At 38.3% G+C, this 134,782-nt stretch overlaps 1 protein-coding gene across 1 annotated transcript; it reads left to right on the top strand.

Moving 5' to 3' along the window:
* Positions 1 to 5,116: 5,116 nt before the first annotated feature.
* Positions 5,117 to 119,191, top strand: TTC29 (tetratricopeptide repeat domain 29). The gene is made up of 12 exons (XM_059843967.1): positions 5,117 to 5,192; positions 7,935 to 8,031; positions 10,412 to 10,495; positions 23,804 to 24,027; positions 33,535 to 33,720; positions 49,106 to 49,318; positions 51,974 to 52,059; positions 67,280 to 67,371; positions 72,677 to 72,800; positions 75,773 to 76,007; positions 118,477 to 118,549; positions 118,930 to 119,191. The coding sequence occupies exons 1-11, from the start codon at positions 5,183 to 5,185 to the stop codon at positions 118,512 to 118,514; spliced, it is 1,389 nt and encodes a 462-aa protein (XP_059699950.1). The 5' UTR covers positions 5,117 to 5,182; the 3' UTR covers positions 118,515 to 118,549; positions 118,930 to 119,191.
* Positions 119,192 to 134,782: the final 15,591 nt, after the last annotated feature.

Raw genomic sequence — 134,782 nt, forward strand, 5'->3', positions numbered from 1 at the left:
CATGTCTTGCTGGCAGTCTTTCTTATCTCAAATAATTTTTTTCACCAATTTCAGCATAATTTATCATACAAGGAACAGAACTGTACAGGATAATTCTACTGTCATCGCTTAAGTCATTCATTTTGATTGCACCTCGCTTATTTAGTTAGATTCTCATTCAGCCACAAGCCATACCATGAACAGCATCATGAAATTCACTCAGAGGAGTGTGAAAGGTTGTAAATACTGCTGTCTTCCATTAGGATAAAGAAAGGCATAATTAATTGCTGTACAGTAAGAATATTGGCTGCATATTTTGTCTCAGGAAATGAAAACTTATTTAAGAATAATTTATTTCTCTTGGGGTTGTAAAGACATCTTTATCTCTACATCACTGTTCTTTTACCCAGGCTTCCATTTATTACAGGATGAAGACTATACAAATTAACGTATTAGAACTATTTAGCTCCATTTTTCATGGCACAGCTTGTCCCAACATACACCAGAATAAACAGATGATCACAGACTGAATACTGAAAATACAGTGGAGTTTTCTAAATGTGATTACAGTGGCTTTTTCCTCTAAGTTAGTAATATCAGTTCTACACAAAAAACATTTTTTTAAAATGCTCTATAGGATAAACAGCCATAACCTAATTCTGATTACAATTTCCCATTCAATCATGAAGGAGACCTTCAAACTCACTTGCCTGAGGCACTAAGAAGCTCCAGGTCTTTGACGCTCATGAAAGAAAGATAACAATCACTCTTCAGGGGAGAGAGATTTTATTATACATACCCCGTGGGTTTTTTTTATCCTTTATCAAACTGCACCTTTGTGGGCCTTTAATTTCTTAATGGGTTGTTTATCCTTTCCCCCATAATTCATGATGATAAGCTAGATGTCACAAAGATATTGTTATGGTGATGAAAAAGTTGTTCTGATGAGCTGAGTCAGTGATGTAGTTTGATTAACTTTTTATATAAATCTTTCTAGACAGCTTTCAAAAGAACGCCAAACAAGTCAGTTGACATTGTAACAAATGTTTCAGTAGGTGAAAATCCATCTGATGCAGACCTATAAAAATACATTAAATAAGTAAACAGAACCAGGAGGAGATATTGATGGCATAAATTTCATTTTATCATAACATATAAAGTGCATGCTGAGTCACTTTTGTCTGTAATGCATGTAGAATATAGAACTTACAATGGCATGGTATAAAGACTTAAGAGCATGACTTTTGCAAAGCTGTATTATTTGGAATTTCAACATTCATGACTAAGTTTATTAGGTGCTCTCAGGAAAATGCCAAGAAAATCTATGTGCATTGATTGCTACCTGGTAGCACGCTCAGTGTTGCCCCCCTCCGTTGGTTTTGTATTTTTAACAGTTTGGCCTTTCCTCCTTTTGTTTTCTTCATACTTTTCACCGTGATACTTTAGTTTTCACCAAACCTCTCCCTCTTCCCTCCCTTCTAAAGCGAAGGATTGGGGACACTTCAGGTTTGAGGCATTTTTGTGTAGTGGACAGGTGGATAAGTAACAGGAAAATCAGAACTGCCAAGGACCAAAGATGAACAGGTAGGCAGTAATCAAAATACTTTTTTTAAAATCAGCAGTATTCAAGTATTCAGTATTCAACAGTATCTAGATATACCCCGGTAAGTTTTGGGCATTGCCACATTTAAGCACAGTAACTCGCTTTCCATGTAACCATTAAAGGCGCACAAACATATTTCCTAAGGGTAGCAGCTGCTCATGGTGATCAATACATTGCACTTTTGGCCTTGCTAGGTTACATTTTTGAATATGTCAATGTCTGAAATAACTTATTTTTTTTTTCCAAACAAAATAATTCTTCACACAGTTTTTGCAAAGAGCATCTGCTATAAAATATTGTCATTCCTTGGACATTATCACTGCTTAGAGAACTGGGAGAAAACCTACTCTAATGATTGGAACAAAAAAGTGCTAGCAACTGAATTTTTTTCCTATGGACTACATCCTTTCTCTTCAGGACTTGCAGGACAAACATTTCTAGGCAAATAAAATTGGTGCTAGAACACAGCATTGTAATACGAGTTGGTTTCATTCTTAACCACAGAAAGGCTACTGCCTCTTTATATTACTACAGAGATGTAGACTGCCTTTGATTCTCTGCTAAAGAGTGTTCTCTCTTACTTACATATTGTTTGGCATGCAGGATCCTTTGAACACATCTCCATAAAAAAATTCTTACTTTGCTTCCAAGTAAAATAAATTATATATGTTTAACACAGGAGATGTAGCCGTGGCATAAATGTCTGCTTGTGAAGTACTCCAGATATCATTTCAGAATATAAAGAGTAATTTTAAATCTGCGGGTTATCTTTTCAGTTTTTATAAGTTTTCTTTTTATGTTTATGTACAGGATACAAATAATTGTGTCATTGAAGTGTTTAATCCAAAAAGCCAAATAATAATAAGTCAAATGCTTTAATGAAGTCAAATTAAATTACAGTAAGCAAAACCTGCAGCCTCATTAAGACAGCAAAGTCTGATTGCTAGGCTCTATTTTTCTGCCAGGATATAAAGATTTTTTAGCAGGAGCTCACAGTAATTGGAAATTATTTGTTAACTGATTTACCAATATTTTCCATTCCGTATTTTGCCTAATCAATGTCACATTGGTACACTATTATTATCCTGTTCATTCTTTTAAGGTATTAGAACAATACTGGCTTTACCCTCCTTAAAAAAGTATTAGTGTTTCAAGAACTTCTGAATATGAACGTTGATAGACATGTTCATTCCAAAAGCTTTAATGGCAGTTTTCTTTCAGTAACTGAACCATTCTCCCTCATCTCTGACTAGAAAACAACTCTTCATCATATTTAACAATATATTTAAATCAGCTGCCATCTTCCCAAATGACAGAACAAGTATGTGTGTCTATAACATTTGAAGTTTGTTACTCTTTAAGGTTTAAGCTCTCATCTTCGGGTCTTAATAGGGTCTTCTTGCTATTCAGATAATTTTCTGTATTCTATATTTACAAAACCCCTCCAATTTCTTCATTTTAACTCCGTTGACCATATGTATATTTCCCTCAAAATCTTTTACTTGCCACAGGAATATTCTACAATTCCTATCATTCAGTGTACATGAATGACACCACATTCTTTCTCCAGTTTTGCAGATGTTTGCCTTGTAAACCACCCTGGCTTTCCAGCAAACATATTCCTTAGCTGAGGCATTCTGGCTGAGTGGGTATCTGCACTACCACCCTTAAACCACTTCCAATTACTATTCTCCCACTTCAGATTAAATTTCTTCTCCCAACAGACTTACCCAATAATAATATTCACCTTTATAAAATTAGCACTTCCAAAGCATTAAGTATATGTATTATTGGCTTGGACTTAATTCTGTTTGCACATATCAAATGTGTTCAAATCATTATCAGTTATACCTAAGCTATGGCTAATTTTTAATTCTGTGATCAATTCCTTTTCATCTGACAAGATGAGGTCTAATAGAAAATTCTTCTGTGTTGGATGCAACATTTTTTGAGTTAGGAAATTGACATTTTAAATATTTTGAAATTCCAAGTACATTTTAACACTGGCAGCATGAGGCCTTCGGCATATGTCACTCAGCCTGAAATTCACTCAGTACAGCAGTGCTTTCCCTATGTGTTGTAGGTGGGTAAGGCATAGGTCATGCTGTTCTCTAGTGTGATTTGATATCAGCTAAGTACCCGTCAGCTTCTGACTTATCCACTAGAACACTGACCCATAAACATGCAATATCCTTTGTTTCCGATTGCCATCAACTCAGAAACAGGTAATGACATTTTTTAAGTGCTTTCTGTCCACTTGATCCTTCCAAAATAGATTATAGCAATTGATTCTGACATTCCTGTTTTCCAAACAGTTGTAGCAATAAAAACTAGGTCAAATCTGTACTAAAAAAAATTATCTCCTGCCAGTGTGAAGTTTCCAACACAAAAAGAGAAATCACTGAAAAATCTCTGCTCTTTATATTCTGCAACATCCCAATTGGGTTTCTCTTACAGTTTTCATTTGCACTTAGCAAAAGCTCATTGGTTCCTTCTCAATATTTCCATTTCTGACCAGTCCCCAGACAGCCAAGCAGGCCAGCCCCTTAGAACAGCTCCTCTGTGACAGTACGTGTATCTTTAACATTAAATTTAAATTAAGCAGCAAACTCTCATCAACAGAAAGTGAGGACATTTTCCACAAACCAAATGCCTTCATGTTGTCACTTACTCAGAGATTCAGTCTAATGCTTTTTTCTACTTGCTCTTTCCCTTACTCAAAAGTCCTGAAGCACTTTAGGAAGGTTCAGAGATCCTCAAAGGACAGAGGGCAACAAAGATGATTCAGGGACTGGAGCATTGGTCTTACAAGTACAGGCTGAGGGAGCTGAGCTTGTTCAGGCTTGAGATGACTGAGGGGAGGACATCATGAAGGTCTGTCAGTACCCGTAGGAGGGATGCCAAGAGGATGTACCAGGCTCTGCTTCGTGCTCTGCTGAGCAACAGGACAAGAGGCAGCAGCAGAAACTGATGTGCAGGAAGTTCCACCTGAATATGAGGAAGAACTTCTTTACTCTGCAGTGACCACACACTGGAACAAATAGGCCAGAGAGATTGTGGCCTCCCTCACCTCACTGCGATATTCCTGGACCATCTGGGCACAATCCAGTGCCATGTGCCCTGGGACAGGGGAGTTGGACCAGATGAATGACCCACTGTGGTCCCTTCTTCTGTGAAAGAAGAAAACCTGCTCGCTGCAGGTGACGCTTTAGCATCTGACAGACTGCCCACACTTCCTTACGTGTCCGTACGATCCAGGCTCTTTGCTTGCCAGATTGAGAAACTCGCTCAGTTTTAAGGGACGCTCCCGTTTGAGGCAGCTGGTTCGGAGCTCACCTGAGCTCCTGGAAAGCCCATCAACACCTCGAGCCGTGCCGGTTCCTCGCAGCCCCCGCGCTTCCCAAGGTCTAATTCGGCTCCAGCGCCTCCCCGAGCGCGCCGGGAAGGGGTGGGATGGTCCGTGAGAGCTCCGAGGGCCCGGCCCTCAGCGCCGCCCGGCCCCGGCGCCGCCCGCCCCCGTCGCCATGGCGAGGCCGCGGTGTCCCGTGAGGGGCTGGGCCGGGCCGGGCCGGCGGAGAGAGCTCGTCCTGCGGCCGCGCCATGAGCCCAGGTCTGTGCGCCGGGCAGCTCCGGCCGATGGGGGTACATTTCGGTACCGGGCCAAGGGCCAGGCTGTGTAGCGGGACAGGTGAAGGCACACGCTGAGGTGTCCCTGGGCGGTGGTTGGTGGCAGCCAGGCAGATGGCGGCTGAATTCCCAGAGCCGCAGGGACGGAGGGCGTGGAGGATTCAGGTCAGGCTGAGGCCGTGACCTCGTCCAGCTCACTTGGAACAAATAGCATCTATCACGCTGACCATCGATTAAAAAATGTATTGTTCGTTTGTGTTTTTTTAATCAATTTACACTCTTACTTTCAGTGTAGTAAAGCTGCGTGCCAGTAAGTCTGTCCTGTCGCATTCTGATGTCCCTTTATCTTACGAGGTGCCAAGTAGCAGCAGCTGTGCCCACAAAGGCAGCCGTGTGGTGTATCCATCCCTGCTTCCTCTCCTCCTTCCCGGGGAGGGAAATCCTCAGCCTCCAGTTAATACCTCAGAAGATGTGTAGGGAGAGCAAAGGGGTTTCCCAAAAGGTGCCGGGAAAGGCACCATTGCTCTCAGCTGTCAGCTGGTGTTTTACCTTCAGCTTCAGTGCACCTTGGAGCAATTACATCCATGGGGAGATTCCCTCCATTGTAGGATTCAGTGAAGCACTTCTTTAGAAACAAACTGCACCTCCTCGTGTTTTGCTGAATTCTGTGGGTGTTTGATTAAGTAAATGAGACGTGGCTTGGACTTTATCATAAAGGAGCAAGATGTAAAGTGGTCTTTAAATGACCAGCAATGAAACTTACACGACTGAAATAGCATGGGTTTCAGAAGGATGTGGTGACTTCGGTCATGTGTCTGTGGTTGTAATTTACCTGTAATAATTAGTTACCTTGGAAATGAGAGAAATACACCCTCCATTTCGCTCTGAAAGCAATCTCCCACATCTAAAGTAAAAGTTCATTTGGCATTATTATGAAGCAGCTTGGGATTTTTTTTTTTTTCCTTTCCCAAGCTTTGAGTTCAAAATAGGAGCCAGGGCAGTATTTTAGTCCTTGTGAGGCCGAAACATGCTAAGAAAAATGTCTGCATATGTGCCTCATGTGACACCTGTGTGCCTGATAGCCTCTTGTCCCATAGATTTTATTTCTGTGGGTTGGGAACGTGGAGTGTGTGAGCCAGCAAGGACTCGTGCACTCCAGCCAGGTGCTTTGTGCCAGTCTCCAAATTAGAGCTCCCTATCAATAGCTTTCCATGGCTGCACTGGCTCTGTGGGGCTTGCAGCTGCTTCCCCCCCTTTTCTGCCCTCAGCCTCCACTAAGGCATGGCTGTGTTCATTTCCCCACCTAATATCTCACAACAAAGAAGCTTGCAGAAAGCTTTGTGTCTTCTCTGGGCTTCAATATTGTTGCTCCAAAGTCCAATTACTATTTTTCACTGAATAGCATCTTCCTAAAAAGGGGTTTTCCTTTCTGTATAGTTTTTGTATACAAACCTGTCATTCTCTGTGAGAAGTGTAATCTTTTATAGTGATGAATTACCCATATGTTTTTCGTTCTATTGATTTTTTCTTTTCTAGGACACACTTCTGTTAAATTTTGCTGTCTCTAATTGCAGATCTGTTTATCTATAAATAATATCTATTTTCTTTCTGTAAAAAATGTTATCACCAGTACAAGGCCCCAAAAGAATGACTTAGGAGAAATATCCTATCCTGTCATCCTTTCAAACTATAATTCTCCTCATTATTCAGTTCTCAGTAACACAATTTAAAAAATTACTTCAGTATAACCACAGCAAAATACTGCATCAATGAAATGGCTTTTGATCCCAGAAAGGCTAATATATAAAATATCTGCTAATCTGATGCTGATCATTTAGTAACAAATTGATTCATATCTAATACCTATTTCCCAAAAAAAAAAAATTCCTTTCACTAAATGTAGCAAATAGTTAAATTCTTTCCCCCCTCTTATTATATTCTGTTTTTCCATCCCTATTAAAAGTTTATGCCTTCAGGCCTACCAGCAGGGCATGCAATACCTACATTAAACCAAATTTAAAAGTAAGGGTGCTCCTGCTGCTAACGTCCTCAGATCACAGACATGCAAAATGAAGGAACTGGCAGCTGAAACTTTAATGGTAGGAAGTATAGACTGAATACTTGGGGAAAAAACACAGTAGCTCTATATGACAAAAAAGTCCTCTTAGCATTTTTGTACTTCAAGATGACAAGCTAGATGATTCTAAATAACTGTGAGGCTTTTGGCTTTTGTTGTAAGTAAAACCCTGTGTTGTAAGTATAGCATTACTTACATTTTTTTTCCTTCAAAAGCTTCTTTCTAGTATGATTATGTAGGATTTTGAACATTAACACAGTGCCTGTGGTTGCTTTGCACCATGTATATTCCATCATCTGTCCATATTGTGTATTAAAATATTATCACTACTTGGACCTAGATAGCTTCAGGAAGTAAATGAGATAGCTCAGATGAATCCCATGCAGGTATTGGTTCCTGAATCAGCTGTCCCTATGAAAATCAAAAGCACCTCAGTGAAAGAGAGAAATCCATGGAAAGTTAAATAATGACCATTCCTTTGTGCTGTGTCCTACTGAAGTAATGCTGCGATTTGAGTGGAACTGGAGTTGGGTTTTAATGCACTGGAAATAACAGAGAGTGGCCTGGGAAGCAGCACAAGAAGGAAAAGAAACCACATTGCTGTGAAGGGTTGTTTCAAGTAATGTTGGTTTTGTTTGTTTGTTTTAGTGCAAATGAAGGTGTTGCCTCAAGCAGTCCTCCAAAGCCCAGGGGAACATCCCAAGTTCATGGAGCAGCCTCTTTGCCCCCCATTAGAGTTTGCAAGGTAGGTACCACTTCTCTTTCAAAGCATCATTTCTGATGTGAACAGCTTCAATCAGCTGTGCCACGGTGGCAAATCATGTTTGCTATTTTGCAATATTTAAAACTACAAAAATCATAGGCAAGGAAGTTCTCTCTTAGGAAAGTTCCAAAATTAAAAGAGAAAAAAAAAAAGGTGTCCATTGGATTAAAATGGATTTCTTGTTAACAACTGAGTGATTTAAAATTAAATAGGAGCCAACTTACAGGTGAAGCAGACTCTTTTTGTACACTTTATGAAGTACTGTGAGTCATTATGGAAACACCAGAGAAAAAAGGATGAAGTAGCTTGAAAAAGGCAAGTGACAACCTCTGGAAGAAAAGAATTGGTGTGTTTTAGCAAATGCCATCCTCATCTCAATTCTGTAAAAAGAAAAAATGTCCATTCCTAGTCATAGTCTCTTTTCTTCACATTGATTAATTAATTAATTAATTTTAGTGTTTTTAATTCTTGTTGCATATAAGAAGCCATAATGATTTTCTTGAGCTGATGGAATTTCCTAGTGTATTTTTTCCTAAGTATTACCTGCCCATGTTTTTTGTGTTATTGCTACACTAGCATCATCCATAATAACAGCCTGGGTGAGATGAGTATTTGTTATTTTTAGTAAGCTCAACTCTTAATGATGGGTGACCATGTTTGTAGTTACATGAGTCCAATACAGGTTATTACAGAACTTCTGTTATACAGCAATTAGTTTGCAAGCTTTTGCTTATTTTTTTTTCCCTTGACTGTAGTTTTCTTTAAGTTTGAAGGTGTTACCAATCAGAAGTCATAAATTCATACTTTGGCTATAAGGCAGGTGGCATTTAAAATTGTAAATGATTCTAAGGGCTTTCCCTCTGATTTTAAAAAATTTATTTATTAAGATACCTTTGTAAAGATGATGGAAAGGCATCAGGCTTTTCTTTGTTTCATTTTGAGATGCTTTTTAACTGCAGTGCTTTTCAATTGCAGTAGGCTGATAGGAATTTGGCTGCTGTAGTTCACTGTTTCTCTTTGGGGGTTTTGACTTTCTCTCCCTTCTTCCAAAGATCTTCCTAAATTTTTTTTATTCTGGTGTGAAAATTTTGATATTGAGAACATTTTGGTGTTGATTATAAGGGAATTTTCATGGCAATATCGATAAGGTGTACATCAGCAGCAACTGGATTGTGTTAAGTGCAGCCTTGAAGCACAAGTCTCTGCTGGTGCCCCTCAGCAGCAGCAAATTCTGGAACAAATTTAAAGGCACTATTTGTGAGGGAAGTTTTCACTGTTACATTGTTTTAAATACAGATATGTCAAAATATCTCTGTTTTGCTTAGCTATTTTGTTTTCATTTAAATGAACTTTGTGAAGTGTCTTCAGTATTCTCAGAGCAATAAGGAGTGTGATGCTTATAATAGCTAACATTATGAAAAGAGTTTACTCTCATCACTGTAATGAAAGACAGCAGTGTAATACAGACAGAGAAAGAGCAAAGTAATGGATTTATGTGGAACACTAGTGCTGAATTTCTTTTATCTTTGAGTGATTAACCAGACAATCTTTGTGCTCTTTCTTGGAAGGATAAAAATAAATTCACATTACTTTTATAAAGATAACATCCTCTACAGTTGGGATATCAGATTCTATTTATACACACCTTATGGTCAGCAAGTGCATATTACCCTTTCCAGGCATCTCGTGTCTATCAGAGTGGAGATGCATAGATATGGTGGCTGAAGTGAAAGGTGAAATGGTGCACAGTTCAAATTTTAAACCTAGATCCATGCATCCTGAAATTTGCTCTTTATTTTGATGACCTTCAAATTATCCCCTCAGTGGAGCACCTTTAGCACTAAGCTACTCAAACTGTGGAAAGCCGGGAGCAGTATTAAAAGATTGCATTGCACCAAGGAAAACATTTTGAGTTGGATTTGGGAATTCTTTTCTTGATTTGCCTTTGTTTTTAATTTTGGAGAAGCTAAATACGAAATAGATTGTACCACTCTGGCCCATACTGATAATACAAAAATGTAACAGTTCTGATTTAGGAAACAGTTTAAATATGGATAGCTTAATCAATTATTACTGATTTAGCTAATACACAATTTCTTTTAGTTTAGACAGAAATATCAGATAACCAGATCCCCTGAAAGCTTATATCACCTCTGTTTTCTTTCAGAAATGAAGATTTGAACTAACTACAGAGCAAAAAATTAAAAATATACTTGTATGTGCTTATAGAATGTCTGATATATTACTTTGTCAATATTTCAGTGTTTAGCTCTCCTTGGTGATGATAATATATTATACATGCTGCAGAAGTCTGTGTTACCACCTAACAGTGTTTCTTTTAATTTTTTTCATTTAAATTTAGGATACATTTGATCAAAGACAAAGATGCCATAGATGATTATTTGGCGAAGAATATCAAAGGGGTGTCAACACAAGAAGCTGCTGCGTAAGTTGGCTTTTTCGAGGCATTTCAACATCCATAAATTTATTGTTTCCTTTGTTTCTAGTCATCATAGTAATTTAAATTTAAAGTTCCCTAGGCTGTACCCTTTTTAGTGGAACTTGGCATTTAAAAATTGAGGTTGATATTAAATGATGTTTCATTTCTCCTGATGTTAAATATATCAAAGCGTTTATCTCCTTGGTTTTCCTAATTTGTATATTTACCAATGAGATCCGATTTGTAACATTATTGTTAAGATTGTGTCAGTAATTATATTGTGCTGCCTTTTTTTTTCTTTTCCCTTCTCTTTTTTTTCTGAGCCTTTGTGAAATATCTCCTTTGGGGTGGGAGCTGAGTATGCCGACATACACGTTCTTGTAATTTTGAATTACTATTTAGCCAAGCCCAAGTGCTAACTTCTGTGGTGAAGCATTTAATACCCCATTAGTTATTTAAAAACCCAGTGAATGAAAGGAATCTAGATAACTTTTGATTTCTTACAGCTGAGGTATTTACATTCAGAAGCTACAAGAGACTATGACTGTCTTATTCTTCTGGAGTATTTTAACAGATCTGGGGTTCAGCACCATCAAAATTAATGAAAGAATTCTAACAAACTGGATTGCTGCTTGGTTAAGTGAGCTGATTTATTTATTTCAATATTTAAATAATAAAAGGATGCCTATACAAGGGCTCTAGGCACCTTAACAATGAATATTGCAAGATCACCCTTGCAGCATAAAAACATTCTCTCAGTCAGGCAGGAATTCCACCAGCTAGTTTCTTGCAAAATATGTTTCTTTTCTCCTTCCTAGCCTAAGAATGTGCCTGCAAATCTTCCCTAAAAACTTCCACCTTGAAATCTAGAGAGTTACTGCAAGTATCAGACCTCAGGGAGCAAGCACAGAAGTGAGCACCTTCCCTTACTGTCCCCCTGGTTCCACACCAGCTGTGGAACTGGCTGCTCTGCTCATCACACTCCAACAATTGTCACAGGCTGAGTTGCCTTCCCAGGGAGCTGTTTCAGTCCCCAGCCCCAGTGGATTTCCACACCATGCCAGGGACACAAGTGTTCTCTCTGAGGTGATTACACAGGAGGTCACTGCTATTTTAGGAAGACCTTGGGGCTTCAAAGTATGTTTTACAAACAAACAAAAAAACAGTGCAAAAAATCCTCCTAAGTGATGTTTTTATATCCAAACCTGAGTATGAATGTTGTGGAAAAGGAAACCAGCAAGGACATCCCCAATGAAGTAAGAATTTTATCATCTGTTCTGCAATACCTACGCAAAGTGGAGTTCCCTTACAGTTTTGTAAGAGGCTGTTTTTCCAAAGTTACCAACGCCTCTTAGAAGATTAAACTGAAATATCATATATATTCTGGTGTATTTCTGTGGAGATTTTTAAAGTACCTACTTTAAAAGGTTACATTCATGTTCTGTGCATTTAATTCTCTTAGAATTTTAGCTTTTGATAATAAGTCAGCAGTTACAAAATTTCTCTCTATAAATATAATTTACAAATGCTCTTCCATAACCTTGATAAAATAATTTGAGAGCAAACAAAAGATAGCAAACTAACTACACAGTTACATTAGTATTATGCTAATCTAGTTAGAAAAAACTAAATGCATCAAATGTCATATAAAACAAATTTATTAAGTAAGGCAATGCCATATCTATAAATGATCTTACTGAAATCAGTGCAATGCTTGGTATGTCTCAGCAGGCAACGGGTATTATTATTTTAAAAATATAAGAGATGGCTTGTAATATGCTGTGTAGTTTTTCAATATTGTTTCCATTCCAGAAGCAGATTATTATACTTCTTTATAAAAGGACTGAATTTCCTTCCTCTGACATATAAATATCTTTACTTTTGTTTAATATTGAGTTTAACTATATAAGCCAGTGATTATTGCACCAAGACAAATCCTTGTAGCCACACTTCTGCTTAATATTAAACACCGTTTTTTTTAAGTGTACATTAGGCAAACAACAAATTTATTATCTTCTAAATAAAGGAGTGTATAGGTAGTATCACATTTATGGAAAAAAGCTATATTCTTTAAAATTTTCCCCTAAAATCTTATCCTTCACAATATTCCTTAAAATTGAGATGAACTATTGAAGGAAAAAGGTTGCAGTTATTCTTGTATTGTCAAATATTGTCCTGTGTTCCAAACGTCACCAAAATAGAAGAATTCAGTTAGGGGTCTTCATTATACAATCTCTATTTTTCCGGTGGAAAAATGAGATGTTTTTCATTCTTTTTCTTTGTAATATTTTTTGTCTCAGGTTGATATGATAGATGAGGGAGAAAAAATAGTGCTTAAGAAAGATAGTGCTTTAATTATATTAAAGCAGGATATTGCTTTGTTTTTTCATTGATTTTGCTTTGCTTCCTTCTCAAAGACTTTAGCTTTAAATAAGAAGTAAATGTGGTGCAAGGATCTGAAAATGGAAAAAAATGTAAAAGTCCATTAATGCAGAATTTGAGTGCTTTCTTGCCACAGAAGCAGGCTTTTGTAGGTGGAGGTTGGCTGACTCCTGTGGCCTTCAGTGTGCTTTCCTTGATACCTTCTGTTCTTAGTCTTGACTCACCAAGTCATTAACATATCAACATCAAATTGCAGTAAAAATTAAAAATAGTTCATATGACTGAACTAAGAGTCAAGAAGTTCACGATGAACCGTGAAGTAAAGCATTTTTCCTCAAGAGATTGGTTTCAGGATTGAATCTTCAGATTAGTTTAGAGCATAAAATGGGCCAGAATTTGATATTGTCATTCTTGTTTCCTGATCTTTTTGTCAGGGCCAGAAAGATCAAGTAACAGTTCTCTCCTCTTCATACAAATGAAAATTGTTGAAAGGAGGAGCACATCATCAAAAAAGAGTTGAAGACTAGAAAGAGAAACTTTGAAATGTATTTGATTAGAGGAGTAGCTTTGCTTAGCTATGTTACTAAAAAAATAATTACATTAGTGAGGTTACTACGTGTATTTTGAATACATTTGGATGATGGAGTTCTACGGTCCTCAAGGCTCTGGTGGTCAAAAGAAATTCAAATTGTTATACAGAGATGGTGAAGGCTTACCTAGGTATGCAGAAAATTTGTATTTATGTTTTCTGTCTCATGAGTGGTGGATCAGTGTGTTATGGAAAGCTTGCTTGATAAATCTGTGTCAGTAAAGACAGGCTCTGAGATTAATTTTTTTGGGCGGGAGACAACATTCTCTTACACACATTCTGTCAGATGTTTTTGAGATACAGTGGGCTGTACTGCTTAGAATTCTCCAATGGCTGGCCCACTTTAGGATTAGCTGAAACAGACAAAGGCAAAGGCTTTCATTCTCAGGTGTTCTGTGTCCTCCAGAGCAGTTGTTGACCATCTCTGCCAATACTGGGAAGGTGGATCATTAAACTATTTTTCAGATTGTTGGCTGCAAAATGGAACATAACATTTCTGCTCTAGCAGTGAGGAGTGAAGCACAGCTTCTGTAAACTCCCTGCAAAAAAAGCAGAGGGACTTTCACCCAAGCTTGACTGATCCAGGTCAACAACCCCAGCCTTGTGATAAGTTGAGTCCCATCTTTCAGGATCCAGACAAGTGCTTTAGAATAAGGTGAATTATACTTTCGAAGCACCTGTTTCTCTCCATGGCTTATGGAGAGATCGTAGGGTGACAGGCTCAGATGTAGACACATAATTTACTGCTCAATCCCACGCTGCTGAACCATGGAATTTTGAAAGCTGTAAAAAGGATGAGGAAGAGGTTTTAGAGACTGATTCCTGAGGCAATATTTTTACAGGAAGCTGTCAACTGCAGAACAGAAGTGACCTGGCATCCATTTTAAAACTTCTTTTGGTGGCATCTGAAAAAAATTTTTCCCTTCTTTAGTCAGAGACAAATTATTTACTACCCTCCTCAAGTTTCTGCTCTTTTTGGTGTCAGCATCAGCTAAGTAGAGTTAAGAAAAAAAGATGTGGGAAAATTTGTGAGGGATTAAGTGTTAGAGGAGTTTGTAGAAAGAAATAATTATTTCTTTCCTACATCCATATGTCTTCTACCGGTGATCTCTGAATACTCAGCCCTATCTGTCCTCCAGGACTTAGGAGGGAGAAACTTCCTCACCTGACTAGAGGCCAGGATGATCTGGAGTGTTCACGAGGGAGAAAAATGGGATTTGTGGGCTGATGGAGAGGAGAAGACCTACTATGAAGGTTTGTTCTGTATTTTCATCATAGCCATGATGGACTAGTAAGCCTTAGTATTAGACCTTGTCATTTTTATGACCTTGTCCTTTGTTTGTAATTTATTTCAATCGTGAGAGTTTTGATTTACTTTTGAATACAGTTTTTGATTTATTTGCTTCTTTATCTGTCTGTATTCTATGCATTGAAAGACCAGTGCTTTAAGGAAGCTGAACAGAAATAGCTGACTGGGGATTTGATTAACCCATACTTTTAGTAGCTGTCACCTCTACCGCATAAATTAATAAGGTGACTTCTTAGGTTACTCAAAAAATAGATGGGGACCTTTTTTTCATTGATATCATATTGGCATGTTGTCTTTTTCACTACCAGAAATTTTTACTGGGGCTTCCCAATTTGAAGGGGCTTGGTCTAGGCACGGGAGTTTTATGTTGTAGGGGTAGATTGACCATTTCTCTGTTAGCAAGTGAGGGTCTCAAGGAAGAGAAAAGAAGCACTACCAGAAAAAAGGTGAGGAAAATATTTTATTGGTATGGGATTAAGGTAAGGAATCACAAGGTGCATCTGCTATTACTAGCAAGCTTGCAAAAGGCAAATTGAGATGGAGACAGGTAATGTGTAGGAGCAGATTCTGCTTTTCCCTTGTATTTCAGCCTTTGATTGGACAGTATTTGGTCCCAGTGAGGCACTGCTGTGAGCTGCTTCCATTTCTTCTGTGTACAACGCTGTGAAGACAGAGGGAGGGAGGCAAGCTCAAGGACACAGCAGCAAACAGAGAAAGAAGTAAACTTCTTTCCCTTTCGTGTTCAGTCCTAGCAAGACTTTGCTGTTCTTCCTGATGTTAGTCTTTGGACAGGACCTGTAAGAACCTTATGGCCCTCTTTGTTCACATTACTCTGGTTGAAAACTGGTGGAATGTTGTGTAAACTCATTTACATTTTATGTGGGTATTTCTTCACTTTTAGATACTAAAAACTATGGAAGAGAGTAAATCAGAACCAAAGAAATTTTTTCTTTCATGGTAAAAGAAATTTTAAATTAAGGCACTCTGTCCCAAACTCCCTGCTGGTTGTGGAAAGGGAGATGGCACAAGTCACTTAGTGAGCTAGATGATAAATTTTAAATTCCTTTCACAATATTATTTAAATATGTATTTTTGTCAGTCTGAATAATTCCTAACAATCTCACTTGCCATGACCAGGATTCAATGTTTATTAAACAACTTTCAAAAAGAGATTTTAGAACTTAGAGGCGCACATTCTTTTTGGTCAAATGAATGATCTCTGTGAATTTTGGGCCTGATAAGCATATTATTTAGTGTAATTAGGCAGTGATCTGAGGAACAGAACTGTGTAGGAAGTGAATGGTTTGCCTTTCCTAAAGAAACTTCTCTGTGCATTTGTGTAATGTGGAAGATTTTTCTTGAAAAGGTTAAAAAAAGTTCTAATCAACTTCTGTACATTATGTAGAACTTCATTTTCTAAACTCTGCAAAAGAAAGTTTCATATTTAATGGGAAATCATGAATTATTCCATTTATTATCTACTTCCTCCTTTCAAAGACATGATCTGGATAAAAGGCGGGGTGAATAATTTCAAAAAATACAATACATTTTTAATGGGAAGGTGCAAACTACAGATTCTCATGACTATTAGCAAGTATAGAGGAAACAGAATTTTACTTGCAAAAACTCATCAAACTCTTGCAAAGATAAAATACATGACATACTTTAATAAAGAAGAACACAGTGAGCTGAAGTTTTTCTTTTTTTATGTAACTTGTTGTTTTTACTAAGTTTGGTCTTATGGTTTTTTTAGTGCTTTCATTTCTCAGTAGTTCAACAATATTTACTACTGAAGATAATGTACAAGCAGTGCACAACTGACTTCTATTTTTAAAACACTCCATAAAGGTGAAGCATCTCTAACACACAAAAAGAGGCTGAGATGAAGAAAGATTGTCTAATATGCCTTGGTACAGTCATGACTTCCTAATAATTTTTACAGTGAATCCTGCAGTGTGTCAAATCCTCGCCTTTCCTTTCTTATCAATCTCTTTGTGTTCTATTTGTCCTTATCCTACTGAGTAAATTCAGCTGGGGACTTGAATAAGAGATTTCCCAAACAAAAGCAAAAGTGCAGTGTGAATTGTTCATGTCAATACTGCAATAAATACAGTATTTAAGCCTAAGATAGGGTTTTATGAAATTTCATAAAAACAGCTTGAGAGGATACAGAAAGTAAATAATTATGTTTATCTGTCCTGCACCCTGTAAAATAAACGTGCAGAGAAATTTAGTGACTGCTTTGATATCATTCAAGTCAAATGGAAAGGATTCCAAACTCACATGTTTCTAGCTCTCAGATGGTCAGGTCAGCTCTGAAATAAAAGAGGGAAGTTGAGAAATACTTCATTTTGATAAATAGTACTCCATAAAATGTGGTTGGAATTACTTTTGGTTAAGGAACGTTATTAATCTGGAAAGAAAAGTGGAAAGATTAATGAAGATAATGTTTTTTTCTGATTATTCTGGAAATAATCACAGGTGTGTTTATGTATGTAAGATGAACATTTTCATAAGGGTAGAATTTTTATCTTTAGTTTTAATGTTTTTCTTTGCATTTATGTTTAGAGACAGAATGTTTCAAAAGTTCTTTCCTAAATTTATATTTCCATTTTCTGGGTTAATGAGAATTCTTAATTATTACAGTGCTTACATTCATTTTAAAACACTTTTTATGTGTCATCCTTTGATGTTTATAATTGATTAATTTTTCATTTTATGTAGCTTTGAACAAAAGGAAGTGAGTTCAATATATGTGTTCTTTGCGGGATCCTACTGACAGGGTGTGCATCTCCCTTTGATTGCATGATTTAGGTTAAAGTGTGGTTTGACAACAATGCAGTGACTGAGGCAGCAGATGGAAAAGACTGCATTGCTAAAGCTAGAAGTTCTTGTAAATAATAAATTTTAAAAGATATATATATAGCATAAAATACCTACGCCTCTTTTTTTTTTATATTTGCTTTATTTTCGTCTTTCTGTTAATAGCTCTGGATAAATAGCTCCATAAAGTTTTTCTTCTTCTTCTGTATTGTTACAAGTCAATTCCAAGTGCTGTTCTTCCCTTCCATGATGTGTACAAATCGTTGTGCAATATTTTTTATTTGTAATTAGAATAGGGAATCCTTTTTATAACATTTTGGGGGTTTGTGGATTTTATTATTTTTTGTAATACGATATTAGCTATTTCAAGTTTGTAATTTGGAATTAAAAAGCGGGCACCCCACCTCAATGTAATTTAACACTCAGCCTTAGTAGTAAAATATTCTGAAGTGTAAGCTGTCTATTACTGCTTAATGGCATTTACTGTACTGTCATATCTTTTTTTAATGAGATTACTATAGTCTACAATTTAACATATTACCATGCAGTAAATATTTCATTAAAAGAAAAGTATTTAAACGGACAGTCTTTAAAGCAGGATTAAAGAGGCTGTGCCCTGATGCAGTTAAATAGCTTTGTAACTGTAGCTGTACGTGGTACTGAAATGTGCCGAGTGCCTGGACCATACAAGGGCTTGACTTACCAAAATACTTATGTGGATAAATTCTCCCAGAGAATTGGGATAGCACAGGACTTGGATGTATTTTTGAGTTAGCTGTGTGCTCACCTTTGATGCGTTGCAGCCCAGGGACGTGGCAGTGTAGACAGCAGCAGAGTGAGTACAGGGCCTGACGCCGCTGGAACCTGGGTGCTGAAGGCACCTCACCTTCCATATTTGCCAAGTGTTTGCATGAGCACTTTCGGTGTTCAACAATTCCCTGCACAAAACTCAGCTCATTTTGGGCATGGGTCACCAACGGTGTTGCAAAACTGTTCTTGGTTTTTGGCTGTCCAACTATAATTAAATAATAATTCATCTTTCAATTACTAGGCAGAGAAGCCTGAATGTATAAATTCTTACAGCGTATTTGGCTTTTTTGTATTTTATGTACTATATTTGTTTTTTTACTTAATGCATATATTTTGAAAATTTTAGGGAGGAAATTGTGATATTCCTATGTTTATGATATAGTTTTTTTGCATATAGGATAAGCAAAAAATAGCTAAGTATTCACATACTTTATGTAATTTTAATTTTCTTGTAGATTTATAGACAGGAAATGGAGGGGAAGTAAAATAAATTTGTTTAAATAAACATAAGCAAAAATATCTTTATTATTTTTTCATAATTTTGTGATGCTTATCTAAGGCATTTGTATCAGTCATTGGCTTGCCAACTGCAGAAGGAAATCCCAAGTGGATGAAACCTATTTGAATACAGTTTTTAAACATTATAATAATTGGTAGAGTAATTATTTTACACTGGAAATACACTTTAATATTTTATATACTATCGTTGTTTTATCCATGCTGTTTTGTTCTTTACAAAATGGGATTGCTACAGTACAATACAACAACTTGTATTGTAATAAGCAGCTGGAATTAACTGGAAATACTAATTAAGCCCTACAAAATCAAAATATATGAAACCTGATATTTTTATGTTTATATATATATATAGCTATAAAGAAATAAATCTGCCATCTGAAAGTAGTAGTCTTCTGGACTTATTTTGCGTGTCTGTAATTGACCACATCAGTCAGGAGGCATAGAGTATTGAGCTCCTAATAAATGATTCTGTTACGATTATTTCTAACACCAGTTCCTGCCTCTTGGCCTCTTAATTTCCTTTTTCTGTCCTCTCTTTTAGTCAAAGAGTAGAATGCAAATAGCCTTATTGTGGAGGATTTTAAGTTGGAGGAAATGTTGCGAGGTGCTGTGCTGATCTCCCAGCATGGCTTGAGGGTCTTGTAAAAGTGCAATACCATAATAAAGGAAAGTCCTTGAGACTGGAACAACAGTGTAATTTCATTAATCTCACTGAACATTGCTGTTTGTTATTCTTCCTCTGGTAAAGACAGATTGGAATCAGGTTTCCATGATTTCTCAGCATGACTCTAGATTGTTTTGTAATAGCAATGATAATGCAAAAAAGAAATCCATATAAGAAAATTACTGAAGTAGCTGAAGTATAATTACTGAAGTATAGTTTAGGAAAAAATTCAAATGTCTGTAGCAATACCTGCGTACACTTAAATTAAGCACAGTGTTAACAGCAGTGTCTTTTCAAGCTCTCAGATCCACATTCAATAATAGCTCCTTCCACCCATGTAATGTTACATGACACAAAACCATCACCTGTACCAAGATGCCACTAAAACGGCAACTTTAACTTTTGATTATTTATTTGGTGCTGAAAACTCTTGTGACACACAACCCTTATCATGACACAGAGACTCTCAGAACTCACAGAATTTTTCAGCACTTTCTGATGCAGCACAGCATCATAGTAACTGCAGGTGTAGGATCAGATCCACCTGGAGCTCAGTGCCCTGCCTGTGTAAATAAACATTTAGCAACATTACGGGGTAGCAGCAATGACAGAAATGAGTGCACAGGCAGAGGATCGGGGGATTCTTAGAATCAGCTGGCTCTGTGGTAAGTGTTGTGGTTCTCATCTGTTGACTTTCATGGATGAGAAAAGCAAACCAATTCTCCTTTAAATTAAAACCTGATAAAGTGGAATCTTTATTTTAACCATAAATACATAGAGATGCTCCAAATTTCATTTTAAAACAGCTTGCTTAAAAAAAAAAAAAGTCCATCTGAAACCTGTTTCTCTGGCATGATCTCATGATCACCCTAGGGGAGGAAGGACTTTGGATTTGCAGTCACATCACATTCCGTTTCAAAATGAAACCCGGCTGACCTTACAGAGCTGTCTGCTCACTCTGGTCCGACATATTCCGTGGCTTGAAGCCGCCGTGCGAGCCGTGGTGGCCCCTTGCCCTGTGCCCTGTGCCCTGCGCCGGGGCACGGCCGGGCCCTTTGTTCTGCGCCGGGATCCGCGCATCCTGCCTGCAGTTTCCCATATTTCCAGTAGATGCCCCCAGAGACCATTAAACCCCGAGAACTGCTCCGCTCCGGGCACAGCAAAGGGCAGGCAGTCTTCTCTCATTTCGCTCCTGGAAGTAACTTAATTGTTCAAAGGAAACCTCAAGTCAGCGCGGACGAATGCAGAAAAGCAAACTCGCTTGTTTAACAATAAATCATCAGTTATTAGGTAGCAAGGTTCGAAAGTGTTTAGTGTAAGGTTGCTTTCTCAGTGTAGAAACGTACTACACTAATGCTAACGGTGGGGTTTTATAAAATAAAACACAGAATCGTAGAATATCCTGAGTTGGAAGGAACCTTAGGTATGATGTTTTGATATTGATATTGGAAATCAAGTAATCTTTAGTTATCTAAAACATGAGTTGTTCTGCTTAACCTCAGATTTTGCATGCTGCATGACATCATAAAAAGCAGGATGGAAAGTGTTTTGAGGACTGAGGACTGAGGATTTATAGTTTATCTCAAGGTATCATGAAAAGTTTGCTGCTCTCACCTACACCATGCCTCTGTTCAAAAGGAGTGTTTGGTGGGGGAAAAGAGGACCCTGGAATTTTCATCTGGAGACACTGATAACTGTAACTATCTTAGATTTCATTGCAGTGTCAAGCTCTTGTAGGTGATACAAATATCATTTATCCCCATAATACTGTTAATCTCTTGCCCAATTTCACTGTTTGTGTGTGATCAGTCACTTGTAGCTTATATATTACAGAAACTTGGGGAAACCATAGTATCATTATTGTGTGCTTTGTGCATAACTGACATGACTTTCATTTTTATGGCACTAAATTTGAAAGGTTTTACAATAGATAGCTTCATTGCTTGTGTACCAAAATCAGTCATCTTTGCCTCAGAAAAAAATGTGCCCTGCACAGTAGGATTATCTCAGCATTATTTCAATTTCTCTATTAATTGGGATGGGATTTATTAAAACACTCTTGACACTGGTTTTTAAAAATTACGTGGTTTACTACATGCTTTGTTTTCCTGTACTGGTTTGGTAATAATGCTTTCTTGTGGGGAAAATGTGCTTTGACTTCAAGTAAAATACATCAGTCTACAGAAAATAACATGGACACAGTTTTTCTATTTGTATGAATACCAGTTCTGTACCCAGTGAATGTTAAAATTACCTGAATGACATTTTGGGTAGTGACTGCTGAGATCTTTTAGAACTACTTCCTTGTTTATTTCCAATGCAGCTCCTGATCTGATGCATGTGCACAGACAAACATATATAGATCCCATTGTATAAATAAACAGGCATGTGTGTGCCTGCTATGCAGATTGTTATTCCACTTCTCTGAGTTACATTACTATAGGATTCAGTCCCAGGCCTTTGGAAGTTGGTAGGGATTTTTACCTATGCTCTTTTTTTTTTTTTAATTACATAGAATTTTTAAACAGTAAAGAAAACGGTATTCCATATAAAAAATAGAGAATATATTGCATGGTATTAGCATAGTATCTTGACAGTATTTTGAAGCTATATACTGTACATTTGGTATATGTCAAATATAGCATATTCTAGAAAATGAAAACTTAAATGTTTAAACATATTTTTAGTATACTTTTATGAGATAAATGTTGCAGATTTTTATGGTACAGAACAGTTATATCTTTTCCCTTATCTGTGTGAGAAATGTGTGATTTTCAATCTGAAAAAGCATCTATTTATATATTAAACACAAATTCAGTACTGTCTGGTCTAAATTGTATAGGATTATTTTTATGCTCAGTTCTGCAAGTGAAATGTGAAAAGTACATGTGAAGGATTAATGTGCATCTGTGTAGTAAGAGATTTTAATTATATCAAATATGAAATAATGCAGATTATTTGCTTCCTACATCTTACATTGCTGTCTATTTTATTGACATCTAGCTAAGAAGTTTTTCACATCACTTCCATCTTATCAACATTGTTAAAGAATTGCAGTAGCTGTTTTTAAGATCAAAGCATTAGTCTCACTGGGCTATTATTATTACACCTGAATTTATTACGCACACTATAAATCTCATTTTTCAGAATTTCATACTTATTTTAAAGCTGAGATAATTTGAATTAATGGTTTTTAATCCAAAAGGACAGTCTTGAAAACAGTTTGGTAACTTCATGGAATATACAAGATAAAGGTAACATATCTGTGTCCTTGCCATTTTACTGAGGTGAAGGTTGGTTTTCCCAGACTGGACAACCATCCCTGCAAGCCTTTACATCTGTGCCTTGTGTTGCAGTCCCATTGGACTCATATTTTTTCCCAGAAGAGGACGCAATCTGATTGTTTCACGCCATATAAAAGAAAAGTTTCAGTTATTTCCATAAATAATACCTCCAAAGGTGTATTACCAATAGAGAATATTTGATTCTACAACTTTTTGATATTAGTATCTTATCAGAGTCTATGAAGGCACTAAATTCAACTAAAATTCATCATAGCATCACTTATTTGTAAAATTAGGGAGAAATTATCAAACTTTTGCATCACTAAACCAGCTGAAATTATATGCTAAATGGAAGGAAAATAATATCTAATTATTCTGGCATATCATATGTTTCTGGCATAGCATTTGTTTGACATTTTTAAGCCAAGCCATCCTGTCCTACAACAAAACTCTTTAATGTATATATAAAACAACATATAACATATAGCAATATGTATATATAACATATAATAACGTTATATATAACAACATATATGTTGTTTTGACATGAGTCTCAATTTTCCCTGTGCACTGTCTTAAAGCAAACTAAGGGTTCATTGTGTTTTCATGGACTAATGTAAACATGGGGGGGTGTTCCCATCAGTCAGCCTTTTCTACCAAATATCAGCTAAAGAATACCAGTGTATTTTTGACCATGTTTTCAATGTATATATTGGTATTTATTGATTATTGCCATGCTTGCTTCCCTAGGGTATGGCATTTGCAAGCAGATTTTAGCAGATCTCTCTTTGAGTGGGGGAAATAATACCCACTCCCTGCTGCTGAACTGCAGAGGTCTCTTCCTGAAAGCTGTTGTAGTTATCTGCACTTATTTGGTAAGGTGGAGAACAGAATACAATTTTAAAGGCTTAAAATCTCCCTTTCTTATTCCCAGTTACAGGAATTCATACAAGAAGAACATCTGCATAGACATGCTGCGCCGGGGTTATCACAAGTCCTTCTCTGAGCTCCTCACTCTGATCCAGAAGTGGAATGCCTTCAGGGAGGCTGCAGGGCCTGGGTCAGCCATATGGCATGAGAAGTCCCTGGAGGAGCAGCCTGATAAGCTGGATCAGCTTTACCACTTCCTGACCGGGGCTGAGGCAGCCCAGCGAGCAGGTAAATGGGGGGATTGTGGGTAGCGGAGCAGCGGGAGCCGCAGCCGCCAGTGCCTGGGGGAAGCTTCCAAATTGTTTCATGTATGAATTTGAAACGCTACTGCATCTTAGCACATTGCAGCCTTAGTCAACTGAGCTGTATTTATAGAATAAATGATTAGGAGCTGCAGATTTCAGGAGAGATTTTGTGAAGGAAGGAATAAAAAGGAAAAAGCATGTAGAACGAATTTTGATAACATCAGAAATGTTTGATGTATTTATAGCTTTGATAACATCTCAATTATTTTCTCATAGTTTCATTATTTATTGTTTTTCTTCCTCTATTGATTTGAGTAGCTGGTTTTGTATTAGAAGAATTTAATAGGTGAAATGCTGTTTCACAAAGTAATACTTTTATAAATCTTTTTATTAAATACCCTGCTAACTGTGTTTGTATTTGTGACTGACTTAAAAAGGATTGTGAACATGTCAAATAAAATACAGCACACAGATGTAACATGCCACCTGTGAATTACTAGATATTAGTGAAGACATAACTCCAAATTATTGTATTTTCTCTATTGCCTGCTATTTACTAAGCACTCATATTTATCATTTCCTTTTACTATAAATAGTAACAAAACTTACTCCATCTTTCTCCACTGGAATAATTGCAGGGATGGAAGCAGACAAAGCTCTACCTGCAGTTTTGTTTCATAGCTGAGTTGATATCAGTATAGTTGTCTGGTTTCAAATTGCATTTTGATCATTACAAATATGAAAACCTACAGTAAATTTTGTGAATTTGGAATCTAAGCTTTTTGACTGAAATTTAGAAACAGGCAACTTCATTTCAAAAAAAGGAACAGCAAAATAAACCCTTTTGGCGCTTCCAAAAAATGTTAATTTTAAATGTTTATTTGATGGCTGTGAAAGCCAAAAGTTGTATTTCTTTATTTAATTCCCTGTAATTTTTGACAGGAAGCCCAGCCAGCCATAATTCGAAGGAATCTTTAGCTTTGCCTGGAGTATGACTAAAACCTGAATAGGCACCCCTGTGTCTTGCGGAATATGAGAGAGAAGTTTGGGGCTTGGACTGGTCTGGCAGAAGCATTCTGCCAATACCTGATGGTCAAAAAGTACTAGACCTGGCTTATCTCAATGGGCCTGCTCCCTGCAACTACTTGAGGAGAAAGTTTGCCTGCCTTCAGTGCATGATATTTTTCAGTGATGTGTGACAACAGAGGTGGCAAACATGAGAGGCAAGGCTTTCCCAAACGTGCAGTTCCTGCCCTTCTCTCACTGAACCTGGCATTTCTTGTGTGCTGGGTTCTGTAAGTCTTTCACCTCTCCCAGAGACAAGGTTCCACCACCTGCTGCCTGATTGCACCTTGCCTCTAGGAGAGAGTATCTCCCAACTTTGCCTGTTGATTAAAATGAAAGAATAAAAAAATAATGAGGCCTTAAGAGTTGGCAAGCGTTGTTACTGACTTGCTGGATCAGGACATTATTTGTTTTGATTTTTTTCACTGGTTTCAGTGCAAATCTTTGCACAAATGTCTTGTTTGTATAAAATGAGGTTTGAGTTGCCTGGCAGATGAAGGAGTGGATGGTAATTCCTGTTGCAGGTCTGAGAGCCAGCAGTGCTGTGAAGATTCACATGAATTGTGCAGCTCATCAAACACTAATTCAGTAGTTCTGCTAATCCGGTTACTCTCTGATTCTAATCAAATTGCTTGGGGCTCTGGCTTATGATCTCCTGACAACTCCAGTTGACACCATTTAAGAATCATTCAGCAGTTCACCTCAGCTAGAACTTAACATGATGTAGCAGCCACAACAGCAGCTGACCTGCATTTGCTCTTCAGTTGCCAAAGTTCAAGCTTAAAAGGGGGAAGGTAATATTTGGGTCAGCAAATGGTGAGAGTTTCATAGCATGGTTGATGTTGCTAATATTAGGTTTGCTGAAATTTTACCTATCTCAGGTAACAATTGTGCTGAAAAAGTGATAGGAGCTATAAATGACAACCATAAAAAAATAATTTTTTGTAAGTTTTTTTATGAATTGAAACTTCACAAAATATTGGGGTTTGAACCTGGAGTGGTATGTGCAAAACACAACTCTTACTTTGTTAGTAAATTATTTTCTTATTTGTTATTTAATTTTTCTCATCTGTAATTTTTGGATAATAGGGTTACTGTCTTAATTTTGAATATAACTTAGAACTTCTAATTTTAGAGTTTTATGGTACTTACTATAGTGTACAGAGCAAGCTATGTACACATTCAGTTTTCATATTTATTGGTGGAAAGTGTTAATATTGTAATGGTTTCCACAGTTTATAGTTCTAGGACACTACAATTCTTGACATAAATAATTTTCTTTAACTGAATCAGAGTTATCCACCACAATGTGCAGGCTGGTATCAAAGAGCAATTACTTTCTTTGTTGCTGGGTTTGAAAATAGTAACATTTTGTTTGCCAGCATTACACTGATTGCCTTTACATACACCAGTAAAGGTTCTCTCTGTTTTCATTTTTAATAGAATATTTTGGTTGCACTTCAAATTACACAGGAGTTGTCTTTTTTTTAATTGCCTATTACCAGTATTTTACTGTGTGCAAAGAAAACAGCTTTTCTGGCCAACTTAAACTCATTTTTGTTGCATTTGAATATCTCCCAAGTATTTAAAAAATAGAGAGGGGACTTCAATCATTGCAGTTTTTTAGAAAAATGACTGATGGAGTTATTTTGCCCTGAGTTCAGCATTATTCTAAAAGCACTGGCAGAAATATTGCCAGTGCTTGACTATATTTTTGTCTTGCCTTCTTTATACGAGTAAAGTAAATGTTTCTGACTTCAAAATTGAGGGTGTTTTAATTATTATTCTTTGATGTTCCTTTACACTGGACTAACCTCTTTTTTTAGTAGTTCTGGTTTCAGGAGCTTAGGGAAAAAAAAGGAGGTAGTTGAGCTGTTTAAATATGTATATAGTTGTAGGTCTTTTTACAGAAGAATGCAGGATAAATGCCACAGTAATGGATCTGCACAGCTCTGCACAGCATTTGGTGTATACAGTGATTTCTTGGCACATATATGGAAATACTGGGGGTTCCTTCAAAAGGCAAGCTGTATTTTGTATTTATCAGTACTGATAGTACTCTATCAGTATAGAATGAGCTGGTTTGCTTGTAGACATTGAAAGGAATGCAAAGCAAGTTCCAGCTCAAGAACAATTAAAGGAAGGGCTGTCCCAGCTGTTAACTCTACTTTGCCAGAGAAGGAATGCAAAACCAGGGAAAGTGCCACAGTTCAGTGGCTGCAGCTGTGTTGGGCAGTCAGCACTGTAGAGGCAGATCACTGTGCCAAAGCCAGAAGATGGAATCCTCAGGTATGAACACCCTTCAGAAGGGCAAGACACTGCTTATTAGCTGATCACTGGAGCAGCTGCTGGAAACCAGGAGTTAAAATCTGCTGCCCTTCTGAGATTCCACCTACTCCTGGTTCCTGACTCCACTCAACCTTTGTGCCATGCTGTGTGCTAAATGCTGAATCTGTACATGTGCTGCAGGCTGCTGACCCTTGTTCTAGACAGTACCAGACACACAATTAGAAAGAAGTGACAACTTGGCTTACTTTCCCTCACTTCAGTGTAGAGAAAAATTTTGACAGTATGAGTTAACATTAGTTTTTGTTGTAAAAGATATCTTTTCATAAAGTGTATGACAAAAGCATGAGTATTTGATGTGCATGCACTGGAAAATCTTTGTCTAGTTTACTCAAGGTCGAAAACAGAGTTTAGCGTTTTACAGTAGATAGCTTTTCTGTAAGGTTATGCCTTAGGCTTGGGCTAGAAACATTGCAATAACCATATTGCCCATGCGACTTTGAAAAAAAAATGGAAATAAGTTATGCCTTAAAAGAAAAAAGTATAACAAACCCTCTTCTAATATTTGCTTCGTTGGCAGGAAATGATGAGGCATCGTTTTGTTTGCTTTTGAGGGGCTGGGCAAGGGAACGTTGTTTTATTTTCTAAGCAGGTTTGTCACTCCCTACTTAATATTTTATCACAGGGAAAAATGCAGCTGTTGCTAGAGACCAGTGGAGAATTTTATTATTTTTATAGTTATCTTACAAAAAGTTGAAGTGATTCTGTCCTGGAGAGAAACCAAACCATCTCAAAATACAGCCACTTGTAGAACTACCATTCAACAGAAGCACCACTTTTTAGAAAATTTCTGTAGTATGTTTTTGTAGCAATAGCTTGGAGTTCCCTTTTAGCATTCCAGATTACCAGCTAATTGACTCATATTATTATCATTAGTTGGTTTTATCCTTTACCCAGTAAAATTATACCCTGACCATTTCCCTAGCATTTTTTTTTATAGACTGTGCATTTTCCCTATATATACCTGGCAGTGTTGGGAGTGGTGTGCTCTGTGCACAGTCTAGGAAACAGTCTCTGCCTGTAACTTGGTGTCATCATGCTCCCAACTCACATTTTCACTTTCTTCATTTGTGGACTTACAGCTAAACATTCAGGAAAAAAGTTTATCTATTTATGAATAAACTCTCTGGGAAAAGGAGTGATTGAGGAGTCTTCTACCTATAGATGTAGAGGCATCCTTTTTCTGAACAAGCAAAAGGGACTGATTCTTTGCCATGTATAGATCCAGGTGGAAATAACTGATTGCAGCACCATATTCAGCTGCAATTTGTGCTTCTTTTTGGTCCAACATCTTCCATCCTATATCTTTCTCTGTGTGAATTCCTCACAGCATCAGCTGTCTTGCTACTAAGTCACTGATTTTGATCTTTTTGGCAAAAGAAAAATTAGTCTTCCAGCACTGTGTCTCATTCTGACATAAAAAATTACTCCTAGTGATTTAATTGACCTTAGGCCACACCTTTATGTGCCTTCGAGAGTGAAGGGTCAGTTATAATCCAGTCATCCACACTTCAAACAGCTAACTGGAGGATGACTGTTAACACCTGTTGAAGCGTTTCCATGTGGCCTTTGTCTGGCAGGAACAAAGCCCTGACTGGTGGCTTTTTGAGTGGGAAATAAGGACTCAGAGCTGGATGTTGAAAGATTTCTTTCTGATACCTGTAGTTTAGAATTCAGTACAAGTTCTTGTTAATGGAAAATGGAGCACCTGCCTATTTTATTCTTCAAAGGAAACACCAAGCCAAGATCTCTTCCTGATGTTTTCATATGTTCTCTAAAGACTATTCCTGTACTTCTTTCCCTTTCTTCCACTGCATCCTGCCACAAAGGAGATCATAGAGATATGGCAGCAAGTTGTATTTGAGTCACACTAGGATGGCTTGCTGCCTTTCTGTGTGTTTCTTTTCTCTCATGTTAGCCCTGTTGGGGTTCTCAAACTGCACCTCACTATCCCTAGCATTACACTACTTAGTAGTTGTCTAGCTGAGCACAGCAAACATGCAGATATTTGAGTGATCCTCTGTTCTGTGCACAGCCTTGCAGTTCTTGAGAAGAGTCCAGGAACAAAGGTGTTCAGTGGGCTGATCAGGGCCTATGGCTTGAGCACAAGAGGAGATGCTACCTGGCAGCTGAGGTGCACCTAAAGCACCTAAAGCAGTCCTGATACACAGCAGGGAATACCCTGTGTGTTTAATATATGGGGTTTAATGTTTAAGCTCAAATTGAAGGTTTTTGGTTTTTTTTAAATCTCTGTTTAACAGAAAGATCTCAGGAAGGTTTGATAGGACAACTCACCTTTTGTAAACTCACCTTTTGTACATAAACACTTAATTAGGGAGTTTTCTTTTTTTTTGATCAACAGAAACCTAAAGATTATTTGTCTTGTATTTTATAATAAGTTGTAGAGAATGTACTCTACAAAACCAGAGAGTTCAAAGTTTTAATATCCAAACTACTTGGAGATTTTTTAGAAGAGAGTATTTACCTACTCCTGTATTCCTCTCCTGGGGATGTAAAAGTTCACTAAGTCTCACACACTAGCTTTGCCACTGTCAGAATATGATCAGTTAACTTCTTGATGGGTGATTCAGACTTTGGGTCCAAATCTAAATGACTTGTAAAAGTGTGGGGTTTGTTTTGTGGCCTGTGTATCTGGTCAGCCACTGCCCAAGCCAGTGCCAGAGACAAGGTTGTCTTTGTGCACTTCTCATTGTTATGCACCGGCAGGATTGTCATCAGAGGTCACATTAAAGTTCATTCAATCAAAGCTGGAGTCTGCCTCGGGTCACTTCCATCTCTTGGGATTTGTAGGGCACTACCTGAAGTTATTTGCCTAATTTTATGTCACATAAGTGCCTTGATACTTTGTAGCAATGATTTCAGAGGAGCAAATCTGTATCCAGTGTTTCTGTATCCAATAATGATCCAATTATCTCTTCCCTTTCTGGCTTATTGCACCCATTTGTATGTATCCTCTGGTATCTTTGAGTTCATTTTCACTTAGCTGTGATCTAATGTGTATTATTATCTTTATGTTAGTGGTTATAATTAGGTTTCGTATTTCACTGCTCATGTGGTTTTGTGCTTGTAATCGTGGGAAGCTCTGCCTCTACTTCTAAAATAATCTCTAAAAGCATTTCCTTGTGCTGCAAGCATTGTTCAAGTCAGGATGAGATAAACCTCATCCAAGAACTATCTGCTTTTCTTCACCGAGAGGAAAGGAATCCTTGGTAACTCCTATCCATATCTAAATTGGTTCGTTTGGATGAATCCCAACTGGGTATTGACTTTATCTCTGTGTGTTGTCCTGGTTTTGGCTAGGATAGAATTAATTTTCTTCTTAGTAGCTGGTACAGTGCAGTGTCTTGGATTTAGTACAATGTTGATATGTGTGATAGATAATGATGTTGCATAGATGTATAAACATATGTTATATACAAATACAGGCATGTATGTGTGTATGTGCATGTACACAGGTAAATATAGGTATATTAAGCCCAACCCAGTTTTGTTATTTCCATTCGAGAATCATTTGAGGATATTTTTATGAGGCTATTGTACCAAAATAGTCCTAATTTCTAATGTATAAATATGTTTTATATGATATAGACTCCAGGATATTCTGAAAAAGAGGCACCCAAGAGGTGCTTTTTCAGTACTGAGGAGAAACAAAAGGCATGAAAACTCCTAACCATGAAGAATATTCAGATTAGGAATACATGTAGTCTGTATATTGATAATTATTCCTCTCAAAGCTGAATTTCAAAACTTAAGCTGGTGTTTTGATTTAAAACCTTAGATGAAAATGATGAGATGATAATCTAAATGTAATTTCTGAGCTATTTCCTTTTTGGTGATTTTAAAGAGATTGTGAATCACTCATTTATGGGAAGAGATGTTATCTCTTTTAAAATACTATAGGTAGAAATGCATATAACAATAATACCCATTGCTTCAAAATCATAATTTTATATATTTTAATATGAATTATTAGAAAGGTAGAAATCTGAGGTTACAACTTCATGGAATGCAAAATTCTGAGAAAATAAGTAAGAAAGCAAAATAATAAATAAAATGAATAAAATAACACAAGCAGTAAAAAAAAAATATTGTTTACCATTAGAGGATGAATTTTTAAATCAAAAGATAAAAAGAGTGTTCAAGAATGGGGAAAAGGTTTCAGCTTGATTTCAAAAAACTTTAAGCAGAAAGAATTCTGGCAATGTTCTCTGAAATGACCAAGATGGAGAAAAAAGGAAGAAAAACAAGTAGTAGATTAATATCTTGAAGACTACAGACATGATTAGCTCTTTTTCTCAAAAGAATAAAGTCCTTACTGTGTTGTGCAACACACTGAAGAACTTTATCAAGATAGTCAGGCTGTTGACAGTCATGACAACAGAGAGAATGAGAGATTTACATTTCTTCAATTAGTTCATATGTAATTTGTAATTTTAGGACAGAACATACCAGAGATGAGGCTGACAAATCCCTCTTGTGTGGTTTAGTGATGAATTTAAAGTACTTGTTTGGGTAATTGCTGCAGTGTGTTCCACATAGTGCAAGTGACTTGCATAGGTGGTGGAATTTAAAGTCATTAAACTCATCCTTTTGGGAACTGGATTTCCCCCAATTCTTCTTGTAAATAACAGAAGAGAATTTAACTGCATCTTTTGATTGGAGTGTTTTTGTGTGGTTGTCCTTGTTTTAAAACACTTGGGAAAGATCTGGACTTCAAGATCTTGCCTACACTGAAAAGATTTATTTTTTCCCAGTTGATTTCTGTGTGGTGCTCCATATCCAGAATTAAGAGCTTCTTTTCTCCATTTTCTCTCTTTTTGAGGAAAGCTTACAAATTGCAGAGCTCCCGAAAACAAAGCAGTTCTGTTGACACACCCAGCTTAACCAAAAAGTCTCTTACTGGCTGCCAGACCTGTGCTTAACTCCTTCTTTACCCAAATATGTGGAAATTCCTTTTAGAGCTTTCTGTTTGGCTCATATTCATTTAACAGCCCCAAACACACTAAGTAGCCCACCAAAACTGCAATGGTATTTTAGCTAATTATTCAATTTCACATCAGGTTCATGCTCTATTTTATTATTTCATAGATTTTCAGCATCATATAAGAAATAGGTCTTTCAAATTCAATTTAGGGTGGAACAGTATGATAACATTTGTCAGGAAAGTTTAAGATTTCTACTCCAAATTAGTAAAGTTTTGGAATAATTCAAGGCTGATGTTTTGTGGGGATTTTTTTTAAAGGTACTTTTCCAAGGTAAATAAGTTGTTATTCTGTAACTTTAAATTGTGGATAATTTTGTATTGCTACTTAGATTTTGGACTTGCAGATTTTTTGTTAATTTTAGGGGTAATATGTGTTCATTCAGCTGTCTGAGATGATATAGAGTAGAATCCAAACTTCAGGCCATGGAGAAAATCTGGGACTTAGAATCCAGTGCTTTCCACATTTGTTCTGAGAACAATTCCTTGGTGAACTGGGTGGGGATCTTAGGGAAATGGGTGCGATTTCAGTTTGTCTTTAATTTCTAAGAGTGCTAAGGTATTAAACATGGGAATATACGTGAAAACTCAAAGCCCCTCCTGTAAGTCATACTTTGAACATGTAAAATTATATGAATTAATGGATTGTGTTTGCAGAGTGTTCTTTTTGGTTCTTGATCTCCATATACACAGTTGTTAACCTTAGAGGTCCAAGGTTTGGAAAGCTCTTAGGCCTTTTCAGGGTCCAGAAGCTCAGACAAATGCTTCTCCAGTCTCACTCTGACTTCTCTTTTGACTAGCCAGTGTTTTATCCAGGTTCTGTGTGTTTTATTGAACTGAATTCTGGTTTTGCACACAGAAATGAGAACAAAAATATGTTTCAAATTGTGCCTAATTTGTAAGGTTATACTTTTCCTCTTCAACTTCTCTGAAGGAACACATAGCAGAACTTGATGGCATTTGAATGGTAGAAATAAAAATAGCTCTTAATTTTCATTGTGATTATTGCTATAATATGCAGAATTTCTGAACTCTGATGATATATAACATTTTTTATTTTGATTTTTGTTTTTAAAGGGCACTATGAGAAGGTGTATGATAACCAGCTTAGCTTGGCCTGCTTTTTCAATGACCCTGAGGACAAATGGTTAAGTAACTACTTCTATGAGCAAAGCTATAACACAGCTCAATTAGTAGAAATTGATGGTGGGAAGAGAAAGGCACAAGCGTATGTAAACATGGGTCTCATCAAAGAGGAAGAAGGTAAGGCACTGACATCACAAAGCTGCTTTGGATGGCATCTCTAGTTGCACAATCTGGGCTGAATTAAAAGAGCTGGGGACATGTAGTTCTGTAATGTTTAATCCTGCTTCCAATTTACACTTAGATAAACATCCTGTATTTTTGTTCTTTTTAAAATGACCTTCTGGTTCTCTTGGTCACAAGTGACACCCTCTTTGTTTGTTCCTGACTGCCACATTGGTGTTTGCCTCAGACTTAGACCTCACCACCTGCCCCCTTTCTCCATGTACATCCTTAAAATGTGAGTCTCTGAAATCAGAAGATTTTAATAGAAGTAACTAGAATCACAGAACAGCCCGGGCTCTGAGGGACCTTGACAGGTGATCTGATCCAACCTTTCATGGGATAGGGAGCCTAAATGAGGTTATTTTAGCACCCTGTCAATTGCATCTTAAAAACCTCCAGTGATGGGGACTCTACCACATCCCTGGGGAGCCTGTTGCAGTGAACAGTTGTTCTCACTGTGAACAATATTGCTTTCTTATAGCAAGGTGAACCTTGTTTCTGTATTTAAAAGCAGATATTACCTTTCATGGCAGAGGGATTTGTGTGGATAGCAGTCTGAGTATAAAAAAAGGCATTTTTCTCTGTTTGCCTAAAATCCTTTCATGGTGTGGGAGGGCAAGCAATAGGTAAGATTCAAGAAATTGAATAAAGCCTGTCTTCCAGTTCTAATTTGTAAGTGTACTGCATGCCTAACTATTGCTTAAAATATGTGATTTCTGTAGCCACTATGGTTTTGTTTCTGAATTTGACTGTGGGTTGAAACAATTCCAGCTCTGAGCTGAACTTGTGGCTGGTTTCTTGTATAAAGCGGCTTCTCTTAAAAAAAAAAAAAAGATTGACAGAAATTGAAATATTTTGTGGAAATAGTCTAATTCCATTAAATGTCTGGTGAAATGGCTGTGTTTTGAAAGATGGCCCCATTTCCCAGCAAAAACCTGGACATAAAACAAAAAGTCTGCAGCCTATTTTTTTTTTTTAATTGAAAGGGTGTTGTCCTATTTTTTCCTCTTGCTCTCTTACAGCTGACACATAGCACCTTTTTTATATTTCTTCACATCTTTCTAGACTGATGGTCATTCACACTGTTTTCCTGTGAACTGTTGTCTTATCTTTCTTGCCTGCAAACACTCAGACCTGGATTCAGTTTAAAATTTGAGCACATACCAATAATCAGTAAAATGGAAGGATTACTTTTCCTACACATGGTATCATCCACTTTCCCAGCTGATAAGATAGCAGTTGCTTAAAGCCCAGCCAGTCACAACCAAGTCATTTTCATTTTCAATGAAAAATGCTTAGGTCAGTTATCTATCTCTTACTCAGTAGAATAAAATTACTGGAAAATTGCTGGATTTTTAATTTTTTTTGCAGCCGTTTTACTTGGTCCTTTAGTTACTAAAAAAAAAAAAAAAAAAGAATTAAGAAGGTGCAGACAAGCAAACATTCATATCTACTTGTAACTTCAAAGGCTCTTAGTGAGTGTGACTCACTGCTGTTACCCAAGCACTGCCTAAAAAAAAAAAATTAATGTTTTCTACTTTATGATGTCTTAAGCAAAAGTTGTTGAATACTTAAATATCTTGAGGCCCATTATAAGAGCACATAAGTAAAGTTATGAAATAGCCTGAGATTATAAGAGAAGCAGAAATTTTATTTTCCTGCTGAAGAATATTAGAAACTTTTAGAAGAGAAGCTTCTTATTAACCTTATTAACGAGAAATAAGGCAAAGTGGATTTTCAGTGCCCAGGGTAAAACTCCACTGAATCTGTGGGCTCTGTCTGTTGAAAGTATTTTATTTCCAGAGAGAGAAAGGTTAAAGAATAAAGAAGCTGAGAGAGTAAGCATAGGATTTGCTTTGAGGAACCACTGAGAAAAAAAGATAGCAGATGTATTCCATGCACTTTGTATTTTCAAGGGTGAAAAATTGATTCAAGGCAAAGTTCTGATTGGAGAAAAAGCATAAGAGGACACGTTGGGTTGGCATTATATAATATTCCATCCGTTTTATTTGTGTTATAAATAAAATTTTAATTCTGCTTTTTCTTTTGTTCAGTTATTTATAATTTGATAATTAATTTGCAAAAAAACTTAGATTCTCTCTTCTCTGGGGGTGTATCTACAGGAATAAATGTAAACATCTGGTCCCAGTTATTTTCAGTTCTCTTATCCAATAGTGTATTTTTTATTACATGGGAAAGAAAGCTGTCTGTATATGCTTAGGACTGATTGCTTGGGAGTATAAAGTTAAACATGGACTTGTAAAGATTGCTGTTTGCCTTGGAAGAAAATCAATAAATTTGCTGGTAATTTTTGTGTAATCAAATTTAAAGTTCTTTGCAGCCTGGTCCCTGTCCTAAAGGCTGGATATAACCTGATGTTCATTAATCTTCAAAGCTAAATATTTGAGGTGGTGGTGGTGTAGACTTCAGTCATGATATTTGGATGCAGGCCATTAGTAGCTGCCAGTAAGGGAAAGAAAACAACAAGTGAGTAGCCTGCTACAGAAACAAATGGAATGTTCTGCTTGGAGCAAACATTATTTTCATGGCATTTCTTCACAGAATAAGATTTTTTAACCTCTTCCCTAAAATACTCTGCCTGTAAAATAAGGTGTGAAGCATTCACTGATTATTGTAGAAGTGTTCAGATTTTGATGCTGTTCAATTAGCTGTGCTACCCCCCTGCCTCAGAGAGCTGATAATATTACTTTTGTTACTCATTATCTTACTTTATTTAAACATTTATTACTTATTTTTTCACATTTCTCTTTAATGTGCTTTGGTTACTTTGCAGACACTGAAAATGCAATGACATAACACATTTTTCTCATGTTAAATCCAGAATTACTTGTTGACAAGTAAGCACAGGTTTTGTGATAGAATCTCTTCAGAAATGTGAGTTTAAAAAAAAAAACTTTTCTTCTTGTGTTTTCAATGCATTTTCAGAAGTAATATCAGTCATTATAAACATATCAGAGAGTAAGATTATAATCATAGTTTATGATAGATTATCTTACTGTGCTTTCTGCTGAAGTTAATTGTGAGCTTGAGGTTTACACTGTTGTATATTGCAGAAGAAACAGGTGGAGTCCTCTGAAAAACACAATGTCTAGTATTGTTTTGTACAGGTTCTTACATCATTGCAATATTTGAGTGCTTTCTGTTTTTGCTAAATACTTGCTATCTATCATGCACAAAGTGATATGCACCTTAAATATATGCCTCCCAAAGTTTAAGGTAACTTATATCAATAAAAAGAGCAGTCTGGGGGAAAACAAGGAGTTTGTACTTGTGGGAGCTCTTTGCTTCAAATATGTTACAACAAAACCAGATAAATTTCTATATTATTCAAAAGCATAGCACAACCAGGCATCTGAACTTAGGGTACCTGTCAGTTGCAGTGCTTGGGAACATTTCTGGATACATTTCAATAACTCTTTGAGAAAGCATGTATCACATTAGTGTCCAATGAATAAAACTTTCACAATTAATTACAAATTTGTATCAGTGCCACTCCAGAACCTGGATCTCCCCTGCTATGAGAGCTGTAAGATGTGTGGAAATGATGCCATTATTCTCAAGACAGTGGTGACTTTAAATTAGTGATCAGATTTATATTCTGCTAGCACAAAAGGATCGACAAAAGTGGGGGTAATACTTTATCTGAAGTTTTTACAGGCTGAAAAGATTAAAGCCAGGCAGAACTGGTGAGAGAAAGGGAGCAAGAGCAAAGCAATGTTGGGAATCTCAGAGCTGATTCCCACAACACACAGCTAATCCAGAAACCCAGCTTCGTCCATGTGTGTGTGTTTTAGACTGCAAGCCTTATGAGACCTCAATGAGGAATTCCTTTAGTCCTTTCTAAAATGGCGTAGACATTTAAAAAATCTGCCATATTCTGCAAATTAATGAAGGATTTATAAGTGTTCAGTCCTAATCCAGCTCTGCCTCAATTATAAGCAATGTTAAGGTCTGATTGCTTTTCAGAGCAATGTTATGCCAGAGTTGATTTTTGCTCCTACCCCAAAAATTTTAATTAATTGTGCCTGATTTATTTGAAAAGGTGTAATTGTTTTATCTGTGATCATGGATAAAATGTGGCCTATTTCATATGTTGGAATTTGATAGAAACGTTTCTGGTTGAAAGAACTATGAATGGGAGGGACTTCTAAGTGTAATTAATTTGTTAGAGAAAAAAGCATCACAGGATTCTTGCAGATTTTAACCATCTCGATTGAAACTGAGGTGTAGGATTTTCCCTGTCACTTTGCCATTGTATTGAAATTGAAGTTTTTATTAAGGCATTGCAGAAATTGATGGAAAGGTTCTGATTGTGTTTAAGGGGAATTTCACAGAATGGCTGGATTGGAAGGAACCTCTGAAGGTCACCTAGTCCAATTGCCCTGCTAAAGCAGGTTGCACCTGAAACAAGTTGCACGGGATGGCTTTGAGTTATGAAGCTTAACTATTAATTACTGAATATATTAGCTGAACAACAACTTAAAGATGGATCATGACATCTTTTGGTTTTGGAATATAAAAAGTCTAAACTTTTTATTTTCTTGTTCTTAGTCAACAAATTCTTCCTAAGAATCCATTCTTACTAAGAAATTGTTGATTTTGTATTTTGAATTGTTTATGGCAAGTGCTTTTTAATTGAAAACTGTAATGTATAAATAATTGAGAGAAACTCAGCATAAATTCATGAGTATCTATGCAGAGGAAATATGCACGTTTAAGCAGAATCTCCCCAATTGGTTTGCCTTCAGGCAGAAATAATTTATATTCAGATATAAAAAAGAGAATGTTAATATTGCAAAATGAAGTACTAAAAAGGTTTAAAAAGGCAAAAGTTAAAATTGCTTGTGAAATTTCATATGCTTTTGTGTGTGCACAATTTGCAGCTTTATTTTAATGATATAAAAGTAAAGTTTCTTTTTAGGAGATTGCTAAGTGTAGCCAGAATAAAATTCACCTGTGGGATGGGTGGCCCACATGCACCTTCTACATTAATAGAGCTTTATGTTGCTATCTGTGCTGCAACTCTGCCAAGCCCACTTAAATAGCAAATCCTCCATAGTATAGTGTAGAAACATTCTGCTTTACTATCTGATTGCATAATTGCAAACAGCTGGTAAATAAAACAAACCAGGGGGACAGCATTTGTGAAGAGAGATTAATTTCTTCCTAGCTACCTGTGGAGTGCAGAGCTGTCACTGATAACAGAATTGCTGTGTTTGAACAATCCAGCCTGTCTATTTAACTGTGGTAGGTTTCCCCCATATGGCCTTTGCCCAGTATCTGAGATCTCCAGACCATTGTGTCTACAAGCCCAGGTTAGACACTGGAAGAAGGCAACCTAAAATGAATCCAATCTCTTCATTCAGGAACAAAAGCAACTCAAATTATCAGCTCAAAGATAGGTTTTTCTATCCTTTTGTCTGTGCTGGAGATTCTGTTCTGTAAGCAACTTGTTTTGGTACCCAGTTACCTTTGTGATTTTTGATAAAACATGAAGCTCATTATCTTTCTCCTTTTTATAATGACATTTGTCATTGTGTGGACCAAAAAGAGGAAAAATATTCAAAGATATATATTCCTATGTAATTTTTTTTATAGGAAGCTTGTGTGCTAGTTAAAACATGACAGAGGCCTAAAGGAGAGTCATTGCTCTAGAGATTTAGAGATTATCTATCCTTTCAGACAGGAACCACAGGTTTGTTCTGCACTTTTACAGTACCCTTTCCTGTCTGCTTCTGCAGCACTTGTACTAGGTGAGGTTTGGTGTGTGCTGTGATAAATTAAAGCTGTATGAGAACATGCTGCTCCCTGGCCAAGCAGAGTGCTGTTGTCTCAACATGTACAGCAAGTTCTGCCTGCCTTTCTGTCTGTCTGGAGTTTGGATCAATGTTTCTCCTCAAGATATTAATTTTCTAAAAAAGCAGTGGGAACTTACTGTCCTATTGACTTCTTACCAAATTTCAATGAAACTCACTCCAAAAGAAGTTGAAGATCAGGATGGTCATATAGATTTGTTCCCTGTAAAGACTACCCTGAAAGTGTCTCTTTGTACTGTTCATTGTCTGGAGAGAACATAAATATTTATATGACGGACCAAATCCAGTAGTAACCAAATACCATTGGTTTATCATGATATTCCCCCCCTCTCCTCGCCCCAGGCTGCATATCCCAAATGATAAACTTCTCAGATTTATTCCTAGTTGTGATTTTTTTTTTTTTTCCCAAACAGCTTATTCAGGAAAAGGCATGTAGGCAGAGTTTAGACTTAGGAACATACTCACTTGTTTCCAAATCCTTTGTCTTTAACTACATAAACCTGTTCCTTAATTTTAAGTTATAAAGAGTCTCCACATCAGGCAACTTTAAAGACAGAAAGAAGCTTTCCGTTAATGGGACATGAAATTCTGCATACGCAGTTTGACCATTTAAGGTACTTCCAGTCACTGATTTTCACCATATCAACTAATTCTCCTTTGTTATTCTTCATTTACTCTATCTCACAAAGCTGTTATATTGTTTTCTGATTGCTTAAGAATTGAATATATAAACTGGCTAGGAAAAACTTAATTGTAGAGCATAATTTAAAGAATTTATGCAGCAAATTGCTAGGAGTTATTCTTTGGATGTTCTGCTTTTCTCTGTCAGCCAGAAGCAGCCATAAATCCTTCTAGGTTCTTGGCAGGACAGATTGAACAGGTTTATTAAATAATTGAGCTTATCCTCCTACAAGTGTGCAAAGTAGTTCCTCAGCAAATGACATCTTATTATTACAGGGCTGTTACTGGTATTGAACTAACAACTACTGTCTTGAATTGATGTTATAGAAATTAGGAATATTTTCAGCTCAAATTAGCAGTCTTAAAGTCTGAACAAAAACTTCTGATCATGCAACCTGAAAGAAAAAGGGGCCTGTTAGGTTCATAAAAATATTCTTCATAAAATTATTTTTTATTCTTATTTTTAAAAGGTTTTGGTTGGTAATGAAAGTATTTTGAATAAAAGAACTCGAGAAAAATTCTGTAGTGATCCTACTTCTGAAAAGAAATCCGTGAAAATGTAATACTTTCTACATGATTTTACTTCGCTTGATTTAAATCAAGGTTTATTATTAAGCACTGGGAAGTAACAATATTCTTTACACTAAGAAAAAGTAAGTTTCCTAAATCCTTTCGTGGTCACTCCCTCTTTCCTGGCCTAACTCTTCAGACGAAGAATCTTTTAGTTTTGCTATGCACCTGGGGACCAGTGTGTATTCTTGCTTTCTAATAAGCTCTTCAAAAAATATTCACAGCAGTGCACAGGTGCTGATTCTAAACTCTGTCATTTGCATTGTCATTAAAAGTTTTAACATATGAAAAGAAAGATCCCAAATTAGTTTCCATTCCTATGTGTTCAGTGATTGTAAAGTTCATTTTCAAGTCATAAAACTACTGTATAAAAGCTATGGCTGTTTTCTTGAACTATGAAAGATGTATCAGGAATATTTAAAAAAAACATTTGGTGTGTGCTTGAATATAATATGTTGCACTCAGGTGAACTGTTTATATAGGTACTTCTGTACGAATCATATTCTAAATGTTTTTGGTATCCAATATTGCTCTGTTTGCTTTATGTGCATGTTCATAAGACTATGACATTTAATGAAGAGATCTTTTTAAAGTATTGATAGCCATGAGTAAATTATACTGTGTTTGATCTGTGTTAAAGATTCAAAGTCCAAGATATTTGAATAGAACTTAGAATAAAAATGTAATTAGGTTACATCCCTAAAGTCTGATATATCTTTAAACAAGACTGCAAATGAAACTTTATTAAAACTTCAAATGAATTATTTCTTTGCTTTTTTAAATTCTTTTTCCCTCTCTTCTCTTTCATGTCTATTACTGGCATTGCTGCTTGTATTTTACCTGTCTTTTCCAGGGTATTTTAATTATTTACTGCTTAATGACTAGTACTGAGATGAAGCTGCCCTCTCACTGAGTTTTTTTTCTTTGCTTCAAAGCTTTGAGAGGTCTTGGAATACTGTAGCTGGACCAGTAGTTGTCACCATAAACTTTCCTGGAGGCAGTGTTTCCTTTCAGTAATTGATAAAGGAGGCTGTTTCCAGAGGTGCCTTTTCAGTGTCACTGAGAGCTGCCAGGGTTGCATGTCCTCAGACATTACCAATAATCTGGAGAAGCCATAGGTAAAGCAAACACAAAGCTGTTAATAAAAATATATCTTGCTCTTCAGAGAATCCTTCAGGTTGGCTGGGATCTTAGCAGGTCATTCATCCAGCTGCACTTCTGAAGTAAATCATCTGCACCACAGAACAGCTCCAGTGCTGGAGTGCTGCATCTGATAATAAATTTATTATTGGAAGCTATGGAAAGTAATGGGAACTGGGTAGAATCTGAATAAAATGTAAACACTGCCAAAAAAAAAAAAAGTATTTAAACCAAGGCAAGCGTTTGACGCAACTTAGCAAAAAAAAAAAAATTTAGTGAAACTAATCTGCTTCAGTGTCACTTTCTCTATTTAAAAGATAATGATCATATTAATCTTTGAGATTGAATACTAATATAACTTGTTTTCATTATTTCTGTTGAACTTAAAAAACTCCTAAGCCCTGAAAAACAGAATTGCAAAGTATGTGCCATTCATCCCTGAGTTTTCTGCTCCCTTCCCTTTCTGCATTTAGATATCCACCCATAGACACTGAAATACTTGTGAAACCCGAAATGGGAGCATCCCACTGAGTGTGGGCCTGCTCTTATCCAGAGCCTGGAGTCTTAGAGGGTGAGCTTCCTGAATGCATTTTCATCTTGGGTAGCCTTTGCATATTGAAAGCACTTTGATGCTCTGCAAGCGTGAAAGAAGGCTTGAATAATACTGTGAAGTAGGAATTCCATTCTCTCTAAAATGGGTGTGTGATCATTCAGCTAATGTTCAACATTGCTTGAAATGTTGTCCTCCAGATTAAAATGGATATATACGAAAATGAGTTTATATATAGTCAGAAGGCAGCATGTGACAAATGCTGTTTTAGTAAAATGTGTTAACCTAAAAAGATAAAGGAATTTTAATTGTAAAAAATAATTTTGCATGTTGGTTCATTTGAATATGAATGTAAGACAGACAAGTTAGTGGAATTTTCATTTGGAACCCGTTTGGTTGTCTTTTCCCCTTGCTGGTCCACAGTACACCATTCCCAAAGCAGCTGTCATTTCAGCTGCCTGTGGGAAAACCCTCCTGTTTGCAGCTCAGGAGTGCTGGCAGCAGAAGGGAAGGGATTAGAGAGCAGCCAGGCAGCCAGAAAAGCCAGCATTATCCCTACCTTGTGAGGTGTCTCTGGGAGAACCCTTTAAGTAAGCCCTTTTTAGAACAGGTTTGATATCCCAGTGTGCTGCTGGTGTGATACAGAATCTGTGACCTGTCCTGCTGCGGGTTCTACAGTCTGCACTGCCCTCTAGGTTTCTGTAGGTGTATTTTGAGTGCTTGAGCTTTAAGGCTAGTAATATAGGTCCTCAGAGGACAAGACTACATACATATACTCTAATCACTGGATTACTACAGTTATGATTTTCTTTTCAGACAACACATATTTGTTTAAGTAATGTAAACAGAAATAATGTATCATCCTCTAAGGTGCAGTACCTAAGACCAGCCTGGCAGTCTTTCACCCAGAGAAGGGAAGATAAAATCCTGTCCTTTTGCACTGCAGTCAGTCCACCAATGCTACATTTGGTGTAGCTTTGTGTGAAGCTCAACTTTCCACCTCTCTCTTCCTCTCTCCTTTGTGTCCTCAAGTGCTCTACTTCTCAGGCATGGCTTCAGCTGGCCTTAGGCAACTTGGACTCCAGGTAAGATCTACTGGTGTATTGTCAAACTGGAGGAATGGTCAGAATACCCCATGATGAGCCAGCGTGTTCATTGCAGAATTCTTATGAACAGCCCACGACATTTTGCTAAAGCTCGTGTGGAATCTTTCTGGAGAAAAAAGAAAAAAAAAAATCAGCTTCTCTAAAGTAAATTCATATAAAGTTTTACCTATTATCTTAAAAATACCCACTTGATTATTGGCTGATGATTGGTTTTGTTTCAAAAGGGTGTTGGAGGGCTATGAAACCACAAAATTTCATCTTACAGTTCATTTTACCTCAGGAATCCAAGGTGGTTCAACCGAATGAGAGGTGTTTGCTGAATGAGAGCCTTGTTTGATGTTTCTTGTGAACCCACCTCTGTTAAACACTTTTTTAACAGTCTCTGTGCCAGACTCAAGTATTTCAGAATGAGTAGTGCTGTATAATTGAACAGAGAAACTGAGCTTAATACAAGTAGTTCAAGCAGTTAGACTGAAATGTAAGCATTTATCTTTTGAAGATAATATCATTTTTGGTTTTCATTACCATTAACTGATGCTTCAACCAGATTTTGTGTTCTCATTGTGTAGTGAAATAACCGATGGCAAAAGATGCTCTAGATTAAAATATACTACAATATACTCAAAGTTTATTTTACCTTTAAGTTGTTTTAATCTACAGCAGAATATTTTCTGAAGCCTTCAACAACTGTTTGCAATTTAGAATTAAATGTACTTCCTGCTTCTAGTGGTGCTGCTGGGGCAGGTTACCTAACAGACCTGTCACTTTTCTTGTGCAGTTGTTTCTGTGGCATTATTTTTGTTGGCAAATATACGAGCTGATAGAAAAGGAAATCATTAGGTGCTCTCAGTATTGCTGAGGCATGGAGCTAGAGCAGGTCAGTCACTGCATTTTGCAGATTGTGACATTTTAAATTACCTGTACACTACTGGAAGCAATCTGTGGACCTAATTAACATCTCACCTAATTAAAGTCAGGAATGTATGTAGAGAATTCTAGATAGTTTTGCACTGCCTTTATTTGTTAAATACCACATTATTCAAATTTGAGTCTCTAATTTCAGTATTGAAAACTTCAGGTTTGTGTGCTGTTAAGTGGGAGTAACTTTTTTTTTTTCCTCCTTCAAGTAATCAATGCACTGCTGAATGAGTTCATTTTAATGCACTCAATCATGCCTCTAATGTTTGTAGCTTACGGGCGCAGGCATCAGTAATGCAGGAATGTTATATGGCTTTAGTTTGGGCCATTTCATAAAATATTCATGGAATCAAAAATGTGCATCAAAATAGCGGCTGGGAGAATTACATTTATGTGCCTGCTTTTATGGCAGCTTCACATTTAAACCCATTTGTGTTAATATCTAGTCAATCTTTCTACTTAAAAAAAAAAAGGCAAAATAGTAGTCTCCATATATACCCCTTTTGGTTCGGTATCTATTTTGATATAAGAAATCTGTATTTTTTGATTGGGTTTTAAGAAGGAGAATTATAAACAAACTTTTATATGATCTAAAAACATTTCTATATTGGCAAAATTGCATTGAATTGTTTTGCTGGAATTAATAGATTTTATTTTTTAATTTGAAGCAATTCAGCGAAAACTGTAGCATATATCTGTCAGAATTTCTTATATTCTTATATAATTATTTAAAACTGATTTTCTACTCCCAAAATTATATTGTGACAATGTTAGCCTCCCATATATAAGATTAAGCTGTTGCTGATGGGATTTCCTTTGTTATGCCCTGAGTTATATTAAACTAAAAAATATTATTGAAGTGTAAAATTTTGGTAGTGGTAGTACATATGTTGTAAGAGTTATCATTCTGGTTTTCGATTCCTTTTATAAGAAGAGAAGAGAGACATCAGAGATTCTCCAAGTCCATTTGGTATCCACTGAGATAAATTCTGCACGGCAGTGTGAAAATAAATATGCAATTGCTATTAATGTTGCCAACTGAAAATAGCTTTACTGCTTTGTGTAACATTCTGCAAATAGATTTTTCAAACATGGATTTCCTAGAAACACCTTCTTGATTTTCTCTTTGAATTCCTAGACCTATAAAAATGCGTTTCTGCAAGTTGTTTCAAGTGATTTTCCTATTCCATTGGTTTATCTTCTCATTTTGCTTTTTTTGGTCTTTGTTTTTTTTCAGTTCATAATAAAAGTAATTTAAAACTCTGCCTTTTCACTGCCTAAGTGAGATAAAAATGCTCTTATTCTCAAAAATGATCTGCAATTGGCTAATTGCTTTCTTTTAATGTTTTTTCAAGATTTTCAGATGGCATTCTATGTATGTCTGCAGCCAACACTTGCAGCAGTTCAGTGTTTAAAAATTAGAATGCACTGGCCTGATCAGTTCCAGCTGAACTGACTCATGACAGGGAGTAAGCTCACCAGCCCCCTGAAAATATTATTTACCCACAACATTTGAGTTTCACAAAAACATTATGGATTAAATAAATAAGCTGATGTGTCATTTGCCAGTGGCAGCAAAGGATTTCAGTTTATTTTCATGGAAGAATAAATTCCAAAGTCTTAAATGTTTTACCTTCCATGAATTTGAGAAGTCTCCAAATAGCTCTTTTTATTAGAAAGAGTCTTCAGTAAGCAAATTCCCAACCATGTAAGGGCTTTCATGTCAAGAATTCCATCTCTTCCTTGTTTAGGAAACAAGCAGGTATTTTGGCTTTCTGTGCATCACTTTCTTTTTAGCATTTCTGTGAACAGATTGGTGTACATTTTACTGTGTCATCTTTCTTGGTAATTCAGTGAAGACAAAGATCCATTTGAATATTACCAAAAAAGTCATATTACTTTATCATTTTGAAGCTTGATGTAGATGGATTGTTTCCAAAGAGGTTTCACTAAGATCTGGCATAAGGAGTGTCGGGTCACAGCTCTTAGGGTTAGGTCAGCTCCTGAGAACTATGGGGGGTATGGAATATATGAGTTCCATTTCTAGTCTGATAGAAACTTTCTCAGGGGGATACTGCAAGAAGGGAGCTTGGGTAAGAATCACCACGCCTGATAGTTCTAACAACCTGAACAATAGTCCTTAAGATTGAAAGTTTAATTTACTGAAACAATGTGTCCTGTTAAGTGATCATGTTACAGTGTCAGGAGAAACTCAGATACTGTTCAGCTTCATGGTGATACCACTCATTTGTTTGCTACTTCCCATTCCTACAGAAAGTTTTTGAGTGACACATGAATCAAATTCTAGTGAAGAATCCATTACACATGTAGTTTATCCCAATGACTCAAATGTATTATAATAACCTTTCAAAAGAACAATTGATTGATTAATGAACTACGGGGAGAATTCCAAGGAAGAGTGTATGTCCTTATGAGAAACCAAGTGAACAAAATGCTGGGTCTACCTATTCACATTACATTTTAACTCAACTTTCAATCATTTGTCACAAACCCAACACAAGCTTCTTCAATATCTCAAATCTGCCTTTAGCAACTTGGATAGCTGGAATTCTCTTGACTTCAGTGTTGACTGTACCCTAAGAAGTTAGCTGAACTGGGTAGACAGAAACTCAAATTGGAAGCCTCTTGGAACCCCAAACAAAGGTTTTCATCTGGCTTTAGCAAATTTACATGTCTATTTTCTGTTGCATCTACTGTCATGGAGTCCATTAACAGCTTGTACTGGTTGTGATAATTTCCCTTTGCCTTTCTATTTGTGCGTCTGATGTCAGGCATGCAATACTTTGGAAAGAATGCGTAGAATTTTTCCTGTTTTCCCAGTGTTTTGGGCCATCTCTCCAATACCTGTCCCTAGGTAGAAGGGAACTGAATAAAGCCTGCTGACTCCCCTTTCACCTGGCACTATGCTCTTCAGCACCTGTTGTCTCCTCTGGGATTCTTATATGAATTTTAGGCTGTAGAGCCATAAAATTATTTATCTATGACACTCATTTAATTCATTGCATCTTTGAAAGAGAAGTTTCTTGTGCTTGTCAGTTTTAGTTGAACTTGTTTTAATCATCAGAGAAACTTAATATGAAAATAAATTTAATTCTAATAAAGATGAGTTATGTTTTCTATTGCAAAGTTGAAAGCATGGTTATAAAGGGGTAACATATGCAAAAGACAAATCTAAATTCAGTTAATAAGGGAAATCTGTCATAGCTGTTCTTCTGCCTCTAGGTTGGCTGGAGGCCTGGGGAGATAACCTCATTTTCTCAAGGAATGTTTGAAGAAGATACATCTCCAAGCTTTTCTCCTTTCTTTTCCTATGACTGGGAAACAACTTTTCTCCTTTCTGGTTCTTTTTGCAGTCTGAATTCAGCACTGTAATAAAAGACTGCCAAACAGCAATAGTTCCTTGCGAATCACATCACAGAAGAGGTGCACACTACAAACATATAAATTAACCTATTTTATGGTTTTTCAGCTGTTAATAGAAATACAGTTGATATATTGATGATCTATGGGACAAGATTGCTCCATCACACACACACTTATGAAGGCAGAGTCACATTCCCAGTTCTCCTGCTACAGAAGAGTCTTTGCTAAACAAGATATTGTGACTAGAATGCTTTCTTTAAAATTATTTTTACTGTAAATAGTCTTATCTTACCTGCTTCCCAGCAATACCCATTATGTATGAGAAAAAGCTTTTCTGTTCTTTCCAAGAGCTTTGAATTTTCATTGTCCAGCAGGTATGGAAATCTCCTGGACTGATTTTTATGCACCGATGTAAATCAAACTGAAGGCAGAGGAAAAACTATTTGAATGTAAGAATGAATTTAATTCTATCTTCAAACTTTCCTTTGCCTTAAAAGTGTTTGAGTAACTTACATTTGAAGACCTTGGAGAACATTACTTCATGCTCAATAATTAACCTATCTATGGTTAATGCTCTTGCAGTAAATCTACTAGATAAACTCACCAGAGTTGGCCTTGCAATAACTGCTGAATAAATTACTTTGAATGATAATTCCTTTTTTCATTGATTAATTTGTTTGAATGAAGGTTTTTAGTTTTTCTCCACGGTTCTGATACCTTTACCCCTCACACTTCAAATCTTTCACCATAGGTTTTCATTATGGAAAAAGAAACTTGAGGAATGGTTTCAGTTGTGATTATTTATCCATAGATGCAAATTTAATGTATGAGAACCACAAAGGCTTTATGAATCTAGAATAAATTTATTTTCTAGAAGATCCTGACTTTGCATCCATGGAATCACACCCCTTCAACATTGGGAATTTACAAAGGAAAGAGAATTAAAAATATGATAAATTTAAATTAGAGCATTACTTGGTACTGTGAAATTTGATTGTATTTTCCAGTGATCTGTGGTTATGTATTGAAGAGTCTTGAAAAATCTGTGGAACGTTTGGCTGCAAATTACTTATAATGATAAAATTATTATAGACTACAAACTTTAACAATTTCTGATGATTGCACTGATTTTAATTGTGTATGACGTTTTTCAGGTCATGTCATGAAAGCTGCTGAGCATTTTGAAACATTTTATGAGCTAACAGAGGGCACATCATGGAAGGATGAGACCGGTCGCACTTACACTTCACTGGCATGTCAGCATCTCTGGAGAATTTATACATTGCTAGCAGACAAAATGCTGGAAAATAAACAACACCAAGAGGCCATCAAAATGCTAATAAAAGCTTTAAAGATGGCCAAAGAAGGTAGGTGGAAAACAATGCTTTCCCATTCCTTCATTCAATGTGCAGGCCATGGTTTTCCCAAGAGTAAAATAGAAATTGCCAAGGGTTTTAATGGGTGATTATTTCCTATGAAACTCAAAGATAAATGCTGTCAATACTCTTGCAGATCTCACTGAAGCAGAAATGCCTTTTTTTTGGTGACCAAGAAACTTTTAGGTTCTTCAAAGCTTTATCTCCAAAAAAGCCTGAAAACCTTATGGGAACAATAATGTAAAACTGTAAACCCATAATCAGAAAGTGAAGTCACTGATGGAAACTGAGGTCACTGATTTTGATTGACTAGTCAATTGACTGTTGTTTTGGCAGTTTTTGACTGATACTATCTGCTGGAAAAGTTACCTTTTCACTCTACATAGTTACTTCATACTTGAAAAAAACAAGTTTTTATCATAAGCAAACAAAATTTTCTACCTTAATATACATAAATGCTTTTAATACTAAAGTAAAAAATTACAGAATCACAGAACAGAGGTAAGAAGAGAAACCTCTGGAAATCATATGGTTGTCCTAAGTGGTCTGCTCAGGGCTACACCCAGCCTGGTTTTAGTATTTCCACAAGTAGAACCTCCATAACCACTCTGGAAAGATTTACCACTGTTCAAACACCCTCACAATGAAGAAGGTTTTTGTTTAAATACATATTAATTCAATATGTATCAGCAGATCCATTAGGTTTTTTTAATTTAATAATGTATGCCAAATATTTAATCTGTAGCCCAGTCTTTGACTAGTAGTTGTAATAGATAAACTGTCAAAAATGGCAAAAAATTAAAATACTTTCCAAATCTAAAAATAAGTTCTGCAACAAATAACATTGTGACTGTACAGGTCATAATACAAGCTTGTAGTGTTTTCTACAGCTATTGTCTATAATATATGCTTAAATTACAACTACAGTTATACTCTTCTTAATATTAGGTATAGTAACTACAAGGACTGCTGTGAAATTACATATGAATGTCTTCTTAATGCTAGTGAAAACTGATGGATATTAAGTGATTGTCAAAATAGATCTTATGTCTTTCCAAAATTTATTTTGACCAGGCAGGTGTTCTGGTTCCTTTTTTTCAAATTTCAAATCAATCACCTTCACAGCTTCCTGAGGCATGTAGCACTATGCACAATATATTTAAGTTTAAATATTTTGTGCATAGTGCTAGTACTCTTTAAATTACTAGTGCATAGTACTCTTTGCATTTAAGTTTTAAGAACTTCTTTCTGAGAAGTTCTCCAGTCCTCATTCCAGAGCCATACTGGCTACTGGATATTGTCTGTAATCCACTCTGTCCTTCTGGACCATCATCTGTGTTTATGCACTTTAGGAATGAGGACTAGATATTACCTGCTTCGGGCTGGCAAATCCTCTTAAGCAAGGAAGAAAGTTCTTTATGTCCCTAGCAACTTTTAACTTACTATTCTCTGTGAAACTTTATTTCTGTATACTTTGTCTTATTATGCCTTTTAAAGGATATTGAATTTTGGAAAAGACCATCAAGTTTTTGAGTTACCGGCTTTTAATAATTGTAAGTAACATATTAAGTGCTATAGATAGAGCACTACTATGGCTCAGCAATTATTATCATTCAGAGAGTTTCAGAACTAGATGTAGGCTTCTGTGTGTTTGGACAGAAAAAATCTACAACTGTAAGCAGACAATCTCCCTTTTCATTGTAACTGTATTTATTTATGCATTTTACAAAGTACCTTGATATGCACTTATTCTTCAGGTTGATTTTTCACTATTTATTGTGTTGGAGCAGATGGATATTGAGCAACAGAAAAATTGGATTTTTGGCTATTTTTTAATATAATTTCATCTACAAGGGTTTTTTTATGACTATTCATGTTCTGGAGTTAAGAACTACATAGTTAGTTTCTATTTATTTTGGTATCAAATAGATGATTTTCTCTTGAAGGAACCATGCAAAAGAACCAGCAAGCAGTGTTTGTTAGACTGGTATCAGTGAAATAAAACCTGGCATGGAAAGGTGGCATGCACCTTAGCAATAGCCTCTCCAGAACTTTCTATAAGTACTGCTTGCAAGTATAAGTTATCCTTTTTTTTTTTTTTAGCTATTTTACCCTACAGTAGCTAGTAAAACAGACAGGAAAATAAGAAAGATGAAAATGATCAACCGGTGGTTCTCTCTTGGTGTTTCACCAAGATTCACATTAACAAAATGCATGGATTAAAAGGCATGGATTGAGATACATTTTGTGTTTATATATATGAAGTCTTATTACCTATTTGTACCCACTTCTATTTTATATTGAGTATATATAGAGAGACTAGTATAATTTTCCAATGTGAAGACACTAGGACCATGATTAAGCAATTAATGAGAGAGAACTTACACATGTTAATTTGATTGTACTTTATTACTGGAAGATATTTTCTCTGACTTTGCTAAACTTCCTTGGTGAACTCCGTAGCCTTTATTTTTAATTACTACTGTATGTTTTCAGAAAAAGATACGTGGTGAGGGTAAGGAAATGGAAAAATTTACTACAGTATTTTAACATCTGTATCTTGTTTAAGAACCTGCAAGAGCTGCCTGTACCAATGTCATTTTGTTCAGATCATGCTGGTAACTCTACCTTCTACCCTTCCTTTAGGAGGTGATATAAAGATGCACGGAGAAGCAGCCTATTGCTTAAGTCTAGCATATCATTTTTCTGGAGAACATGAGACAGCATTAGCAGTAAGTTTATTCTTTGCTTTAGCTTTTTCAATATCTTCCTCTGCCTCCTCAGTTTGTTTGGCATTTGCAGAGTGGAAAAAAACTTGGAGAGACTTGGCTCATCCACTTTTCATAACTTTATCTAGTTCTGTAGGGAGGGATCCATGTAGCTCAAGCATTTGTGGTTCCAGTAAATTCCAGAACTGATTGAGTCCAGGTTTTCATGCTTGGATCTGTAGAAATAATATAAATTGACAGTTCAGGTTATATGTGACTGGCCTTCCTTTTATTGGATATATGTGAATATCAAACAGTCTCTATTTGGTTAGGTTTTTAAAACACCAGTTTTGAAAATTAGTTTGGTACAGTGTATTTGTGAGAAACAATGAAAAATATATCAGTTCACTCACTTACATTGCTAGAACATCAGTAATTTAGAAGAAATATGAATTGCTTTTGAAAAGCTGCAATGCTGATGCAATTCCTGCTGTGGATACTGGAGTTCAAACTCCTCTTCTGATGTTTCCCTTGAGCGTTAATAATTCTAACACAGTGAGAGCTCTGCATGTGGAGTTCTAGTCTAGAAGGAGAGTTTCTGTGCTTCCTCATAGGTCAGTGTGAGAGGAAAGATAAGCAGCAACTTGATTCTTTTGTGCCAGTCATCAGTCACAGTCCTCCATGATCCTCTTAGAAATGTTCTGTGGAAAATAAATTTGAATATTTTGTTCATGATTATTGCAATTAATCAGGTGGATAATTTCTCTTTCTGTTTGTTCTTGTAACTGCAGAATGACTCAGTATTCTATTAATGAACTTGTTTTAAGAGGTCCTTCATTGTGGGTATTTGTTGAGATGGTTTTTGTTTTGTTTTTCTCAGAAGCAGACCAATAGAAGTCCCAGAATGAATTCAGCATGTGTATCAATATTACTTGCTTGGCTCTTGCAGTATAGGACATGTTCTAGATTTCTGTCTGATTTCATTTTTGTTACGATTTTTGAGAAGTTATTGACCACCTTTATACATTATTCTTCAATGCTGAAAGTCCTATCTTCTGCATAAATCAATTGAATGCTGGAAAGGGGGAGCCTGTTCTCAGTGAATTGCTGAATGTAAAAATATTTCAAAACTAAAAATCTCCAAATAATTTTATAAAATTGTATCTACTAGTTGCAACAGCAACAAGAATATGATATTTGATCTTTTACAAGAAGGCAGTGGGATAGATTAGACAAGAATTTTTTTTACTTCAGTTTAATTCCAGTTGTTCTTTGCCTGACAAGTATGCTGGCATTCTTACCTGAGCAACTTTTCTCAGACCCTCAGAAACTTAATTTAACTTTTCACATAATATACTATGTGAATTCTGAAGAGCAGCAAGATAAACAAATGTGCTAAATAAAGAAGCCTGCATCTTAATCTCTCCAGAATATACAAAGGATCAAACTACCCTTGAAAATGTCAAAAATGTTTCTGAGGAAACAATGTCCTGGCATTGTTTCCTCAGAATCAATTTTGACTACATTTTGTAGCTATTCCCTTCCCTTCATTGCTCCCCCATGTCTCTTGTCAAAAAGTTACAGCAATCATTTGGAAGTTTCATTTCTTTTTGTTGCATGGAGATTTTATTTTTATGGAAGTTTCTGAAACCCTGAGTTTTTTTAATGTACTCATTTTAACCATGTAACCAATAGGTAGTACCTAATGTTTCCAGTCCTACAAAAACACCTGACAGTTAAGGAAAGCAATGTGCAAGGGCAAGAAGGTCTCTGTAGTACAAAAACAAGTTATACATTATGTTAAAAGTATAAAATGTTATTTTAACAGTAATGGAAATACCAATACTTTTCAGTGGTAATAATACAGTGGCATTTTCTAATATAATGGCATTGTCAATAATATTACATGAAAAACTTTTAAAGTACTTTTGTTCAAAAAAATACACTGTGTTCTCTGGGATGAAGAAAAAGGGGTACAGTTTTAGCTCCTTTTGTCCTTTGTAGTGATCAATATAGACAGCAGTAAAATATCTGTGGTTGATAGTACTGTGGAGCAGAAGTTGTCTTCACTCTCCAGTTGGAAATCATTGCCTAAAATTTCCCCTTCTGTTCTCAGTTTAATGGTCTCTGTATCCAAAGGGAGCTCAGATGCTTACAGAGATGAAATCATTGCCTCCTGTTCCCTGGGGCCCACTGGTTATCATTACACATAACATGCAGACAATACTGCTAGGAGCTAGTTTGCCTCATGGTAATATGTAGTTCATCACCAGCTTCTGTAGCATGCTAAAGAGGTCTTGCCACACAGCTTGGGACTATTCGGATGTAGACTCAAGGGTCTCAGCAGTTATTTCCCTGCTTTGCATCAGTTTTCATCTTCTTTATCCCTTTGTGCCGTGGTCCACCTCAGGCAGTCTCCTTCTAGGGGAATCTGAAAGGAGCAGCTGTTACAGGCACCATTTCCTCCAATTGTTGCCACTTGGTTCCTTTTGCTCTTTAGCCTCCCTCCCCCAACATGCACACACAGGATCATGCATATGAACTTGTTTCTCTCTCATTCATGTCTTCTAGCAGGGCAGAGAAGCATATGTTCAAAATGGTCATTATCTGATGCAGTAATTAAAGACTGAAATGATTAAGCTGCAGCCTATTCTATAAAAAAATGCAGTCACTTTGTATCAAATGGGCTGGTTTTGTTAGAGAAGGCTTTTTATTTGCTAGGGACTTGGTGTTTAACATAATTTGATTTGGTGTATAATTTTTCTAAATAAGTTTAATTTTATTTGATATATATGATTGATTTCAGTGGAGCTACTCATATGTAAAAATATAAGTGTGTGCACATTTAAAAGCCTGAGAACTAATTACATTCAATAACAGTGGGGTATGTTCATATTTTTCATATCATCTGTTTTCTGATTTTATAATCAAGCCTAATGATTTTATAACAAAATATTAATAGTTCACATTATATAGATTTCATTTTAAACATTATAGATTTTGTCATGGAGAGTTCTCCATCTGGACTAATTTTAAAGTAAAAGTTACTGTTTATTTGTTTTTTCCTCAGACTCATTATACAGGCAGAATATTAAGTGAAATATTTCTGTGTCATTAGAAATCTTGCAAGTATTAAAATCTAAAGCTTGATGTGAGGATTTTTTTTTCCTTAGACTGGGCTTTCAAGAATTGTTCAAAGTGTAGGGTATTATGGATTTTTTCTCTTTTAATTAGAGTTGCATCCCAAATCATTAGGAAAAATCCAGTCCTTGCTCCTCATCTAAGTGTTAGGGTTTTTTCTAAGTGTTCCTTTATTTTGGAAATTGAATCCTGTGCCTCAAATATGTTACACATTTAAATAATAGAGGCAGTGTTCATGAGTACTGAGACTCGTGCCAAGCTAAATGTGGTAATTTATGACATAATGCTGTCTGCATGAATTGTCAGAATTACGATACACAAGCTACAGGCATAAAATTATCAAGAAAATTTATGAACTTGCAAAGACATCTTCACATTCAAAATGACCCTGTTACAAGAATCAGAGGTGATTAATGGCCATAAACTTAATTTTTGAAAAAGTCTGTGTCAAAACAACTGGGAATTTTGTCTCCTCTCATGCAGCTGGGGAGAATATGAGTGGGTGCAGATATTCTGAATTTGGTGTGTACCAAATTCTGTCTTATCTGATTATATCTCATTATATGGATTTTATCTGTCTGTTTTATCTGATTATATCTCATTATATGGATTATGCCCATATGGATGGATAGATGGATAGATTTGATAAATCAAGGAGGATCTTAGCAAGTAAAAGAACTCCAAAAGTTGGAGTGAATGTTATTCTCTTTTCTCTCAAATATTGAGTAAGGTTGTTAAAAAGAATGAGCATGTAAAGTTAGAGGGCTGAACTTCAAGCCAGTGGTGTCTAATTAGACCACAGAGGTTGGGTTTAAGCTTTCATTATTGTTACCCCCCAAAAAAAACCCCTCTCAAATGGGGACTCACAATACACATCCAAAGATACTCTTCAATAGAAATTATTTCAAAGTTCCTTCTTTTAACTCAGACATACTGTCCTTAATTCATGCCTAAGTGATCTTTAGCCGTTAGTAAAGAAGTGTAACAGTTTCAGCTTAGCAAATGGCATCACATGCTTGGAAAAACATATTAGCATACCAGTTTAAGAAGTCGCATCATTCCTAAAGGCTCCACTTTAATTGAGGTGACTTTTAAACTGTTTTAAAAACTCTATTAATATAGGAATTTTGTGGTTTTCATATCTGAGGAATAAAACCCCAAAACTTTGAGCCTTAGAAGGAAGACACTTCTGATTGATCTTGACACTGGCAATAGATTATATACAGAGAAATGAGTGGCCCAGTTTTGAAACTGGTTAAATTTCATGTTCCTGAAGGGTCCCACTGCTGCTAGACACTGGTGAAGATAATACAAACAAAATGATGTAAGAGGATTAATATCGGGAGTGAACTTTGTCCTGACATAATATACTGACTCTAATGCTGAGGGAATTAAGAAATTAAAAACTATTTGTGTTGACAATACTAAAGAAGACCTAGAACTTCAGGAAAGAGATGAATGTCTGATCATTCAGCTAATTTTTGTTGTTAATTTAGCACTTAATTCTTAAAGTGAAGGAGAGTTCTAAAATTTTATTTGGACATGAAAGTTAACAGTCTCTTAGTGAAGGAAGGAGTTCTTTTGTGCGTTTAAGGTAAACAAGATTTTTCCTCTTTTTACCAGTTTCTTGAAAACCTTCGGGGAAAAGGTTTCTGATAATGATAAGCAGCAATGCTTCTTTCCTTCAGTACTTTTCCGTACACCACACAGTTTTGCACCTTGGTGTTAGGGTGTCCACTGTGCTTGCCTTGAAACGTGGTGTCATTCTCTTTTTCAGTCTGTGATTCAGATTGAATTCTCTTTGGTTAATGGCAGCATAAGAACTCCCTTCAGTTATGTGGATTTTTGTCAAGATAAATTTGTCACAAGTACATCCTCTGTAAGAAAACACTCTTAAATGCAGTCCTGCTGCAGAATTACAGTAGTCTAGTTATACAAAAATTTTAGAGCAGAAGAAACAAAATATATTAAATACATAAAAAATCTATTACCTGATGATAAGAAAAATCACAATTCCATGTTTTCCCACAGCAACAATGAATGCTTTAGCAGCTTGTTGATATTGACTCTACTCTTCAGGAGTCTCATGTTCCATAAGAACAGCTACCAAAACACCATGAATGGCTGGATTTCCATCTCATCCATTACAGTTTTCAATTTATTCATTCATACACCCCAAAAGAGTAGGACTACTGCAGCGAGTTGAAAGTTTGAGTGCTCAATCCGTTAGATAAATCTATAGCACCTTTTCAGAATGTTGGAATTATCTGACCACTGGTGTTCTCAAGAATCTGAATACAAGTTGGTAACAAGAAGTTTAAAACCTCAATTTTAAATAGGGCTATGCCTGGATGACATTGTTTTGTATGTTTCTACTTCTGAAATGTATGAAAGTTTCTTCATATATATATATATATATATATATATATATATATATATATATATATATATATGTATATGTATGTATGTATATATATATACTTATAATATTATGTAGCCTTACTTAAAATATATATATTAAACATCCTGCATTTAGAAGTTCTGCTATTTAACATATCAAATGTGGTTTCCCAAACTTCAAAATCTATTTTTGGCAATATTTTGACTCTACTTAAAAATGGTAAATTATACTATTTTATCATTATTTATTATTTTATTATTGCCTTACACACACATGCGGCACTTAGGCACAATTTCTGTATGAGTATGGAAAAGAACCGGAGGGGAGTGCAGTGCAGCACTAGTTAAAGTATATTTACATCATAATAGAGATTCTAAGATCAAGAGAATTATTTGCATAACTCTGAATTATTTCTGAGAAATTGTTCCTAACTGGTATGTTTGAACTCACAAGAAGCAAACTGCCCTTACTGGAAGTTTGCTCAACTCTAATATCTTGAAAAATTGAGGACAAAGCCATAAAAATTCCTTGAGCTGCTCTGCTAGGGAATGAGAATATCTTTACATCTGGTTTTCACAAGGCGTGGTGGGCAGGGCACTTGTCAGTCATGGAGACTCAGCGCAGGTCTCACCTTTTTGGTGTTGCTGCTGGGATAGAGCAGCCTCTGCATGCTCTCCACTGGTGTGCCCAGTGCAGGGGGCTCTTCCTTGTGCTTTCCCAGGCAGGTTGGCATCCAGACTGGGGACACTGCTAGACAGGGTCTGCTTCTGGGAAAGAAGGTTACAGTTAGCTTGTCCTGACTGAGATTTCTGAAACTCCAATAACTGTCTTCTGTCAGTTACAGAGTGTGATTTAGGCATTTGCTCTGGAACCTATTTAAACGTTTTTTAGAGTAACTAATAAAATATGCTTCTTTTTTTCTTGTTACCCTATTTTTCCTTTTTTTTTTTTAGGCACCTGCCAATGTCAAGTTTCCCCTAATTTCATTCCCGCACTGGATTTCTAGCTTAGGTGTGCTATACCTCAGAACCTAAATTCTGTACATAATTGAGGGAAAGGTGTAGCTACAGCATGTCTAAGTCCACAGTTTGTTATCTGATAACAATAACATACAAGATCTTAGGAACTGCCAGCCCATTAGTGCACTTCCATTAGTGAAACTGCACATTCTACACTCAAGGCTGAAGCAAATGGCTGAGGAACTGCAAGAGAAATTTTCTAATTTTGCTAGATAATTTACTTACAGAAGTCAGACTCTTAATGTGTTGTGAAAAGGGAAACATTTGTACCCACACTGTAGAAATTCAGGAATTTCAGTACTTTAATGTAAATGTGTTCATAATCTGGGAGGTTTTGTTTTCCATTGTATCATTAATTCTAATGAACAGATTATTAAAAAAATCTGTAAAGTAAGACTTTTAAAATTAGATTGGTTACTCAAATTGGTACAGTTCAAGCTACAGCAATTCACTTATTAAATATGTGTTTAAATTTCAGTTCAGTTATTCTCAATGACTTTGGGGGGACAAGTCATTTGTTCAGGTAGTAACAAATGCTGAACAACTTTGCTTGAGCAGAACCATTGATGGCTAAATTGGAGAGTAGGTCTTGATTCAGGCATTAGATCTTGAGGAATTTAAAATTTATCATTTGATAGATAACCTGAGAAGTTAAAACACTGAGCCGTGTCTGTGTGAAACTGAGAGCTTGGTGCCTCCTTGCTAGAAGCAATTTGTTTTGCTGTTTTGCTTTCAGCTTATGTATTATTTCAGAGCTGATCAAAAGAATTGGTAGCAAAGTGTGAAATAAATTGTACTTCGAAAGAAATCAATTTCACATTCCTTGGTGCTTTAAATGATTTTAGTAATATTAATATTTAAAATATTTCTGTCTGAAATCTTTTTATGACTGCATATACCAGTAAAGGTCCCCATTTCATTCAGCTGTTTTTCATACTAGTATATTACACAGTAAACATTGTAGAAATACTATATTTTAGCACTGAAATGGATGCAAAAGATCTCAAGTGTCTATTTGCATCTAAAAGACTCAAGTTTTATTTAGTCAGTAAGAACAGTCTGTTAATCCTTTTAGGGCATTACATGGGTTTAAAGTTGAAGAATATAAGGTTTTCAGCTGAATCAGATCCCTTCTTGAACTTCTATATTGGTTTGCAGAAAAGTACCCACTACATTATCTAATTTAAATTTACTAGTTTATCTCTATTACTTTACTAGTTAATCTCTGCAGTTTTTACAATTATTATACAAATTTAACTGTTTGCTTGCTTGCTTGCTTGCTTGCTTTTAGTTAGGAAATCTTTGTACTAATGTCTGTTTAAGATATTAGTAAGCATGAAGCACAATATTTGTAGGTGCTTTGTCTAAGAAGTAATGGGCATTTAAGCATGCAGGTATATATAGTATGATGCTATTAGCTTAGCAGGCTGCAGTGATCTGACAGCCAGGTACATTCATGTAGACACAACAATCTGATAAAAGCAGTCCAGACATCTGGATCACAGTCCTGCTCTACAAAAACATTTCTTAACAATTCACATTATTGCACTTACCCCAATTTCCAGTCCTGTCCACCCTTTTCTCCTTGTTTCTTCCCCCGGCTCTGCCTTTGTCTTTTATGTGCTTGCAGAATCTCACTTTTCCTTTACAAGTCGCCTCCATCTGCTTATGTGTCAGAGTGGCCCTGGTGCCACACATCACATAGAGGAGTTCTCAAGATGAAGGGCTGTATTCACATCACTACTTCTGTCTCAGCACTGTTTTATGCTTGTCACTGCTCAGCACTCAGCGCCACACTGCCTTGTTTTGTCAATAACCATTTATTTGTTGCTGGAATAGTAGCAACCATTACATCTGACCTCCCTGTTTCATCAATTATGAATAGATTATTGGATGTGAACATCTGCAAAAGCTTGCTGTTGAACTTACCTCCTGGCTGGGATTAGATAAAGTATTAAACTGTTGTTTATTGTCAGGCCAAAACTCTACTGGGAAGCCAGGGAATTCCAGGACTAGCAGACTCCCATCAGCAAGCACCAAAAATTGTTTAGTATTGCCACCGTTTCCCATAAGATCGTAGCCATTTATTATTTACACTTATTACTAGTTGTTATAACATACTTGATAAAAGCTCTTGGCAGACACAGTGTTTCCAGCTATTGTCACATCTGTCAGGATGGAAAAGATACATAAACTGTTTTTTTCCTCTTATATTGCTGTTAAAGGGTAACAGATGAAGCTTCTTCACTCCAGACTGTTAAGCCATGCTTTATTTTGAAGAAATATGTCAACAATGGCTGGCTTGGAAAACATTACATTCCTGTCCTAAATATAGATTGCAGTAACCTTCGCTAGGGCAATGTCTTTTTGCAGTGGAAATTTCAAATCGTACAATAATAATAAATGAAAATACTTGGATTTGATGTTTGCCTAGTTTTTTGCTCTGAAGGACCTGGATGACATTTTGAAAATTTTTCAAATATTAATTAATTATAAAACCTTTATTAGGTATAGGAAATAAGAAAATTATTATTTCATTCCTGCAAAGTTGTTGTTCAAAGAATTAGAATTAATATAGTTATTGGTGGCACAAAAGCCCAGAATTAAGGACAGTAAGGCAGAAACAACAATTAACCTTTATTCAATCATCTGTACATTTCATCTCTTTAAGCTTTCTGTGCAGCAAAATGAAGCATACAGGGTGAACTCCTGACCTTGTGGAAGCCAATAGAAGTTTGAAATTACTCTAGGGAAAAGAACCTTTTCAATTAGTTACTTGTATTTACATATCATCCATTCAGAATCAAAGCAAAATGTACATGCCTTGAGTATTATATGAAGCAGACAAGACTTGATACAGGCAAAGAGCCTTAGGTCTGATCTTGATAGACTGTTAAGGAATGAGTGAAATGTTTATCTTCCTCCCTTAATCCTTCAAGCAGATGCACACACAGTAACCTGAAGCATGTATTGCTGAGTGTTTGTAGAGCGTGGGGGTAAACAGTGCACTTGATAGCCCAGTAGATCAGGGGAGGAGGAGTGTGGACTGGATTAGTTACCCACAGGGAGAGTGGAGCCAAGCAGGACCTCAATGATGGCCATGTCCTAGCTCTGGAAGGTCTTCAGCAAAGGTGTTCCCCTTTGACATTTGGCTTGGACAGACTTCTGGCTGGCTTCTTCTACTTCCCTCTCCTGTCCCTGACCCCTTGCTGCAAGATGTGTCCTTATGCATTATCCATATAAAGTCACTGGAATAGGAGTTCTGGAATAGACCAGTTTGACCAATTCCAGCTGAATTCTTCCTGTCTCTGTAAGAAGATAGACAACATTTGTAGATTTCTAGTAATTTATCCAAGACTATAGCCGGTGTAAGTGGATATGGCTGCGGGCAAGGAGTTTACATTCACAGAGCTGAGTTGAGTAAACTCAGTATGAGTAAAGAGGGAGTATGAGTATGAGGGGGAGTATGAGTAAAGAGGGAGAAGTAACAGTTCAGTCAAATCAGGGAGTGCTGTCTCTTTCCTGGGTGTGGCACCCAGTTTCTATATCCCTGAGCTGTGAGCATGCAGATGGAATATGTGCAGTTTCTACCCTGGATGCTAACTATGCCTGAACACATTTAGCATTGCATGAGGTGTGGCCTGCCATTAGGTACTGGTGTGTAATATTCCTGGGATCAATGAGCTCTGCACATTGTGATCAATACATTTCATGAACAATACCCTTTTCTTTAGCTGTCCAACCTCTCCCATGCTGTGTTTTGGCAAAAAATAAGAACACATCTGGGTTTGTATTGTGAAACTTTTCTTTGATCTTACTCAGTATGGCCACAGGTGTGTAACCACTCAAATTATGGCAATAAAGACTGCACTTTTTTGTAATTTTCAAATATGCATTTCTGGGGCAGCTACTGGTCAGAGTTCATTGAACTGCAGAGTGCCTATGCATACAATTCTATTTTCTCTTATTTTCACTGGACTATATCAAATGATTATTTAGTAACCATCAGAACTACATGGTTTTTTCTGAATGTATTTAAGAGGTACGAAGTGATATGAGTCCTGTACTCTCACTCAGCTGCATTGTCTGTCTACCAACACCAATTGTTGGCTTCAGAAAAATACTGTCAGATGCTGCTAGCCAGGCTGGGCCTTAGCCTGCCACTGCAGTGCCTGTCAGGAATCATTAGATACTGATCTCTTTGACTAATGGTCCAGTTGATTGTCTGATTCATGTTCAAGATCTGTAAATGAGGCAGAAGCATCTTTCCTGCTCACCAGCTGTGAAATGGCTAAACACAGCTAGATTTGCAGAAATCAAAATAAATGTATTTCCAATAAAGTTTGGCTACAATATCAAATCTAGAGCTGAAAGCAGAACTATGTTTTTGTGGTTTTTAAAGTTACAGTATTATAAATCAATGTTATCTCATGATGTGCTTGTCAGAGAAATGTATTTTACCAAAACAGTGAAATGCCAGTAGTAGCATTAATCTTGTGTTGAGTTGGATAGATGTTCTTTGTTCAATATAAATTCATTCTTTCAATATTTTCTCTTTTGTCCATTATTCCAGATGTATCAGTATTCAGCAGAGCCTCTGTGCTTTTGTCTGAGTCCTGTGTATGCTAATTGGGTGTGTGTGCATGTTTTTGTTTACATATAAAAGAATTACAGATATGACAACAATAAAAAAATAAAGGGTGGGATTTTGAATGGAGAGGGTTCTTGGGGGAGGAGCTCCTGTATCTGTTTTATATTGATGGAATAAGCCCTGGAGGGTCAGCCTGGCATAATGCTGAGATAACTGAGGAGTAAATCTGGGTCTGAGAGCTCACTAATATTTTTCTTGGAAAAGAAGGTAAATATTCTTTCACCACTAGCTAGAGAATTAGTGTGAGAGCCATACCACAAACAGGCTCCACTTTGTGCATTTAAGCAGAGCTTAAGACTTTATTTTTATACTGTAATTGTTATCACAACAGACTTATGAAGACACTGAAAGAGAGCTGATTTTGTGAATGGATGCTCCCACAGGAGCTATCCTGTGGTCTGTTATGTGGAAGACAAAGTTGAAGTCCACCTTCCACTTCTACCTTCTCACATCCTGCACAAAAGAGGAACAGTGATTGAAACTCCCTGTTCATTTCTGTATTAGACTTTGACTTTCATGTTATTTGAATTTTTAAGCTAGTGGTTCCACAGACCCATAGAAATAAAAATTTTGAGATAGTCAATGTTCTTGGTCACATTGATCCAAAACATAATCTGTGACCAGAATCAGTGTGGCTTTTGTAATTGTTATGTTCTTAAGCTTACATTTTTATATAGAGGTAGAAAGAACTGTACATTATTCGAATTTGTTCAACCTCATATACAACAATCTTTTCCCACTAGTTGCTAGGAGTATCAAACTGTCTTTGAAACAATATGGAAATTTTATAATTTTATAATGGAGTCTAGCATGTTCAGGATAAATCTATTGTAACAGCTTCCTTCCTCAGAACTCTTTGTACATGGCTAATTCTAAACAAACAAACAAACAAACATATAAAGGAAAAAACAGACATTTTACCCCTTCAGTAACTCTAAATCTCTGGAAACTTTGTCTAACTTTAGAGAAGGAAATTTAGCTGAATATGTGTAATACCCAAAGTGGTTTTAATTATACATTACCAGTATAGATTCGTACATAGTCCCATTCAATATAAATTTACACACTGTTTTAAATTTTTATTAGTGAATAAAAGAATTAATGAATAGTTACAAAGGAAATTACCAAGGTGGCATTTTCAAACACAATATTTGCTATAGAATTCTTCAGCAGAAGCATCTTACCTTAATAAGATGGTTTTTCTTTTGTTGTCTGAATTTTTCCCATCCAGTAAAACTTCACATTTGTGTAGGAGTTTTCAGCATTAATTATTAATTATTCCACCTCTTCCTTGGATGTCATTTTCCCCTGCACAGAATGGCCAATATGTGTGTATATATATATATATATATATATATATATATAAAAATACCATTTTCTGGCTATGCTTCTTTCTAAAGGGAAACTTTTCATTGGGAACCTATAAATTCCATTAGATCCATATGGTAACAAGTGTTCCCAATATTTATCCACTTCCCAAAGAACTGATAGATGACTGGGAGAGCCCTGCCCACTCAATACTCTCTGCCACATGTGTGTCTTTTTCTATGTGGTATCCACAGGAAGCCAGTTAGATGGATTGATTATTCCCATCCTATAAAAATAATCAGGAAAGTTTTCATGCTCATTTGTTGGTTTTTTACAGATTTTGGAAGGAATCACTGTGTTGATTCCACTTGATTTCCCAGCATGTAAACTTTATAATTTTCTTGTTCTAAATGAAAATGTAAAATGTGCTGTAATTTCAAGAGATTCTGGGTGAAATCCTGTAATGCTTATGTGTTTAACCATCATTTTAACCTGTTCTATCTGTTTCTCTTTTTCTATCCTGAAATGTTTCTGGCCTGAAATGTTTATATCCTGAGTGTTGAGGGTTGAGCATACATCACAGAAGAGAAGAACCCTGTTCACTTCTTTTACATAAATGGATACTGTGCAGTTGTGGCATCCAGGGATGCACAGCTCCTTTCCATCAAGCTCCTATGTCCCTTTCTGTGTCCCCATGTGTTACCTGAAGCTGGAGGAGTCATTTGAAATATAGACATAAAAAGAGTACATTTTTATGGTAATTTATCAGGATTTCCTCCCTTTCATAGAGGTGATTTAATTAATGTTATTTCCTCATTGTTTAGAATGAAATATCTGATTTGTGTAGAATAGTAGTAACCTGGGACCAAAATGAGCACTTTTCATCAATATGAATGAGGAGCTTTATTTATTTACTTCCTTCTTTCTCGCAGCTGTTGCAGCAATGCAATGAAACAACTTTTTACTTTAGCTATGCTTTGTATGATTTTTCCTTGGGTTTATCTGTACTTTTCAGGCTTTTTGATGTCTTTAATAGAAAAAAAATGTACAGTAGCCAAAGCCTTAAGTTTCTAAGTAACCTTTCTGTGCCAGATAGTAATGACTGCGGGCCCTGTATCCAAGTTTAATATTGTAGAGGCCAGTTTAAAGTAGGAACTGCTTCAGTCCAGCACATAACATTTGTGACACCTCCTGACACTCTAATAGCGGGTTTTCTAATATGGGCATGATTATTACAACAATTGCTGTAGGCCCCCTGAGTTAAATGCAATACCAGGAATTATTTCTCAGACACCTGTGTGTTTCTGCTACCATCCTGGATTATTAGAAGGATGTACTGCAGGTGCTGACAACATCATGTATGTATTCAGTTTAGGGAGGCTTCTGTGCTGATGTGACAGCTTCCTAACTGAGGTGCCTTTGTACTCTTTCTGTCACACCTAATGCGTTGGTAACTCAATTGGCAGTGACCTGCAAGGATAGGATGCAACATTAGAACACTACTTGAGGGATGATAAATAGGGCAGTGCACATTAATAAGTGCTACTTTTGGTGCACACAGAGCTTGTGTAGCTAAAGAATAAAAGCCATGTCCAGGGATGCTGCTGCATGTAGTAAAACTCCTTCAAGAACTAGGAAATCTGAGTGGTGGAAACAGCAATGGAAATGGTGTCACTCACAGCATTAGCACAGACAGGGTGTCTGCTCCTGAACCATGCACTTTGCCAGTGACAGGGATGCACTCTGAGTAGAAAATGCCCAATCTTTTACCTCAGTATAAATAGGCATCCTGGGGCATGCAGGATACTGTCATATGTCCCTGGGCATCTCCCATCCTCCTTCAGAACTGGTAAATGACATTCACTACTCCTTTCTTGGAAATGTGCAAAAAGGATTTCCATAGAGAGTCTTTGGAGATTTCCTGTTTTCTCATGTGTGTAATAGGTTGGGTCAAGCAACAAAGAGGAGGGATGAAAGAATAAGATTTAATTTTATATGCACTCTCCTGTCATCGCCATTGAAAAAAAATGGATGAAAAGAGGAATTCTGCGATACAGGTGATGTTAGTGTTAAATTAAATTAAAATCATATGATTTTATGCAGCAGCTGTAAGCCTTCAGTTATGGCAGGGTTCATAATAATAGAGTAGATTCCAAGCTAATGTTAACAAACTTCTCATGTGTGAATAATTAATCAGAAAAATAGCACCATCATCTACAGTACTTTAAGCCAACATAGATTAAACATATAATGTGTAATTTATTCAGTTTTGGGGCATCTGAATTGTACTAAGATAAGTTGTGACAGATTAGAGAAACAAAAATAATACTGAGTTGTATTTCAGCATATCATTCTAAAACAGCATGGATGCAAAGGACGCCATCTTAAGTTACTTATTATCAGAAACTCATAAAAGCACAGGCTCTTAAAATCTTTTAAATTATGGGTAAGGAAATTTATACTGCAAATCAGGGAGTACTTTGGTTTTCTGCAAGTTGCCAAAATACAGAGATATAATTGCAAGTTATATTTTTTTGGTTTGTAATTATTGAGTAGTTTCAAACAACTATAATGATCAAAACCCTACTCCTATCATGGCTAATTAGAGAACAGTTGTAGAAGTGGGAAATCTTTAATTTTGTGTTCTATGTGGGCAGAGAGATTAGGGGGGGAAGAAAAAGTGGAAATTCCTATTGGGATATTTACTGTTTTACTGTTTCACAGGTTTTGAACACCTCTGTAGAAATCTTCACAACCCTTTGTGATTCTGCTGGCCTGGGCAGAGCATATGCAGCTGTAGCCAAGATCCTGGCAAGGTAGGTTAGCACATCCTTGTCTGACTGTCAGTGCAGATTCACTCAGCTGTGAAAGACTTAAATTGTTAGAGGTCTGTCGCTTTCCATTACTGACTGCTTAAATTTTAAGCAGTGCCCTTTTTGGAGTAAGTGACCCTTTCATCGAAAGTTATTTTAAACTGTTACACATTTTTTAAAGTGTATGGTTCTAGTTTTTCTTTGCTTGTAAACCATAACATATCCTTTTTCTTCGACATTTTGAGGGCTTTTTAAGTGTTGGGTTTTTTGGGGTTTTTTTTGGTTTGTGGGGGACCTTACCTTACTGGAAAATAGAAATGCAGACCTATTTTCCAGGTTAAGAAAGAAAGACAATCTGGAAGAATGTAGCAAGCTCCAGTAGGTGTCTCAGTGTAATATTTTCTAAACTGTAAGTTTCCATTTATCGCACTCACTTCCTCTGTGGAGACATTTCTGGTTTGTGCATGTGTAACTAGGTACAAATTTTTTGCAAATATGATGCTTGTGTTCAATATTTTTATTTCAGCATCTGGCATTAAAATCTTCCTCCAGGTGAATTAGTTCAGGTACAAATAATTTTGACATATAGTCGCCTAATGAAATTATCATATGAGATAGGGAAAAAAGAGATTAAAGTGAAGGTTGCTTATTCTTGACTTATCCTATGTTTGAAGACCTCAGTGCATATGATGCATGATAGAGCTTGGCGATTGTTTATGGAGAGAGACTTGTCACCTGCTTTATTTCAGTGTGCAGAGCAAATTCTCCTCTCTGAGTCAGATCCCTTGTCTCTTGGCCTTATCCAAGCACATAGGGATCAGCCACAACCACAGTCTTCTTCAGCTCTCTGATGCATAATTCATGTCTGCATGTATTCTGAGCATCCTAAATAAGGACATGGGAAAATATATTCAATAAGACACAGAACAGACTAAGAATACCAGCTCCCAGTTTTAAAAGCATGTATGTTAATTTCCTTTCTGTGATTTAGGCATTCTGGAACGAGGGCACATGCATTTATTTACTCAGAGAACCATTGAGTGGCTAGTGATTTTCTTCTGTATCAAATCTGTATTCCACACCTTCTGGGAGCATTCTTTAGCTATCCAGGAATGGACCAGTCCCACTGCTATCCAGTTGTTGCAATTTGAAAAAGGAAAACAGGAGATGAGGAGCAGTGGGAGCAGATACTAAAAGCAGTAAGACTCCTCAGTTTAGTATTTAAGGCATTCTCCTGGAAGAGGAATATTCTGATTAATTTAGGTGAAGGAGTAGTTCAATCTCATGTGTAGGATCAGGGATTTAATCTATTGAAGAATAGAGTAGAGAATAGATTGAGTCTTCTTGGTGAAGACCCAACCATAAACCCTTTCTCTGGAAAATGGCTGTTGTTTTACTTTTTATAAAAACCATCTGGTAGTTATGCCATGAGAGCATTTACCAAATTAAACACCTTACATATATACCTGCTCTGAAGAGCTTTGGGTATGTGATAGGCATTAGCTGTTCAACCCTGTCACAATGGTTCTCAGCAACTTTCAGTTGTTTGAGAAGCTTACATGTGGAAAAGTCTGGGCACCTATGAATCATACAATGATAGAATCATAAAATAGTTTGGTTTGGAAGGGATCTCTACAAGCCAGCTAGTCCACCCCCTGCAATGAGTAGGGACATCTTCAACTAGATCAAGTTGCTCAAAGCCCCATCCTGGCTGGCCTGGAATATTTCCAGGGATGGGGCAACCAACCACCTCTCTGGGGAACCTGTTCCAGTGTTTTGCCACTCTCACTGCAAAACATTTCTTCCATACATCTAATCTAAATCAAGCCTCCTTCAGTTTAGAGCCCTTGCCCCTTGTCCTGTTGCAGCAGGCCCAACATTTGCTCAACAATTTGTCTCTGTCTTTATTATAAGCTCACATTAGATACTGTAATGTCTCCCTGACAACTTCCCCAGGCTGTACAACCCCAGCTCTCTCAGCCTGTCTTCATAGGAGAGGTGCTACAGCCCTTTGAGCATCTTGGTGGCCTCCTCTGCATCCACTCCAACAGGTCTATATCCATGCTGAACTGAGGATGCCAGAGCTGGACACAGAACACTTTGGATAAATGCACCAATAATTACTGCTGGTGACAGAATCCCCATATTCAGCTTGTTCAATTCTCCTTTGCTTGTATTGTTACCTGATCTAGGCTAGATTAGTGTAAATAATTTTAAATTTGGTGAATAACATCTTCGCAGGAAGATGACTGTTACCCAAAATTAATGCATTACAACCATAATGTCTGTGAGAATTTGCGCTTTTTTCCTCATGACAGATTGGAGAAAGTGCCTGAGCCCTCCTGAATGGCTCAGAACTTGTCTATGGCTTTGGAATATTTTGTGAAATCTTTGCTGCAGATGTTTCCAGAGACTATGGGAAACTGAAAATCTTTATCATGTGCATTTAGTCATGTCATTTTCCAGGGGAAAGAATCTGACATAATAGCATCATGTTCTTGACTTATTCTGCCAGTGTCCACCATGGTAATGACTTCTTGTGGACAAATGATTTATACATCCAATTCCATCACATGAGCAATCCTATAAAAGGTGCATATTTTCATAAAAGTCTAATAGGGGTAAAAATCTCATAAGGCATTTTAGCATGAAACTGGAAAATGAGTTGCTGTAGATGTGTAATCTCTTCTGCTGAAGTCATCATAACTGTTCTGTGGGATCATGAATGACTATATCTTTAGGAAATTGCATTTTATGCATTTAGGAAGGTGATGTCTAAGGAGATAGAAAGTGTATGGCTGTATAAAATAACATGTAGATTTTTGAAGGAACTATAAAATATTAGCCCTTTGAGTAGGAAAGACCTGTTTATCATGTTATCAGTCTTGCGCAGGATAAAGTGTTTCAGTCATCCTTCTAGCATACTTTAAATATCTCAAGCTGTAGTGCTTTTAAAAGTACTTCCTTTGAAAAATTGTTAAACTGTACCAACTGATTTCTAGCTAGCATAAGTGAAGTCTTAACAGTGAGAAATATCTTTCTGATATGTATCAAATTGATTCCTGTTTTCCTCAAAGAGGTTATATGCCCTAGCAATTTTCATATTTTCTATATGTGGAACAGAAGTTTTGATGTGAAAAGTAAAAAGTGGCCAAAAATACATCAAAACATTTCTATTAATTCATGAAATTAAGAAAACCTTTTTACATTTTCTCCTGTCACTGATTCCATTTGCTTTATTACTTTCAGCCTCTAGCCCACAAACTTGGTGGTACAATCAACAAACCCCTTAGTGGCTGTTTCATCTCTGCTCTATTTGATTTCTCCACTCTGAGTAAATGATTAAGTTTTCATGCATTGGTTCAACCAAAATCTATGTTCACTCAACCACATCCTTTATTGATTACTTCTACTGCAAACAGTAGGCCAAGTGTGATATACATAATTGGACAGTTGTCAGGGGATGTGGGTGTTAACAGTCCTGTTTTCCCAATTGGAAACTGGAATCACCTTGATACACAAATATTCTGCACTGTTTCATTCTCATTCCTTGGACCAAGGAGTCCTTTTCCTCAGAATATATGTTTTTAACTCTCAAAGGTCTGGTTGAATGGATTTAATGATTATACCATATAATATGCTCTTCAAGTTGCACCTGTGCACTGCATATAGAAAACTAGAAAAACTGGAATTAATGTTTGTCTAACACTTTAACCTTGTCCTTCAACTTATATAAATCATATGCTGTGTTTCTTTAGGGAAGCATTTGATTTTCTTTTCTTTGGAAAAAAAAAAACAGGTTAAAAAAATATGTGTTTCTAATTCTAAAATTTAGAAGCCTTTTGACATTTGGTAAATGTTTACAGTCCGGTATGTTTTGTATTCTCATGGTAATAAAATACTTAACTTAGGAAAGTTTAGTAAGTCCAAGTCTGCTAATTCACCTCTAAGCTTTATAGTAGCATATACTTGAGCATTTCAAGAATGTTAGTTTGCAGTGATTTAGCATCCTTTTGTAGTAATCTTACCCTCTTAGTCACATACAGATTATCACTGCAATATTTTAAATTTGCAGCTAAGCTTTGCTATGTTTCCTGTTTCATGGTAGGCTGTTTTAATGTTTCCTGTTTCATGGTAGGCTGTTTAATAATTACTCTAGCAACATAAAAGAGAGAAATTCAGAGTTCTTCCAGATTTTGAAAGCACATATCCCTAATATAGTTTATAATAAAAACTGTATTGTGAATTAATGCCAGGCCATCATTTGCTGCAGGAATATAACTTGAAGGTAGTTTAAGATGGTGAGAAAATAAATCACAATTCTTTATTGCTTACAGAAACTCCTGTTTTTGTGAATTTCTTAATTAAGGCTGGATTTTCTGTCTTGGTGCCTTGACATTTAGCATGCTACACTCCTACATTAGTGACTCAAGTTCATGGCTAATATTGAGGTCAGCTGGAATAACACTCCAGCCTTAAAGGGAAAAAGGGCACCAAGCCTTATTCACAAGCAAGTTCAGATGTCTGTCTTATATCTTGCAATCACACTGCTGAGGTCTTATATTGTTAATATGACTGGCTTTATTAAAAAAAAAAAAAAAAGGGAAATCTGCAAATGTTATTGTCAAAGTATGTTAGCCAATTTTCAAGTTAGATGCAGCTGTGACCTCAGGTTGCTCTGAGCTCACTGGGATTTGGGGGTGGCACCCGCAATCCATAGTTTACAGGTTTGCCTGTGTGACCCTGGCCACCTTTGATCCAGCCAGCCAAAGGTCAGTGCTGTGTTCAGGGAAAGGCTGTCACCCCAGAACTGAGATACTGAGATACAGCACTGTTATGGAGCTGCTGCTGCACCACCAGGTTCTAGACAGCTCTGAGTGACAGAAAGCCTTACTGAAAAAGCATCTATGTGCCTCCATCCCCTATTTAGTCAGGATGTGAGATCCAGCTTAATTGAAGATATTACCAGCAGCTCAGTTGAAAGAAAAAATAAAATAATGGAAGGTCCAAAAGCCCTCTTAAATCATCCACCTGTGTTTTTATTCATGGCCTTAAAATATGGCACAATATTCTGAAAGAAAGTTTTGTTCTATTTAGCTGAAAGGATCCAGTTTTGCCCTCAGACATTCTGTGTGAAGTAGTCTCACTGGGCTCAGCACAGGTAGTGCTGGAGGCCATTTGGAAATAAAATCCAGTCATGGATGAGTCATCACAAAGTAAAGTTGCTTCAAAACAAGGGGCCAGATCTTCAGCATTTGAAGAAGCCATCTGAGTAAATATTTCATTTTGTCTCTGTCCTTTGCTTCAGTCAGGGAAAATCAAGTGAGGCTGTGAAGTACTTGGGAGAGTTTATGAAGGATGCCGAGAGTGCTAATCTAAGCCAAAGTCTGGTGGATGCAAATGTCCTACTTGGAAAAGTTCACAATGAAAGAGTAAGTACTCTTTGTAATAATGATCTCAAACAACTTGATTTACTTCTTGGTAAAATCTGGTTTTGCCTAGGAGATGACACAGGAGGGATTGATCCAGGTGTTGCATCTTGCAGGGGCTACCCAAAGAGAAGCCACTGTGTGACTAAATGAAATGTGCCTTAATTTTCTGAGAAAGTTGAAAATTTCACATCATATTTAACACACAGAGTTTTGTTCTAAAATATATCAATAAAAAACTCCAAATTCAGATCAGGACAAACTTTACATGTAGTGAAAAATCTGCATCCAGATCACCATTGGGGCCATATATGCCCGTAAAGAGTCATCAGTTAATGCAAATGAAATTTTATTCCACTATACATTAATGTATACTGCATTGCATACTAATGGGCTATTTATAATCTTAGCTACATTTCTTCTCTACATTCTCTCAGCCAAATTTATGAAATGGGTTCTAGCAGCAAGAAGTTTGTCAAAGGTCTGTTAGCAGTGAAGGGACTTTCTCTTGTCTCCATTTTCTCTGCAGTGACACTTGGGTTTTGAAATCAAAAAAGTTAAAGACATTGCTGTGAAAGTGAAAGATTCATGCTTTAACACCTATTTTAGAGCTGAATTGCCACAAAAACTATTTAGATACAATAAGTAATAAAAAGAATTTGTTCTCTATGCTGGATAATATGGAACTTAGGAAACACTTCCACTACCAATAAAATAAAAATAGAAATACCCTTTCTATCTTCTGTTGCATATTTTTTGTCATCAGTTCTGTGTGTAATACATTGAACAGAGTACTTTCCCCTTTTCACTTACACTATCCCTAAATAACCCTTTTTTTGTTTCCTGAGTTCCTCTTACAAAGATCTCCCACTATCAAAATTGCTGTCCTGTTTGTCCTGTTTTTATTTCATAAGCAGTAGAATTTTTTTACTCTATAATCTCTAAATTAGCCTGAGAGTGTTCTGTTTACATGTATTCTTAATATAAATGCTGAATTTCCTGTTGAAAACTAAGTTTTAAGGTCTTTGACCACTTGATGATGTAACTGTAAAATGGGTCTGAAACTTAGAAGAATGGTCATATAACACTGTGCTGAATTATTCTCCTCCAAATCTGAAAAATAATTAAATAGGTTCTGTTTAACTACTTCTGTATTTCATTCCTTCTTCCACCATTACTAATAATCAATTCAATAGAACTGGTGTTTTACTAACTAATCTCTACTTGGTTATTCTTCTAATTTTCTTTATCAGTTCAGAATTTTCTGCCTTGAGCTGAGTCAGTGGTGTAGAGGGGCACAAGTGCAATAATTTAATCATATTAATGTATATAAAATATTTAGTTTAAGCATAAATTCAAAAATCTTGGAGTTTGCAATTCCCTGGTTTTTATATCATTTTTTTCCTCAAGGTCGGCAGTGTTTACCAAAACTGAGTGTGAATTAACATTTCCTCTTTTGGATCACTGCCTGTTGGTGTCAGCTGTCATCCCCAGTATTCTCTAAGTTAAGTCATTATTAGGATTTTTTTATTCAACTCTGTACATCCCTCAGTGATAAAATTTGCAGAAGTAGTGTCCATCAAATAAAGGATATTTCTGTTTATATCCAGATCTATCCATGGGGACCTTTAGTAAACCTGGGATATAACTCTTCCTGTTCTTCCAAACACAAATCACATTGACCAAATTCACTTTGCTCTGTCCATACTGTTGCTGTATCTTTCCAGTTCTCTCATCTCACTATTCCCTCACCAGCACTGTCTTTCTTTAATGCTGTACACAGTTTGCTTTCTAGTCAGAATTGTTTTACCCAGATGTTTCTTGTTTCCTAACATGCCTGGGTTTGTGTTACGCAGGAGTAGTAGGTCTCATTTCCCCCAGTTTGATAAGCAGGTTGCTTACTTAATATGTGCACTCTGAAGTTTGTGTGATAACTCTGTCATTTCTCATTTCACTTTTTCTGAGTTTCTTAGTCTGAATTGCTACATTCCTCTCACTAATTGCATCACTTAACCTGCTATAGTTCTCATGAGTATGATAAGTAGATGTTTCTGCTTTTTATTATATTACAGCTTATCATTCTTTATTCATTGCCATGTCCTCATAGGCCTAATTCTGCTCTTCTGCCATATTAAACAAAGCTGAAAGACTACCAGAATTGCTGTTACTCTTTTTTTCCTTTTTTAATCATAAGCACGTTTTAGCAGTTACAGGAGTTTTCATCCCAAAAAGTGGTATCAAGTGAAACAGGTACCAGTTGGAGTCTCACCTCCTAGTCTCCGTACAGAAGAGAATTTCATTCTTATTAAATCAAGGTGAGAGTGAAAGGATAAAATAGCTCTGAAAAGGTTTCCAGTCAGGAAGTTTCTGCCGTCAGAGCAGCAGAATTCCGTGCCAATAGTAGGATAGAGAGATAAATGATTTGAGTTTTCAATTCAGCAACAGTTGGGCTACATTTCTCCTACTTTTTCCCTTTTGTGATTAGGAATATCCCTGGGGTTTGTGTACCCCTTTCTTCCCCCATAAATAAGTACATTTAAATTTCCGTTCTTTTCTGTGCTTTAAGTCTATCATTTCATTATCCTCTTTTTTTCCATTTTTAGGATTTATTTTTAAAGATTTAATACTACCATAAATTAGGACCTTTTCTTCCACAGGTATGTTAAATGCAGGGAAAATTTCTAAACAGCCTGGCTTCAATATGTATTAATACTTAGCATTGATAGACTTGGATATGCTCAAGATGCTACAGAAATAAAAAACTATTCAATTCAAATATGTGAGCAGTGTTACCTGGATTTTAGAGGTTAGAAAACAGCAAGGGAGAGTGATTTCCATAATGCCCTGCCATGAGTCACTCCATGGGCTGCCACATCTCTGAGGTGGCAGAGGAGCAGGCTCTGATGTCAAAATAGAACACAGGTGACTACAAGTAGCTTTTAACATTATTTTCTTTTTTCTCTCTTCTTTACTAGGGGAACTATAACGAAGCTCTGGAATATTTCAGTCAGGCCTCTGAGGCGGCGAAAGCTTTGAACAATTTGCCCTTGGTGGCTGAAGCAGAGAGTTACTGTGGCATCGCCAAGGCTCATCAGCTGATGGTGCCGTTCAACAGCCACGTAGCAGCAGCAGCCGATCCCCTCAGCCTGCAGTGCCTGCTGGCATGGAAGCAAAACAGAAATGACATGTGCGCTGACCCTCTTCCAGCCGGTAAGGCAGTGCTTATGAAACACATTAGTGCTGCATTGTCCTCAACACTTAAGTCATTTTTCTTGTAGAGTTTTATTAAATTATTTCCTGGGTTTAATCCTTGTACGGAACGGAGGTTGGGCTTTACTTCTTTGTGCGCTTGTTTTAGAGGCTGAATTAAACAAGTTAAAATATAATAGAACTGGAAGAAATGGATAGTAGTAGTTGCTCTGGATGGTAACTTGCATTTTTTCAGTGCTTTTTGCCAGAACACCACAGTTACATGTTTTAGTCAAAACATAATTGTTTTAATCTTTAAAGAAAATAATAATAATCTCCATTTGCAGTCCACTTTTCAAGTGCGTTCAAAAATAGGATCCCTGTTACTAAAAGTCAGAAGTAATTTCTGCTTGACATAGTTCTGAATCCAGAAAAACACGCTGCTTTATTTTTGGTATCCTTGTACTTGACATTAGAGAGACGGAGAAAAAAATAAAAGCAAATCTGCTTGCTTTGCTCTGTTTCCTTATCTCAGAAAGAGCAGAGCAGGACTTTGTGTGAAGTAACCCTCTTTCGTCATGGGTTAAATTTTCTTTGCTCTTTTTCCCTTGTACAATACATTAATACAAGACAAACTGAATTATGCATCATCTCCAAGTACTGATAGTAGTAAACTGTATTGTACTAAGGAAGGGGGAGGTATATGTCTACTCTACCTTAAAACTTCCTGCTCTGCATTCTTGTGAAGAGTGTGAATCTGGACTGCAGTGGAAATAAATGACAACTGGGGCAGTCGCAACATGGAGCTTCAGGATTACTTTGTTATTCCCTCAATCGTCCTACTCCTAAAGACAAAGAACTGCCTGGCTGCTGCTTTCTTGTGTATTTCACCCTCTCACAGAAGTGGAAAATTAAGCATAACTTCAGTAGTGAATTTTGTATATAAAATGAGTGGTAATTGAAGATATTAGTAGTTTAACAGGAGCCAATATGCCAGTGGCAACACTGGGAGCTACTGAGAGTTATGGAACAAGGGCTGATTTGGAGGCTGAAGAGAAATTAGATAGCATTCTGCTTAAAGTTCTAGCGATGGTAACACTTCTTCAATGGCTGTACATATCTATATTTGTGGTTTGTGTCTCAATAAGTGAACATCTAGCACACTGACAGCTTTTGTTGACTGTCAGAGTTGTATGCCTCCTGTCTAGACCTGTAGTGCAAATGACGAGAATTCCAACAAAGATGGTCAGAAAAATAATTCATAAAAGAATTTTATATTCATTTTGTATAAGGATCACTAACTGTAGCTGATAAAAATAGGAGGCAAACAAAAATCAACAATGGCAACAGCAAAAAAAAAACCCACAGGAGCCTCAAAGTCATAGAATTAACTTTGTATCTCCAATATGAATTTTAGTACTTGCACCTAAAGGGGTTTTCTATTCGACTTTTATACATGGCTTTTCCTAGTCAGTAGTGAAACTCATTTATATCCTGAAATTATATGTGCCCCTTTAAGCTCAAGAATCCTGCTCCTCTTTAACAGTACTTCAGGGATAAACAGAGTATGATTAGAAAAGCCCTTTATGTCCTGGCAAGCGTGGTACCACAAACAAGTTTTGCCTGCTGAGATTCTCTTCCTTCTGTATTTCTGCCTAGTTTACCCTCTGTTACTTTCAGTATTGCAGTTTTCATTTCAGTTCCAGTTCACTCCAGGAACCCTGTGGCTACTGCATATTTAGCAGCTCTTCCAGTTCAATATCATTCTTCTCATTAGTGCTCCAAGCTTACTCTCATGATACCCAGATTACATCCAGGAAAACATAGTGTCACACTGTCAGCACAATCTGTAACATTTCTCATGTTTCGTGTGCCAAATCTCTCGTTAGTACTGGCATTACATTTTTAATATCTTTGTCTGGCAAAACATGACCTGGCACCAATTCAAGATTAGGATTTGCTGGCTTTGAGTTTCAGGTACAGCCTTTATTCTACCTTCCAGGAGAATGTCTGTGCATCCTATGATGAACTCATCACTTAGGAAATTCCTGCTGTGATAATAGAGCAGTATTTCTAGCTCTTTCAAACAGCTCAGTGTTGATAATCTACTAGATTTTTCTCAGTCTTTTTGAGGATAGAACAGAGAAAGACAAGATACAATGGTAGTTCTTAGTCCGCAGGGAAATTTTATGAAAGGGAGAAGAAAGGCAGTAAGTTTTTATTTCTAACTCTTCTGACTGAAAAATTTTTCTGTGTCAAAAAAATAAGAGTAGTTTCTGTATTCGTAGGCAAAAGAAATACTTAAGCTAGTGGGGGAACAATTACATTTAAATTCAAGTACTGCAATATTACCTTACGTCTTTCAACCAAGACTTATTTTATAAATCAATCATTTCAATAACCAGGCAGGAAGAACCATTAATTACTCGATTTACCTCAACATTCATTAATAAAATAGATGTTTTGACCAGAGTTGTCATGGACAAAAGGGATGGGATTTTCAGAAGACAATGTTTAAAAATGCAAAGGAGAATGTGTTTCTATCTGCTGTCTTTGACTCAGTCACCTGACTTCACTTACAGTAGAGTTATTTATATCATTGTGAGATGCCACTGTAACAACAAATATGGTTTTATTGTTCTTTTTATGTTTAGTAAAATGGATAAAAAACATTATCAGCAGAATCAGTAGGCAAAAAGGATTGTGACTCCACATAAAATCCTAAAAAGGAGCCTACAGCCTAACATTGTCTGATGAGAAAACATTTCACAGGTCTTTCAATAAATAATCACCTGACTTGCTGCCTTCTGGAGGAAGGAAGAATAATTAAAGGTGCTGAAGGCAGGAAATTTTTGAATCAGATTTTGCATGTTGATTTCATGAAATCCTGACCAGAAATTGTTTTCTGTGAGTCTGGCAACTCTCAGTCCAGGTTTTTGTGTCTGGCAGGGCTGTGCTTCAGCAAGAGCCCTTGAATGCTTGAAATCATCTGAACACTTTCAAGAGTAGACTTAAAATGCATTGTTTTCCCCATCCTACAAAGTCTTCAGTTGTTTTCTTGAGAAATAGTATGTGCTTTTGACAACAATTTAGATTTACATTCCTTGACTTTGGAGAACTTGGCAAAATTGACACATTTTACCATAGATTTCCTGTCTTTATTTTGTTGGAGTTTTTTTTTATGATAGCTTTAAATACTGCATATTGTCATCAATTCTGAAGTCTTATGATCAATGGGATTATCTGGTACCATCAACTTCAGCATGATCAGGACTATTTCTAGTATTCCACACCTGAGCAGCCTTCAATATAATTTAAAATTCATGCACCAGCTAAGCCTATAGCTTGGAAAATATAATCCAATGAGCTTTTGTCCTTACTCCCAGATATGTAGTCCCTTAATACTCTTTCTCCTGCCTCCTTTCATGGATGTAAGGAATGGTACATTCCATAGTGTTACTGTGTCCTTTTGTGTTGTGAAAAAAAATTGTATTTTCATCCTACTGATTTACATTTTTGAAAGCTCTTTAAGATGTTTTATAGTCATTTTTCTGTGAAAGATGGGGCTAGCACAAGATTTCTAATGTTTTGGAAAACAGCAATCTGACCAGGTGCATTTTAGATTGAACATGTGTGTACCATTGTCATTCGTTAATAAAAGGATTTTCCATAAAGGATGGGAGAGTCAGAAGTGAGATGTGAGATCAAGGATTATGCTAAACAAATTCAGTTAACATTTTTCTACTGTAACTTACCAGAGCTGTGTAATTTATGGGTCATTTTGGTAATCATGTTCAACAGCAGAACAGACTGTTTCATAATGTGATAAACTGCTTTTTTTTTTACTGTCTCTTTTGTCTAAAGTACACTAATTCCAGGAAAACTTCTAATGTTACCTCCTTCCTCTCAGCAGTCTGTGCACTGTGTGCTCATCTGGAGATAGGGAGAAACTGAAAGGATTTTAGAGACAGATTTTGGGGTTTCTCAGAAAATGCAACTGAACATGAAGTAAGGGAAATATGCACACTATTGCTCATCATATATAGTGTGTATATAATTACAGACATTGTTGTTCACACTGGTAAATTAGAACTATGGCTTTAAATTGTATAAAGAAGGTGTGTGACCAAGTACAGACTCCAAGGCTGTCCTGTGCCAGAGGCACAAAGGCTCATTTCTTAATAATTTTGAAAGTAGTTCAAATGCTTCAGTGGCCTACTGAAATTCACAGGATGGCTTCTGTACTTTTCTGTGGGGCTTCTCAAACAGAATAATTTTCTCCCTTCTGGAAAAATACAGTAGCTAAAAATCTGAAATACATGCATTTAGGAAAATTATTAAGAAAACAAAAAGTTGAGAGGTATTTCTGTCTTTTTTTCTTTAAAATTTGGTAAACTTGTGCTGCCTCTTCTTTATTCACATCACCTAGTGATGTGTCATCAACACATCATTTAGTCACTCATCGCTTTCTAAATTTTATCTTGTCTCACCTTTAACTTTTAAAAATATCAGTAATTTTTTATATTGATGCTAGATACACTCTTAAAATATTCTTAACTAAGTCTTAATGCAGTCTTAACTAAGTGTTGAAATAGACCATGCTTGTGTATAGATGTTTATGGCTTGGAACAGGTGTATTTCTGAAAATCAGCTTAAGTGGTTCATATATGTTATATTACTTATTATTAGCTGGGATTTGTTTTTTAAGTATGTATTAGGTGTGCTTAGAGATACGCTGATATTTTTAGCAAGTGAAACTAAATACTGCTTTGACTACAGAAAGAGTCAAGTGTGAAGAGAAGAGCTGAGGGTGACAGGGAGGTTTTTCAGCACATAGTGGTCAGTGGTTGGATGCACCAGATTCTCAGAGGAGAGCCTGAGAACACAGTATAAACAGCTTTTGCCAGGAGTGCAGTAGCTTGTTCTGTTTTCCGTTGGTGGCTGAAGTTTGTCTGAAAAGAGGGGAGTGCTGATATTCAGTGTTCTCATGCTTTGCACAAATGCAATATCCAGGGGGTTTTACTGTGATTTCTTTTAAATAACAGCGTAAATAATTGGGAATTGCTAGTTGGGATCAGATCTAGGTCAGGTGTGTGGATTGCCTGTACCATATTTAAGAGGAGGGTTCATGGAACATTTTTATGTTTAACCATGGATTAATATTTCTTCATAGTTTTTGCTGAGAGCTGGCAGGTTTTTATGACTAAGTGGTGTTAGAGGTTCAAAAAAACCACTATCACCCTGACTATGATTGTGAGTGTTCTTGTCATCAATAGTTATATAAGAACATTTTACCCAGAGGAGAATTTGATCTTATCTAGGCTTTTTGCCATCTGATGTTTCGTTTGGAACTATCTAAATCTTGCCACACTTTCCTTTAGACACGTCCTGTGGTAAATATTGTTGGCATCCAGCTGTGTTTTCTCAGACAAGCTCCCTAGATCAGCAGAAAATGGTTTCCTAAATAAGGTGAATTGTTCTTTCTTGTGGAAAAAAAAAAAAGTTGGAAGTGATGTTCAAATTGCAGTATATTGTCAGACCCTTTAGTGTAGCTTTATGCACTGAACTAGCATAGTTTTGTGCACTGCACTGTCAGTACTTCTACATAAGTGGAGTTCCTTTCCAGTTTAAATAGCAAAAATTCTCAGAGTAGAAGTTGAGTGCTGCTTGATTTTATAGAATGCTGCAAAAGAAATTGAATCAGACTTGTTAGGCCACTTCTGGAGAAATCTTTGATTTAAGGCACCTAGAAGTTTTTGGTTTGACTGCAGCATTGATGAAGAGTCACAAAACCAAACCACTGGCAGGAGTTGTGCTCTGGCAGTGCCCTGATGGTGGCAGGGCCAAAGTAAGAGCAGCCAGTTGGAAAACTTCTGAAGTGGCCCTAGGGCCTCTCCACATGCCCTTCCTTTCCTTTCATTTGCTGCATACACCAGCAGAGGTGTAGCTAGTGGGTTTATGCTCAAAAAGGAGAATGGATCCCCATAAAGAGACAAAGATAAGATTTTTGTGGGTTTGTTTAATATTGAGATGGTTGTTGTCATTAGACTTCATAAAGAATCTTTTTTTGGTGCTGTCTGCAAACATGCCAAGCAGTCTAGACCTCAGGCCAACATGAAAACAGCTCTCTGCTGCAAACCCATGCTTACCCAAAGCTCCCCAACAATCTTTGGACACAGAAAATCAAAGCCAAGACAAAGAAACTGTGTTCAGTGCATATGTTCTGTAACAGAGCCCTTAGGTCATCTCAGGAGTCACAGGCAGTGTATCAAACAGCTTCCTTCTCCTGGGTTTCCCAAGCCAGCTTTCTTTTCTGCTTCCTTGAGAGGTTTTTTCTGAGTTCTTTTCCCTGCCTAGGTACATTCTTTTCTGTTCCTATTATAAGTAACAAATTGCTGGTTTTATTAAGACTCTGTGGTCTGAAGATAGTCAAGATTTAAATGATTTACATTTATAAGAAGCCAATCTATTTTGAAAAGTGAAGTGTTGTACTTTCACAATTTTATGTATTTATGAAACCATGTTTCTTTCACCCAAAAGTCTCACATTCTTTTCTGTAATCACCAGAGATATTTTGTGATTTTTTAACTGTTTTTGAAACATTTATTATTTTTCTTTTGTTTTTCTTCATTCCTTGTCTGTTCTCTTGTGTTTTCTTTCCTGATCTTCACCTTCATACTGAAAATTATTCTTTCTCCTTTTTTGGCCTTACGCCTTCACTCCGAATTCCAATTTTATGCATGTTTATGCCAATGTTTAAGGAGTGTAAGTCAGTTACCTCTACCTCCCAGTAGCTGGCATCTCAGCTTACATCTTCTTAGGTATATCTTTTGTGCTTGTATTCGTGGTTTTGAGAGCTTTTTCAGTGTTTTCCTGCTGTTTCTACACTGTTCTTCATGCCCAGTGTTTTTATTGCATTAGGATCAGAGAAAGGAGTGGAAAGAATCAACTTCCTATTGCGTAGCTTGACAAGTTGGTTAATAGAAAATTGTGAAGTATCAAAATGGCCTTTAAATAGATCTTAATCACCTGTAGATGGATTGATGAAGTTTAAGTACACAACTGGGTGATTAATTAGCTTGAAGATCCAAATACATGCTTAAGTAGATGACCATGCCTCCAGGCTCATCCACTTGTTCCTGCTCACTCAGTTCAGCATTCAGTATTATCTATAATACAGAATATTCCCATGGAAGGCCTCATACAGATCTTGCCATAGAGCCTAGTAATTATTCAGTATTTTTCATGGTGTGTCATACAGGTATATAATTTTGAACATGGAGCTACTATCCTACAATAGTGACATTAATAAGTATTCAATAGAGTAATTGATATAGTGAGGGTGATTCGAAATGGTTCTTGTTCGAAGTTTTTTTCATATTTTTTCCATGTTTGCTACAGTGGTTTAATATAGTTCCTTTTTCTTAAAATTTTAGCATATTTTTAATTTTGGGGATGTTGAACTGCTATGGATATTAGTCAAACGTAATGTAGCTGGTGTCAGCTCCTGCGGGGAATTAATCTTCCACAGCAGATTTTGAAAGGGGAACTGTAAGTGTCCAACACCCCTCAATAAGTAACCTTATGTTTATTCATCTGCTAATGCCAATGTCTATCAAAGCCACAACTCAAGCCCTGTCTTTCTTGTGAAGGTGGATTTCACTGTCTGGTATTTATAAGTCACATGAACAGAGACTGGAGCTGCCAGACTGGGTCTGTGCATCCCAACTGGGCATCTGCTAGCGCTGTGCATTTCCCTCATAGCTGATAGAAAACTGAAGCTGAAACATGGAGGATGCCTGTGCTTTAGAGTAATCTTGCTCAGCTCATGTTGGGCATGCAAGGAATTTGATGAATAGGAACTTCAGGCCATGCTCAGGTGTCAAGGAAAACCAGCTTTAGGAACTAGGAGGGGAGAGGGATGTGTGCTGCACAGAATCCACTGACTTCTTATCCTGGGTGCAGCACTTGCAGCCCTCTGTTTACCTCACACTTTAGGCTCCTGCTGGAAAATGTCTCTTCAGGGTTTTATACTGCCAAGTTCTGGGACTCCAGGACCTTTCAACTTGCCAAACAGTGCCTTGAAACGTGAAATTCTCCAAGAGTGAGCTTGTTCTCACTGGTACATTTAGCTCAGTTCTAAGAATAGTATTAAATCAAATTAAATTTCATTTTGTTGATATTCATACAAATACACACACACTTACGCTGCAGTAAGAAGAGAATTGAGATGAAGCACTGACGATTTCAAGCATTAAGGTATCAACTGTATATTGAAGGATAACTGGATTTCTGTTCTTGTCATCTCTTATAGATCTTGAAAAGGCTCATTGTTCATACAAGGAAAAAAATAATACTTCAGTTGCTGCCTTGAAAGTGTCAGTAATGACTGCAACAAGTTAACTGTGGTCACCAAAAACAGATAGCTCAGACTAATGACACAGAATTTGATTTAGATACATTTAATTTTGGTTTAGTTCAAAATAAAATATTTCTTTCTCTTACATACTTTGGTAAGTTTTTAATGATTCTACTGCAATCCATTTGCCATTTGGAAGATGGATGTGCATTTGGAGTACATGAACATATGCATGTGTACCTAGAGAGAGAAGCTGTATGGCAAAGAGAGGAGAATGTTGCACATCTGTTAAAAATTGTGGACTGCTTTTTTTATGCCTATAAAATATTGCTGTTTTGAGGAGGGTGGCACAACTGTAATTAAAACTAACTGATTTTGCCCCTTTGAACTGCATTATCAAAAACTTCAAGACAAGCAGAGGTTCAAATAAATTGGGGGAGTTGCTAGGTATGATATTTATGCTGGAGAACATAACCTAAATAAGAAGGAGGTTCTGACTGAGGGTGTTCTAATAACTGGATTTTAGTGTATTATATTTTGTATTTCTAAAGAATATTTTTGCTGGGAAATGCTGAAAAATGTTACTTAACAATCATAGTTATAGTATATTTAAGGAATGATCATGCAACTAAAATGTGGAAGATGCAGGAGGAGTCCTAATATGTCGTAGGAAAATATGGGGTTAAAGTGGACTATATTTTAAGCAGTGTTCAGTTGACTTGCTGTGTGGGGAGAGACTGAGCAGTCCTGGCTAATGACTTGTAGGTACTGAATCCTCAGGTCTCTCAGGTGGTTTCACTCGACCAGTTTCAGCAGGATGATGAAAAGGTTGAGATAAAATAAACTGACAGTTGCTACTCATCGCAGGCAGCAAGCTGTACACTGGCAGATGAGACCCTGGGAGCCCTCTTTTTTAAACAAAGGCTTTCACTGCAGTGAGCAATGAACTCCACACAAAAAAGGAAAAGGAGAGAGAGATTGGCAGCTGGTGACCGACAGGAGGAGGGAAGGGAGGGAAACTGAGAAACACAGCAATTGTTGGCTAATTAGAAGCTATTCCCACCTACTTAATACCAACCCATTAAGCAGAAAACACTTTTCATCTTACTCTCGCTGCTACACATGACATTATACTCCAATCAATACCCTCCCACTGGCTGCCCCACTGCCCACAAATGAATACATTGCAGTTCAAGAATGCAGTAATTGAGTTGGGGCAATGAAACTGCAGCTCACAGTCAAGATCTTTTTCTGAAGATATGAATGTAATGTTTGATGCTTGGATAAAGAAATCAAATCCCTGTATTGACAGCTGTCAACAATTGGCAAATGGATGAAGTCAGCAACGGATCCATTTTGTATTGAAGTGACAATAAGAGTTTATTTTCAAAGTGGAGCTTTTCTCCTCATTTGAATAAGAAATCTAGAGGGTTTGCACCCAGGTGTATAGATTTTTAAGGGCATTTTGAACTCTCTTCTTCAGTTATACCTACAAAACATATAGATACACACATCATTATGTGATGCATGCAGCAGTGCATCTCGTATTTACACCTGATGGATTTGTATTTATTTTTAGTTTTGTAGGCTATATTTACTCAGGCTACTTTATAATTTCATTTCATTCGGTCTCCCTATGATTTTTAGGCATCATCCTAAATTTTACAATTTGGTCCACAATGTGGTCCACAATTGTGCAGTAAATCTAGGCCTTACATTTCAGTCATTAGAACCTTGTATTTAAGTTCTGCATTTAGATCCTTGCAACATGTCTCTTTCAAATTAAATCCCTTGTTCCCTGAGCCATCTGGAATTGGTAATCCCATGCACAATCTGCAGCATAAAGTAATACTGTGCAAACTGCAGTATTCTTTCTTCATATCAGTTATGTTACCACAGAATCAAAACAGTAGGACACTCTCAGCCTTGGGTGGACTGAAGACATCAGTGTCAGTCTTTTGGAACTGCTAGAAGGAGGTTCCAATACAGGACATAACATCTCTCCATCCCTTTCAATTCCAGAGAGAATAGAGTATCAGTTCAGGAACTAAGATTCCTTACAGTGCAAGTTTGAAAACATTTTTTGGATGCAGATAAATTTCGTGCTGTGACATCTGATATTTGCAGAAAAGGCAGCCATCACTATTGATGCTATTCATTGTCATTGTGCTACTGTGGCATTTTCAATATGGCATTTCTTCAGATGCTGTTTGCTCAAGTGCTTCTTACCTGCATAATCATGGAACATGCTGTTATCTTGCCAGGCTGAGCCTTGAACCCTCGAGTCAGACTTTATCTACATGAAATAACCTACTGGCTCTCACCATTTAACAGCCTGTCTCTGTCCAGGTAGGAACAGTGAAAGCTGAGGGAAGTCAGTAAGGCTGACACAACAACAAATGTTTTGCATCTTTTGAAATTGGAAGCCAAATAACTACAAACTGCTACTTTGATGCTTCTTTCCAGTTGTATTGTAACATTTTAAGCTTATTAAAGTTAAATTATCATTGATTTTAACTGATGTAATTTGCTTCCCAGTATTGTAAAGCACCTCTCAGTTATTTGGGTATATAATCCCTGGGCTTCTTTTAATATATGTTAATGGCACCATTAAAAAGAGATTTGTCCTCAATGAAGTCTGGAAAAGGGAAATAATTGTCTTCTCATGGAGAGATTTGGGATCTTCCCCACTTGCGAAGATGCAAGTGTCTCAGATATAGAAGTTGAATATGATAAAGACATGGAGACAGAGGTTTTCTTTACTTAGGGATACTTGAATAGGACAATCAAACCTACATGTTGTTTCCATATAGGTATAATCTGCTATTTAAAATGAACTGGTTCTAACATTTGTCTCTGTAAACTCTGGGACTTTGGTTCCTTTCAACACAGAAGTGTACAAGTTCAGTCTTACTTTGACCAGATGCCAGTTAGAAGGATCAGAGGCAGGCTAGGGAAAAAGCAGAGAGCAGTTGGCAATCTTTGTGTTTCTCTGTGCCAAAGCCTGTGGGGTTAATTCAAAGATGCCCAAATCACCTTGGCAGCATCATCTCAAGTCTTTTCCAAAACTGTGGAATTTAATGAGCCAGGACAATAAGCATAGGATCATAGAAAAATAGTAGTGGAAAGGACTTTAGGAAGTCATCTTCTTCAGCCCCTAAACAGCAGCAATAATACAAAGTATTTTTGTAATTTCCAAGAGAAATTTGTCTTGTCTGTTCTTAGAAAAACCTGGCAATTTATTTTCCACAGCATCCACAAGTGTCTGTTCTAAAGGATGAAATTATGCAGAAAAAAGGAATAAACCAGGAAACTTTTCACTTGTCTAAAGTTTTCTGCAATTGAAATTTTGTGTCTGTTCTTCAAATTCATCCCTTTCATATTTGCAGTAAAATCAGAAACAGGAATTATCTGGCACATACTGGTCTTTAGAATAAAATTTTCTAGTGATTTCTGAAGAGGATGGTTATAAGGGTTACTTAGTCTAAGTATAAATTATATATGATAGAATGTAGTTCTTCCTTATGAGCACGACTGATAGAAAGAGGTAGAGAGCAGATGCAAGGGTCCTGTTTCCCTTTTTGTTGATTTTCCAGTTATAGTGCCTAGTAGGACTAGTCCATATCACTCAGCTGGGCACAGTAGGTTGGTATCCACTCTAAAAGAGCAGGAAGAACCAGGGCTTCACACCCAAGAAATAAACCAGTGCAGGGGGAAGGGTTGCTACATATTTTTAAATTATCTCCCTAAGTGCTGTGAAGCTTTGTTATTCAAAGTCTCCTACATAATTCAGGACTCTTCTCCTTACACAAGTTTCTGAAGCAGGAAAGCAGCAAGATTTCTCCATTCATTTTGTCAAGTTAATCCACTCATATTTCAACTCTTCCTAGAGATGCAACTGATCTTAAATAAAATACTTTAGATCCTTATTTATGATTAAGGACTCTTTTTCTATAAACACAAATAGGAGAACTGAACAGACTCTTTATCCATTCTAGATTGGATTTTTTGATGCTTCAAAAACCCAGACTGATTTTTGTCTAGTTTCAGAGTTCACTATTTCAATCCATATCCTCAAAAAATAAAATTACGGTACTACTGTGTTCGTTCACAACTTTGGATTCTCATAAAGCTCTACCAAGTCCTGTTTGCCAGTCTTCTGCAATGAAAAATCAAAATATTTACAAGCCAGATAGCTCACCTTTTGAGCCCTTGTCAAATGCTTTTATTCCCTTCTCATTAATTCTCTTTTTTCCTATCCCATAGCAACATAATTAAGAGTTTGGGTTTTTTCTCATCTTGGAATCTCGTTTAATACTATCTGCCATGGCTCCCTTCCTCCAGTTTCTCAACTCACATTCATTTCTAAATGTTGCTTCTTTTTCTATCCTAAGATCCAACAATAGCTGCCTTCATTAGTAAAAGTTTCCTACAGAGACACTTCAACCTAAGTTAGAAGCTGGCAAGGCTCTTGTTTGCCTAGGATTCATTCATGGAAAAGAAAATCTGAGGCTGTGTTTGTCTTTTGCAGAAGTTATAACTAAGGGAAGAGAGTACAAAAAGCATCAATCTTCAACTAGATCAAATGATCAATAAAACCCACTCAAATTGCAACCAGCAAACATTCTGTTCAAGGAGACTCTGCTTCAGAAAAATGATTTCATCATAGCTGAACAGAAAGTGTATCCTGTGGAAATAGTTATGGTCAGGCAGTGAGCTGATCTTCCATACATTCTTTCACTCCATGAGAAATAGAGGTGTGTTTGATTTTCTTCTACCAATTTCAGTTGTCTCACTGTGCTCTGAAATCTCCAGATTGATTAATGGAGCTTCTCTGGAGAAAAAGGATGTTTCTCTCCCCTACTTACATATACACTGTGCACTGCAGAGGCACACACTGGTTTGGTTGTTGTATTGTGTTTGGGGATGTGTGTTCTTAATGGAAAAAAAAGAAGAAAATTGTCAGACTTAAAATGAAATATGTTCTCCATCATTGATTTCCATAAACTTGTTCAAATTTTCATAACCATTGCGTCTCCAATGCCTTTCTATCTGTAAACGTTTTCAAGTATTTGTCTCTGAGGATGCATGTGTGGGACCTGCTCATGTCTGACACAAGCAGTCTCAGTTAAGGGGAAAACTTTCTTCCCCTGACCTTGTGAGCACTGTGTACATAGAACTTTGTGGTCTAGATATTAAGGAGGCTGTTGCATTTCATTTTACTAGACTGAGGTTTCCTATGTGCCTGAGAATCTCAGTTTCCATGGATAAAGCAAGGGCTTAAGAGCTTTTGAAGTAATCATTACTTAGAAGACTGAAGGATTGTGCTCTTACAGCACCTCTTACCTTGTTTTCCTGGAAACAGATGAAAAAAGTTTTCCTCCATCAGTGTTGTTTTAATTGTGATTCTGACGTGTCTGCAGCTGATGAGTTTGGTTGCCGCAGGAGTTAGCTGAAACTTTATATTTTATTTAGCATTTCAAATAACAGTTTTGCTTTTATAAGGGATTATTCACAGACACACTTCCCAGTCAATTCAATTTTTTTGTTGTTGTTTTAATAATCCTAGCTCTTCATAGATCTTTCCTTATTCCAAAGTTGTCTCCACTGGCTGGTTTTGGTGGAGTGCTCTACCCTGTACGTCCTGACTGCAGGAAATACATATAACACACCACGTCTCTGCATGCTGTAACTCCAGTGTGTGCTTCTCTGCATTGGCACAGTGTGAGACAGAAGTGAGCAACGCTCCCCTGTTGCAAAGTCTCTCTTTATCCTCATTTTCCTGTCATATGAGCAGCTCTGTAAGCAGAAATACTTGATACTACAAAGCTCCTTCCTTAAATCAGTTTTAACTGAAACTGCAGCCACTAATGGTAATTTTTTATGTATTGCATGTCACTACAAGGAAACTGAGAGTGTTTCTGAACCTTCAACAGCAATCTCTCTGTAAATGGGAGATTCTTTTCAATTTAAACTTAAGGTAATTCAGAATTTCATGGCTTTATTATGCTCACTAGGGGGATAATTGCTGTTATCATTTAACTGCATTTACACACAAAATCCTGACAGAAGCTCAGTCTTGTTTACAACACTGCGGTTATACACAAGTGGTGCAAACTTTTACCTAAAATTTTGGTCTGTCTTGATGACCACAGGAAATCATGAAACAATTTAACATGTAGCTACCAATCCATGATATCATTTTAAGAAATCACAGTTTTTATTTATCATTATGAAAAGTAAGATCTTTAGTAGAATATTGTTTCTTAATGAACAGAGTTCTGTGTTGGAGAGCAAAGTGTAAGAGATTTAACATGACAGTATTGTTCCAAGGGGAATTTTGGTGCTTTTAGGTGAATTCTTGAAGTAATTTATATAGAAAAAATAGCTTAATACTGTTCTTACCCACAATTAAATGAAACTGGTATTCTTTCGCACAGGTGCTTGATTTAGCAGGATGTGAAATATGAGAAAAGAAGCAATAATTTCACTGTAAGCTGAAGAAAAAGGTCCACAAGCATGAGCCTTTACAAGTAGCTTTGTCTTACTTAAATGACATTTACAGAACAGTTAATTTCCATTCAGCAGTGGCTCTCCATCATTTAATTGGAAATATTCTATACTAAGAAATTGTCTTTCAGTACGGACCACAGATTATTGCTTTCAGCTCTGGGGTCCTCAGCACAGGGAAGGTATGCACCTGTTGAAGAGAGTCCAGAGGATGGTCACAAACATGACCAGAGGGCTGAAGCACTTCTCGTGGTGAAGGGCTGAGATAACTGGGTTTGTTCAGCCTGGAAAAGAGAAGGCTCCTGGGACCTCATTGCAGTCTTTCAGCACTTGAAGGGAACCTCTAAGAAAGGTGGGGACAAACTGTTCAGCAGGACCTGCTGAGATGAGTGGCAGTGGTTTTAAATGGAAATGGAAATAGATTTAGACTGACTATAAATAAGAAGGTTTTTATAATAAAAGTGGTGAAACTCTGGGGCAGGTTGCCCAGAGAGTATTGGATGCCCCATCCCTGGAAACATCCAAGGTCAAGTTGGATGGACCTCTGAGCAACTTGATCTGGTTGGAGAAGTCCCTGTTCCTTGGACTGGATGACCTTTAAAGGTCCCCTCCAACCCAAACCATTGTGTGACTCCCTGATTATTGAATTTAGTACCCTTTTCCATGAAACTGGGGGAATGTGTCTTTTGACTGCACTTTGCTTCCTTAAGTTTCCTTGAAGTTGTGATGAGCTTCATGATGGAGTCCAGCCTGAGCAAGGCATGACCCTTTTACTGTAGGCAGGATTAAAAAAAAATCTCACTCTTCAATGAATTTCCACCCGGACAGCAATGCTGTGCAGGTTGCACTCACAAAAGGGCACTCCTTCCCTTCTAGCATTTTACACCGAGACACCAGGGCAAAGCTGATATTTTTAATACCCTCTGATGACTGACTGTGGTCATTTTGTTTGCAAGAGGTGACGAGAGAGCCCCCGGCTGCGGGCAGGGAGCGTGGGTGCCGTGCGGGGCCCGGGGCTTGTGTTTAGCCTCTAGAGGGTGCGCTTTGATCCCTCTTGATCACACAACAATTTGCTGTGACAAAAGCGACGAGCGGGTGAGTGCAGCCACTTATGCATGAGCAGCAGCATCACCCAGCAGCACACACTGCCGAGGCGAGGCTCCCGGCTTATGTAATAATAAACCATTCCTGCTCGTGTGTGCCCGGCAGAGATGGAACCTGCCTCTTTTTTTTGTCACTGAACGGGGCGTTAGATGTTCAATCAGCATTCAGATTTATACTTCAGATGCTCATGAAAGAGGATGCTCTCCTCGGCGTGCCTGTCAGCATTGATGCTTGTGTGCAGGTTTTTGTATTTTGGAGGTTTTTTCTGAAAATATTAACACAAGAATTCTGCCACATAAACACATCTAGGGAGATCTGAAGAGTTAAGACATTTGCAATATTTTATTTTACCCTTTGACTTCCTCATAAATCCTTTTTTTTTTTTTTCTTTAATGTGAAAGGTGTCTTCAGGAGCATAGCTTATCATCTTCCTGTGATATATGTGAGCTTTAAAATGTAGTCTAAATTTGCTGGGAGAAAATAGTATTCAGGATCCAGTAATATACTTGGGTTCAAGACAGAATAAAAGGCTTATATTGCTACATTTGATTCAAAACAATGGCTTAATTGGCCAGGAAAATGTAGTTATCAAATGATAAAGATATGAAGTCAAGGGCAAGATATGCCTGAAAACAAGCTTTTTCCTGCCTAAAATTAGGCAAAGTTAATAGGTTAAATTTTGTTTATTGAATAAGAGAACCCAAAGTTGATTGATATAGTAATTTCAGTGTTTGCTATGGCAAATATTTAGCTCATTATCAGTTTTAATAGCATTTTGCAGAACAAGCCTTTTCTTGACATGCAGAAAATACTATTAAATTTCCCTGCATAGATACATTGTTATGACATGCAATAACTACTTGAATATAAAGGGGATTAATAATTTAAAAGGTGTTAACAAATTAGGGCCATCATTAAAAATAGACTTTGAACCATTTTGTAGAAAAATCAGATTGAGGTAATGCTCTGCTCTTATGATAAAGAATTACAGCATTAATTCTGCAAAGTGAACTTATTGCTCCTATTCGTCTCCAAAACCCTGGAGCATTAAAAGACAGGAGGAATGAAATGATCACTGCATTTTTTCAGGCACAACAGCTCTAATATTTCCATCACAGTTTCACAGCTCAGCTTGCATGGTTGTGCTGGAGGAAAAACCCATAAACGTCATGCTTCCCTTTGTTTTGTTTTTGCTGGTCTTATGGAATCGGGTCGAATTTTTTCAGACAGTTTATATTAATATACTGGGAATTTTGCTTGTACAGCATCTGTGCAGAGTATAAAGCAAACATTTCTTCTGTATAGAAGCTGTTCTTTTCTTGGTTTTTAAATGTAATCCCCATGTTCCTTTTGCATTTTGTTTTTTCCTTTCTTGCAACAATTGATGACCAGAGGCATTTCAAGGTTGAATTTTTGTTGCTTTGCAAATTATTAATTTGTTTTCTTTCCAACTTGAGATAAACAGAAATAAGGACCCTTTTGAAGCCTTTTTTTCATTGTTTAAGATTGCATCTTTGAAATATGCAGGAAAATGGACTTTTTTTTTTTTTTTGTGCAAGTGTATTAGGAAATACATTTATGATTCTTACTCATGTGAGTAATCCCTGCCCATATAGTTTCACTGCAGTGAGAGTCAGTGGACCCTTATTTTAGAAACAGCTCAGTCAAAAGATTAAAATAAGATTTAAAAGTCTAACTTTAATTAGTGCCCATTTGCTTGTTGTTTACTTTCATATGCAAGTTGGAGAAGAAAAAAAAGTAATTTATTGGATTTAAGTAATAAATTTCACATTTGAAAGACAGAGATACCAGGAGTTCTTAGGCCCCCAAAGGAAGCAAAACATTTGTTCTCCCCCTCTCTCTTATTGTCACTTGCCACGGCAGTCATCTCCCTTCATAATATTTCCCTCTCATCCCCCTTCCTGAGTTTTCCCCCCCTTCCCCTTGCACTTTCTGAGACCACAGAACCCAGATGGTGCCCTCACTGTTGCCAGACCCTGGGGGAACTGCTTCTGTTATACCCACCTCTCAGTAGCTGTACTAAGAAGCATGCCAAGAGTCCAGTGCTGAGATATGTTTAATTTTGGTATTATTTCCTTTCCAGTGAATTTGTTTGTCTGCACCAATTTTTATCCCTAAGCTCAAGTCTCTGATGTTGGCATTGGTGCAACATCGAGTTTAAATGAAACAATGAGTTTCTAGACATCTGGTTGTGATTTTAGCAGAGTCAGATGTTGTTAAAGCACCAATCAATAAATGGTTAAAGCATTGTTTATATAGCACCTCTATTCCTGCTAATACTGAAAAATTCATAACGTCAGGACATTTTTCTGGTAGACGTGTGTGCTTTGGTGCATTCAAGAAGTACATCTCCTTTTATATACCAATATAACAGTGTTTGAGACTTTTTAATTACACAGAATGAAGAAATAGATGGAGACAGTAGAATATGTGGCAGAGGAGAAAAGATTTGTGTTCTGATAAAATATAAAATAGGAGTAGCTGTGCTAGTGATACAGTTAATAAGGACTATCAATGATAACAAACTATTAGTACATTATGAGCCAGTGGAAAACCAAGGACAGTCTTCTCTATGACAGAGGGGAGAAACTCTTAATAGATGACCTAGGGGAGGCCAATGTGCTTTAATGCTTTTTTGGCTTTAGTCTTCACTGAAAAGGTCAGCTGGGATCATGTGGCAAACAGAGTTTATGTGTGCAAGAAGTAAAGATCAGCAAGATCTTAGGCCAGAACAGGAGAAAGTAGGCTAGAGAGTACTTAGAGGAGATAGATCTTCAAATCAGATGGGCTGCAGAAACTTGATCCTACAACCCTTAAAGAACTGGCTGGAACAATCTCGAGGTCATTAGCCATTTCTGAAAACTGATGAAGTTCAAGTCAGGTTCCAGAGTAGTGGAAAAAGGCAAACCTAATGCCTGTTTTTAGAGAGGGGAAAAAGGAGGAGCCACCATGGAATTTCGGGTAGATCAAATTAAGATCCAGTCTTGGAAAAATACGAGAACCTACAAACAGATGTTTAATAGAGATCTAGAAGAAAAAAAAGAAATCTGAAGCAGCCAAAATGGGTTTGCTAATGCTAATTGTGTCAAGCAACAGGACTGCCAGGTAAAGAAGTTAAAATAAGGAGAGTATATCTGATATAATCTGTCTGGAGCTTTTGATATAATGTTATATATAATATTTATAAGCAAGAAAAGAAGCCTAAACTGCATGAATCTACTATCAAGTGGATGATTAATGATTATTAAAAATACCTCTGACAAATAAAGGCTATCTGTGCCTGTTGTTAGAAATGGAAAGCTGTTTAGCTTGCTGTTCTACCAGGATCTGAGTCTGTACTATTCCTTATCTGGAGACTGGAATAGTAAGTATGCTTTCCCTTGGAAGAGAGCACAAACTAGGGAACATAACCATTCTGTTCATGGTAGTGCAATTCTAAAGGATCTTGGCAAATTGAGAAACACATGTAATGTTTTCAACCGTATGTGTGTGTTTGTGTGAGTACAGATAATCAGGAGTAATCAAAGGCAGAATTTAAAAAAAAGAGCAAGTACCAGTTCTGTAGAGGGTGGGAAAAAATCAGGACTAGCAGTAAATCACAAGCTGAACCCGAATGAAGGTGTTGAGCTGTTGTGAAATGTGCAGACATCTTCCTGGGGTGTTAAAAAATGATGACTCCTCAAGTAATCCTTCTGCTCTACTCAACACCAGTAAGGTCTCAGCTTAGTATCATAGCAATGCTGGGTTTAATGCTTTATGGAGTATGCAGAACAGCTGGAGAAGGTGCAGGAAGGATGAAAAGGAGCTAAGAATCATGAACAAAAGAAAGTATTGGTTTCATGGTAGATTTGAACATCTGTGTCTGTAGAACAAAATTGCAGGTCTGAACTTTGCAGAATTTGAAAAGGAGCATAAAATAATTAATGATTTTTCTCTTTGTCCATGGTACGTTGAACTAAAAGTAGTGGACTGAAAAATTGCAGGATGCTTCTGATTAACCACTGGGAAAAACTTTACAACATTTTAGGAACTTTTTTCCAGTGGTTTATGAGTTGTCATTATGATGAGAGTGGTTTATATATGTATTTGACATTCATATCAGAATACAGCTAGATGCTGTAATTCAGGAGATAAGCCTGTGAAATGCCCATGACAGGATCTCATGGCCTAGAAAAGATAAAAAGTAATGATTTTCTGTGAACAAAAAACTGCATTTTATTTCACAATAAAGACTCATTTGCTAAAAAGATGGTAATAAATTTTACTTCTGTGTGTCTCACTTTGCCCATCTGTGAAGTCAGCTTTAAGATGATGATATTTCTTGTAAAACAGTTTTCCAAAATACTCCTTGGCTTAAGGATATTGAAAGATATTCCATACCTACTCAGTTCATCCCCTCATCCTTTCCTTTCTGGAAGTTTTCCAGCTCTTTCATCTATTCTTATCCATGCTCTTCTCTGCAGAAATTGTTCCAAGGCTACCAAAGCATCAAATTTTTCCATCCCACTGGTTCTGATGGCAACAATATTCATTTTTGCTGGTTGTTGGAAAGCCTGGAATCAGTTTCCTATTCTGGTTTAATGTGAGGGAGGGCTATGAAGACTGAGAGCAAAATCCACTTATTGGAGCAAAGCATTGCTCAGTTTTAACTCTTCCCTCCTTCCATTGCCTGTTTCTTCTCTCTCTGGCTAAAATAACAGACCAGCCTTTTTCATCTCCACTTTCCAGCCCAGGACCATTTCATCTTTTCCCATTGTTGGAGTCTTAGAACCTCTGGTAACTAGCATTCAAAGATGAGCACGTGCTGCAAGTGAAATGCCTGTTTCCCCCCTACCTGGAGTCAGCCAAGAGATCCATTTTCTCATTCAACATTTTGTGTGCACTCATAAGATTGTTACTCTAGCTTCCAAGTCCTCTGATATAGCATGATGTTAATTAAATTTTATTTTTTCAATTTAAATATGTTTCCATGCAAACTCAAGGTAAGCCATAGGTAGCTAACAAGTGAGATGAATTTGACAGAAATTCTATTTGGTCTGTAATATTTTCTTCCTCTACTCAATATTAAGGAGTATATAACCCAAGAAAGGGCTTTTTAAAGGAAACTACTCAAATAGAAAATTTGGACATAGGGTGTATACTGTAAAATATTAAATATTTGAGTATTTTTCCATGTCTTTGGCCTCTAGAAATTACAAATATTCATAGATTTGAAATTCAGACAACTATTTGAAAAATGAATTGTGTGGAATGCCTTATAGTTAAACTATATCTATAATTTCAGCAGTTTCCTGCAAGCATTTAAATTATTTGCTTACATTTTGGAGGAAGATGAGAAAGAGAAAAGGGCTGCAGATTGATGGAAGTTTTTTCAGAGTCTGACTTAATAAGTGTGACAATCAAATATGAGGATTTTTGGAAAAAGAGATAAGCGACGCTAGCCTGAAGGCTGAACTTAATGTCAAAGAGGGTGTTCATGCAAAGCAAAACAGTGTATCTAGTAAACTAGAGAAATATCATCTTTGGAGGAAAAAATCTCTAAAGATTTTATGCCACTTCTAACACGCAACAACAAAAAAGCCCTAGCTGTACCTCAGGATATGATCAGTCTTTTTGAACTGGATTTGTTCAGTGCTTTTTTGTTCTTCAGTTCTGTCTGCAAGCATTCCCTGTCTCAGTCATAAGGCTCAGAGTTTGGCAGTTTTATTTCTTTGTTATATTTTCATCATGTGAGATAAAAAGTCACAGATGAGTGATATAATGGAAACAAATGTTACCTGTGTCTGAGCAGGAGAAAAAAGCCCTCAGTTGCACTGAATCCATGCTCTTATTCTTTCATTAAATTGTTTGAATTTTTTTGAAAATGATAGATGATTTTTTTCCTTCTCTGTTCAGCCAAACTGCCTCTCTATGAGAAGGGGAGCTCAGTAACCACCTTAGGAAAAGCATTTCTCAGGATAGCTGAGGTTGAGTCTGTTGTAGGCATGATCTGTTCAGACTCTGTAGGAGGGGATGAAGGCTGCATCACTCTCGAGTAGCCCCTGGAGGTTAGCTCAGAGCAGCAGTACAGCTTTGGAGGGAGCTGTCAGCCCTCTGGGCTACAGGGATGTGCTCTTTTTAATAAGTACATTGCACAAGACAGTACCTATGAGGTAAAGGGCATTAAAGGGCATTTTTTCACAAGAAAGTCTTTTTTAAAATAATGATTAATAAGTCCAAAGCTGCACAGTTAATTTGTGAAAAATCCAGTGTGTTCAAAGTACCAAGCAGTCCTAGATGTTTTGCATGTGAATGGAACCTAAACAAAGTACATTCTACAGAGGGGAAGTTTGGTTCATCCCTTGCTCAGAGATTTGAATTTAAGCTCTGTTGGTTTTCACCAGTTATGAAGAAGGGGATTTGTAATATGAAGATCATTTAATTCAATAGTGTCTCTTCAGGTAAACAGTATTTAATTTGATTAGTCAGCATATTCATTTTTGGCGGAGGAATTGGGAGAACTCCTTGTTTAAAAATAGGGAATAATAGTAGGTATGCATTTGCTAGGTATCACAATGCCATGTATCTTCCAATCAATTGCTTTTCAGAATGTGGGATGCAGCAGATTTTGAGGGTATTGTAGGTAATTAATACTTTCATTTCAAATACCTAATATATATCATGTTTTTTTCAAGTTTAGCTACTTCATTTAGTTACTGAAATGTTAGTCTTTTTTTTGGACATATATTAGGTAAACACATCAAAAAGTTGCTCAAAAATTAAAATGGAGCATAATATTATCAACACATTGAGCAAAACTCAAATGTTCACGACCAGCAATTGAGTGAGCTAAAACAGACAATACTTTAAATATAAAATGACATTACAAATAGTCCCTTAGATTTTCTTTTACATATTTTTCATTAATATAAAATCTTGAAGTCTGGTGTTTCTAGACATGATTCACTGACTTGCTCACTGAATTTGGGCAGTGGTAATCAAAACATCACTGATGAACTGGTCTCAGATGAAACTGCAAGATTGCCTAGTTTTTTTATTCCTAAAATGCATGTCTGCCAGAAATGAAGGATGAGGTTCTGGTTGTCCTAGAGTTATTACGAGTGGGAGATTATACAGACATATATGGTAGTGATGAACAGAGATCAGAGAGACCGGAACATCAAGGGGAAGGAGAAATGGGAATTAAGAGATCAAAGACTGTAGAGGAACTGGAGGGAGAGTTGGCTTTGTCTTCACTGCCAAAAAAGGTGCATTTTTTGTGTGAAAAAACTAACAGTAGCTGTATTTATTTTGCTGTGGAAGACAACAAAGGCCTTCTAGCTTTTACTGTGATCTGGCTGAACAAGTTCAATTGCAGAAGTGAACTGTAACACCTCTGTCCTTTGTATCCATTTTACTTAACAGTAAGGTAATTTTTAATGAATGAACAGGGAAAAAATTACTCTGTCATTGCTTTATGTAATTGAAAATTATTTGGAGAGGAAACGCATAACTATAAAGAGTAGCGTAAATTGGACAAAAGTCTGATTTTCATAGTAAGCAAAATTTGTCACCACAAGAAGGACTCAGACTACCAGAAAAGCACATGGAGAGTAATGTCTGGAGAAGATAAGGCACTGAGAGTGTGCACTATGAGATAGAAATTTATTTCACTCCATGCCACTGATTTGCTTTGCAAATGTTGGCTCACCTTTTCTCTCTGATGCATCTTTTCCCCTTGTTTCTTCAATAATCACAGAAAAGCACAGCTATTCATTAATTCTTCTCTTAATCTTTCAGGAAAGAGATCACTGAAACCTAAGGTCATATCTCTTTAATACTGGCTATTTATAATTAGGCAGTGAAAACCATACCTAAATATTTAAAGCAGTTTGAGATGTTGATTACCCAGAACTCCCAATGGAAGTATACACTTTATTTATAAGAAGCCTAGGGAGAGAAGGAAATGTGTGTCATTTTTGGAAGTTTTGAAAGTCTATGTTAAAAAATTGTCTGACCGAAATGCTCCAGATACAGTTGATCCTGGTTCTGAACAGCAGTATTACACCAGGACCATTCTTTATTATCTTGAACTTCTTGGATTTCAGTCAAAGATGTGGAATTAAATACTTAAATGGAGCAATCCAGTTTTAAAGACAATTTCCATAAATTATAGCTTTTCATATACTTTCTCATATAAAATTAATTAAGACTTTTAGGAAACTTGTCTAAAATTTCCTGCACCTCCTCAGTAGCAGACAAGACTTTGACAGAATGCTTTGTATAAAGAAGAACCTGTGAGAGCACATCTATGCTGGGTCATATCCTTAATTTTATTTTATAATAGAAGTTTCTGTGGAAAGAATTTGCACAATAAGAATACTTCCATGACAGTAAATCCACCAGAAGTAGAATTTGTCATGCTTGAGTTATGTTGGAAACAGTTGTTTCAGTTTGGGAAGTATTTTAGCTCTGTTAAATTTTCATCTACAAATGTGTACTGGAAGACAATGTATCTACCACCAGAGAATATAATGTATAATTCTCATTTTTAGTACCTGAAAATTATTAAGATAAAAATATCCTTATCCCTAACGTTAAAAAGCAATACTAATGCAGCTAAGCTGTAATAACTTTGTCTTCTATTCTTCAGGATAGACCTCCAAGTAGCATCCTCTTGAAGTCAAAGCAAAATAATAAGTTTTTTAATAGAGTAAATTTTCCTCTAGGATTATGTGCTTATGTCTACTGCCTACCTTATCGTGGGACTTGATTCTTTGTTTAGTATAAGTAGCATTGGGATCACAATAAAAGAGAAGGCTGGTCTCCTTTGCTGTCTGCAGACTAGATTGCCTTAAGAGACATTGAGACCAGTAGAGAAAAAAGAAATTACACTGATCCAATAGATATACTGCTGAGAGGTTTCTATTATATTCTTACCTCAGACATTGTACCACCATTAAATTCACACTTTCAGGCCCTGGGAATCAGGTCAGCATGACAGGGAAGTTTGGCTAAAATGAATCTGCTATATTAGTTTTTGTGAAAATGATTAAGCTCCGCAGGTTCAAGATCAGGACTATTTTTCAAGCAGTCATTGTTTCAAAGCTAGGCAAATAAACCCTGATAGAAAAGAGAAAATCATAGGGAGTCAGACCAAGATGAAATTGAGTATCAGAGTAAACAAACTACCTGAATACATGATCTCGAGTCAGAAAGCAACACAGAGTCATTCATTTGGCATAGTTAAAAATCAGCAGGCAATTTTTTTTTAAGTATTTTAAGTAGACTGCCCATCAAATAAGCATAATTATAATCAAAATTCTTACAACGTTCTCAAAATTCCTAAAGGCAATCAGCTCCACTCAAATTAGTAACTTGGATAAATCACCATTAATTAGCTAATATAAGCCAGCAGGTGGTTTTGAGCCCAGAGAGATTCCCTGGTTATTTAAATTATGTATACTATACTACACCAAAGATAGAATAAGTGAAAAGCAAAAAACAGGCACAAGTCTGCTTAAAAATAAACAACAACAACAACAAAAACACTCTGTAGGGAGGGTGCTTACCTAAGGTCTTCTCCAACTCCTACACCCTACCCAAAGCTATACAAGGTATCTTTGGCCCTCAGCTCAGATAGTGTCATCTAGGAATGTTCTGTATGGTTCCTATTTCAGCTCTGAAATATATGGAGGAAACAAAATCTGCAGTGGAAGCTTGCTTGGAAGGGTTAGTTCTGAAGAATTTGTGATTACTAGAAGGACAGAGAAAGCAGTGACTCTATTTTACAGAAATGTACCACTGAAACCACAGGGATAGTCTTGTCCCTCACACATTCATCCCAAAAACAGTGGGAGACTTTTTTAGAGAGCTTTGTAGGCATTTCCTATGAATAAATAAAATTACATCATTTTAAAAGATTAATGTCCGAGTCTTCTGTGACCAATACTGTTGTGGTCAGTTGTGGCCCATAACTGTTAGGAACCAAACCAAACTCTTTCATATTAGTATGTCAAAAGAAAATTAGCCTTTTTTTTCCAAATACTGGTAACAACAGCATCATGAAATCCAGAAATTCTTTGAGAAATATGGCTCAAACCTTCCTACAAACCTATTGTCTTTCAATAACTCCTACTTGCATGGTGTTTTATGTTAAAAATCTCAGGGATTGCCATAAAATTGTGTCATAATTTACTGTCATGCTTAAGCTTGGCAGTCATGCAAAATCGAGGCTCAACTGTATTTTAGAGTCTCTGATTGAAGAAAATGACATAGTGTAGGAAGAAACAGAAGATCAGTCCAGATACTTCTATCTGTCCCACTGAAAATCTGGACAGTGATGCAGTAGCAATACTTTAAAGGATTAAAACCCCTGCCAGCTTTTACTGAATGATCTACAGGTCTGGTACTAATATTTAATCCCAAAGCCTGCTCTGGGATCACCTGTGTCTTTCACATCAATCAGCTCAGTGCAATGTTCTGCTCACAAAGAACTGAGATTGTGTATCTCATTGTATTCCTGCCACTGTGTCTGCCAGATACTCTGTGTTGCTGATATTTTCTTCAGGCTGAGTGATGTATTTTGATGAACTTCTTTTCATACATTTATGCAGGTTTCTGGTCTATCCCATTTTTTTTCAATGTTAATGATAAATGTATTATAAACCTGTTGTCCAATAACTGTTTAGCATTTTCATTCAAACACAAGTTACAGTAAATTGAGTTTGTTCAATATGACGAATAGCACAAGAAGAAGGTTTTTCATTGCCACATTACAACCCAAATCCTAAAGTTATTATTTTTCTAAGCAGAGAAAACATGAAGCCTGCATCACCTAAGCCTTCCCACCTCAGCAATAAACACATAGGAATTGGGCTTATTCCCACATCTGTGGAGAGTCAAAGCAGTTCCTGTGTTACTTGAAAAAGCCTTAAGACATGTTAGCAAAGTATGTAAAAATGGTAACAACCATAGCTAATTGTGTAGGTAAAATTAATTCCATGTGTACACAAAAGTAATATCACCAGTTTTTAAAAAATGTGTCTTGCATTTTATTTTAAAGTACCTTAAAATTCTGTTTTTCTGGGCACAGCACAGAAGTATACAGCTGTTCAGGGAAAAAAAAAAAACACAGACTTGTTGTTCAACACATGCAACACTGCCCTTTGATATCTTTTTTTGGACTTTGTAATAATGCTGTAACTACCACTGTTCCCAAATATTTTATTTATAAAAACTGTCCTCCCACAGGGCGGCTGCAGATGATCTGCAAGCTGAAGACCAGCCTGCAAACTCCTCTCACTCTAGGAAATGGTGCTCCTATTTGTAAATATCAATGCTTGCCCTGGGATTTTTAACAACTGGTCTGCTCCCAATTTCAGTATATACAGCACAAGATCCAGCTCTTGGGTAAAGAGTAGAGGTGACAATTTAGCATCCAGTCTTTCCATGGCAATGCTGATATATTCTATTGTTGCTAAAACCATAGAAAAACAGTCTGAGTGCCTTTATGTTAGCACCACAGGCAGAATTGGTGTTATTCTCTCAAGAAAAAATAGCTCTCGTATCTTGAAGGGATCAACACTCACAAACCATATTTGTTAGTAGCTTTTGAATGAAAGTCAAATAGGTGTTAATGTTCAGAAAATATCAAGTTTGATAGAATAAGTTATAGTCACCAAAAAGATGAAACTGAGGCAGTGATGAAAACCCCTGGTAGTGTTCAGCAGAGGTCATTTAAGTGTTGTTTCCTACATGGAACAATTGGAGTAGTTTCTCTGTAGGTTTTTTTATGCTAAACCTTCTCTAATCTCCATGATTAAAGATCATGCTTTTCTAATACTAACATATGTGGAAAAAAGACTCTAGTGGGCTGAATCAAAGGCCTGTTTAGCCTGGTGTCTGTCCAGCAGTGGTAAATCGATTAGGGAAAAATAGAAACCCAGGAAATTTGGAAGGAAGACCTGTGCATGGTATTCTCTCCATATCTTCAGGAAGAAGTCAGGGACTTCTTGAAGTTGAATCTAGATCCCAATATATTTAATAGGCTTTCCTGTGTTTGTTCATGAACTTATCCAGTGCATTTCTATTACATATCTGGCAGCCAAGGCACCCCATTGAATCTGGCAGCTAAAATGCAGCTTCCTTGGATCTGCCCTTAGCCCAGTTTTTGCAGCTTCAGTTGTTACCACTCAACTTTTGTTCTTTAAGAAAGTAAGTTATCATTTCTCACTCTTCTTCTTCATGGCACTCATGAAAATAGATACATCTCTTTATATCCTGCTATCAGTCATCTTTCTATCAAGTGCAGCTTCCAATCTTCCTGTGCATAGAAGACATTTTACATATGTGCATCAATTTACATTTATCAACACTGAATTTTATCTGATGTTTTATTGCCCAGTCAAAAACTCTTTTTTAAGTTCTTTAAAGTTTTGATTTTGATCACCCAATACAATTTTTTTGTCAGCTGTAGGTTCTGCCACTTTGCCGTTCACTAACATTTTGAGTGGTTTGGTTCATTTAAATGTTTACAGAACAAATTCTGCCTTAGATCCCTGTTGAATTCACTACTGATGTTTCTCCATACTGAAAATCAATCCATCTATTTTTATCTTTATTTTCTGCCTTTAACTAGTTGTTAATCCAGGGAAGATATCTGAAGCATTCTGGAAATCTAATCAACCAGGTAATAGTCATCCAGATCTCTTGTATTCCTCAAAAGAAAACAACCTCAGGAGACCTCTACAGAAGTGATCTTGATTTCTTTTCTTCATTAAAACATTTTAATTTACTTATCTGTCATTATATCCTTTATAAGAATTGTAGCTAATTTGCCTGCTATGAAAGTCAGATTTTTACTGGTCTCTCCTCCCATGGCACATTCTTGGTTTTAATGAATGTCTTGTTTTGCACTTCATGTCACTCTTGTACTGAGGCTGATTTAAGCAATACCTTTGTACATGTCCTTTAAACCTCTTGAGCAAATACTACTTTCTTGCCTGATTGATTTCTCAGCCTGTTCTAATCCTGCTCTAACAGTGTTTTGGTTTGAGACTGTTCCTCTCTTATCTAGAAAATAAAAATGCTGATCTCTGCTGGAGGTCTTCCTTAGTGCCCACCATACCAAGAATACATTTCACCTTTCTGCTGTTATCTTCCATTCCACGAGTTCTCGTTCAACTTTTGTGTGTGTGTGTTTGTTTCTCTGGGGGGAAAAAAAAAAAAGTAATTGTGCTTTTCCTGCTTTTCCCCACTATTTTGTTCTTAGGGACACAAATAGAAATAGGAGCACAATGCAATCTGTGGAGATGTGATGCTTGATATCAATGATCTGTTATTTTTGTGTGGTCATTGTAAAATAAACCACGGGGTTAAGTTGTACTATAATGCCCATTCCCTGAAAACTTCCAGCTGTTGTATTTTAAAAATTCTCTCTGATATCTCAGCACCATGAAAGTTCACATTGGAGTTCAGTTTAAAGCCAGGCAGTCATCAGCTGTTCCTAGGTGCCGTGAGGGGATTGAGTTGATGTTCATGTGCTACAGCGGAGAGCAGCTTTCTGTGTCAGTGGCAAATGAGCAGGATACAGAGTGATTGCAAAACAGCTGCAACCTCCTGGGCTGTCCAGGGGAATTTCTGACAGGCATGTCAACCTACAGAGGCCCTGATTCTGCTTTTAATTGAGAGCTATGTATTAGAGACACCTGTACCTTCCTTCGTGCATTTTCAAAGCTCAGGGGAAGCTTCCCCACCAATCAGTGTCAGAATGCAACATCATGTGATTACTAAACTTTTTGTCACTTACTGGCTTTCCCTGTATTGTCTTGTTCATGACTTTTTGGGGAAGTAAAAATCTCTATTGTTTCCACTCTTTTTTCCTTCATCATCTTTTCACATTTTTGCTGTCTTCAGGGTTTTCTTTCATCTTTTCCCTGCAATGCTTTCCTGGTAGGGACTTCCCTCCTTTTTCTCTCCCCACAGCCCTGGTTTAATGATCATAGATGAAGTTTGATTTGATTGTGAAGTGCTGTTATTTGAATTTAGAGATAACATCCTAATTGAAATGAGAGTGGAAAAAGAGGCTTATTCAACAATATTGCTTTAACTTGTCCGCAGAATCAGGCAAATACCACTGCGTTAGATATTGGAGGAACATTCAAACCTCTTTGGGGAAACAAATGGGGGGAATAGTTCAGTGAAAATGTCCTGGAAGGCTTTGGGTACTTTAGAGAAAGGGAGAGACATAAATAGTTTGGAATGCATAAATGTGGTGAGACCGTAGAAAGCTCCAGCACTCAGAAGGAAAGAGTTGTATCTTCTGAAAGTTTTACCTGGTAGCCCAAAAAGTAGGGGCAAAGATTTGAAAGAAGCCGTTTGTGATCCTTTGTGGGTCATTTTTGCCTGGTCTTCAGCTTGTACAGGAGTCCTGAAAGGTTCTAGGCTTGCTGGCATGTTTTGGAAATTTCAGAAGATGCATTGTATGCTCTCTGGTGTCTTGTGTGAGCTTCTCAAAATTAGCTTCAAAGCTGGCATATTACATTTTTGTGAAATCATATTTTCTCACAAGTGTATGATGTATGCTTGAATTAAGATGTCATGATTTATTTAAATGTCTGCAAAAAAAATTACAAAAAATTCATGTCCTTTTTTCAAGAGCTTACCTTTTAACCCTTTGTTTCACAGTGTCCTAAAACTGCTGTTTTTTCTATTTACTTTCTGTATATAGTGAAGACCTACATTTATTAAAAAAAAATACATAAAAGTAGGTAGGTATAAATGTAAATTTTTATTGATATTATACCCCCTGTGGTTAATGAAGTGACTTGGGAAGTTTTACAAAGTCAGATTTAGTTCAGACCTGAACCAGTAGTTTGGCTTGTATTAGTTGTTTGTTTACACTTATTTTTGGTGAATAGGTATGTCCTTAGCAAATATATTATATACAAAGCCATGAATTAGCATTGTCTTACTAAATTTAGTTGTCCATTAACAAATCCAGAACTCTTTAAAATAAATCTCCTGTTACACAATTTAAGCTTCTCTACTGAAACTACTTCTAAGATGTCAGTAGCGGTTGTCTGTATTGAATTGTAAATCATTTGGGTGTGAGATTAAATTTCAGATGAAGTTATAAAAAATATTTTGTTTTGCTAAAGCATTACTTAAAAGCTCATAAGGGAACAGTGTTGTAACTATTTCTAGCTGTGACATGTTGTTCCTCTAAAATCAGAAAACAAATTTCATACTAAACTTGCCTTTTTACGTAATTGTTAATTGTGAAGCTACTTTGCCATTACAAATAATAATTTGAATGTAAATATATAAAAGAAATGTGTATTTGAGATGTCTATACTTTTGATATAGGTGAACTTAGTGATCGCTAAACTAACAATGTCCTAGAAGACAGAGTGATTCCTCTTTCTGAATGCCATATTATACCAACTCTTGAAAGAAAAGTACAAATAATGGATACAAGATTGAGATCTTTAGTGTCAGAAAAAAGTAGGAGAGAATATTCCTTTATTTAAAAGTGGTATCGCTTCTTGCCTCTGCACTCAGGAAGGGTAAAACCACACAGAACTACTCATCACAATGGTCTGATTAGTTTGCATATGGATAAAGTGCAAAAATTAACACTTAGATTTGGGTTAGTATTTGAAAACTAATCTGAAAGTTATTTTATTGGCATATTAAGCAATTATATTAACAAATAGCACTACTGATTAACAAGCATGCAGTTTGAAGTTCTTACACAGAAGTAGAACGCACAAAAACTAACTTCTTTCTTCTTTCAAGTAAGCAAACTTGCACATAGGTTCAAAATGTTTAATTTAATTGCTATTACAATTGAAGTCAATGGGTAGAAAGAGAATCTAGAGCAAACATGCACTGCAACTTGCCCTAATGGAAGAAATATTGGGCCAATGAAAGCAACCTATAGAGAATGGGGAATAACAGGCATGTGCTGGCATATTAGGAATGTCTCTTCATGATGTGCAAGTTTTATTTCACATTGTCCTCACCCTTCTCAATAAGAATGACTGATAGCTTCACTTTGTGATTTCCCAGCTTTTAAGAGTCTATTTTTATTTATTTTTTATGACCAACCTTGCACTTGTTAAATGTAATTTTTGCTTTATGTAACATAGAAAAAAGCACATCTGCAGTATGCTGTCCCATGAATTAACAAGAATGACTGGACATAAGACAAGAAATCCTTTAAAAACATATGTTCACATTAAATATCTGGGCTAGCTCAGTAAAGGAGGTCTTATGGGGTCATTTTTGATGCAGTGCAAGTAAACCATTTCTGCTGTTCTGAAATAGTTTTCTTCAGGTTTATATTGAGCTTGTATAATGACGCATTACATAAATAAGGGCTTAGTTTGTACATTAGTCTTTTACATCTTGGATTCTTACTAAATCCTTGTTTTTACTGACTTGATGCTTAAGAGATATTGATTTCTGCTCTGCATGCCTATGGTGTTTATTTGATATGTCTGGGATTAAAAACTAAATTAACACGCATAATCAGCTTTCTTAGAATCAAAAAGGGTGCTTTGGTACCTTTGGTTACATTCTTCTGAAGAAAAAGGAGAGCAGAAGAGTTGTGATAAAAAAGGGATCAATTTATTCAATCACTGGGTATAAAAACATTAGCCCTGGGAAAGGCCCTTCCTCTAAGAGCTTTAGCTGCCCAGTCTCACTTGTGTGGCACAAAATAATTTGCATTTTTAGAGAAAATTCCCGTCTTCTGCGAGCTCTAGTGAAACATTAATAAATTGCTTTCTTTTCCTCTTTTTCTGATTTTATAAAGCTGAATCCATTAGGGGCTGAGTCAAACTGTAATGAAAGAAAGGCAACAACTGAGATGATGGAAACCCTGGATTAGATTTCTTAGTAGTCCAAGCCCAGCTGTCATGGCCTACGTGTCAAGTTAGTACTCTTTGGGGAGGCCTGGCAGTACATGTGAATATTTTTTTTTAACTGCTGTGTTACAACAGGTCTCTAAAGCAGCTAGGAATTAAACAGAGATGCAGAGATTAAGAATTAAATAGAGGCACAGCAAACATTCCACCAGGGAGATTTGCAGTGGGGCAAGTAAACCTTCCCGAGGCTATTCCCCACTGCCATGCCTGGCAGGTTTACCTGTGACCTGGAGACTCTGAAACCTCCAAGTGGTGTTGTTCCAATTTATACCAACAAATTTTGTCTGTTATACCTTGTGAGCTTTGCTATGAGGTAGGGCTGTGTTTTGATCAGAACATACAGATCCCAACATGGATTTTAAGCCAGTTATTCTTTTTGTAAGGAAGACCTGGTGTCAAAGCACCAAACATTCACCTGAGTTCAGACTGATGTTAAATTATCAAATTACTGGTACCCAGAGTCTTTTTACCTTGTGCTTGGAATTTATCCAGCTTCCAAAGAGGCTCTCACATCCTCCTCCCATGAAGGGGCATGATAGCACAGTCAAGTGCAGCTAAGTGCCCCGGTCTGTAAAAGATTCAGACACCTGAAATCATCTCAAGTTCACCATTCACTTGGTGAATTTGGGGAAAGCATTATCTTTTCAAACCTAAAATAATCTTAAAACAGATTTCCTGAATTGTGGAAACAGTTTAAAAAAAAAAAATCTGCCAGAATCCTTATCAGACTTGTGCCCTGGGGGAAAATTCCTTCCTTATTTCTCAGCTGGTGGCTTAGCATGATTTCTCTCATCTTAGGAAAGCATTTCAAACCATCAGCAGCTGGTGTCTGCCTGCACTTCCACTGGTGTCTTTGTGAGGGACAGAACTAAGCAGCAACAGCTAAATAACCCTGTTTCCTTTTCTCCCCTTGCATTGTGGTTAAGATCCAGAAGAAGCCAGGTCACCCATTGCTGCTCTCCTTCCCATGCCTCCCCTCAGCTCTGTCAAGTGTCTGCCACACTGGGAGTACCTGTTGGTGACTCTCATCACTGTGGTCAAGGATGGAATGGGAGGGTGACATTTTTTACTTCATGAAGACATTTTGCTTTCCTGCTACATATTACTAATCTCTGCTGTTCCTTGAGCAAAACAGTGTGACTGGTATGGCATAATTCAAAGTGAATTTAAAATTTCTGAAGTCAAATGTTTTCTAAAAAGATGTGTTTTGAAGCAATTTGGCAAAGCTGACATAACCATGCTAACTTCAGTGACCCTGCATTGGCTGCATCAGTTGAGAATTGGATCCAGACTAGCCAAAGCATTTATTTTTAAATTCTAGCTTCTGCTGCCTTTTTTTTTAAAGTCTCTGTAGTTCTCTAACTTTCTAAAGTAGCTCACAAGTCTTGTGCTACTGCTAATAAAACAGAAAATCCATTTCCATTTTTCAGTGTAATCTTTTTTTCATGTGAATCTATTTCTCATCAAAAGAAGTGAGTGAGTAGCGTGAAAGCTGGAGCTCTCTACCTAGCTGTAAAGACAAGTCTTGGTCTTTCAAATTGTCACATGTTGTCTGGGAGAGCATGGCCATAAATTCAAAAACTAGGAGGGAGAAACTAAACACCCTGTGTTGCTGTGGCCAGCAAAAGTATTGTTCCCCATGCCTGGTGAAGAGAATTAGATCTGATTTCTGATTCTATGTTCTCAATCTGTTGGTAAAATCAGCAACAAAAGCTGAGATGAAGAGGATTCTCCCAAGTGCCCATGGGAGAGATATGTCCTATAGCACATCATTGTCAGCAAGTGTCACTGCAAGGACCCTGCATAAACCAGGACCTTCATTTCCAGCAGCTCTTTTTGTTGGTTGTTTTTAAAAGATAAGTAGGAGCACTTTTCTTCAGTCTTAGAGGGGAGCAATATTCTCCCCAGATAAGCTCAGTCACAACAAAATTGATACTTGCATAAGGGATTCCATACCTTTTTTTTAAAGAACATCATCTTCCAGATACTTCCCTACATCTCCTCAGGCAGAGAGGATGCACTCATGCTGGGGTACCTTAGAAGATGTAAAGCTAGAGTCAGGTAAGGAGAAAAAAATCTCCATGGCATTCTTTTTTTTTCTTGTAGCAGATGCATTGCTGGGATTTCTCTCCTTCGCTGGCTTCTGCTTCTGTACCCAGATGATACCTTTGGCTAAGCTCATGGAAGACAGTTTCCCAGGCAAAAAAACCCTGCATTATAGAGACCTTAGATGATAAACAGTTTGCAAGCCACCAGGCAGAGAGATGGAGGTGGAGATCACTGAAGATGCTGGAAGTCTCAGCCAAGAAAAAGTGCTCTTACAAGTGTAATTATGGAAGGGCAGGTAAACTTTTAGAGACCAGAAAACAGCAGAGCCAAACCAAAGCATAAAGAATGAGAGCTGCAGAACAAGAAACTCTCAACAAAATTACACCGGGTGCTCATGTCAAAATACAGAGATAAAGCAGAAAGAACTAAAATCAGAGATATTTTAAGTCAGAGCAGTCTGATACTGTATATCATACTCGGTATGATGACGACATACAGTTAAGCAAGAGGACATGTTTAAGTAATCTGTGTTTCCCAGCTTTCCTCCCCTGGGACACCTTTAAGGAACCTGAATTTCAGAGAAAGGAGTGCTAACCACTCTGTGACAGCCAGGTCCTTTGAAGACACATCAAGCTGCATATTCAGAAATAAATATTGCACACTGCCAGTGAGCAGCTTTTCTGCTCAGTGTTTTGCTCAGTGGGTAGAAGATGGTGTTCACAAAAGGCAGGCACATTAACTGTCCTGCTATGCTGTCTTGCAGGTTTTAATTGTGTTTTTATACCAAATATTTAACAGACAAAATGCACTGTCTGAGTAAAGGAAAAAGGATGAAGTTTTATGTGTAGTCATACACAAAAGTTGCACAGTAAATGCAAAAAGTAAATTCTCCAGCAGAGTATTTAAATTTACAGTACAAAGACTGTGGTGAATTGGTGGAAGACAGCAAGAATTTTTCAGTGTAGTGGTTTTGTTATGAATTGGTGTCAGGAACATCACTGTGCCTGAAATCTGTGTCTTCACAGCTACTGTACTTTATTTATTTAGTGAATACCCAATATACCTGGCTTTGCTATTTTTTTAAAGTGAAGTAGCCATGATAATTCTGCACACAGTTTATGAATAAATATGCTGCTTCTGTTATGATCAATATGTTGTCAGAAACATCAGCCACTTACTGCTTCTTTGAGAGTAGATTTCATTCATAACTCTAAAAATGTGTGTTAAAGCTTTGATGCAGTATCATTGAGATAGACACATTTCTGTGAAAGTCTATAAGAATGCCTCTAAAATACTGGTAGATGTTCTCTGAGACAATAAACTGCCTCTTCTGTGAGCAAGGTAAAGGTGGATATGGATTTCATATGGATTTCTGAGTAGATTTCAGGCTCAGTCTTTAGTGATAGGCAAAGATAGAGGCAATAGAAGTGTTTTTATACTCCTTGTGTGTTCGCACCAGCTCCTCAGGGTAGCCAAGAGCAAGTTTGGCTTCCACCACAAGAGTAAGCAGACACCCTTTGCTCAGAAGTTTGCTCAGCAGGTCCCCCCAGGACTTGTCCTGTCTTTAGGAGACAGCAAGTAGGTTGCAGTTGTGATCATTCTGCGTCTGGATGGGGACTGAAAGAAAAGAAACCCTTCTCTAGGCCGTTTGGGAATTCTGCTTTGACTGTGGAAACTTTGATTAGCCAGCTGGGCAGATGCTCACCTGCTTTGTGCTGCTGGAAAACTTTGCTTTTGACTAAGAATATTTCAAGACACTAAATGGCAAATATGAAATCGAGCCAGAGACAAGATGCTGTATTGAAATTTTAGGCTAATATTTTGGATTTAATGTAGAATTTGTTAACAGTAAAGGTAAAACTATGAGCTAAAAACTGGCAGCAATTTTGTTCAGGTTTCTTCATGTTTGAAGTGATCTTCTTGATGATTGTTTTCCAAAGCTGATTTTTCTGTGTCGCCAATATTTATGTAGAATTTTTGTGATCTCTAAGTTCCAGATACACAAAGGTCACGGTGTCTTATTTTGGCCTTGAGAAAAATCCCTAGTTTTCTATCTACAGTCAACAATTTGGCCTGATAAAGCTGTTATTTTAAAAAACTGATATTCAACAAATGGTTTGAGCAAAAGGTGTTACAGATGAATGTATAACACTGCATAGAACTGAAAAAGGTACGATCAAGAGAGATTTCCATTGTTGTAAAAATGTCTGGAACACGACCAAACTATGCAAGAGAGGAAGATTAATTTGTCTGAGAACTGTTGAATATGAGTAAGTAAACAATGGAAGTTATTAGTTGGAGGAACATTTATATTCCTGTTAGGTTTTCTCACCCAAACCAGAAAAACCTTTCACTTTCGTTATAGTGCCATAGTCTGAGTAGGCTCTTCAAAAGCTTATAAAATAAATTCTACTTCTCATTCATAAACTTGCCCATCTGTGAAGCCTTTATTCAGAGAAACCTACCTGCTCAAGTGCTTGCTGTAGTTCATTAAAGGCTCCCATTTGTACTCATAAAGACTCATTCATTCTCCTTAATAATATATATGGTGTGCTGAAAGAGAACCAACTCTTGCTTCTACAATCTAAATTAAACAACTTTGTCTAATAAAGGAAGCACTGTCTCACTTCCACTAGGCAATAAGCCCTAAGGGTCTTGTATTTGCATGGGTTTTTTTGGTGGTTTTTTTGCCAAATTGTCCTTCAAGGATCTGAAAGCTGAGACAACTGAGCCACTTAAATTGTTTCTTTCTCTGCCTCCTTAGAAAGACAAAGGCAAGCATGGCATAACTGTACTGAAGCAAATACTCATCCATAAACTTATTCTAAAATGTAATTGGATGATCTTCTTTTTCTCAGTCCCACCTTCTAACCTTCCTCATCTTGAGAGTCCCTCTCTATTGTGTGGCTTTTCCAAATGCCCATGATTAATAACTGCTGTGATTCATTAGCCTGTGTTGCTTCCAGTGTTTCCCCAATGGGAGCATTTGCTATCTAGGGATAGTCCATGATTGCTCTGCCTCCTGGAACAGTAAGATGCTTTCAATCTAATGCGCTGTCCATGTTTTAGCATAAAATAATATTAAGGCATCCACATAATGGAACTGTCTGAAGATCCATTTTATTAAGCACTGGAAGAAAATGTGTGTGTGTTTGCATGTGCCAGGGAAGCAGAATCAGCAAACCTATTTCACCAGAAGCAGTGTTTCTGCGAGGGTTTCACGTAAGACACAGCTATTTTGAGGTGTAGTTCTTTGGCTGTGAGCCTGAAAAAATGCTCCATAGCCAATATCTTACCTGGTGCAATTAACTTACTCAAATTATGTACAGCCTATTCGAAGAAAGAAAAATGGAAAACAGAGGTAGGTTTATTGTACTTATTCCATTTTGCGGGTATTTATTTTAAATGCAATCTACCTTCAAGTACAGAGCTGTACGGCTCTTAAAAGATTGCTGCTTCAAGTTGCTCCACATACCTTAACATAGCATGGACCCTTTTTACATTATATGATCAACTTTTTGACAGTGCAGGGCCAGCACAGCTAATGGAATAATAGCCTGCAGGGTCCAGCTAAATGATATACGAATATAATCAACCTTTGTGATGACTATTCAAAAGTAATCCCTTTAGCTTTCAACTGCAACATATATTTCAACCAGGCAAAGCCATATGAAGAAAATCTCTGCAGACTCCACTGATACAATATGGCCTTCATATCCCCACAGTATGTTTGCTGCTCACAGTGAGTTTTAAATTTAAGGTAATGGCTACTGTATATTCATGTGAGCATAGAACAATACCTTTGATTTGTTGGAGAAATGTTACATTAGCTACCAAGGGCCCTATTCAGTAAACTTTGACACAACCCTTATGTATGGTTTACTGCTTATTCTAAATGGAATATGCCTGATAGAAATGGTTTGCATGCCCAAATTGTACAAATTCATTGATCTTTATATTAATGAAATCTCAAAGTACAACTGCCTCTATTCCATGTGACCCAAGTCCGGAAACATGGTTAAACAGGTAGGCCCAACATGCTTCTAAAAGGCATTGCATCAATTTTCATTTGTCAAGACAGAAAAATACGTCGGAAGATCATCTGCAAGTATGGAATGAGCATGTTGTTTGCAGTCATATTATTTTCTGCTCTGTCTCTAGTCCTACACTATTACATCATTCCTGAGATTATGTAACTCAAAGCAGCTGTGTGACCTTTAAAAATGCAAGTAAATTTTCAAATACAATAATGGGTTCTATCTCATCAGCTGTGTATCTCCGACATGGTAATACATCGAGATAGTCTTGCTTTCTCTCCCTTTTGTGACAAAATATGCAGTATTGGCTAGTGGTGGATCTGAATACATGGAATTAATTATGTTAAAGGAAAATAGATGTAATGCAAATGCTGTGTTGCCTTATGTTACAACTTTTGTATGTACGCTCTAGTCAGAGTTCAATCTCATCAGCAGGAGTTGCAAATAGGGCCTTGTTTGTGTACAGGCACTTGAATCCATGTGAGAACATAACAGCATGTTCCCATACCTTGTTTGAGGTGATGTGTTGGAGGTGAGCTATAGTGGAGGAATAGGAGAGCCTGTGGGCTTTCCCTCTATTTGTTTGCTATGACACTTCTTGAGCCCGCAGGAAACTACTGCATCCTCACCATCCTGCAGCAGGGAATTTCAGTGATGAGGTGGCAGTGCACAAAAAAGCCCTTGCTTTGTATCTAAAGCCCACCACCTCCCACTTTCAGTAGACCCCAGCTCATTTTTTTTATTTGGAAAACTAAGTGAAAAATGGTTTCTGGGTCACCTCGTGCTTGCTACGCTCACTCTTACTTTTGTCATCTTCTTAAAAAAAATTCTTTTTTTTTTTTCAAACTAGTTTCAGCTGAAACTATATACTTGAAACAATAATCCTCTTATGATTTTATCACTTCATGGAGCTTTCAGTGGAATTCTTGTTTAATAAAGTCCAGCAGTCTTTGAATAATGCAAACCTTGAATGGTCAATGCATTTGAATGGATTCCCATCACATGGGCATGCAGTCTCAGGTGTTGTCTGTTTCATTTTCTTTATAATCTTTTGAGAGAATGGTGCCTATAATTCCTGTCCTCTCTGGAGTTAGTTGTAGCTTCTGTCTTTATGGGTGTGTCCTTCTTTCTTTTGTATGGCTTTTCACTAATCATATAATGTAAAGAAGTTGCAGCCCTGCATTGTTTTCTCCCAAAAACATCATGAAATAATGAGATTTTTAGAAGTGTAGCGTTCTGTAGATACACACATAGAAACAGAAGGAACAGAGATGCCAATTCTAGCTGCACTGAAAATCCAACCAGACAATTTTAATTATATTTTATCAACAGCAGTGGTAATCTGTCAGGGACATCCTATTATGATTAATTATATTTCCATTCTATTAATACATATTAATGTTATCTCCACATTTTGCACAATAAGATGGAAGGAGAATGCTTGATGGTGTGATCTGTGGTGGTATATATGTATTATCATTATGAATATGAGATGCTTTTATTGTTTCCAAATAGCATAGGCCAAACAAATGCCAAGAAAACATTTATGGCTCAGTATTCCATCAGTTATCCTTGATATGCTTAATATGTGCTGGGAGGGCAGAGCTGTTAATCAGCCAATAATAGCTTGATGCCCAAGTGTGAAGGCAAAAGGCCGAAAGGTGCACGAGAAAAGCAATTTCTGCTGTAACTCCCCATCTGTCATGTGCACATCCCCACTGTCTCTTGCACGTGTCAGTGTCTGTAGCTGTCAGAGACACACTTTTCTGTGTGTTTGCCTGGAAATATAGATGTTGCTGTACCCAGCCACACTTTGCACCGCCTTTCCACCAAAGTGCACCTGCTGGAAAGAGCAGCAACACTGCACTGGTGTGAAGCTGGGGTGGGACAGCACAGTTCTGACCCCTGTGAGCACTTCTGGGCTGCTTGCCACTGGATGAGTTTCTAAACCAAACTGAGCCATGCAGGTTTTATTGATTTTTTTCATTTAAGATTTGGTCTGCTAGGAAAGGAATTCCCATTCATTAGCTTTAGGCCTGGTTTCAGAACATGTCACCTGGAATAACTACATTGTTAAATACAGAGTAAACCACTAACACACACACTGCCCTCATACAGAATGAGACTCCATATGGGAATGCCAATTCTCAGATATTCTTCATAGATTTACTTATCCTGTTCTTACTTGCATACAACTATGGATAAAGTCCTAGTTAGCGACTATACTTAATAAAACCCTGTAAAATGACAAAACAGAAATTTTATTGAATCATGAGTGGTGCAGTAGTTTTAATCTGTTCCAGACATTGTACCAGCAGAGACACTGCTTCGAACATTATTTTTAACCCCCACCAGAACTGGATGATTTCTTTTGGGCCACAAGTTAAATTATTATGCCAAACAAACACCATTGGTATGGCTGTGATTGAAAGCTAAAGTCCAGTTTTAGACATCACAGTACAAAGAGGTAGTGACAAATTGAGGAGGATCCAGTTAAGAAAACATGAGTTCCTTTCAAATATTGAAGAGTCTGTGTTTGCTTAGCCTCCAAAGAGAAGATTACAGAAAGGAAAATAGTCTCTCAAGCTATAAGGAGTTATTCTGAAAGAGGGCTGTTCCATTGTTCTTTGTGTCTGCAAAAGGTAGAACAAGAGAAAAAGCAGTTTAATTTGCAATAAATATTTATCTTAAGTATTAGGGAAGAAACGGTGCAATAAGGCTGTGAAGCACTGAAACAGAGAGATTAGGGATGTTGGGAAACAGCCTTCATCAGAAGCCTTGGAGAATAGATGTCAGGGATGGACTAGATATAGATGTATGCTTTCTTCATTTGAGGAGATGAAGCAGATCAGTGGTTCCCAAAATAAGGAACAATGCCCCAGGGATATTGTAGGTGGAATGAGGCAGGGGGAAGTGTGCTGCTGGAGAGTCCCTGGGAATGGAGCAGGAAGTGCAACCAGGAGGTGGGAGTTTGGTGTGGAAGTGAGGAAGGAATGAGACAGCATCACTGGAGCAAATGAGCTCTGTGGCTGTCAAGAACTTCAGAGTCAAGCCATGGCCTCCCAGCCACCTGTTCCCTGATCACATCCCATGAGGAAGATGCCATTGAGAGGTCGCAGCCTTCTCTTGCTTCCTGCCCTGCTCAATTCCTCCCCTGCATGGTGTTCCTCCTGCCTGTCATCTTTCTGTGCTGTCATGGCCATCATCTTCGCCCAAATGTATCTCCCTTGTTGGCTCCCCAGCTGGTCCCACACAGACCTGTCCTGTTGGAGAACTGCTGCCCAGGAGTGCAAGAAATGGGACCAGAAACTCCTGTCAGTTCTGTGTTTCTAGAATTATATCTTATGTGACTCACCTCTGTGTTTTTTAATTTCCTTTTCTTGTGACTCTTTTCCATAGGTCATGTTTTTCAATTGATCCATTTAGGCCTTTTAACCATTAAAAGTGTTGTAAGTCTAAAACACTCATGCACTTTTTTTTTTTTTTTTTAATAACAGAACCTGGGGAAGAAGCAAGTGCCTCAAAGCCTCTGTGAGCCTCTGTCCAAGACACCAGTTCAAGACCTTCCTGGTACAGCATTTGCTCTTAATCCGCAGACTTTATACCAATGTGCTGATTTTTACAAAATGTCATTGCTATCAATACTTAACCTGGTTTTGGCAGGCAATTACACATCATCTGTGTATTACTGTGTCTAAATAATTATATTTTTCCTGCTCATAAGTGAATGAATTCACGCTTCCCTCAGTTTTTTTTACACATATTCCCAGTTTTAGAATTTAATTGCCTTTGATCATGTAATTACTTTTAATTTACAGAAATAAGCCTTTGAGACAAAAACAAATCTGATTAATTAGATGCCAACCCCAAATATAAAACATGTAGGTATCGATGTATATACATAAACTTCTGACATTTTAGTATTTTTCTATTTGCTGTTTTTGTTCTAGAAGATGCCTGTTTTTTGACAGAGAAGCTGATGTATAATGAGTACAAGAAGATCCTTGAAGAGTGGTGCAACAAAGGAGGAATTTCAGCAAAGGTTTTGTCATTAAAATGCTATTATCACAAAAAGCATGTCATTTAAATAAATTGTTTTAAAAGATAAAGAGTAGTAGAATAGAAGGTTTTTGCTTTGTGCCCCCATTTCTTAATATCTTCCAAAGTGTCAAGATCCTCCTGTTAAGATATTAAACACGAATGGGAATCCAAGATGCTCAATGCCTTGTAAGATCAGGCTCCAAATGTGTCTGGAGAGTTTTCTGTAAATCCCAGATTGTGGTCCCTCTCAGAAACACTTATTCATAGAGCTACCAGTGATTTTAGCATGTGTGTAATGGTTGGGGTTCAGCTGAAACGCTGAAACAGAATAGATCCAGCCTGGGTGGCACACTAAGGTGCAATTTTGATCCAATCTATATCACAGGCTGGACTCAAAGCACACCCAGGTTTGTTTAAAATCCATCTGGATGCAATCCACTGCCATGTGCTGTGGGATAACCCTGCCTGGAGGTGGGACCAAATATGGTCTCTCCCAGCCTGACCCATTCTGTGACTCTGCGCTTCACACCATCAGGTAAACTAAAATTCTGCTTAGGTTCTTTCTGGTAAATAACCTGAAGCACTGACTTTGGAGTCTGTGTAAAAAATTGTGTCGCATTTTGAGCTGATGAAACTCCTGACACTGGGTTTCCCACCTGACCCACTGACATCTGGTGGTCTTCACAGTCCTCAGGGAACTCAGAGTCCTCAGAGCCTGCTGCTATTGCTCTTGGCATTAGGAAGAGTTAGAGCACAGAAAATGGAAATTATAACTTTGCAAAATACACATAAAACCAGGATTTGGAACCTTTGAATTTTATTTAGGAAAATTGGTTATTCATGATTTCACATATTAGAAAACCCCTTCTTTTAAACTAAACAAAGAAAGCTTCATCACTCCCAATAGCCAACCATTCCTTCCTTTAGATGGAGCTTTCCAGACTCAGAGTTTGTAGCGAGGTCCATTAGACCTATAATCAGGTTTTATGATGGTGTTTGAGCAAGCATTAGCTTTTGCCATAGTAATAACTAAAGTCACAGTTTTCTTCAGGATTGTAATCCGAGTATTTGGTTGACATGTGACAATAGGGTTTCTCCCTGTTAAAGAATAGTAAAAATATATCATTAACCTGCTCTTGTTAGACTATTTTTGATCCAAAATGCTGTATACATGCAATTTAAATACAAATAGCTCAATAATTTTATTCTTTTGTTTATAGGTCTTTATTGTCTGAACACCATGCTTATTATAACAATGTTAATTTAGAAGGCTTTTGCAAGGCTGAAAAATTGTATAGAAATATTCCCACGTGCAATTATGCACACACATAGGCAACAAATCTCTTTGCTGAGTGTTAAAATGAGGTAAAAATTTTATGGAAACCAGAAAGAGAAACAGGACTACGAATTAAATATAAACATCTGTATTGTTTACCCCTTAAGTTTCCCCCTAATATTTTAATAGTATTGGTGTGAAATAAGAAAAACATTCTAAAACCAGCACAATTTTTGAAATTATATCTTAAAATCCTGGTAATCTACAAGCTTCTCTAATCTTTGTAGGTATAGCATGACTGCTAATTTTATATATTTGGAATTTCTTTTATCAAAATATTGTCAAAAGAAATTACATAATTGAATTTGGCCTTCATAGTAAAAAAAATAAGTACATAAAATAACATAAATTATGCCAATATTCTAGAAAAGACAATTATCAATTTATCAAGGGCAAGTTTCTAAATTTTTAATTGCTTTAAACCCCATGTACATTTCTGCAGGAATTGAACATTCTGGTTTTATGTCTCAAAAGTTATTGTGTAGTTATGTTAAATAGCATCCATGATTTTCACTATTTTTTGCCAATCCGTACTCGTTACTACATGATAACTCTGATATGCTTGTGAAAAATAGTCATGAATTAATCCCCTAGAGCATTAACTCTCCCATACTTTTTAACACTTTTTCATCATGCAGCTTTTAATAAAAATAAAGGGAAAGGTGTCATCTTGTAGCAATGTAAGTGTGAGTTCTGTTCTTGAAAGTCAGGAAGCTTTAGGAGCAAATTGTGTTTATTGTGCTAAATAGACCTGTCTCCCATCCCAGGAACAGTTTGTCTGATGAGTAACTCTCAGTCTGGCAGAATGCAGGCATTGGTCAGCCCTTCACAGACCTTTTCAGTGGGAAAATGAAGCCTCTTCCCCCTTCAAATTAATGGGGCCAAGAAGTTAGGCAGGATGTTTTTCCCTAGGTCATTGTTAGGACAGGATCCTGGAATAAAGCTCTCAGCTGCTGGGAGCAGTCAGAGCTGCAGGGGTCCCAGCTGCACCAGTGAGCACTCCAGCTGAAAGCACAGTGCTCACTGCACTTGGCTGAAGTATCCACCCAGTGCTGCTGCAGAAGAAAAGTCACCACTCTGAATTAGCAGGGCTCACCCAACATCACTTTGCTGATCTCTCATCAGACACAGCCCTGCTCATAAGATCTGTGGGGATCAGAGCTCACATTGGTGTAATGGAGCTTCTGTCTTTTGTCTCTTTCCATGAGAGATGCTCTAATTCCTTTAAGGAGCTCCTCTTATGGAGCACAGTTATTCTCTACCCTGACTCCTTCTTTGTCCTTGCAATCCTTCCTCCAAGTTTTACTAGAAAGCACCTGATCCCCTGACCCTTAATTTGCAATCAGGAAGGAGGACTAGTGAGAGAATATGGATTGCAGTTTACAACTTTCTCTCTGCTCTCAGAAATCACAGGCAGAGTTGACTTTAGTTAGGAAAGCAAGCAGATCATTTTAGCCTGTAATACCAGTCTATTTCAAACCAGAGACTTGTCAAACTTATATAGCAATGAATATCTGAATAGTCCTGAAGTGTAATGTCTCTAAAGTCTACATTTTGTGGGTACCTAGGGTATGTTAGGTTGGCAATTAAGGTGGCTTCTTTGAGTAGGGCTTTAGTAAGTTTCACTGTGGATGTATCCAATGGTACTGACTAACACTTTGTAGCAGAGAGGAGGATTGTACCTTAGCAAGGATTCTGTTTATAATTATGAAAAGCATGTTTTCTGACCATTAACAGGGTGTGTCTTGTTAATTATGATGATGTATAAAGTATTTCACCTGTGATACCATTTAGAAAATTAATGTTTGAGTCACAGAAAGGTCATTGCCATTCTGGAAGGAATCCATTCATCTCTAAATAGGCCATCCGAATATAGACTAAGAAATACTCTATATATAATTACCTGGAAATAGATGGGATAAATAAGATTGATGATAGGTATTAATAAAGCCACATGTTAGTTTCCTGCTAGGAAAAAATAGATTGTAACTGGAAGAAGCAATATTATACATGAAAAAATGCAAGAAATAGGTTAAAATCTTGAGTAGTTCTATGAGGATCAGCTATTACTCTTGAGGTAAAAACTCAGCCCTCAGAAGTGGTGTGCATCAAGGACTTTATCCTGAGATTCAGGCAGGTATTTCTGAACACAGCTCCTACAAAGAAGAGAATGAGGACTTTTTTCTTTTTTCTTTTTTCTTTTAACAAACCTGTGTCTTGTTTGACAACATGTCTTCACAATACCTCTATATTTGCCACACAAATGCTTACAAGTAGATAGAATGTGTGTGCTGTCTTTGAAGATACACATGTTGATGGGTATTGCCATGTGTGAGCCCTCTTTTGACACAAGCCTGGAGTCTCCAGGAGCTGAGGAGGATCCTGTGGGGGACAAGTCTCAAGTAGTCCCAGCTGCTGCTCATTCTCCAACTCAGTTCTGCAGCTTGGTCTCCTGCAGCATGGGAGACATGGGACAGAAAACCAATGGCCAGCAGATTTTTAGGAGCACATGGATGAGCCAGAGGCTGGGAACTGGAGCATCCTAAGAGGAGTGTCTGGGAGTGGCAGTAGCTCCTGACTCCCACTCAGCTCCAAGCCCAGCTAGGGTTGAGATCTCCTACACCAGATGAGAGGTAGCCCTTATTTGTGGGAGGCAGCTTTTGTAACTGGCGCGTCCAGCCCCTCATTTGGGACACACTTATCCATACACATTCACATAGAGGTGAATCAGCTTTGAAAGGCTGCTGCCTCCTGCACTGAGCTGTTCTATCCCTGGCAGCATTGCTCCTGGTCTTCCTGGACTGTCAGAAAACATTGTCCCATCTGGCTACAAGTTTACAGTTTACAATTGTAGTGACTTAAATCTGGACTTAACCATGGCAATGCCTTTAAAAACATCTTCAAAGAGCCCTCCCTGAAGCCCAGTGGTCACTGTAATTCTTTGCTGTTTCCTTTCATAAGAGCTGTCTGCCTCCTGGCTCCTCAGTGTCACTTGGCTGAGGAAATTAGACACTCTCTTTCCACACAAATACCAGGAGAAAATGTTTCCTTGGCACTGATGGCTGCTTGCAGTACAGATTAAACCAAAATTTATTTATGATAAGGGAAGTTCAGGATTACCTGCTTTCCACCTCCTGGTTGCTTCTCTCTCACAGCAACCCCTTTAACATTCAGAATTGCAATGAGCTTTCACATCTGCTGAGCCTTGATACTCTCAGAGGAGCTCTGTGATATTAGAGTATTTTGATGAATTAGGGCTTTGCTTTTACTTTGCCTCTACAAACCTCTATTCTTGGAGGGCAACATCACTGACACACTGAGGTTCTGCACTGCTTTTGGCAGAAACATGAACACCTGCTCAAGACTGCACTTCCACACACACACACACCAAACCACCTTGGAGCAGGTGATGTTTAATCAGTGTCCCTGGGTCCAGTCACTCATACAAGTCATGTTCTAGGGTTTTTATCTCCTTCTTCCTGAGTAGAAAATTCAGGATTATGGACCTGCCTAGAAAATAACTTTCTGAAACTATCTGTGCTATAAAACTTCATAGTCTATACCAAGTAAATTAAAAAAACAAGCTATAAAGGTGAGGAAAGTAAAATATTAAAAAAACTAAACTAATATATTTGCAAAAAGTATGCTTTCCTCAGTCACCCTCACTGTTTCGCCTGGATCCCATCTCCCACTGTAGGGAGCTGTGGTATTTCCATCAGTGAGACAATGCACTTTCCCTTGAAAGCTGCTGGGTTTAATCTCACCATCAGATGCTGTGATTCATTTCTGCAGTCCCTGTTGTACATTTCTTAATATCAGACAAGAGTGAAATATCTTCAGGACTGTGAGACTAAAGTTAACTATTTTTTCAAAGGAAAAAGGTGCTGGAACTATATAGTGGTCTTCATCAGCTAAAAGACTCTGTTGAACCAAACCCAGGCTCATGAGTTTGTTGTGGTGTTGACTACATGAGCCAGGAAGAAGCTTTTGCACCTCTAAAATAGAGAGAGCTTGATTCAGTCTAATGTCAGGTGTAGGTAAGAGCTGTTGTTCAAGGAAGACAAGAGGAAGTTCTTCTACTTTTTCCTCCGATTTCTGAGCCTTTGAAGACCATTCCAGGTGTGTGCTAAAGCTCCTTCCTGTGACAGCTCTCCTGTAACAGAAGGACGGGTCAGCTCTTGACTTCTGAAGCAAAGGCTTCAATGTCTTCACAAGTATTGCAAGCTGAAGTAAAAACCTGCATGTGGCAGCTCCGAATTACAGGTCACCATACCTTTCCTGATCTCTCTACTAGGGCCTTTTGAATTTCTACCTGGAAATCATCTTCAGCACCATTAAAGCACAGGTGTTGGTAACAGCACTATGAGCTGAAAAGATTTATTTCATAGTTTGATGTGGTCCTGCCATCTTTAGCTGGTGTTTTGCCTCCCTGCATGATGATCACTCATTGGGGTAAATACTTTCCACATTTTGTCTGGTTTGCCGTGGCCAGTCCTTGGTTAGGAGTTTGATCCTATTTTCTCACCATTTTCCACATACTGCATTTCATCATTAAAAAGAAATAAATCTTTTTCAGATAGGTGGATATTCGCATCAGAACTAAGTCACAATCTCACCCCCCAGGTAAAAGGCTTTCAGTTGACACACAAATACAAATTACAGTAAATTATCTGATCTTTTTGAGCGTACTGTATCCTTTCCCCATTTGCTATTTCTTCCCTGCTTTTCCTTAGACCCATTTTTTTCCTTCTTCATCTTTACTCAAAGTCTCTGTCTCCACAGTTCCAATGCTTCACAGCCTTCCTTCATTTATCCTTGCTGCTGAATGAAGATGTGGTGCAGATGAGAAGTAAAAATGAGGAGCTCTTTCAAATTAAGCTTTGCTGCAAACATCTTACCTGTAAAAAGTCCATTACACCCTCAAGAGAAATAAAGGTTCTTAAACCTGGAATGTCACTGTTCTCTGGACACCAGTCTGCTGCTGAATGCCTTCCAAACTCTGCCATTCCACAACTTGATTGGACCTCCCACAAGTTCCCCTTCAGGCCTGGCTGTGGACTGTGCAGTCCTGTGTATTGGAACAACCCCAACTGGCAGTGCTTTTACCCAGGATCATCCACAACTGCTTCCCCATTAATTCCCTCTCTCTGGAAGCACCCTGATGTCTCCTTAATAGGGCTTAGCATTATTTATAGCGATTTACAGGTGTGCTGCTAAAAGATGGAACTGTAAATCACCTCAGATGTTGTTCCATGATGAAGTGCCTCTACATTATTTAACAAATTGTCCCAACATGACTGAACGACACACGATGGAAAAACTTACCACAGAAATGTAATATTGAAATGAACACATAAATACTGCGTATTAAGTTAAGATTTGTAATTGCAATTTTTATTCTTCTGGCACTTTTGTACTCCAGGAGGATTTTCAGCTTCAGAAAAGAGGGGTACTTCTAACCAGGGGGTGTCAGCAGGGCAATACAATGGCTTATGTATGTGACACTGTCGTGCAGCTGGCTTTGCAGAGGTGTTTGGCAGAAAAAATACCAGGTTGCACGTGTTCATTTTAGTTACAGCTCACTGCCTAGGGTGTAAGGTAGCAAGCAATGTTGTTTTACAGTATCAGAGTGATTCTGCCTCAGTAGAAAGAAGACTGAGGAATGATGAAATGCCAGCCAAAAGTGCCTACAGGTACCGCAAAATAAAGAACTACACGTGTTCTGAGATGTTGGTTTATCGTATTTGCCCATAATCTGAGCACAATGCTTTCCCAGATCAAGGCAAGGCAGGCAATTTTGAAGTGAGAGGGAAGGTGGAACAACATCTTCTTCCTAGAAAGCCTGGACTGAAAATGAACCACATTCAGTGTTATATTTCTCCTGTGATTGCAGGTGGTTTTCCTCCTTCGGATATAAGGTACCATTATGTGAGAAAAGCTTCTGATTTTTCTCTATTCAGTCAGGGATAGTTCAAAGATTGTCATGCCTAAAACATGCACATGGGTGAGGTCTCACTGAGATCTGACAAAAAACCCAAGGAAGCAGCGCAGCCACCTGGTGATTTCCTCTGGGCAAGAAGGAAAGAAGGAGACTTGGCTCACAAACACCCATAGGGCAAAGGGAAGTGATCTGGAGGGGTGAAGGGAGGGTTGGTGTCAGCGCTGCCCAGGGATTCAGTTTGGAGGCGTATGAGTCAAAGAGTCTTTTCCAAAGCTGAGAAATGAACAGCTCCAGCAATTCCTCTGTTGCTTTTCAAGGAGTAATTTTTTTAATTTAACCTTTTTAGGTTTTCCCTGACATGTTAAATTTTTAACATGTCAGGGTTCTCTTAATGTGAAGGCCAAGACCTTCTGAAACTGTTCCTGAGGATGTTTAAAATGTTTCTACAGAAACAAGTTGTCTTGCTTCCATGTGGGTAACAGGGCTGTTTGTGCTCACATGTGTCCATGGACACATAATAAATGCCAGCCTCAGCCATGAGAGCTACATTCAGGCTGCTGCTGCATTGGGAGGATGAGGATTATTGGAACAGAAGCTGTGTGGGAGACAGGAAAGAGTGAAGGAGGTGCCCCAAGTGCTGAAATGTCCGCACGAGCAGCATCTCTTCCCCAGGTGGCTCAGCCATGGATAGGACCTGGCTTCCTGGTTCCCCTTCCCTTCCTGGGGGAAATCACACTCCACATGGCTGTCCCTGTCTGTTTGTGCCTCTGTCTGTACCTCCCCAGCCCCAAACCAGTTTTAAAAGTGTTTTAAGCCCACTTCAGGCCAATGGAGCAGATGGGAAGGTGGTTTAGCTGTGGATGTATCCCCACAGGTTTTGCCCAGCGGAGCGGACAACAGAGATGACAGACCCTTTCCCCCAAGGGAAAGGGCAGAAAATCACATGTATCAAAATCTCCAGGCAAGAGGATTCATTAATGCTCCATCCTCTGATGTCAGCCGGAGTTTGTGTCTTATTTGACACCAGAGAACCCAACATAAAGGCTCAAATTCAGGAAAGTCAGCTTTCACCTCCCCTCTGCAGCACACCTGAGGCTGAGCTTTAAAAAAGCTGCTGTGCTTCTTAGGGAAATGGGTATTTCATGGAGTTATCTCATACTGCCAGTGTCCTGGGCGTGAGATATTGAAGGGAAGTACTGGTTCCGTTTTTTGGAGGTGTTCTCAGATGGGGCAGGATTGGTTCCAGGTCTAAGAGCCCTCTCAGGACTTGGTAAACTTCTTTTCATTTCCTCATCCATCCTGGACTTCTGTGTATTCCTCTGCTCTATGGTTGGATAGCAGCACATCCCTGCTTCCTGGGAATATTGTGGGGATCAGTATGCTGCTATCAGGGAGGGGTAAAAGCACTGAGTTGCCATAACAACCCTGAAAGAATTGTAAAACTCTAGAAAAATGCATTCTTATAAAACTAAAACACAATCCATTGGAATGCAGCATTAAATACACTATCACGCACCCCCAGCTTGGTTTTTCCTTTTCCTGCATGAGCTCTTCCACACTTTGCCACTGCTCCTGCCACTGGAGCCTGTGACATAAAACAAGACTCTTGGAGCACAGGCTGGAGTTTGGACCATGTGTTTTCCTTCAGAGAGCATCTCTGCCTCGGCACTAGAAACCTTGTCAGTGCTGTGTTTTGCAGAAATAAATAAATAAAGGAGCGAACGAAAATGTCATATACATAAATATGCCACAATAAGTTTAGTCTCTGGATCAAAGTGCTGAAAACGACACAGCTTTGAAACAGAAAGGTAGGAATCAAAATTACACATCCTCGTGCCTCAGCCCGGGTGCCAGCTGTTTTACTGAGCTGTGTGTGTCGTGGCTGATTAAATGAAAATATTTTAACAGCTGTCTAAAAGAAGGAAAACCTTCTCCCGGCCTTCCCAGGGCTGCCTCGTGCTCCATCCCCATGAGCTGCCTGGGAGAGCAGCCCTGTGGCCCCATCCCATGCCTGACCTGTCCCTGTTCATCAGCACATGTGTGGGGCCACTGGGATGCAGGGCTGCTCTGGGATCATCCAAAGGACAGGCAGTAAGGTCCTTGGAGAGGTCAGAACCTCACAAAGTCCTGGTGCCATTGCCTGGCAAATCTGCATGGGGGCAAGAGCCCAGCAGCTGTCTGGCTCTAATCCAGACTATACCATGAGCTGAAAGTGCTGCTGCCTGGGGCAGGGAGACAAAGCAGCTCAGCTTGGTGGGGAAGCAGCTCTGGTCTTCATATCCAGGCCAAACACAGCCTGACCTCCCCAGCAGGGAAGAAAGGGGCTTTAGAGAAGAGAGAAAGCTTTAGGTAAGTGGTGGGTGGTCTCTGGTGGCTGCATCCCTGCCAGGCTGCAGAACCAGCTGGGAGCCGTGCTCCAGCCTGGGGCCAAGCAGCTCTGTGTGATGGCTGATTCCCTTCCTCTGTTCCGCTGCCTCCCTAAAACAGTGTGGGCACCACTGAACAGCCTGCTTGGGGCAGAGCCTGTGCCCAGCCCATGGCCAGGCACTGCTTGGGCGGGTGCTCATCGGCTCCAGCCAGCACAGAGCTCTCTGTGGCCAGCCTGGTGCCCGCCCCGCTTCATTCCCTGGGGCAAGCACAGCCAGGAGGTGCTGACCTGTGCTGCCATCCCAGGCTCCAACGGGGCTGAACTGGGAGGCCTCCAAGGTTCCCATACCCTCAGTTTCACCAGGAGGGTGGTGAGACTTTTTGTTGTAGAAATTTGGGAGGGTTAGTGTCAAGCCCCAGATGTGTCCTATCGCAGTCGTTCTTACAGATGCTGCATTTTAGGACTCTATTCTTAAAGAATCTGTGTTTCTAAAAGGAAGAGCAATCAGGAAAGAAATTTTGCAACTCAGGACGTAAAAACTATTTCAAAAAGTGACACCTTTTGCTTTTTTTTACCTAACATCTGCTGTGTCTGTATGTTTGTGCGGACCTGTGGGGTGGAGGCTTTTATTATGCTGAGGTTTGCACAAGCCCTGCTCATCACACTCCTCTTTGGCCCAGGGACCTCCCTGCTGCTGCCCAGCAGGCATTGTCACATGTGTCACTGCCAGAAACCCTCCCCACAAGGGTGTCCAGGGTGAGAACAGGACATGGTTCATTTGCTGCTGCACATCCACAAGTTCTGCCCACAAAATATGGCAAGAAACTGAACTGCTTTTTACTTTTAAAAGCTACAGCCACTGCTGCTATAAAATGTTGGTGTGGTCATAACATGAGACTCTTCCATGGATTTCCCTCCCCATCTGGCATGGGCAAGTCTATGTTTGACCTGCTGGTTTGGAATGACTTTGTTTAATACAGACAAAGCTATCTCCCTGTAATTGTCGTCCCTAAAATTGTGCATTTCCAAAGTTTATCCTGCCTACTTTCGTGGTTTTCCCTCCAAAAGAATGTGGTGCCACCAGCAACAGAAAAGCTATTGAGTGACTGAAAAGATGGGTAAGAAAGGGCTTCCTGTCACACAGCAAGCCTTCCTCAAATCCAGCAGGCCACCCCCCCTGTGCCCACACACACCCTGAGAGGACTCTGTCCCAAAGTGCCACACGCAGACGGACATAGCAAAGAGAGAACAGCCAGCTCAGGCCCATGTGCCACTGTGCTGCAGCTCCTGTGTGCTCCTGTGACAATCACTAAGGACACATCTGCAAGGACTACTCATCACGTCACCCTCGGGCTGCCTGGTGGCTCTTTGTGCCTCATGCTTTCGCCCACCCACGATGGTGTTTTCTCTCACTGCCTTGAGGGTATTTTTCTCTTCCTCTGCCCAGAGAGCTTTGGGGACCAATATAAAAGTGGTGGCTCTAGGACAGGTCATCTCCAGGCTCTAGGACTAGGACACCTCATGCTAGAGCATGCAAAGTGCAGAAGATGCGCCCAACAGGTCAGGAGCAGCCATCTGACATGTGAGGGCTGGGGCTGGATATGCCCCACCCTGCTCTGATGGGGAGCACCCCTGGGCTCACTGCCCCAAAACTGAGCAGGGCTGGAACACACATGTAGCTGTTTAGGAAATTCTAGGAAAAATACCTGAGGTGTCCGTGTGTCCCTGGGAGCGCGGGGTGAAGGAGACCCCCCCTCTTTGACAGAAGCCTGTGTGAGAGGCCACTTGGAGCCCCTGCGCGGGGGCTGCTGCGGGGTTTGAAAGGCCGCTGATAGCTGCAGCCGTCCCCCCAGCGCAGCCCCTCTGCCATGCACGCCCTGGGGGCTCCGGGGGCCAGGGGGACTCTCTGGTGGGTGGTGAGTCCCTCCTGAATTGCCGGTGCCCTCCGGCCGCTGGGGCAGCGCGCCCCCCTCACAGAGCCTCGGGGCGGGCACTGCGGGGCTCCTTTCCTCATGCCCGGGGGCAGCGGCCCCGTCGCACGCCTGTCACCGCCGCCTCCTCCCCGTTATTTACATCCGTCTTTAGCACTCTAATTACCCGCTTTATTGCTTTTGCCCGGGGGAAGCCCGGGGACGGCGGCGCTGGGGAGGACCCTCCTCTCCAGCCCCCGCACTGCCCGGGGGAGGGGGGACACGGAGCTCAGCCGGGGTTGCCTCCACAAGCACCTGGTTTCGGTAGGATTTGGGGCGGGGAGGGGCCGAGCCGGGCCCCGGAGCCCCCCGGGGGAGTCGGAGGGCGCTGCCCCACAGCTCGCCCTCGAGGGGCGGCTTCCGCGTGTTGCACAAACGCGACCTCCTCCAGAGGACGGGAAAAAAAGAAAGGCGACAGGATAGATGGATTTTCAGATAAACAGCGGAGGTAATTTATTGGCCTTTATGCTCTTCCGATGGAGTGGGGGAGAGGCGGCGGAGTCACGTCTGCACATCATTAACCGGGTTTACTCCGCCTCGGCCCAGAGAGGCTCCCCCGGCCCCGCCACGGAGCGGCCCCGGGCCGGGCCCGGCACAGCCGTGAGGGGCCACCGTGCCCGGGGTGCTGCTCCCCCGGCCCCGGGGCAGCCCCAGCCTCTCCCCGCTCATCCAGGCTGTCCGCGGCGCACTCGCTCCACCAAACTCATCTAAATTACATCAATAACAGAGCGCACTCTTTAATGAGCTCTCAACTTTAAAGACTTGAAGGATATTAACAAGCCGCTTGACAAATGGTGCTTAGAAGCACATTAAAGACGCTGCTAATGGAGCGCATAATGACGGCTAATTTTCGATCAGATATAAATTAGAGCCCCAACAGTTATTTGCCTTAAGGACTTTATGTAAATGATCCTGTTCTGTATAAACGGGGAGGCGAGCCCAGCCCAGCCCCGTCGCGCCGCCGAGAGATGCCGCAGCCCGACGGGGCGCTCAGCCCCCGGCCCGGCCGCCGCGCAAACTGCGCGGGGCTCCGCCAGCCGGGCACGGCGGCACAGCTCCGCCTGCCCCAGGACAGCCCGGGTTCCCCGGGGCGGCGGGAGGAGGAGGCGGAAGGCTCATCCCGCTGGGGCTAGTGGCGGGTTCAGAGGGCGGCTGTGCCGCTGCGGGAGACAGTGCCCAGCGCCCGCGGGGGTCCAGAGCAACCCGGCCGGGCAGCGCTGCGCCCCGCGAAGAGCCGGGCAGGGGCGGGGGCCCATCTGCGGAGCCGGATCCCGCACACACACACGCTCCCGGTGCGTCCCAGCTGCCGCCCAGAGCGCTGCGAGCGCCTCTGTTTTCTCTCCGTTGTTTTCGTTCGAGGGTCGTGGCCAGTTTGGGGACAGGGTTTTGGTTGGTTTCTTTCTGTTTCTTGCTCTTAATTTTTTTTTCTTGTTTTTGTCAACAAGTGCCAGCCGAGGGCCCGGCCCCGGGCCAGGGAAGGCGTGACCTACCCCGCGCAGCGGCCGCGGCGCCTGCCCGCCCACGCCCGGCCCTGCCCGGCCTCCGGGATGCTCCCGCACGGAGGAGCCGTGTCAGCAGGTCAGCAACTTCCCCGCCCCGGGAAGGGGGTCCCGGCTGTCTGGGGGAAACCGCGGATTTTTCTGGGGGATTTTTTTGGCTGGTGGGCTGTGATTCTTTTTCTATCCCCCACCCGCCGCCCCGTTGCTTGCGGGTTGTCCTCGTCTTCCCTCCAAGCCCCTCCTTTACCTTTGCGGGGCGCGCTGAGCCGCAGCCTCGGGGCAGGTTCCCCTCCTGCGCCACCGGGCTCCCTCCTCCGGGAGGGCTCTGGGGTCTCACCTGTCAAAATAACAACAAGCCATAAAGGAGGGAGGGAGCGGAACGCTGATCCCCCCATCCTCCTCACCCCGGGTCACCGCGCCGGGATCACAAACCGGCCGGGCTGTCCCAGGAGCGGGCGCTGCTGGGGTTTCCCCCGAGAGAGCATTTGGGGAGGGAAAACGACGATTCGCCCCATCCTCAGCGGGGCAGCGACCGGCGGGCTGGGACGGGAAGGGGCGCGGGAGTTGCGCGGGCGCGGAGGGCCCCGCTTTAGGCCGTACTCACCCGGGCGGCCCCAGGGCTGCGCCTTCTGCTCCGCGCTCGCCGCCCCGATCCATCGATTTGTTCCTGGAAAAACGCGGCGCATTCTTATAGCAGCTACGAGCAATTAATATTGCATTAACCCTATTAAAAAAAAAAAAAAAAAGGAAAGAAAGGGGAAAACCCGCACCCCGGCAAAGCCATTTATTATTAAAGCGAGGGTAATTGGAGACCCGAGACGCGGATGTGTGCGTGTCGTGGGGCAAAGCAGGCGAACACAGGCGTGACCGTGTGGCGGGAAGGAAGGGGAGCCGAGGGTGGCTAATATTTAATTTCAGGTCTGTGGTTTTCTAATTCGAGATTAAAAGCAGTCACGTCTTTGAAGCCAGACACTTGGTGTAAATGTACAGTTAAAATATTCTATTCCACAGTCCCCAGACAGGGCTCTGCTACTCCCAGGCTTCATTAAATTTTAATTATCATCCCAGACTGGAGCAAGGAAAGAGGGGGAAGACTGTCCACCTAATTGCAATTGATAAAGGCAAAGAAGCCGAGATATTTTTCCTCGCCGTGCACGCACAGCAGTTGTTTTTGTTGTTGTTGTTGTTGCTTTAATGCGGGCAAAGCCCGGCGAGAGCAGCGCGAGCATCTCCGCCTATAGATCTGCTGTTTACAAAAGATGCACGTGAAGGAAAGCCGGGAAGTGATGCTGTAGATGGGTGTTGGGGGAGAGGGGGGGGGTCCTGGAGGATCTGGCGAAAGATCAACGGAGAAGAGGACCCTCATTAGAGCTCGTCAGCTTATTGTCTCCCAAAACAAAGCACGCTTGTGCCTCAGCCCTGCTCGGCCCGGGAAGCGGAGGGGCTGCCCTGGCACCCGGCCCGGTTCTCCCGGATCCCGGGCACCTCTGCACCCCCACACACCCCTCAGCCCCCCGGCTCTTCCGTGCCTTTTCGTTTGTTAATAATCTGCAAGTGCGGCACCGGCAGGTACTGGGAGAAGTCGGCTAATTGCCCCAGGTTTTTAATTTGGCAAAGTAGAGAGCGATCTATCTCCAGGCAGTAAAAGGTAAAAAATAAAACCCACCGCGTTTGCTTTCTAAGCAGCTTCCTATTATCACATCGCCACTTAATTTTATTTCCATTCTCTCCAAGTTAAATAGAAAGCCGAGCTCACAGGGGAGCTGCCATGTGCCTACAGACTGGGGATGTCAAGCAGAGAGACTCACAGTGCAAAGTTAATTTCAATTCCCGAGGAGGATTTCACATTCTCGCTCGCTCTGACCCACAGTAATTAGCTGAGATAACTAATGATTACTTACTTATTCCTTGTAATTATCTGGATTTAATAATTCGCTGTGTAATTTATTAATTCGCCCGTAATAGCCTTTAAGTGAATGGCTCATTTAAGAGGGCGCAGCGGCGGTTCAGGGGCTGTTCGCCGCTCGCCGCCTTCGCCTGCTCTCGGTCTGGGGGGGCTCTGCTACTTTCGGGGGCCGCCCGGGCCCTGCCCCAACCGGGCTGCCTAAGCCTGCTGCCCTGACGGCCGCTTCCCTGTTCCACCTGCCTCCCCTCACCTCTCGGAAGGAGCCCCGCGCCCGCGGCAGCCCAGTTCACGGGACAGGGGGGCACTTCCCGCGGGGGGGTCCCGGCGAGGCGGGCGGGACAGCGCCACCCCCTCCCAAAAAGTTGGGAGCCTCGGCGGCGGATGGAGGAGCAGGCAGCCGCCCTGCGCTCCCGCGGGGCTGAGCCGTGACGCTGCGGGGGCCGCGACGGGAGCGACAGCGACAGCCACAAGGGCTGCTGGGGCCGCAGGAGGGCCTGGGTGCGGACAGCGGCGGGGACACGGCGCCTGTGCCCGCCGGGCCGAGGGACACCGGGCCCTGCCTCCGCGCCCGCGGAGCCGCCGGCACCCTCGGCGTGCCCGGGCGGCTTTGAAGCTGCAGCTGGAGCTAGTGGCTGGGCGGAAATATGAATATTTAATCGCGGTTCGTGTATGATAGCCCTCCCCACCTCGCCCGCCGCCGTCGGGTTTTTTTCCCCAGCTTTTGTGAGGGCCGCGCGGGGAA

This window comes from Haemorhous mexicanus, chromosome 4, assembly GCF_027477595.1.
Source record: "Haemorhous mexicanus isolate bHaeMex1 chromosome 4, bHaeMex1.pri, whole genome shotgun sequence".
Lineage (NCBI taxonomy): Eukaryota > Metazoa > Chordata > Aves > Passeriformes > Fringillidae > Haemorhous > Haemorhous mexicanus.

Coding starts and splice junctions, on each gene's coding strand:
- TTC29 (XM_059843967.1), top strand. Junction 33,721..49,105: donor TCTCATCAAAGAGGAAGAAG/GTAAGGCACTGA, acceptor GACGTTTTTCAG/GTCATGTCATGAAAGCTGCT. Junction 49,319..51,973: donor TTTAAAGATGGCCAAAGAAG/GTAGGTGGAAAA, acceptor CCCTTCCTTTAG/GAGGTGATATAAAGATGCAC.